This window comes from Neolamprologus brichardi, chromosome 15, assembly GCF_056152115.1.
Source record: "Neolamprologus brichardi isolate AB-2024 chromosome 15, ASM5615211v1, whole genome shotgun sequence".
Classification (NCBI taxonomy): domain Eukaryota; kingdom Metazoa; phylum Chordata; class Actinopteri; order Cichliformes; family Cichlidae; genus Neolamprologus; species Neolamprologus brichardi.
In genome coordinates, this window is record NC_142118.1 from 8,261,764 (window position 1) to 8,402,321 (window position 140,558).

The 140,558-nt window shown below is 40.0% G+C and overlaps 5 protein-coding genes across 10 annotated transcripts; 4 read left to right on the forward strand and 1 right to left on the reverse strand.

Annotated features, from left to right (window-relative positions):
• Window positions 1-42,289: 42,289 nt before the first annotated feature.
• On the forward strand, window positions 42,290-77,155 carry sgk1 (serum/glucocorticoid regulated kinase 1). 4 transcript variants are annotated; one of them, XM_087851813.1, is made up of 14 exons: window positions 42,290-42,774; window positions 43,221-43,413; window positions 47,537-47,776; window positions 60,315-60,530; window positions 64,130-64,193; window positions 72,860-72,935; window positions 73,150-73,225; window positions 73,333-73,521; window positions 73,638-73,769; window positions 74,564-74,800; window positions 74,920-75,015; window positions 75,144-75,299; window positions 75,382-75,471; window positions 75,672-77,155. In XM_087851813.1, exons 2-14 carry the CDS (start codon window positions 43,273-43,275, stop codon window positions 75,837-75,839), a joined length of 1,881 nt encoding a protein of 626 aa, XP_087707939.1. In that variant the 5' UTR covers window positions 42,290-42,774; window positions 43,221-43,272; the 3' UTR covers window positions 75,840-77,155. The 4 variants fall into 4 exon arrangements, with proteins under 4 accessions (XP_087707939.1, XP_006797248.1, XP_006797249.1 ...); XM_006797185.3 differs by lacking the exons at window positions 42,290-42,774; window positions 43,221-43,413; window positions 47,537-47,776; window positions 60,315-60,530; window positions 64,130-64,193 and adding an exon at window positions 67,848-68,005; XM_006797186.3 differs by lacking the exons at window positions 42,290-42,774; window positions 43,221-43,413; window positions 47,537-47,776; window positions 60,315-60,530; window positions 64,130-64,193 and adding an exon at window positions 70,653-70,836.
• Window positions 77,156-80,769: 3,614 nt separating this feature from the next.
• Window positions 80,770-81,685, forward strand: LOC148098390 (uncharacterized). Its single transcript, XM_087852446.1, has 3 exons — window positions 80,770-80,877; window positions 81,047-81,089; window positions 81,186-81,685. Exons 2-3 carry the CDS (start codon window positions 81,047-81,049, stop codon window positions 81,683-81,685), a joined length of 543 nt encoding a protein of 180 aa, XP_087708572.1. The 5' UTR covers window positions 80,770-80,877.
• A 7,185-nt stretch (window positions 81,686-88,870) lies between these two features.
• On the forward strand, window positions 88,871-99,596 carry slc2a12 (solute carrier family 2 member 12). Its single transcript, XM_006797183.3, has 6 exons — window positions 88,871-88,997; window positions 89,761-89,878; window positions 93,734-95,029; window positions 95,488-95,610; window positions 97,652-97,784; window positions 98,050-99,596. Exons 2-6 carry the CDS (start codon window positions 89,782-89,784, stop codon window positions 98,147-98,149), a joined length of 1,749 nt encoding a protein of 582 aa, XP_006797246.1. The 5' UTR covers window positions 88,871-88,997; window positions 89,761-89,781; the 3' UTR covers window positions 98,150-99,596.
• On the reverse strand, window positions 99,109-105,346 carry tbpl1 (TBP-like 1). Of its 3 annotated transcripts, none has more exons than XM_087852021.1 (8): window positions 105,327-105,346; window positions 104,145-104,244; window positions 103,662-103,907; window positions 103,481-103,563; window positions 101,913-101,976; window positions 101,501-101,604; window positions 100,875-100,969; window positions 99,109-100,506 (listed from the first exon to the last, which is right to left on the reverse strand). In XM_087852021.1, exons 3-8 carry the CDS (start codon window positions 103,794-103,796, stop codon window positions 100,424-100,426), a joined length of 564 nt encoding a protein of 187 aa, XP_087708147.1. In that variant the 5' UTR covers window positions 103,797-103,907; window positions 104,145-104,244; window positions 105,327-105,346; the 3' UTR covers window positions 99,109-100,423. The 3 variants fall into 3 exon arrangements, with proteins under 3 accessions (XP_087708147.1, XP_006797244.1, XP_006797245.1); XM_006797181.2 differs by lacking the exon at window positions 105,327-105,346 and adding an exon at window positions 104,846-104,930; XM_006797182.3 differs by lacking the exon at window positions 105,327-105,346 and adding an exon at window positions 104,774-104,859.
• Window positions 105,347-131,706: 26,360 nt separating this feature from the next.
• tcf21 (transcription factor 21) lies at window positions 131,707-134,320 on the forward strand. The gene is made up of 2 exons (XM_006797180.2): window positions 131,707-132,228; window positions 132,987-134,320. Exons 1-2 carry the CDS (start codon window positions 131,794-131,796, stop codon window positions 133,074-133,076), a joined length of 525 nt encoding a protein of 174 aa, XP_006797243.2. The 5' UTR covers window positions 131,707-131,793; the 3' UTR covers window positions 133,077-134,320.
• Window positions 134,321-140,558: the final 6,238 nt, after the last annotated feature.

Below are 140,558 nucleotides of genomic sequence, written 5' to 3' on the forward strand. Positions count from 1 at the left end.
ATCAGCACTGGTTAAATTGCAAAGTCCCACAGCAGTACATCCAATAAGTTTCCAGAATTTGAATGTAAAACATCCTGAAGTAAGAGTCTGAAAGTAAGTAGAGGCAAGGCAGAATACATGTGTGTGTGAATGGGAGTGAGGTAGGTGGAAAGGAGAGGCTGCAAAGAGTAGAGGCAATGATGGTGGATAAGTTTAAATACCTGGTGGTCAACCATTCAAAGGGAAGGTTTGGACACAAAGTTAGAGAGACAGCGTTGGTTTTGACATCTTCAGAGGAGGGATAGTATTGGGCAAAGCATGTTGACTATGGAGCTGCCAGGTAGGAGCAAAAGAGGAGAGACAGAACCAAAGCTCCATCTATGACATCTAATCCATGTTTTCTCTTTGATATATAAAATAATACTAATAGAAACTTAGAAAGGTAAATTCTGGGTACCAGAAACTTTACATAGCAGGTAACTAAACATGAGCGATGTGACCTCCACTACAATTAAGATTATATAATGATATCTTTGCATGCTAATCATCTGATCAGTGGTGCAGCGTATATGTGTGATGTGATGTTGCATTTCCTTTCAATTCAGGAGTGGTGCCAGTGTAGGAAAAGTGGGCACACTGGAGGAGGGGAGGCGGGGGGCCCTATCCTTTTAGCAAGTGTGTACAATCACGTCCCCCGGAGAGCTCTATGTGACACTTACCACAGAGCCAGGGTGTGGGTCCCACCCTCTGTGTTTTGGCTAGGGACCGGGTATTGTGCTATGTCACGCTGTATGCCTGCACACACACACTCTGATGCCTTCCTAGAACATAGTGTCAAAGCGGATGCCATCCAAAAGTAAGACTAAGGTGTCAGTGGCTACTTGCTTTCCACTGTTACACACTCCCACCAAACGGGCGTGATGTGTGAAACAGAATGGGAACGCAGTAAGTCAGCATTTATTTCATTTTGCTCCGTTTCCGCCCTTTTTGCTGGATTTATCTTTCATCTTGCCTTTTGTGAAGGTTTCATTGAGAAGGAAAGGCCCCGCCGTAGGAGGACTCGCCCCGCCGTACGTGACTTTGAGAACGCTGCCAATGCCCATTTGAAAAATAAAAATAAAAAAACAAAACAAAACAAAGGAAATGTTAATGTCTGTGTTGATTGATTGATACTTAAACATTATAATTATATTACATAAGAAAAAATAGTAAAAAGGGGCTTGGTTCATGAATAAATCATTGTTTAAGATTTTTACTTTTATAGGGAGCCTTTAACTTTCACTTTAGTTATTGGGCACTTGAAGGAACGACGGTGGCATCCTTCCATTTTATATCCACAAGTTTTCTGCAATATGTAGCCCTGAAGAATATATAAACAATCTGTTTTCATGCTGGCTGCAGGGATGTGAGAGGCCTCCTGCAGAGGGGCTTCGCACTCATATGTATGTGCTGAGAACAGTAACCGCCAACAGCAGTTCTCTCGCCTATTCTGGCCCAAACCCAGCGCAATAAATCTGTGAAAACTTCTCTTAGCTTCTCTCTTAGTAATTAAAACACAGACACACACACTAAAGTAACTCAAGTTCCCATTTGAAGAGCAGAATGTGAATGTGTGTGCATGACAAAAATCAGAGACCTATAGCGAGAGAGATTGACCTGGGATTATTGCATGTCCCAGATTTTGCAGATTAAAAGCTTTTGGTTTTCCTTTTTTCTTTGATTGCCATGTTTCACACCCTGTCGATAAAAGCCTTCTGTCACGTTTGGGGTTAGGGAATTTTCCACCGCCTGGTCGCTTTTGTGGTAGATAAAGCCCCGAGATGAAGCCGAGTCCTGAGAAAATGCTGCAGTTCAAGCAGGTTAAGCAAACTCAGCCAGCAAACCTCATGTGTATGTGGAGACAGTGGGAGGGAGGGTGTTACTTGGCTACAGAAGGCTAAATGTTTGCGCTGCATGTCCGTCTCCATGAAGACTACACTATTCACAAGCAAGAAAGGAAGAATCACAATGATCAGCAGTTATTTGCTCTTCATGTGACACCTGTGTATTGCATTCTTAATTATATATAGCACATTTGATCATATACCTAAACTCAACATGCTTAACATGTACTTGTATTCATTTTAAACATCTTTAAAATGTTAAACATTAAAATATTGACCATGATTCCATGGGGTACGTGGCTCCATAGTGCAGTGGTTTGCCCGGTTGAGTCAGGAAGGACTGCCAACCTGAAAATCTGCCAAATCAAACATATGGAGCGACCTGCTGTGGCTTAGACCTGTTCTTCGTCTGGACAAATTCAAGGAGCAACTGAAAGTAGCTTCAACTCATCAGCTGAAACTCAACCCTTTTTCTTAGCCCACCTTTGTCCCAGTCCAAAGTTGGTGCATATAGTTATCAGCGCTTTACACCCAGATATTAATGCTTAATCAGACCAAGCTGCCATGGCGACAGCGTCTTGCTGAACTACTACTGCTCAGATTTAAATGGCACACCTTGCTTTTCTGTGGCATTGTGCTTTATTTTCCTGGATTGCGGTAATATTTCCAAAAAACCTGAAATCGAGGTACACGGTGGTTGGCGGGAACGCTGTGGCCTAGATCTATTCTTCTGGACGAATTGAATTAGTGATGTGTTTGTTCTGATTATATATTACAGCACTATGCTTTATAGAGCCAGTATGTCATTTTACCACTGAGCACGCATCTGCTTTGTACTTTCTAGCATTTTTTTCATTGAATAAAGAGATTTTTTTTAAGTATGCTTTCAGCTCATATCTGCTCCTGGACTTAATAGTAAAATTAGACCTTGATGTTATTATGAGCACAGGAACAACCAGGATGTATTTTTCAGCAGTGAAAAACAAAACAGGTAGGCAGTGTGTGTATGGCCAAGACTCTTGCGACACTATGTGCACAGAGGTTAAGAAGTAGACCAGGACTTTGGGTCTTTATACATTTGTACTAATAACTGTTTTGGATCTTCCTCAGCCTTCGTGTTTGCTCCCAGACTATAATTGTTTGGACAAAGTGTGTTGAGCACAGTTCAAAAATTGCATCTAAATTAGTTTGGCATTTACGGTCCTCAGACAGCTATAATTCTTACCTTCAAATAGGTTTTGCTCATTATCACTAACATTTCACCGCTGGGAATCCTACATACCCATTTTAGAAGATGAATTAGCATTTTATTCTCCTAACACCATAATACAAGAACAAATACAGCACTCTGCGGACAGCGGAAACAGCTACAGCATAACTGCAATTAGGTCTGCCTGCTGATAAGGCAGACGCATCTCACACGTCTACCATATCTCTGAGACTTTTATGCCCTTGCTGGATATCACTGAACAGCTAAAGTTGTTTTCACTGGCATTGTGTAACCAAGGCAAGCATTAGAGGACACAGACATTTGGGTCAGCTGCAGAAGAGCAAACAATGAAAGGAAACCAGGTCAGCACAGAAATATTAGATGTTTATACAGGATTTAACTGTATTAAAAAAGTGCTTGAAGAGCAGAAAGTGTTCATAAAAGACTGAACGGGAGATATTTAAAGTTCCTGGTCTGACCTATTTAACAGGAAGCTTAAAAAAGGACACTTTTTCTGTTTTTCTGACATGATGACAAAAAAAAAAATGTAAATATTACACACCTTTTTCCATACTCTGATGACCTATGTGGGGCAGTTTTTAAAATTTGGCACTTGGACTGGGGATCAAACCAACCACTCCATGATTTGTGGGCGACGAAAATCTTTGGGTATTGTTCACCAGCTACATGTTTTGTTGACTGTTCCTGTGATCTAAAGAGTATAACAGTTTAACCCTCTCCAGGCAGGCGTTGCCGATTTGCAACAGTTAAAAACTAACAACCTGATTACCCCACATACATATTTTATGAGTTTTTTTTACTCAGAAGTACCACTGCAGGACTTGGTTGTGCATTAGCAACAAAAAGTTTAATTTGAGCCTGAGAGGGTTAAAGAAAAAAAAAAAAATCAGATGTCCTTTATCGCAAGTTTTGAAGTAGTCATGTCAATATTGGCACGCCACATGGTAGGCAGAAGAGTAAGAGGTCATCAGTGCTGTAGGCTGGCGTTTCTGATGCTGCCCGTCTTTCAGTTACACGAAAGCTCTGAGCGCAACATGGAAATAAAAACACAAAGCATGTTGTCACTTATATCATGCAGGTACTCGGTCATGTGGAGTGAAACTGTGTGTTCATGTGTGTGTTGAGAGTGGAAGGATTTGCCCTAAATTACTCATGTTCAGGTTTTGATGACATGATAAATATTTTTTACATAATCCCACACTTAGCCTTCTTATGCTTCCAGACATCATTTACGTATTTTAAGTAGCCTGTTTCGCACTGTATGATGTGTTTTTCTGTTGAAAATAACATAGTCACAGATAGTGCCAGGGGTTTTGCGTCTTTCCTCCATCTGGCATATGCCAGGTCTGAAATCTTACCCTCAAAACCCTATCCTAGTTTTGCACAATTTTTAGGCCACAGAGTACAGGTGCACTGACACTGTAGTGAGTGGAAAGTAACATATTGTGCTTCATTATTCTCCTAAAATCTTAAACCTAAAAGTCTTTCTACTTATACTGCTGTAGTAAGTGGCTTGATGCCTTATGCGGACTGTTAATAGGAAATGATCAGTCAAACTACAAACTGGCAAAGAACCAGGAAATGATACAATTATTTAAATCAAAACACAGCAGTTAATAACACCATCAATACCAGGAAGTTAATCGACTTCGAACACAAGCATTTAGGCTGTCTGATTTCAGAGAAATAGCCTAAAAAGCTAATGGACTAGTAAGTAATCACCCTGCTCTCAGGCTCATGTATAAGTAGGGTGGGAATTGAGAACTAGCTTCATTTAAGAACGTGTAAGAATTGATCAAATCATCCAAATCATGCCCCCTGAGGCTTATCTATTCGTCTTAGTTAGCGGTGTGCTTGTTTCAGTTGTGCATTGACATCAAGCACCATGCAAGCTTTTTTTTTTTCTTATCTGTATCTACTCTACATTCAGAGTCAGTGATGATAAAAACAGTTGCACTGTCACTGAAGATGTGTGTAGGCCTGTGCCAACCCGACTTCTTGTCCCCAGGGAGGACTGATTGGGACGTAGAAAGTGACTCAGTACTAGTATCAATAAAATCTTCTTATTGTGTCACATCATAATGAGAAAATTTGGCAAGGTTAGCACCTGAACCTGAGGCTGTTTAGTATTTTGTGTGTAGTTCCTGTAGGTGTTGAGGGCATCAAGTATATATGAGCACTGTTTTCAGCAGAGTCGTCTTAGTACTGAACGCTCTCAGCAAGAACATAAAGGCATATTACCCCGAAGAGGAAAACATGCCACTCAACTCCTGAGCTGCTTAAAGCTAAATTTAAGTGGATTACAAGGAGGGTAGCGGAGACTTCCGTGTGTCACAAACAGGGCATGACAACAAGGGAGACACATGCACAAAATGCACAAAAAAACCAATCCCGGCATTTTATTTGTTTCTATTGTGGCTAATTGACACATGAAACACCACAGAAAAGTGTGAATGCTGGTAAGGGAGGCAGCTTCTTATGTATGTTACGTCGTAGGATCTACAAAAATCCACGGCAGTGAGGGCTTTTGTAGCGCTCTAGCACACTGGGCACAGGTGCTGCTGGTGTTGCTAACAAACCGCCCCTCCTCCAGACAGGCAGAGAGAAAGGCCGAGTAAGGCTACGTTCACACTGCAGGCGAAAGTGCATCAAATCCGATTTTTTTGACCCTATGTGACCCATATGCGATCATGGTATGACAGTGTGAACAGCACAAATCCAACTTGGGTCACAAATCCGACCTGGGTCACTTTCGTATGTGGTACAGAATCTGATACATATCTGATGTTTTAAAAGCGACTGCTGTTTGAATGGTCATGTCACATTAAATCCGTCTTGTATGTCACTGACACAAGACAGACGCCACTTATCAGCGCCGAAGAAGCGCCCGAGAAGACGTCGTGAACGCTTCCTGGCCATCCAGTGAAACTGTTGGGAAGACAGTATGGGAAACGTGAACATTTTATTTGTACTGTATAATCGGCAGATTCTGACAGAAATCTGCAACTACCCTTTGAAGCACCGCTCCTCTCTAAAACAGCAATAAAGATAATTATTAGGTCATATGTAAATAACAAAATAACTTTAACTTAAAGCAAAACTGGGAAACGTAAAGTCCGAAACAAGTCTTTATATTAAGGGCCATCAGTCAAACAATACTGTTTGGTCTGGGTCTAAACAGAGCGCGTTGTGTGATGTCTTCTTTTGCGCATGCGGGCTGCTTTGAGGGTTCACACTAGAGCGTGTTTGCTGTCACATTTTATTTGTAGTGTGAACAAGCAGACAAAAAAATCGGATTTGATCAAAAAATCAGAATTGAGCATTAAGACCTGCAGTGTGAACGTAGCCCAAAAGAGTCGTCGACCTCACGACTGTCAGCTGTGAACTCAATTTGTATGGAACCATTGAAAATACCCAAAGTAATTAGTGTTTTTGTTCATGTTTGGTCAGAATGAGCCAAATACAAAAAAAGCCACAATAGATGTTTGGCAGCTTTTATGCACTTTGTTGCTCTTTAGTTGAAACGTAAGCCGTAAGCGGTTAGGTCAGTCAAACATAAATGCTAACACCATCACTAAATTCAAAGGGTGCAACAATAGCTACGTCTCGCATAGAGATTATTTGTGTCTATGCAAGATGTTATGACTCTACACCCACTAAATGCTGGGTGTAGAGTGCACTGAACCAAGAAACCAACAGTGCTATACACTCGCTACTTGCTAATACGTGACTCACATTGTGTGACCTGTTATCGCAGAAGAGTAAATGTGTCTTACGGTCAGCATGCTTGTTTTGTAACCGATTACAGTGTCATTAAATGTTGTTTAAAGCTATTAAATGACATTTAAGAAAAAAAAGCAAAACATTATTTCAACAGCACTAACTCAGTTGAGCAATCACTGTTCGTTCGATCAAGATGTCTACTAGTACTTCTCAAGAAATCCTCTGATACACTTACCAGATTAAAAAAAGTGCAGAGCCAACTTCTGCAACCGTCTTTCAGACAGTCAGTCTCTATGTGACTCTATGTGACAGCACGTGTCTGTCACTCACTTTCAAACTTTAATGCAACATAAACAGGCACACTGGTTTCCCTCTGTATGGTGTTTATACAAGGAAAAATTAGCTAGAGACTGAAGCCACGGTTTCTATCTGGCAGTAAACATGTTTATCCTACCTTAAAGTTGGGCATTTCCTCACCGTCAACCAGTCGCAGCCGATGGCTGGCCCTCCCTGAGTCTGGTTCTACAGGAAGCTACTTCCTGTAAAGGGAGTTTTTCCTTCCCACCTTCACCAAGTGCTTGCTTACAGGCGATCATCTGGTATGTGTGGTTTTCTTTATTATTGTTGCTTTTCTGTATTATAAAAGTGCCTTGAGGTGACTGACGTTGTGATTTTATGCTATATAAATGAAACTGAATTAAATTAAATTGAATATTAGAGTATGTTGGGAGCAGTGTTGGGGAGTAACGGAATACATGTACCGCCGTTACGTATTTAAAATACAAAATATGAGTAACTGTATTCCGTTACAGTTACCGTTTAAAAAGGTGGTATTTAGAATACAGTTACTTTGTTGAAATAAATGGATTACACGGCGGTACTTCCCTGTTTCATATTGTGGCAGGTCAGGCCTGTTTGGGTTTTGTTTGACAGCTACGTTCTGTTGTTCCAGGTGGCAGCGTTACGGTTGCCATGGTTACAGGGTGACGCTCTCTCTCTGCGTGTTTCCTGGGTGAGAGAGCGCCTTTTTGTTGTTGTTGTGCTAAGCTAATAGGCAGAATGCTACCGGTATAGCTCTAAAGAATGTAGCATCATAGGCGGTGTAGTCCGTGTTGCAGGGAGAATGGACTGCCATACACGTTATGTGTCTGTGAGCGAGGGAGGGAGAAAAAGGAAAAGTACGAGCTGTCATCGAGCAAAAACGGGAGCTGGAAGCATGTAAATATAATAATAACCACTGCAGCCAAGAAGAGTGCCTGACGAGCCCAGTTGTAAGTAAGCTATTAAGACTCGACTGTACACCGTGTTCGTGTTTTCCTCCAAAAACAATAAGTTCCGTTTGAGCAGCCTTTCAATGCCTCTCTCTGTCTCTCGCTAGCAAAGTTGACCCAGACAACAAAGTAAAGCTAGTTTTCGGCTACGAGCCAGACACAGAACCCACCGTATTAGTCAGAGGTCCCTTTACTACGGTTCGGAGCCGCGGACCTTCAGTAACAGTAATAAATCACAGCAATAGTACATTCATGTAGTTGTAAACAGCATGATAATATATTAAGTAATCCAAAGTATTCAGAATACGTTACTCTCATTGAGTAACGTAACGGAATACGTTACAGAATACATTTTGGGGCATGTATTCTGTAATCTGTAATGGAATACATTTTAAAAGTAACCTTCCCAACACTGGTTGGGAGTATAGACAGTATAAAAGTTGGACGTTGCTACTACCATATCACCTGTTGAGGTTAGCATTTCTGCTGTTGCAAACTTGGTTACAGGAAAAAAAAACCCAAAACAAAACAAAAAATAAAGGTTTACACTGTTGAATGCATTTGATTAGACCAGGCATTAGCTATTATTATAAAATGTTGCAAGAATTTTCATACAACTTGGGTTACAAGCTAATCCAGAGAATCCGGTCCAAACAACATGTTTGATCAACAGACATTTTACATTTCATACTGGAAAAAAACGATACAGGATCAGCACACTGTAGCTTCAAAACAAGTCTGGACCACAAAAGACAGTTAGCCTCACCCAGTATCAAATGGTGCTGCATACTGATAAATTTGAATGCATATTCTTTTCAGTCTTTTTTAAAATAAATCTCCTCATGTTAGTGCCTCACTGGAAAAAATGCTCACAAAGCCTGATTTCATTTTTCACGCAGAGGAGGAAGGATGACACCAAATCCTCCGCTGAATGGAGAAATAACGAAGCCAGCATGTCACAGTGGAGCACTAAGCCGGGCCTGTTGCCTCCAGCATGGCTGCCTCACAAAGGCCATCAGAGCTCCACTGAGACCGCACATAGCCAAGGCCTGTCTGTCAGTGCGTGGGTGGATATGTGCAGAAAGGGGGAGAGAAGGGAGAACCAGAGAGATGGAGAGAGAGAGAGCTGTTGACTTAATGCTGACTGGTCAGTTCCAGGCTGTAGGACCAGATGGCACGGTTTGGCCTCTGAGTCCTCAGGCCATTCTCCAGGTAGACATTTGTCTACACTTACAAACAAACACACATAAATACACCAAAATATGCATATGGAGCGTAAAAGACCTCATCATCCAAGCTAATGCTTTCAGTTTCATCTCTAATCCTCCCACATTTAAATTAAGTCTATGAAAAGACTTAAATGACAGAAAAAGAAAACTTGAAGGAAATCATATGGAACTGTATGCATATGTACGTGTGAACAGATGGTGACAGGAAGGAAACACATAAGAAGCTCAACTCAGATGTGTTAATCAGGTGCAGCCGACAAAACAGCCACAGAGATAAAACTCTGTGGTTAACATGTTTTTTAACCCCTATAATCAGCCAGGTATATATAGGTCTATAGGTACACCACTGTGCAAAAGTCTCGAGCAACCTCTTATAGCTCATTTTCAGTCCAGTTCTTGTACCTGATCATTTAACGAGGATTGTCTCTGTGTGTGTTTGATTGTTTTTGCACCTAACTCAAGGAATGAACCAGTAAATACAGACAACTTAGCAAAAAAAACCCCTAATTTTAAAATGTATCCTAGTCATGTCCTTTACTAGTTTGTGTTTGGAAATCTACATGAAAGAAAGCTGGAAATCATGGATAGTTGAAATGATTTCCAGCTGGAAATTACAATTGACCAAGGCAAGAAATTACTATTTGGCCTGATTACCACCGAAGAGGTGAAGACAATCTGGAGATGATCTGCTGCACACTACATGAAAAGATGCAGATAAAGTGTGAGGGAAAACATCAAAGTCCCAGGCTCAGCCATTTTCAGCAAACTCTGCAACTACTTCCTATTTCCCTAAGAAAATATAAAGAAATGACGGAAGACTTCTGCACAATACTGTATGTGTATCACATTGTCATAAATCTACTTGCTCAGTTATCATGAAATTAAATGCATAAATCAATAGTCAAAAAGATTTGCATGCTATATTGTACAAGAACACAATGTCTCTTTTATTGCATCCTACTTTTGTTTGAACTTCTGTCACATCATATCATTTTTTGGGGGGGCGCTTGTACCTTTTCCTGCCATTTTATTGGATAGCTGGTGACACACCACCTTTTGGGAACACAGCCACAAAAGATCAAACATACCTAACTACACAACCAGGGGCAGACCCTTCCTGACGCATGACTGAAAAGGCGCCATTTGTCAGTCTGTTTACATTTTCTAAATGTCACTGACCGACAGTCTGAAGAGGACCGTCTAACCGAACTCATCCCTCGTCATTTAGCTGACACAGGGTGATAAACACAAACCCAACTTCAACTTTTGATTGTTCACTCAATGAATTGTTGAATCGTTTTATCATTTTTTTGTGGATGAATTGGTTAATTACAAATTTGTGCTCAATTTCACAACCCACAGGCCAAGTTTGTTTCATAACTCCTACTATTTACCTGTCACAATCAATACAAGATTTATCCAGCTGGTCAGACAACTCAGATTCAAATTCAAATTTTATTTGTCACATACACAGTCATACACAGTACAATATGCAGTGAAATGCTTACACAACTCAGATTCAGCCCAATAGCATTAAAAGTGCATTGACCTTAAACGGACACACACTCCTTGCAGCTGGTTTTTCATGACAATAGCTCCTTGTCTTGGTGCATTTCCTGAATCACTGCGCAGAGAAAGGGAAACTTTCCGGGGATTCTTCTGCTACACTGACCTTGTCCATGAAACACACTCTTTTAAATGCATGCACACACATTTGTGCACAATGTCCAATTAAGCACTCCCGGGAGGGAAATAAAATGAATGGTCCTCATTCCACTAATTTGTCGTCTACAGTCACTAGAGTGGCGCTGCTTAGGCAGACAATAAGCATTCGCCACTCATTGTTTCCTTGGCTGGAGTGAATTTCCTCACATGATCGAAGGTTGCGTGTATTTTTACGCAAAGCATTCCTGCAGTGACCAATCACATTTTCTGCTACTCATGATTTAAATGTTTAAATAAAGCTCATGTATATTGTCACTTTGAAAAGCAATGTTTTGATTATTTATTTAGCCACCAAAAAATATTCAGTCGTTAACTTGTCATTAATTTTCTTTGACTTTTTTGCATTTGTTTTTATCTATTGCTATCTTCTCCCCTCCTCTCCTTGAATTTTTTTGGCCTTAAGCATTGTTTGTGTTTAGCGGCCTACTCTGAGTGCGTATGTGCTGACTGTCGTGCATTGCATAACCCTCTGTTTGAGAAGTGATTGAAAAGGAAGCCAAGTACTTTTCCTAGGGTGCCATCAGTTGTGCCACTGAAACCAACTGTGGGTTTAAATAAAGAGAGAGCGAGATGGAGACTGAGGGAGAGTGAGATGGTAATGAAGATAATCAAAGGGAGACACACCAAGAAGGAGGGCTTTATAGATGCACAACAGGCCCTCACAACAGCTGTAGGGTAGACATGTATTGGCCCACTGGGAGACTCTGCTTAGGATACATCAGGACCTGCTGGGGAGATGGCAAGAGCAAGAGGAAGGCATACAGAAGAGAGGAAGTGCCAGAGACAGAAAAGAGGGAGCTGAAGACTTCTGAGAATAGAAGATGGGTAGTGAATGTTGAATAAGTTTCTGAAACCAATGAATCAGCATTAGTTTTCCCAGGAATGTCTTTTTGAAATAATTCGAAAATGGTTTCTACAAAGATCACAGACCACTGCAAGCCGTAATATGAACTGGACTGATCGGTTTTGCAGTCAAGAAAATAAGCATAGTTCGATTTGAAATAGGATTTTTCCACTTGCCGACTTATCCTGGAACATGACAGAAATGGCACCGTATGACCTTTCTGTCTGTTTACAGTCGCTGGACATCTCTGACCGACAGTCTGACCAGGACTGTCCAACCCGACCACACTGATCCCTCATCATTTAGGTGACAGAGGGTGACAAACAAGCTTTTGATTGTTAACACAGTGAATTATTGTATTTTTTTTAAAGTCAATCCATGCTTGAGTCCATAACCTATAGGCGAGGCTATCGATTCAACATCTTTTAGAAGCTCCACAATAGTTACAAAGTCAGACAAAATGAAACTTATATGTCTTTGGATAAGGAGCTTTTTGACATTCAGTTCATGTTACTAATAAATAAGACAGGAAATTGATATTTACGAGTCATTGTGACTTTGTAACATTATATTACATTCATCCAACTAAAGGCAAAAGCTGCATATCATATGTATCTGTGACATTTTTCCAGCCGGATCTCAGTAGATTACAGATTGCAGTGAACTGAGTTGTTTTCTCCTCCCAATCTGAGTGCAGAATCCTAGCTTGATGGCTGTTATAGAACATATATTTTTAAGTGAGTTAAGAAATCGGAAACTTTAACTTTAGAATATGCCCCATACCAGCTGTGTTTCTGCTACTGTTTGGAAAGGGATCTGCTCCGTAGTTTTCCCCTATTTGTGGAAGGCTGTCAGTCAACTGTTTACCTCAGCTGTCAATGTTGGGTGAGAGATGTCCGCCATCATTTATCCCGGAGGAGGCTGTAAAACTTTCAGCCATACTGAGGTAAGTTGTTGAAGATATGCTGAACTGTCGGTAAGCTAATGTTAGCCTATGTTAACTTTTGATCACCAGTGTTAGCTGCTGTTAGCTGTTGTTCGGTGGCATTCATAAAACTATGTTTGGAGTGGGTGTACTCTTAGTGACACTTAGTAAATAAACTGTCATATGATGTAAGAATATGATCAATTTGCTTGTAATAGGGAAAGTGTGACTTTTAGGACACTCAAGCCTAACATAGCTGTCACAATGTTAGCTTATGGCTGTTATTTTTGTTTAGTCAGCGATTTTATCAACTGCCTGATGAGGTAGGGCTGTATGTCTAATCTGCTGACAATGAATAACTGCAAAAATATTTATACATACATGTTTTATACATGTTTTAATATTACATGCTCATATTACAATAAAGGCATTGGCCTTTATTCGATACAAATGGTGAAGAAAGACAAGAAAGTGGAGAGAAAGAGAGGGGAGGACACAGCAAAAAGCTGTGGGTCAGACTCAAATCCAGGCCTCTGCTTTCTGGCCATGTGGCAGATGGGTGCCTGCTCGCCCCCTGAGCTAAACCAGCACAATTTATGCGCATTTTTATGTGTTAGAGCCTTCAGTTAAGAAAAAGAGGCTTTAGGTGAAGAGAAAGAGCATGACATTCTATTAAGATGCCGGTGGCATTGTCTCTTTCCTTTGTGTTTTTGTTTCTTTGGTAAAGGGGACCCCTTCTCTGATGATAAAATGTCAGTATGATGCCTCATATCTGGAATCTGAAGGTTCAGGCACGGATTTAAAGGTCAATGGCAAGTCAACACCTGCAACTTCTCTTCTCCTCTACCTTTGGTGTACAATGTACAGGGCCAGTCTCTACCCCGGTACAGAGACCTCAATTAATCAGAAGGAAGATGTCTTTCCTGGTCCCTATTCAAATATGGTTGGGAAACATGGCAGCTTCCATGAACCAAAAATCTGATCTGATGTTTTTTAAATTCATTACATTTAAAATACATTGGGGATAGGTTCATTGGAAACTCCAAGAATACATCAGTTAGTTGGACAATGTATAGACACACTATATTTATTTGTACAGACTGTTTTCTATTAAATAACCTAAAAGAAAATGAACCTTTAACTGCATCATAGATTTCATTTGAGCTGGTTTATATTACTGCTAAAGACTTAAGAATTCACTGTCAATATATGTTATAGTGTCATAGAAAATCATTATTTTTTTAATATTTACTGGAAATTTCCTTAGGGTCAATGACTGTCTCAAGTTTTCTTGACTCTTGCTCTTTTTCATTTTAATTGTTGTCAAATATCCTTTAGTCAGAAAAGGATACTTGTTTGGGATTTATGCCCTTATGGATAATAAAATGCTCTCGAGTTTTAATGCACTTTTTAAATCTGAGCAGAGAGAATGATGCTGCGAGTGAGAGATAAATCATCAATAGAGCATCAATAAATACATGTGTGCAAATGTCCTTATTAGCTATTCCTGCCATGGCATAAGCTTAGAACCACCAAGTGTGACTGATGAGAGGAAAGACTGAGTGATGAGTTTCCTCTCCATCCATCACTGTGTTTCACCCACCCATTAAACATCTCCCAACTGCAGCCTGACGTGCTCTGTTTTCTGACGCTCAGCGGGGGGTCGGCTTCTCGTGTTCTCAGAGATCTGGGGTCTTTTATTTGAATTTTTTTTTACTCACTTTTAAGAAAAACATCCACGGCTCTTCCGGGAAGCGCTCTTGACCTGCTGTGAAGCCATAAATTGCGATTTTTCAATTTTTCAGCTATCCAAAACATTAATTCTGCTTCTTCTACCATGTTATTTGCAGCTGGTTCATTTGACTTCACTTGTGAGTAAACTCAACCTGAAACAACACCGACATGTTACCCAAATTATTTTGTAGTGTCCAATTACTTTTGAACCCTCACAAACAGACACAATTCTGTTTTGACGGAAACAGAAACCCTTTCAAATTACAGCACTTCACCAGTCATTATTGTAATTCCAGTTAAACGTGTTACATCGAATCAAACCAACAGAAAACAAAATAGTGTTACTGCAAAATAATTACATGAATAAATAAACTGAAAACAAAACAATCTGACACACACACACACACAAAACCCAAACCAGCGCCTATTCTTTGCAATGTTCCTCGTCTGTATCCTCTTTAGGTGGGTCTGAACTCTCCTTCCTGAAACCTGATGGATTATTAACTTGTCTCTGCAGCAGCATGCTGTCACGTTTCATACGACTTTGAACACAGAGTCAAAAAACATCACTGATGTCCACGATGACAGATGTTTATGCACTTTGTGTTAAGCGCTGCGTAAAAGTGGAAGGGACGCATATGGTGACAGAGCAGGAGGATGGCAACAAAGGAGGGGGAGGTGAATGTTTTGGTTTTGAGTAGGGAGTATGAGGAAAGTGTGTGTAGGGTTCGGGTCAGCGTGGAGCCAGAGTATAAACATCGGTGTACGCCCTTTGATGCAGATGACTGAACAGTGGACTAAGGTTACCACAATACAAACACATGCACGCATGCACACACACTGGACATCAAGAAAAAGGGAAACTCATGTTTACATTTACTGGAAACCTATGATATAATTTAAACTATAATTTTATCATTTATTGGAGTGGGGAAGGAAGCTAGAGTACGCTGAGAGAACCAGGGCTGGACTAGGACAAAAGAATTGGCTCTGGCACCATGATCCCTGCATTTATTTTTAGTTTCTTTTTCTTTTTCTGTCTTAATTGTTCAGCTTTACGTTTTCACCACTTCTTTCTCGCTAAACTCTAGTGAACTAAAGCAAAAGTAGGAGAGGGCCTGATTGTGTTAAGAGATTTGATTGGACAGTGCCGGTAATAAAAATAAATGTATCGGCTGCTGTAAGTGCTTGTAGGGCCGGTGCGTAGGGGTCTTTTAACTGACTCTTCGACCCAAAAGTGCGCCGGCCCATCAGGTATGATTACCAGTCCAGCCCTGGAGAGTACCCATGTAGACACATACACCGAGAACATGCCAAGGCCAGAAAGGCCTCAGCCTGGGTTCAAATCAAGATCTTCTTGCTATGAACAACATCACAATGCCACCTGCAACCACCACCTTGGTAAATTAGAACACTAAGTAAACAAAAAGCTGCAATATTTATGAAGTCTTAATCATGCCCAACTCAGACAACCACTCATTATAGCATGCAGAAGAGCATCTCCTGATGCACTACACATTGAACCTGAAGCAGGCTACAGCCGATGGAGACCACATTGGATGCCACTCCTGTCAGCTATGGGCTAATCAAAAGGATCTTAGAAGATTGGAAAAATGAGGCTCGAGTTTCTACTCTGACTTTTGGATAGTACAGTCAGAATTTGGTGTAAACAACATGAAAGCATGAATCCATCTTGCCTTTTATCAACAGTTCAGATTTCTGGTGGTGTAATCCTCTGGGATATATATTCTTAGCGCACTTTGGACCCCAGAGTACCAAAAGAACATTATTTAAACACCACAGCCTATCTGAGTATTGTTTCTGACCATATCCATCCCTTTATGACCACAGTGTACCCATCTTCTGATGGCTGCTTCCAGCAGGATGACGCACCGTGTCATGTGAAACTGGTTTCTCGAACATGACAACGAGTTTATTGTACTTAAATGTGTGTCTTTGGAATATGGTGGAACGGGAAAATAAAAGCACATTTTTTAAATAACAACCTTGTTAAGTGTCTGCAATTTGAACAAAAGTGAAACCAAGCACCAACATTTAGGAATCACTGAATCACTTTAAAACATAGTCAAAATATGTGGTGATTAACAGATGAAAGATCACCCCCTCACAGCCTGTCAGGAGCTCTTGTCTATTTACAGAGTTGTGTTGGCCACAGAGCTTATGCAGTGTAAACTGTGTGTGAGTGAAAGTGTTCGTGGTCTTCAGTGGACTGCATAAAAATGAGCGCTTTCCTGTTCTTTCTTTTAGATTTCTAATTCCCTGCCTCTTCCATAGATGGCTTCAGATTGCCTGTGTACGTATGTCTGCCTTTGACCTGCAGGACACCAGCTCAGACTGCTGTCTCCATGGTGAGGGGCTGCTTCCTGTCATCAGAAGGCTGGGCTTCCTGTGCTGAGGACACTGTCCCAATGTGTGCATATGTGTATGTTGTGTAGCTGTCTCTTATTACACCCTTTTTTAGCGCCCTTTTAGCGAACGCTTTCCTAAACGCAAATCTCAATGTACTTCCTGCCCCCCAAAATGGGCAATTCTACACCCTATTATTCACATGAAAGCGAGTTGTAGAGACAAATCAACAACCAGGAAGCTGTTTCAGCCCTGAAGTCATGCCATTGTGTGAGTCACTCTCCTATCTTGAGTGGATTTTAGCTGGCAGAGACCAAACAGGTAGAGCTGAACTTAGCAGAGGCGGGAGGGTGATGTTTGGGGTGAAATCAAATGTGGAGGAAGCCTCTCGAAATAGCAAAGGCAGGCCAAAGCCATTGTCTGAACTGTTCCAGTGTCTTTTTTTCTTTTCCTCCTGTGGACTCCATCCCTGTTCACCCCACCCCTGCGCTAAACTGACTGGACAGTAGACACACAGGCACCAGGGGGGAAACCCTTCCTCTGCACGCTATTCTTTGAGAATGGCTATTGTAAAATGTTGAGTGTGTCAAATGTAAATCCTAACATAACAAGTCGGAGATACCTCAGTTAACACTCACACTGATGATGATGGCGATAATTAATTTCCATAAAGAAGCACATCTTTATCAGAGAAATGACTGATTACCAGCGCTTGGATACTCAAGGCTCATAAACACAGTGCAGTGCTGCAGTGCTTTTTCTAAAAGTATGAAATATTTTGGCGGTTTGCTGAGTAGAGTTTTGTGAAACTTACGACTAAAGTGACCCAACGGGCGATCCTGACAGGATAAAGTATCCACTCACACAAATTTCACCCACTAGAAGTCATGCAAGTGACACCACTTGGCATTTCAGTCAGCCAGTCAGCACAGCACTGCTCCCTGCAAGGTGAAGCAGTCAGCATCTTTATGTAATAGCTGATATGTATCAAGCAGAGAAAAGAGCTCAATACAGAGTGGAAAGATTACGAAGAACACCCAAATTATCTCAAACACAGTGTGTGTGTGTGTCCCATATTTAATCTTTCTGAAGCAATCTGTAGATATCAGAGAGGGAAGTGTAGGGGATGCTGGAGTTACAAAAGCGTTTTCAACCAGAAAGTTATTGCCTACTCAAAGATTAGATAAAAGAGAAGGTCCTCTGAACACAGAAGACTTGCTCTGAATTGAAAACCAACCACTCAAACCTCAGCTGAATGCTACTTTAAATTACTTGGCAGTTAAAAAAAAATTCTTCTCTGTAATTTTCAAGACTTTCTGACTCATTGTGTTGCATTGTCAGGCACATCATACCCAGATGGCACATAGGAAAAACACAATTGAAAGCGTATAATAAGCTATTGTCAACCATCTACTGTTGGTGTTCGGTTTAATCTCTGGTTTCCCTTTCCAATAAAATCATCACCGATTTTAAATTTTTGGTTTTGTTATGTCTCTTTGTGTTTCTAGTTTCTATGGTTATGTTTAGTTGAGTAGGAGGTGGATTGTTTACCTTTTTGTTTCTGTCCTTCCTTTGTGATTGGCTGTCCGCCTTAATTTGTTTCACCTGTGTTTAATTGTCTCCACGTGTGCATCGTCCCCTTCTGTCTATATATGATCTCTTCTTCCCTTTCATCCTTTGTTGCATCGTCTGTTGTATAAGCTCTGGATAGTCAAAAAACAAAAGGTACAAAAAAATACCTTCTACCTGCTTTTCCTAACCACTTTTGCTTGACCGTCATGTAAAATGTACTGGACTGTTCAGTATATCCTTTGCTATGGGAGGCGATAAAGGAAGCATTGAATCAACTGTGTTATTTTGTGCATTCCTTATTGTTTATGTGTTTTCTTTCTGCTTTGTGTCACCCCACTGGACTTTGTACGTTCTGGGATGCTTGTTTTGTCCAGTGTTTTGTCCCTATTTGTTTTATTTCAGTCTGGCATCGTGTCCTGTGTTTGGGTTCTCCCTTCACCCTCCTGTGACCCCCAGAAAGTGCAGTCTATGTGTAAACACTTTCAAACGTACATTAGCCATCATGTGGGGTAAAATGACATCATAATGCTGACGTAATGTTGCAGATCAAATGACTATTGCTCTAGAACTCAACCTTAATTAAATTCGGCAATGAAAATGTAAATTAAATGTTTATGTGTCTGACGTTTTTCAAGGTACCTTTGGCTGTTCCCTTATTTCCCAAGGGGTCCCCACAGCAAATGGATCAACATGTCCTTCCTGACACAACCCTCCCATCCAGACCAATGACTACACTAGCTTATGACCCCCTGAGGCTGGGTTTGTTTTTCCCAGTGGTTTCGAACCATGGATCTTACACGTGTAAGGCAAATGGACTACCACTGTAACACACACAGCTGTACCTTACTATTAATAGCTATTAATGTATCAGTATAAACTTTTTCATATCAGTTATAAGCTTTTCATCCACATATTAGCAATTAGCTTTTCTGTTATTTTGAAATAACAGAACAGCATTGCCAATATGCATCCATAGTATCCACCATCATGTCAAATAATCAGTTTCATTTAAAATTCATCAAAATATCGATCCTTGCTCCAGAATATTGTATAGCATATATCTCCTATATTAGCTCCTCTTCTGTTAAATCCAGAATTGAATTTTAAAGTCCTTCTCATTACATAAAAGGTCTTGAATAATCAGGGCCCATCTTATCTTAAAGACCTCATAGTACCATATCACTCCAATAGAGCACTTCGCTCTCAGACTGCTGGTTTCCTTGTGGTTCCTAGAGTATTTAAAAGTAGAACGGGAGGCAGAGCCTTCAACTTTCAGGCGCCTCTTCTGTGGAACCAGCTTCCAGTTTGACCTTTCCCCAGAGGGATGTGTTCAGGATTATACATTTTCTGCCATATAACTAAAATAATTTAAGCACCATTAATTATTGTGTTAAGTTAAAAATTATACAGTAACTCTCTTTTACAATGAGTCATGTTAGAAGGTGGAGTTGAAAAGGAAATAAAATCAGAAAATATAAACTGGTCCACAACACTATGCTCTGTTAACAGCTATGGCATCTACAGGCTTATATATGCACATGTTTGTGCATTTCTCTGACATGAGTGACCTCCTGGGATTCGTCCTGCTTGCATGATGCAAACAAGGTAGTGATGCAATGTCGGTGTAATGCATCGATAGCCTTTGGCTACACGCACACAGGGACACACATGTTGAACTTTGATGTTAATAAGCAGTAGCAGTAGAGAAAAAAACTGTCAAAATGATTGAATTTGATTATTATGTAACTGTATGATTTGTGTGTGTGCGTATTTGAAGGTGAAAAACAACCTCCTGTCTCTTTTCCTATCACTCACGCTTTCTTACACATGTGGAAATGTGGTCTTGTGTTCATCCAATCAGAATTATTCTTACAGACAAAATGACAGCGAGGAGTTTAATTCAGAGGTATTGAGCTCTATTTCTTCTTTCCCACTGTTCTTTCATCATTTTCATGATCATCTATGTGACCTAAGGTAATGCATTAGCTGTTGTGCTGTAAAAGGGCTCTCCGAGCACACTGCTGATTAATGAATGTGTATATCCTTGCTGGGAATTGTGGCATATCGCCAGAATAGGAAACTAAACTAATGTCTCAGTCAGCTAGAGAAACGTGCAAAGCTAGGGAAGAGGAGGAGGGGGAGGAGAGGAAGCTGATTTAGGAGATAAGAAAAGGAGATAAGCTTCACGGAAGAAAAGAAAAGGGAGGGTAGAAGAAAAATAATTACCAAATCAGAGGAAAAGCTAATGGCTGAACAACAAAGGGAGGAGAATGATGGAGTGGAATAATATTTTAGCTGACAATAAATAAATTCTGTTGGAAGAAAAACGAGGACAGAATAGAGAAATATAGAGATGGGAGCAGGGGAAGGCGAGTAATGCTCGCTGACATTGAGGAGTCAATTAGTTAGGGGTGATGAGAGGGGAAGGATGATAGGAGGAGACAGACCACACACACACACACACACACACACACACACACGCACATGGCGACACAAGCAATCAGTAACAATAATAGTGACGTCACCTTTTCTCTTTTCAATAACTCTGTCTCCTTTTCTCTTTGAACTAGATCTGCCTGCTCTGTATGCAAGACATGTCCCACTTCTCTGTACCTGCCCTGTGTGTGTGTGTGTGTGTGTGTGCATTGACATATCAAGATTCAGTCACTGAGTAGTTTCACCAGGCCGCCAGTCCACAGACCTACGCTGTCTGCTCATTGGTCCTAGAGATGTGCTGCCTCAACCAATGATGTTGCAGCAAGATTTTATGGCCATGGTCTGTTTGCACACACACACACACGCACACACACCTATACACACACACACACACACACACACACACACACACAGAAGAAGAGAGAGCAGGATGACCAGAACAGAGTATTAATAAAAAAGACTGCACATAGAAGACATGATGTTTGTGTCAGTGGCGACATTTTCTTTATGAAATAAGAAAAGACGCATCGTAATGACACATAAAAAGCAAACTAATGCTTTTCACGAAGCGCCAAAATTGATCAGGTGTTATTGTGCTTATTTATGACTCTGAGTGAGTCCCAACCCTCTTTCTCGTTATTTGTGCCCCTTAATGGTTAACAAAGCAGCAAGAAACTCTTCTGGAGATTTATCGCAAGAGTCAAGTGGGCACCCCCCACGGCCAGTGTGGTCAGAGTGTGCCTCAAAAGATTAGGGGTTAAATGATTATAGATGCTGTGTTAAAATTATGCAGGATTTCATGTATTTCAAGTTCCACTTTTTTCATCATCATCATTTCATTTATTTTCACATGTAATTGTTTTTACTTTATGGAAATGGTGTAGCCATGTGTTAGGGATTCACAGAGACCAGTGTATGGGCACAGCAGAAGCAGGCACATGCACAAACAAACACAAATATAACAAAAAAATGAGAGATAATGTGTTTCAGCCTTTAACACAAGTTCACCCTCTATTTGATCTGAGGTATAATTTTGGAATAATGACAATACTGCTTTTAAAAATGTGAGAATAGTTTGCCATCCATGATATAATGGATGGCAATAAGTAGTCTTGTGTTGGATCCTTTGGACTTTGGACAGTAATTGTTTAGAGTTTGTTCAGGAAGAGCTAAAAAAGCACAGTGCCTACTGTAAGGCCCTGTCCCCATGCACGAGGGTATTTTAGAAATCATAACTTGCATTAAATACCTTTGCTATCAGGATGCATTTTTCTACTTTCTAAAACACTCATTAGCTACAGATAGATTTGTAGGTAAACAAATGTCCCGTCTGCCGACAGTTCGTTAGAGTAAGCAGTTATTTTTATTCTTAAACCGCTATTAAAGCGATGACAGAATATACCACAATTGACTTTTCACAAATCGCACATGTACTTTGACAAGTGAAACTTTCACATCTCACAAAGTCAGACGCTGTCTTTGGAGAACAAATGCTGCAGAGTGATTTGTTTGCAGGTGCCAGGCTTCCCTCATGTCATTTTCGATCCTTTTGGTATTTTTTGTTTTTCTGTTTTCTTCACGGAGGAAAAAAAAAGATGAAACATTTTCATTTCAAAGCAGCGCTGGAGCATCTAAATAATTGCATCTGTGTGTGTGTGTGTGTGCATTTATGTGTTTGGTGTTCGTGGAGGTGTGCGTATATGTGCATCAGTGCTTGAGAATCGATGTGTGTGTGTGTGCATGCACGTGTGTTTGAGGCTGCTGAACTCCTTGGCAAGGACGAGCATTTTAAAAATTCCTGCTCAAATGTTCAGCGCCATCACCTCTTGCCCAAAAGCAAAACTGTTATCTTTTAGACTCTCTTCAAAGGCACGCAAATGAAAAAGGAGGAGCAAATGTGCTCTATTAAGTGAGGGAAACAGGGACAAAATCTTCAACTTAAGCTGATCCAAGTTGAGACGTGCTCTGCCTGCAGTAAAGAATGTGTGTTTTACACAGTATTCACAGTGTGGTTTGACTAATACCAATCAGTGACATGCTTTAACAACTGCTCATGTTTATGGCCTATGCAGGCCAGACTAAGCGCAATGGACCTGACAGTCAAAGCTAATTAAGTATCCATCTTTACAGTCTTAGAATAACAATTATATTCGTGAATGTGTCTCACATGAAGCCGTATCTGTGAAAAGAAGTAGTTGAAATGGAGGTTATGCAACAAGGGCAAGACTAATGTGAAGATTTCGTTCTCATCCATGAAAAGATCCTTTGCCAAAGCAAACTGAATGTCTGCTTTTAACCTGAAAACATCAGAACGACAAGATGAAGCAGTAGGAATGGAAACACTCCTTTATATTTCTTTTTCTCCTCGTGGCTGATTCCTGTTTGTTGCGGCACTGTATGAAAAATCAACACACCAAAACAAACTTGAGACAGTTATTTCATCATAGTAAACAGGACGCCTGAATTAGCAGCTTTGTGTGCTGCACTATAGACCAATGAAAGGGTGGCCTCTTCTATTCATTATCCAAAACTTCATTTTTTATGGTAAAACAGGAAAGAGGCAATATCAGACACTATTCCAGGGACAGTTAAATAACTAAAGCCATACCTATACAATACTAAAAGTCGTCCGCATCAGGTGTTAAGAAATAAGGCATACATTCAATTCAATTCAATTCAATTCAATTCAATTCAATTCAATTCAATTCAATTCAATTCAGTTTTATTTATATAGCGCCAAATCACAACAAAAGTCGCCTCAAGGAGCTTCATAGATACAGAGAAAAACCCAACAATCATATGATCCCCTATGAGCAAGCACTTTGGCGACAGTGGGAAGGAAAAACTCCCTTTTAACAGGAAGAAACCTCCGGCAGAACCAGGCTCAGGGAGGGGCGGGGCCATCTGCTGCGACCGGTTGGGGTGAGAGAAGGAAGACAGGTGTGGAAGAGAGACACATAGTGAGTGAGAAAGGTGACTGGAAAGGAAAAACTCAATGTATCATGGGAATCCCCTGGCAGCCTACGTCTATTGCAGCATAACTAAGGGAGGATTCAGGGTCACCTGGTCCAGCCCTAACTATATGCTTTAGCAAAAAGGAAAGTTTGAAGCCAAATTTCATAGATAGATAGAGCTGGGTGTCATCTGCATAGCAGTGAAAATGTATGCTATGTCTTCTAATGATGCTGCCTAGGGGAAGCATGTATAATGTAAACAGAATTGGTCCTAGCACTGAACCCCGTGGAACTCCATAATTAACCTCAGTGTGTGAAGAGGACTCTCCATTTACATGTACAAATTGGAGTCTATTAGATAGATATGATACAAACCACTGCAGTGCAGTACCTGTAATACATACAGCATGCTCTAATCGTTCTAATAGGATATTATGGTCAACAGTATCGAATGCTGCACTGAGGTCTAGCAGGACAAGCACAGAGATGAGTCCACTGTCAGAGGCCATAAGAAGATCATTTGTAACCTTCACTAAAGCTGTTTCTGTGCTGTGATGAGCTCTGAAACCTGACTGAAACTCTTCAAATAAGCCATTCCTCTGCAGATGATGATGCAGCTGTTTGACAACTACTCTTTCAAGGATTTTTGATATGAAAGGAAGGTTGGAGATTGGCCTATAATTAGCTAAGACTGCTGGGTCTAGAGATGGCTTTTTGAGTACAGGTTTAACTACAGCCACCTTGAAGGCCTGTGGTACATAGCCGATTATTAGAGATAGGTTGATCATATTTAAGATTGAAGAATTAATTAATGGCAGGACTTCTTTGAGCAGTTTTGTAGGAATGGGGTCTAAAAGACACGTTGATGGTTTGGAGGAAGTAATTATTGAAGTTAACTCAGAAAGATCAATTGGAGAAAAAGAGTCTAACTTAACATCAATGGTACTAAGAGTAGCTGTAGATAATATTACATCTGTGGGATGATTATTGGTAATTTTTCTCTAATGATAAAAATTTTGTTTGTGAAGAAGTTCATGAAGTCATTACTAGTTAACGTTAAAGGGATGGTTGGCTCAACAGAGCTCTGACTATTTGTCAGCCTGGCTACAGTGCTGAAGAGAAACCTGGGGTTGTTCTTATTTTCTTCAATCAGCGACAAATAGTAAGATGTTCTGGCTTTGCGGAGGGCTTTCTTATAAAGCAGCAAACTATTTCTCCAGGACAAAGACTTATTTATATACACATATACACCCTGTCAACCTAAACCCAAAGATCTAAAAATGTACATTAATGATGTTTAAAAACAACAACAAAAAAACTCGCACCTCTGGTATTGTGCATGTGTGCCTTTTCAAGAATAAGCAATATGCACTTGTTGTATAGGTTGGAGTGGGTGTAAGACAGGGAGCTGAAAAGTCCTATGTAAAGATAAGAAGTGCATGTAAAACAGGGGGAACAAAACAGCAAGCCTAAAGGATGAAAGAGAATAAGGAAGCAGTAGACGATGAAGTTATTCTCAGTGGGATCTGAGGCTCAGCTCTCCACATTTTCCCTCTGCAAAAGTTTATATTTATTTTTATGTTCTTTAGCAGCAACTTTGCGAATAAATTGATGTGATTTTCCATGTAGTCTATAAGACATGCTCTTTGCACAGTGAAGAAAGGAAATAAACGGGTAAAAGCCTTGCCCTTATCAGGATGTACTTCACTGGCAATAATAAATTCCCTGGGTCAGTAGCAATGAATTGTCCTTCTTAGGTGGAATTTTTAGCCCAAAAGGAGTTTAAAAGGACAGGAAATACCAAGAAAAGGAAACTTGCTCTCAGGCTTTTGGGGTTATCTATCCAGGGCACAACTGATAACACATTACAGGCAGTTGGGTGAATTGGACATACAACTCAACTCAGAACGGCTGACCTTGACACACTAATGTGCAATTCTTGATAAGCCTTTAGTGAAATCCTTCCACTGGAAATGCTGACACTTACCATGCATGATTGGTCTGCTATGAGAAGTGCAGATTTCACATTCCAAAGGTTACTTTTAGTTGTCTGTCTGTCTGTGTGTTTAATATTAGACTGCACAGCAACAGCATATAAATTATAGTGACAATGTCATAACTTGTATAATGATATTTATGCACCAAGGTAACTTTTAGCAAAGGAGTAAAATAGTTATACTACATGCATCCTGACCATTTCAAAACATTGTCTTTCACAGTTTGGTTAACCAAAAAACGTTGTGGGTCAGGTGCGTGTAGTTTGAGTATACCTTGTTATCTTCACACGTCCTATCCACAAGCTTCACAAAATCTCCTTTATGGCTCACCAGATCTCACAGCAGTGTTCTGCTGTCATCGCAAATGGAGTGGTTTCCTTCTTCTAGGATGATACACATTAAGCACTCTTTACTTTTGTGTTTGTGCTGTTAAAGGAACAAATAGAGCTGCACATGCCTATTTTTCTTCCACTCCTTTCATGATACCCATCTGCCAATAAATGTACTATTTTGTGACTTTACATGATCTGTGCGTGATTTGTGCCATCTTTGTACTAGGACCAAGTGTCCTGGTACAAAGTGCTTTATGATTAACTAAACTGCTGAAACTGAATAGGCTAATTTTAGCTCGCTAGGATCCTGGTTTTTTTTTTAGCAGTACTTTTTAAGAATAATACTGAGCATATCTAATCCTATCTAGGCTCGGTAAAAAAAAAATACTGAGTAGTAATGATTTAATGCATAGCCTACAAATAGTCTAATAATGTTGGCCTGAGTTAGCACTGTTTAGGTTTCCTTCTTAGCATAAGCTGCATGAACACACCTCAGTTAACCACTCTTTATGCCCAAGCAATTAAGAATAGCATCTCTGAAAACACAACAAATAGAAACCTGGTGTAGATGGGCTACAGCATCAGAAGACCATTGCTGCCAATCCTGCCAATAAAGAAAAAGAAACTGAGGCTACAGTTTGCACAAGCTCACTATGATTGGACAATACGATTTGAAGAATGCTGCCTGGTCTGATGACCCTTGACCTGTGGTGCAACATTCACCTGCAGGGTCTGAATTTGGCACACCCAACATGAATCTATCATGCCTGGATCAGTAATTCAGACTACTCGTGGTAATGTAATGATATGGATATAGTGTCTTGGCACACTTTGAGCACCTGACCAATTGAGCCACAGGTCACATTCATCCCTTTATAATCACATTGTACACATCTTCCCACAGGATAACACACAATGTCACAAAACTCAAATCATCTCAAACTGGTTTGAGAGCACAAAGCCCTTTAAAACCTTTGTTGTTGGCAGCATTTATTCTGCAGTGGCTTCATTCCTAAAATAGTTTGACACTAGCAAGTACCGAGACCTTTGGGAGGACTTTACAACACAAACTTAGGAATAGTTTTACCACTAGCAGTTGCAGCTCTGTTCTGAATTGACTTTGCTAAACACAACATGTCACTCAGTTGCTTTAAAGTCTTTTGACAGAAGTGTCAGTGGGAGAGAGATGTTGATGCGAGGGAACTGGTACCAAAAGCTGACATTTGCAATTGATACGAGGGCGTTTTCACCTTTAAGTTTGCATCAAAGTCTTAAGTTAATCCATGTGTTAAGTTAAATTAGTTTGGGGTTGTGTGCTAAATAAACTATGACTTTTATGTATCAGAATGCTCAGTAGCTTTGTTTTTTGATTGTTTGCTCTAGGTTAACAGCTTTAGCTTCTACTGACAGCTCACTGTATATAAGTGTGTGTGTGTGTGTGTGTGTGTGTGTGTGTGTATGTGTGTCTCTGTGTGAGAGTGTGGTGGGGGAAAAAAGACAACCCAGACCACATCCCCTGGAGAGACAGACTGAGGCTCATATCTAATGCTCTTTATGAAAGAGAGCTGTCGGCCCTGTCAGATCTCCCTGTCTCTCCTCTCCTGTGCCTTCATCTCTCCCTCCTCTTTATATTCATCTTTTTCTTTCCTCTCACATCTACTCACCCCTCCAGCACCATCCCCTGTATTTCATTTATCTGGCTCTCCGCATCTTTTCTCAGAATCTATCAGGATTTCACTTTGAACTGTTTTTTATTCTCTTTCTCGCTCTTTCTCTGTCTCTGTACATGTTGAGGGCATTCGTGATGAAACTGAAATTCTTGCCTTACAGCCAAAACAGGCACATTGACTCGTGATTTTCTCGCAGACATAAAATCTTTTGGACTTCGCTTGGGAGATCGGGTTGCAATTTTGACACAAAAAGATGAGTTAATAATCAACAAACTTGGCTGAACAGTGATCTCAAACAAGACTGAACACTTGTTTGTGATGATGTCCACATTTTTTATTTCTGGATTTTTGACTCAGCTCCCAAACTCAGTCTGTGACACAAACCCACACCTTTTTTTTCAGTGGTGGAGCGCGTGTCGCCCCACAAAATCGTGCTGCAGTTTCCGCAACTAGCTCAACTGTGAACGAGGGAACGTCCTGTTTCTTCCTATCAGCATTTTCCATCTTTTCTCCCTCCACTCTTGACCCTCCCTAATAGTGCTACCGTGGCGATGGGGGGGTCTGTGGCTGGTCATTGGTGTGGCGCCAGATAGGAAGCAGCTGACCGCTTGTGCAGGAAATGGACAATAAAGGACACACATTTGGCCAAGAAGAGTCCACGAGTAGGTTGACATCATATGTGTCAGTAAGTGTGTAGATTATACACGTAAATATGTCGACCATTGTTTTCAGTGGTGCCATGGGAGATCAAATAAGTCCTGGCTTAAAACTGCACTTTTCCAGTTGTCTTTAGGGAACAACTTATTATACTATTATTATACTTCTACTATTATTATATTATTATACATTTATTGAGTGCTCAGGTAGAGTAGAAAAGCACTATACAGTCCAATAACCCATATTAAATAACATATTCTGACACTATAGCTCATGAGGTAACAGTAGGATATATAATACTTAAATGCCTGATAATGTCAACAAAATATTTTTACCCCTCCATTTATATTATCATTACTACATAATATTTAACACACAATACTTTTGTCTGTGAGTGTAACCGTCAAATTAGAGTGTTGCGTCGCATCAGTTCATTAACTGAAATTTAACATAATCTTGTCCAATCACAATGAGTTATTTATTGTGTGTATATTCTTTTTAAAGTGAGATGTTTTAAGCTATTATTTTATGCAATGATGAAATTTTTTAATTATTTTAAATTGATTTTGACACATTGGACGCTGATGGAAAGTCATACATATTCAATGAGATAATAACACAATTACATATTCATTCAAATATTTAATAAGATAAAATATATTTCATTATATAATATTAATAATAGCAGGTTACCCAGTTCTGTTAACCAGCTCTGCTTCTAGTTCTTCCCTTACAATCCAAATCCAAAAAATGAATTACCTCATGATTAAACAAGTTATCCAAACGTTATGTTAATCATAAAATTGCATAGCTGGGTAAAACTGGTTACCTGTGATTTGTGTAATGATTATCCAACACAGAATGAAATCTGCCATAAAGGGCAGTAAATATAAACTGTGATTTCATATCCATGGCACATATGGGACAAAGGGAAATGATTGGCATACCACGAGCAGCCCGAGAGACAAAAGACAGAAACAAAGCGTGTCTGTAAATAGTGCTCATGTACGTCTGTGTGCTCCCCGTGGCTCCTGCAGACTTCCTTATCTGAGAGTCATCGGCTTGATCGCTCCTCTGAAGTCAATGCTTCTCATTGTTCCTAGAAGGATGGAATTCCACAGCTGCTACAAAGGGAGAGACAGAGCAGGGACACGGGGAGAATGAAAGGTTGGGCATGGACATATATGGTAGAAGAAATTACAATGGGAAACGTATTAAACACACGATAAATTTGGTGGCCTGGATGACTGAGAACCTTCACAGACAGATTGGTGCTTTGTTTTGTTAGCTGTGAGCCAGATGTGTGCTGTAAAAAGACATCACAAAATCCAGTATTTTTTGTGAATGCACACGATTTTTAAACAAAAATTTACTGCAAGCTAAAAAGAAAAAAAAACAAAACACAAAACACCTACAAAAAACAACATATGCAGTATATGCATTAGACAAGATGATCTAAATATGACCTCAAAAGAATGAATATCTAATTATATAGCTCTGTATATAGATAGATATATTCAGTTTTTAATATATGCCTGAAAAAAATTAAACTTTCATATCTAGTGGGAAAGTTTACAGCCTGCTTTGTATGCCACATTGGTAACTATTAAGTTACAAAGTTCATCAAAAATCAAAATTTGTGTTACAAAAACTTGACATTGTGTTTTCATTACAAATTAAATGATTTTAATGTGTTTATTCATTCATACAGGGGTAGCTCACCAAGCTCAGTGTCATCTTTCATGCACCCAAAACAAATTAATTTATGCTGTGGCAGATGGCACATCTTCAGAGGTGGAGTTTATGCAGATGAGGCAGCACCTTGTGATGTTGGAACCTTCTGTAATGTATAAGGCACCACAACAACGTAGCATACTTTTATGTTATTTGCAATGATCTGATTCTGATCCCCGGAAGCTTGCTTTTAAAGAGGAAGTGTGGAGATTATCATTAACAAGGCTGACCCCACATCCTGATGCTGAACATCCTGCTCTAGCCTTTCATTCAAATTACATAAGGTGCATCAGGTCACTATAACAATAGGTTTAAACCATCTGTTAGCTCAAGTGAAATCACCAGATTTGGAGTTTATATGTGCAGCCAACAAAAGGGCAGGCTTTACTTGAACCTTTGTGTTTTTCTGGTATGATCAGTATTGAGAAAATATCTGATTAAATGCCTCTTGATCTGTGTCCTCGGAGACACATGACTCATCAGCTGGTATGCAAATATGCATGTGTGTAAGCAGGTAATAATGTCCCAAAGTCTCCAGGCGTATTCCTGTCAATCATTTATTTGAGGATTGCATTACTGAAAAGGTCACATAGCATCTGCTAAACAGGGAAAGAGATACAGAGAGAGATGAATATTTTAAAGTTTAATGAGAAAAAAATACAAGGAAGTGAATTAAACTGTCTTTTACAAAAATATCACTCAATCTCATCATAATAACTGTTTCTTTATTCCTATATTGGAAGCCTGATCACATCAGAAATGCAAATGATAACCTTCTGTTCCACATTCTTGCCTTGTCCCACATCAAGTCTGAAGGGAACTTGATGTTTCTTTTGAATTCATACCGGACCCACCCTGCTCATTGTGTGGACCACATGAATCACCTGCTCAGGTATGTCGTACCATGCGTCTATCTTGCACCTGTTTCGACGAGATTGCGCTCAAGCAACACAGTATACAAAGAAAAAAAAGCAGTGCAGCAAGGTCACAAGCTGTAATGAACTAACACAGTTTCGGTTATGGTTAATGTGCCCTGCGTCATACTAAAATCAATCTATAAGAGAATTGCTCCCTCATGATGCATGACTAATTATCAGCACTGATCATATATAAATTCCAACTTTGTAAGATTGGTGTAAATTTTGAGGAAATATAATATAACCAATAAGTTGTGTATTGTAGATCCTGTTGTTGTGAATGAACAACAAAACAAATAAAAAACATTACGTATTTTATCCCACAGATTGGTTGTTGCACAGCACTGCCTGGGAAATCGTCCATTGCATCATTTGGCCGAGAACTTCCAAAAGGAACAAAGGTGACTGGAGGATCTGTCCGTTACCATCTACAATAATCTAGCATTAATCTGACCAACAAACCAAAGCACATGAAGAGCAGAGGAGTAACAATCTGCCTCTTTATGAGGTGCTTCCAAGCTAAGAAGTGGCCAGCTATGTCGTTAGCATGTACATGATTCTCACCGATTCTTTACGGAAATTTTCTGCTGAAGGAGACTTGCAAGCAGTCTCACAAATACCTGCCAGGTGATTAGAACCTTTGTGAACTGTCACACTGAAACCGTGCCGTGCATTTGTGACTGTACTGGTTAGTAGTCCCACACAGAACACTGTTTTGAACTTACTCACTGTGAAAATCTTGCTAGAAACCAGCTGCCTTGCAAGCTAAAATGTAACACACCCTGATGAGAAATAGTTCCTGCAAAGGAAGACACACAATATGTATATATATACGTGAGTCATAGTAATAGTCACTCTTTCGTGATTAGCAATTTAATAATAATAATAATAACCAATTATTAATAATTAATATTACTTCTGATTCAATTAATACACATATAGTTAATAACTTGAGAGAGAAGTAAATTACATTAGACAATACCTTCACTAAATCAGGGTTGCAACCACAGAGTAACTCAGGATATGATGTTTTCACCATTGTGCAAATGATTACATTTATTTAAAGGGAAAACAATAGACTAGAACGCATTGCTTTTTTGCACAGCATTGCTCCTGTTCTATCACATGAACAAAGTTTCACAGCTGCAGGTCATGCAAGTCGAAAATGAAAACTTAAAACACCTGGTTAAAAATTGGAGCCAAATGCTCCGCATGCCATGTCTTTGAAAACCTAATTAAACTCATGTGATGCTTGTTCCTTGACATTCTCCAGTACGCATTACACAGGTATGTGCAGTAGGTGTTAAAATACGTGCTGCACACACACCCTGATGTCGGCTTTTTTTCAACTTTCTAACATGCTGAATTAAAAACAAAAAGAGAGCTTCAAGTTGTCTGTGTATAATTATATTGTCTGAACAAACAACCCATATGGAAAAGAAATAGTAAAAACTTATATGATTTACTCATGAAAGTGGCCACTTTCATGAGTAAATCATATAAGGCTTACATGATTTACTCATGAAAGTGGCCACTTTCTCATTACTTTCATATATTGTTTTAGTAAGTATCCAAAACATACAAGTTTCATTATATAATTTTTCAAGGGATCTTATATCTGTTTTCACTCTTGTATGCTTTTCATACAAGTTTCACACAAGACAGATACAAACTTTATAAGATTTATATATATCTTTTCTATATGGGAATGCATCGCCTAATGCTTCACTTTCTATGGAACACACAAACATTACAAGACAAAGTGTATGCAATAAGCTTTTTAAAAGAATTGCTGCTTAACAGTCCAGTCAAAATGTTTCTGCAAAACGAATTTAATTAGCTATTATTCTGTTGGTTTGGCAGACAACATTTCAGGGCATTACATTTCCTCTGAATTTACAGTTTGACAGTCTCGACCTATAAATGCTGAACAAAGACAAATGTAAATTTGCTAGCAAGCTACCGTTTTACCTTAGCTTTAGCTTTTTAGTTTTGTATGCTAATCAACGCCACCTAAATAATACTTTTAGATTATTTCTACTTGAGCAAAAACAGATGCCATGCTCACGAGTAGCAAGCCTTGCACTGGAGAACTGTGAGTACTGCACTTAGTTTACGTCATCTAGACCAATCAGTAACTAAATAGGCAAGTCTTTATTTATAATTTGTGCCCTTTCTTCTTTAATAAGATTGATACTGTAATGTACAAACTTCACATTTAAGACCTGCATTAAACTAGTGGTTATCATGTTTGACATTTAGCACTTACAGTTACCTGCACTGTGTAATAATTCAAATATAAAAATGCCTTTTTTCAGTTTTTTATGTCTGTTAATGCTGGGTGACGTCAGCAGATATAGATTTGTTCAAAAAGTATGTACTTAGAAATTACTGTAAGTAAGTTGACAAATCGATTGTGACTCAATGTTTAAACTTGTTTTGTGTCTTTGCTCCCTTTGATATGAAATGCAGAGGATGCACCCGTGCCCAGACTCCAGCTATACAGAAACTCTTCAGTGATTGCAAGTGTGCGCAGAAAGTTTGCTACTTACTTTCACTTTGCTTTTAGAGTGCAGTCTGACTATCTGTGTCCCAGCGCCTGTTGGTTGCTGTAGATTCCTTGATCTTTCTGGTATTTTACAGTGTACACAGTAACATACCAGAGCCCGCTCTGCTTAAACTTGTGAAATGAGTACATCGTCTTCAATCAATCTGAAGTGATCGTAAAAAGGTGAAAATTTGGATTGTCTCTGTCACTTAACGGGCTTGTGTGTTGGACAAAATGAAATAAGTTATTTGCATCAGGCTAACATGATGGGTGACTCGGCTCTGTGTTAATTTTTAAGGACATTGTGCTGTAGTCGCATTGGATTTCATTTTCGTGTAAAACATTTCTGTTAATTCACCTAACCTGTAACCTATTTTCTGCTTGTGAATAATCTTTCTCGCTGTAGAATGATGATTTATTAATCATTATTATCATTGAACCATCTGAGGTTTTCACTTCAGGTACTAGGAGTGTGCTAATACATGCAAAAAAAAAAAAAAAAAAATGAAATGCATGATGAAATAAAACTGGCTCTGGTACCAGGGATTGAATCCATAATGCATGATTCTGCACCTCTGCACCTTTACTTCCAGTGCCAAGGTTAAGTAATAATCCTGAAAGCAATGTTTCCTTTATATACTGAGGTAGAGATGGTGGATGGTTGTGTAGTGACACTGAATCAAATCACTAACTATAATTCAGTTTGTTATTCGAGTGACAATTTTCACAATGTAATTGTAATAGCCACAATTCTCTCTTAATTTTAACCCCACTGTCAGTTACTCTAAAATTCTAGAATGAGGATAATAGTTTTATTGACTGCTAATTTTATTATTGAATTAAATATCTGCTCTGGTTTTGGAATATATTCCTTATCAGGTCTTAAAATAAGGTAAACACAAGCTGAGATGAACAACGTTACATTTTATAGTGTCATTATTTATTTAAAAAAAAAAACCCAGAACAACCAAGTTACAGTAAGTTAAGTCTATTATTCAATAGCTTGTAAGTCATTATTTTCTGTTTGACTTTACCAGTCTCTCACATTGTTGTGGAAGGTTTTGGCCCACTCTAACACAGCTCTCTTAAGGTCCCACCACAGTATTACAATCATGTTGAAGTACAGGCCTAGACTGGCCCCATTCTGTTGTAGATTTGCTGCTTAGGGTCATTGTCACATTTGACCCAGTTTTGGCCAAGCTTTATCTGTCAGACAGATGACCTCACATTGGACTTTAGAGTTCACTGTCAACTCAGTGACTGCAAAACAAGCCCAACTCTTCAGCCCCCCACCACCGTGCTTGACAGCTGGTGTGAGATGTTTGTGCTCATGTCCTGCGTTTGCTGGGATGCCCACTTCAGACAACTGTCTGTCTTGAATTTGTTTTTTAAATGATGGACTTTAAATTATTTGGAAATGCCTTTATAACCATTCCCAGGCTCATGGGAAGCAGCAACTGCTTATTGATGTCTTTCTTCCTTGGCACACCTGAGCTACACAGGAGTTTTACCGGCTTGCTTTTTAGTGGAGCATTCTCCAGACCAGTAAGCCGCTAAAGCTCCTGTTTTTTATAGAGGTGCTCACACTTGCTAACGATCAGTTAATCAAGTACATTTGATTAGCAGCACCTGGCTACTACTTACCCTGCTCATAATTCTTAGTTTTTCCACACGGCACTTCTATTTAATTTTTGTTCACTGAATAGTAACATTTAACTAATTTTAAGACCCATGAGAGTTATTTTTTATTAGGTCTTGTTTTGAATATCATAATTGACTGAGGGTGTACTGCTTTATCTTACTAGCCACAACTTCCATGAAAAAGTCTAAACCATTTGTTTATGATAGCACATGTTTCTCAATATATTCTGACTTCCTTAACCAGCCAGAGGTACCTCCTTGCATTTGAAAATGTAAATCTTTTGAAAAGGTCACAAATATAGTGTGTCTGCTGAATAGTATTTTCAGTTAAAATTCATATTTGGTGCGCAAGAGAGTGTTTACAGTGCCTTAAAAGTGCATGTGGGATCAGGTTAAAATAGACCACAGTGAATACATTCATCTTAATGTGCTAACATGTCACCCTGTGGAAAAAAATGGCTCACTGGTGTAATAAATTCAACTCAAGCTCTGTTGAAATGAAAACAGAATTCAGTGACTTGAAAAGTCCTAAAAGTAGTACAAAGAGAATATATAAACAATGCATTTTTTTTTTAAAGAATATGAGCTTATTTGATCCCAGCAACACACTGAAAATAAGTGACTAGAAGACATTGATCCAACAAACATGATTGTGCCCCAAGTCTTTTTAAAGATTCTGAAGTTAATTCAAGAAGATAGATATACACAAAATATATATAGTATATATAGTATATGCAGATGAGACTATATATAGTTTCATATATTTCAAATATAAGGGAAGGGGTTTATAGTTGTGATCTAAAATGGACATCTATAGCACAAAAACATACATTAGGCTGCAGCCACTGAGAAAACAGCTGTTATCGGATCAGTTTATTCACAATAGGTAACCATAATTTTTTGTTAAGGTAAAGTATAGTTAACTTTCCATGAAGTTTCTGCTTATATTTTAGCTGACTGAGCTTAGTGATGAGCACCGCTGTAATTGGTTCTCTCCTCTCTACTTCTTTCCCTCTGTCTCCTTAGCTCAGCACTGCAGTATTGTCAATCCCACTGGGAGTTTCGTTGCTGAACTCCCTCCTACGCACACCATCACACACAGACACCAACGCAATACTGTACCGAGGCAAACAAGCCCCACAAACAAATACACAAACACACAATTTGGCACATGGGGGATCTGTATACATGCCACTACATTCTCACAACCTCTCTCTACACTTGCAAGCACCACCACTGTTGCCTCCCACGCATGTAATACACACACACACACAAACACATATGCACACGCACTCACACAACCTTGGACCAACAGTAGACTCGTGGCTGTGCGCGCGCTGCTCATTAGGCAATAATGAATTCAGTAAGCTTAACTTTAGGCCCTGGGAGAGCCTTGAGGTAAACTAAAACCTAATAAGCAAGGGTGACAGACACTGAAACACACATACACATACAGACAGACAAAAATAATCACACCCAAAATAGTGTTCATCACCCTATTTATTAGTTAAATATGGGTGTCAAAGGAAAATGAATGTTGTTTGCTCACTTTGCTCACAAGTCTGCCTTTAGTTGCAGATGGGAGTCCTTCTATTATTCTTAATCATCCTGATACCATCATACACACACCCACCCACACATATGCACACACACACACATACAGACACCTCTCTCTGCAAAATATACCTTTCTTCATAATCCTGTCTTCTAACACCTTTTGCTTCCTGTGACAATTCACACTTAACAAATGCTGCAGTTTGCGTACAGAATACGCCAACAATGTCACATCCAGAAAAAGTAGGGAAAAAAGCAATGCAAGAATTCCTGTACAGAAACACATATACACCCAGAAAGTCACATTTGAAGAAGCTGTGTGCTTTATGGCAATGGTATAAAAAAAGGTTGCTATTTTCAGAATGGGAGGGAACTTGCGGCTGGTGTAAAATTGAAGCACTTTTCCCTGTACATGCTCCTTGCTGAAGCCCGTGGAGGCAAAGTAGGAACATGGTTAATTTATGAAAGTGACTCAGAAGTGGAAGACAGCGAGAGAAGGCAGTGGGTGAAAGTGTGTTTCATGAAGCAATGCAAAGATGCGCACTTGCAGCCAGGGTCACGAGGATCGGGCGTTGTTCCAAGTGATGAGCTCAGTACTTGATGTCACTGGTCAGCCTGTCCCTGGAACCGTATGAGCAGAGCTGAGGCGGACAGTGGAAATGAACTGAGTTTGATGCAGTAGAGAAAAGTGAGAGGACGGGGGCAAAAACAGGGAGAAGCTGGTTGGGTTACTCTTCAAAATAAAATAGGGTGTGCACTCACAGGCCAGTTTATAAGGTACACCTTCCTATGCTGAAACTCCTTAATTCTTTCTAGCATCAATTCAACAGGTCTCTGGAGACATTCATCAGAGATTTTTGTCCATATTGACATGATTGCATCACATATCTTTTACAGATTTGTCGGCTGCATTTCCATGACGTGAATCTCTTACTCCACCACATCTCAAATGTGCTCTATTGCATGACGATCCGGTGACTGTGGAGGCATTTGAGTACAGTAAACTCAATGTAATGCTAAAATACCGTGATCTTAAAAAGAATGGACATGGTCACCAAAAATACTCAGGTAATGCTGTGGCATTTAAACATTGATCAGCTGATACTGAGGTGTCCCTAAAATGTGGCACAGATTTATCCCCCATACCATTACACCACTAGCAGCAGCCTGAAATCATCAAGATGAATCAGGATCGGTCTATGCTTTTATGTTGTTTACACTAAATTCTGACTCTACTGACTACCAACCCCATATCATGACAAAGCGTCCTAAAAAGAAATTGTCCAATTTTGGTGAACCTATCAAAACTGCATCCTCTTTTTTGTGTTTAAACCAGCACCTGGTGTGGTCTTCTGCTGCTGTAGCCCATCTCTGTTGAGAATCAGAGATGCTCTTCTGCGTACCTTGGTTCTAGCAAGTGGTTATATGAATTACTATAACCTTCCTATCAGCAGGAAACAGTCTGGCCATGCTCCTCTGACCTCTGACATCATCTCTATGAACTGCCAGTGAGTTTTTTCTCTTTTTCAGACCATTCTCTGTAAACCCCACAGACAATCTGAAGATCAGCAGTTTCTGAGTTACTCAGACTCAGAAACTCCACTTTCAAAGTCATTCAAATCTCATTTCCTCCCCATTCTCATGTTCTGTTTGAACGTCAGCAGGTCATGGACTTGCTGCATGTGACTGGCTGATATTTGCGTTGAACAGATGCACATAATGAAATGTGTCTGGTGAGTACTGATCAACTGACTGCAGATGCATACAAACCTTTATGCTAAAGAGGCAAATACATATTATGCTGATTATGATTTCCATTTATAAAATTACACTGTTAATGTTTATTTCTCTTGTTCTCATATCCAGAAAAGACTGCATCATGTTTTTTCCTTTTTTTTGACATTTTAAAAGTTTAAAATTGGCTCCCAATGTTTTCTCACTTATTTAGTTTTGTCGGTGCTGCTTGAGTCAAGTTGGGGTGTTTTTCTCTGTAAAGTAGCTGAAAAGACTTAAAAGGAGATTTTTTTTCCCTTTTTCTTTTACCAGGTCTCGTTCAATATACAATCAAAACATACCCAGTGGAGCTCATTAGCAGTCTGAGATAGCAAGTGCATATTATCTCTGACCATCACAGAGGCTTGAAACAGCTTCACTTGGCTTTTAGTTGAAAGTTGCTGTTCTCCAATGTAATGTCTCATTACTTTCAGTAAATAATATGCTTGAAAAGGCGTGTGAACGCCACGTGATATGTAGGGTTTGTGAGCTGCAGCTCCCACACAGGCGATAATATCTGTAAGCTCTTTGGAGGAGGGCCTGGTTGTATATGACACTTCACTGCATTCACATAACTTTGAGGAAATTCAATAATTTATAGACTTTGCATTCATTTTGAAACATTTAAGTAGCCCCATTGTCAATTATTTATTGGTCGGATTTGAATTCATAAGAGAAGCACACAATCTTTTGGGAGATCACAGAATTATTCATGTGCCATGCAGCTATATATTTTAGTGAGAATCTGTTAAGGTTATGTAAGTCTGTTGCTGCTGTCAGACTATGTAATAGCACCCTGGAGCCCTTACAGCTCTGGATGAGGAGATATTTTAGCAAACTAGGTTTTTGTCTTTATTCCCCTGACTGGATTCAGTGAAGCAAATCACTGGTGCTTTAATGCTTAAAACCAGAATAGGCTTCTTCCCTTTTTCTTCTATTGACTAGATGCAGTGAGGCAAATATTAAAATGCACATCAAAGAATAAACAATCTCTCTTAACTTTGGTGCTACATATGAGGCTTTCAACCTAAATTACCACTGGCGTGATTTGTCTCCGCTCTCTGATATGATCTTTAAGAGCGCACAAGCAGGAGGACACAGACAAGCTATTAAAAATCAGTGTAGTGCTGTGCCGACAAAGCCATCCACCCTGAACTCCTCCCTACTGTTGCTTTATAACATGCCATTGTTTTCCTCTGTCAACAACAAGATAAAACCTGTATATAAAATCAGAGAGAATATTTTAGAGACCAATTAAATGTGAAGGCATTCAAGAAAAACAAAGCTCAGAGGTTTCCAGATGTTCCTTCCATCTGTAGAAGCTAAGCCTCAGTAAAGTCCACACTTCATTTCACCATTAACCATTTTGTGTCATTACTGCTGAGTCATATGACCGATCTTGATTATTCTGCACAGTCACCGATTCCCCTCAGAAAATGCATCCCTCTCAATTTGTAGCTGAGGCAAACAGACTCACTTGCTGCCTAATTAGAGTTTCATTTTGTCTGAATGCTTGCCACGTGTACAGCAGGGTGCCTTTTAATTTGCACGCAGTGCAGAGGTGTTTTTAGGTGAAATTGGTTCTTAATCTTTCCTTTCTAATGTTTTTTTTTTTTCTCATCAATACGGCCACTCAACACAGTTGCACCATTGTTCTCCGATAAACACAATAGTTAATCAGTAAAACTTGTGTGTTTTCACAATCAACTGGTATTTTAAACACATAAAGTACTTTGCTAACTAATGGGTGAAGTGATTCTGTGCATCTTTTCCTAGACAATTATACTGTCAATTAAAAGAATCCGTCCTCCCTGCAGCTGTCAGACTGTACAATCAGAACTGCTCCCAACAAACATAGATGTTTACATCTGCGCTGTAACTGCAATAATTTAATCAACCGATTTGCACTACAACCTGGTTTGCCTCTTATCTGTAGTTATTTTTATTGAATTTGTGCACAGTACTCTGTTTATAGTAACCATTGTCCTTAATGTAAAAATGTAAATATGTAAGAAACTTGTGTATGTTTCTGTTCTGTGTCCTGTGTACTGTTTGTTGTATATGTGTCTTTCTGGCTGCTGTTACAACCAAATTTCCCCTTGTGGGACAATTAAAGGATTATTCTATTCTATTCTATTCTATTCTATTCTAAATGCACTCTTTTATGTAAACAAACAATCAAAAACAATATGTGTTAGTCTCTGATTAGTTCAAAGGAGTGAGTGTACATCTGATATTTTAGGCAGTAATATTTTTATGTCTTTTGTCCTGTCTCCTCCAAATTCTCACAGCAGATGGCTGCCCTTCTCTGAGCCTGATTCTTCCTGTTATCAGAGAGTTTTTCCTTCCCACTCTCACCAAGTCCTTCCTCAAACGCAGTCGTTTGATTGTTGAAGTTTTCTCTCGATTATTGTATGATCTTTACCTTTCAATTTAAAGAGGTGACTGTTGTGTTGGGCTGTGATTTGGGACTTTATAAAGAAAATTTAATTGAATTAAAATATCGCACAACCAATTTTGCTTTAAAATTCTGAAACAAAATTGGAGTTATCAAAACTTTTAAAAAGTAGTACAAGAACAAGAGCGTCAAGATGTCATGTGATGACATCTTGACGCTCACTGCACAGGTCTTTAGTTTAGCACAATGACATTCGTGCTAAAATAAAACCCACTCATGTAGTCATGGCTTGGCTTTTCTGTCATAAGTGTATATAAAACACCACCTTCTAAGATGCTACTATGGAGATATGGCAGACAACAGGTGTTGGATGCTACTTCCTATAATCTTTAACCTAACCTAACATAATCCTGGTAATCGTGGTGGTGGGGTGGGTCAACAAAAACACTGCCTTGTAGCTCTTCCTACTTGTAATTCAAGTCACACTTTGACATTAGCTGCTAGAAATGCCGTCGAGCATTATGAATTTCGAGATGAAGGTCAAGTAGAAAGTAATTTTCTCATCAGTGCAGCAGAGTGAGTAAACATTTGCTTCTAATTGCTACACGAAAAGCCATGAAGCCTATCGTATATAAAGCGTATGTAATGGTTAATAATTCACATGTAATGGTTAATAATTCACGTGTTATTGTTTTACTTTAAAGGCAGCAGCCAGCTCGCAACTAGAAACACAGCTTTGTTTTTTGTTTTTTACAGGACACAACATCAATGAAAGCGTAACCAGAAAGGGATTCAGCTTTATTGTACACGGGTGTCAGATCAGGAAATTAAACTGCTCCTGCCTTATTGGTACAGAGGCAAGGGCATATGCATAGACGGGATGAGACGTGTGTCAGTGTGAGCGTGAAGTCCGGCTGAATCAAAAGAGTCAGTAACAGTGGTTCACTACCATTATCCCTCACATGCAGGCCTGCTGTGATGGAGACAGGCATTGGATGTCACTGTCCTCTTTGGTCCTCGGCGATACAGATTAAGAAAAAAGGGGAGAAAACAAGGGAGGACTGAGGTGAGGTGAAGGAGGGAGAGAGAGTGGGAGGAGCCAGCCCTGACTGCAGCAGAAAAATGAGTGAGCGGAGGGAAAAAGGGGGAGGGCAGAGTGGTGATGAGGAAACAGTGAAGGATTTGGAGGAAGGGAGAGAGACAGAGACAGAGAGCTGGGAAGAGAAAGAGAAGGGGAGGGGAGGCAGCATCTGCTTGCTGCAGAGCCTTTCATTGATAAAGTAGCACCGGAGTGAGCCAGAGGACTGCAGCTGGACTCATCACACACACGCTTCATCATGCTTTCATTCATGTACTTCGCGAGACTTCCTCTGTGCACTCACCCACAGTGCACCTCAAGTCTTTGCACCAGTGAGGACGCACACGCTCACCCACTAATCACACAGTGACATGCTCTTTATTTAACAACACCATCGCCTCAGACTCGCTTCTGTTCTCTGCATCCTATTTTTGGGAATGTAAGCTTAGCCCAGAGAGGGACACTTGTAACTGGGAGTTGTCGGTGTTGGTGGTGCATCTGATCTGGGACCGGGCTTCGGAGGAGTCTCCGGACAACAACAAATTAAAAAAAGACAGGCTGCAGCGGGATCAGGGGAAACCAGCCAGCGCAACGGCATAAAGGTAGGGATGGAGAAATTAGGCATTCATCCAGACTTGTAGAACCGTGCTTAAACACATCCATCTTGTAAATAGACTCGTGGATGCACGTGTAAACTTCACACACAGCTGACATTCACTGAGATGCTGAGTGTGGGGTGCTGTAAACAATGCCGTTTCCTGCCCACATCAACAGGAGCCGGTGTATTTGTCTCTCCATCTCTTTCTTTTCTGTGAATTTCTCACTTTCTTCAGCCCGTCTTCATCTCTGTTCTGACAGGTTGGTTTTGAGGTAATCTCATTCATATCACAGTGTCTCACCCTCAAGTTTTTGGTCCATCTGCATCCTCCTGCTGCCTCTCGCTCTCGCTCTCCTCTTGCATCTCAAATCTTCCTCTCATCGCGGAGGCATCACTCCTGCTTTCGTTCCCGTATTGAACTCTTTCTCTTGCTTTCTCCCTGTCTGCCAGTCTGCCCGTCATCCTGGGATCTACAGAAGCAAGCGGTGTGCCGGTGTCGGCCATGAAGCTGGTTAATGGGGGAGGAGGAGGCGGCGGAGGAGGAGGAGGAGGGGGAAGCAGTGGCGTGGGAGGTGGAGGTGGGGGAGAGAAAACTGCCTTCTCCTTTAAGAAGTGCTCTGCCTTCCAGTTTGTCAAGAGAAAGGTGAGTTTGGATAACAATCAACATTTTGGTGGGGGTGCATCTTTGTGCCTACACACGAGCTGCATATTGGCTGTGAGAGGTGGTGACACAGCCAGAGTGTGTGGGTGTGTATGTGTGTGTGTGTGTGTGTGTGCAAACCAGAGATGATGTCATTGTGAAGGCTAAGCCGCTCTAATCAAGCGTAAGATTGGACTCCCTGCTTGTCTGTGTTTACAGCGTGTGTTAGGTTTTTATCTTTTTTTGCTTGTGTGTTTGTGTATTCCAAAACACTGTTGCACTTCGGGACCCACAAGTGTGTGTTGTGTTGAAATCACTGAGTGGAAGAGAGGTCCTGTGGTTAGGATCTAGTCAGCATATCCTGGGTTCTGCTGCAGTGCTGCCACAAGGCTCATTACTGGTGTGTAATGTTGATGGTTTGCATTAAATGTTTTCTGTGATGGTTTGTTTGTGTAGGTCTAATGAAACTCTAAGGTCTAAGGTTCACCTCACAAGGATACATTATAACTGTCACCCTCACTAGAGGTCAATAAATCAGAATTATGCATATTGCATATTACTGTCAAATTGCAGAATAATTATATCAGTGGGCTGCAGAACATCTGCAAGACTTTGCATTGCATATTTCAGACTATCATAGCTATATGTTGTAAAACTCAAGTTCTAGCTAAATAAATAATTGAACAAATAAATGTGTACTCATTAAGTTATTACATTCAATGGGGAACTAAACACAAAAGTGAACAACACCTGCTCTCTTTAGGGATCCCCACAGCAGATAATCTGCTTCCTTCCATCACTTCGTCCCTAGCATCTTCTTCTGTCACACCATCCCTCTGCGTGTCCTCCTTCGCTACATCCATGAATTTCTCTCTTGTCTCCCTCTTATCCTCCTGCCTGGCAGCTCTATATTTAACATCCTTTTGTCCAATATCCCTCCTCTGCACATGTCCAAACCATCACAGTCCCCACTCTCACTTCTACACTCCTGTCCTTCTTTCTCTCTCACTGCCTCTAAACATGCCTTCCCTCCCTCTCCTACTCTTTTGTATTTGTTCAGCAGTAGCGCACTATCCACTGGGCCCCTGCTGGTCAACTGCATTGGTTTCAGTCATCGTTAACCCAGGCTTCAACCAGTATGCAGTATGAAAAGCTCATTCTTATTTCATTTTTGCACCAGTTTTATACCGACTGCCCTTCCTATCTGCACTAGCCTAAACCTAGCTTAAAACAATAACAAATATATTACAACAATAGTTCGTACCACACTTTTTCAAGTTTTATAACTGATTAATTATTAGTCAACCAGTCATTAGTTGTAGCCCTAAGAAACTAGCGGCAAGATTTACTAAATGGGGTAAAACAGAAAAAAACACACATAATTCGTTTTATGGGTGATTTACAAATGTTGTACTGTTTTCTAAACACAAGCACAGAAGGTTCACTTCAACATCAAGCACAAAAATAAAACATGCTTTTTATCTGCATTACATATCAGGGCAGTTATTAGTAAATTGCATGTCACAAATGTTAATAAATCAGTTTGCATACTTGATTGCATCTTGAGAAATGACCGTGTATGACTGCCGCAGCTTTGTTAGATTTCGAAAAGTCACTGTATGCTGTAATCTGACTAAAACATGTCAATCTTAAAAACAAATTTTATTATGCTCTCTGAATAATTTGCAGTCGATTTACATGAGATCAAAACACAAAACAGCGCGCGGTGCCTGCAGGCCATAACAGGAAGGATATGACTAACATTACTTCCCGCTTGTGGAAGAGAGGTAATGCACTCAGTCAATAATCACATTGCTGCTTTGGGGATACAACAGAACTTTTATTTTTTTTTATTTTTTATGTAGTAAAATAATTCAAATGACAAGTTAAGGGCTGATTGCAGCTGTTATTTACTTCATGTTGCCACAATTTCAGCCTTAGGCAGCGAACATCTTCCCAGATAGCAACAAATCAGCAACAATCACTTAAGCTCTTGATTCATATTAGTTTCTTATCCGGTATTTTACTGGATAGATTTACATACATTTCTGATCTGATAGTGTCACTGCTGTGTTTTTGTTTTGTTTTTTTGGTTGTTATTTTTTTACTCAGAATATGAGTGGTCCAAAATGTGTGTTCTTGTGTGTCTGTGCTGGCTCAGATGGAGTACAGTATGGTGTGGATTACTGATGAATCGCCTGGTGAATAAGGACAGATTGCGTTAACACCCACACACACACACACAACTACGCATGTACTCCCACAGGCGCTCTATGCTGCAATGAATTTATCTATCGAGTATCTATCGATGTAAACTTAACAGTTTTGTTTTCAATTTTTCCAAAATGATTTCAATTTTGGCTTCCCTTCTGCTCCATCCAAGCGATGATAAAAAATAAAATAAAAAAACAGAACCTTGCAGAACATTCCCGAATCCCGGTTGATGCTATTGCTGCCCCTGAGGGTTTATTTGTTTCTCTAATTGCTTCAGAATAATCCTAATTGCATAATAAGGAAAGCATGAGTCCAAACAGAGCCTTGGGTCATGCGGAACAAGGAATAGAAATGTAAAGTCAATACAGCTGCATTCTGCGTGTAATTGTACTTTTATCTGTCACTGTATATTTGAACATTTACAACTTGTTACACAGGACCAAATACGTAACAGCGATGATGTCGTGCACAGCTTTTCAGTGATCCAAAAGAAAGCTAACATTTTCACGTTCCAATGAGCGATGGATGACTGTGTTTTTGTGCCAAATTCAGTGGATTCAGCACCTATAATTAGTTTCACCGTCAGCGCGGCGCGGTGAACAACAGGTATGACGGAACGCTGTTTGATCTGTCACATTCCGTTACCTCTTTGAACCTGATCTCAAAAACAACAAAGGGAAAACTCATGTAATTAGATGGAACTCCAATCACGTGCAGCCAGTTCATGACTCGCCAAGTGTGAAGAAGCTTGTGTTGCTTTCTTATTTTAGGTGTGCGTCATCCGTTTTCTGTTGCAGCCCTACAGCAGCTGGCTTGTTTTTTGTGTTGACCTGCTGGAGTGTTTTTCCAAGTCTGTTTTCTCTTCGACCCGACGTGCCTTGACAGGCTGTCGAGGCCGCCCTTCGGCTTAGGCGTTCGATCTCAGCGTGTGTGCTGTATGTGTGTGTGTGTGTGTTACTGCATTTTGGACTCTGTGCTGCTCAGCTGCCACAGGCTACAGCCCTGTGGTGTGTGTTTTCTAAATTTACGAGTCACGCAGCAGGATGAAATTTCACAAGGTTCCTCTCACTGTCAATCTCCTTCTGTTTCTCTGTCTGTTTATCGGTTTCCTCTCCACTTTCAGCAAGGTTTTTTTTTTATGTGTTTCTTTCCTCCACACTCACACGCACACACACTCACACACACACACACAAACGTAAACACACCAGTGTTTCCTGTACGTGACAGTGCTTCTCTGGTCTTAGTCACTGAAGGAGCACGGTGTGTACAGTACGCATTGTTCTTGCGTGCACCGACTTGTGCTGCGTTTGTTGACAACATAAGGGTAATAATTAGAACACGTGCTCATGACGTGAATGCATGAAGGTTTGACTTGTGGTACTTCATCACAAAAGCACACTTGAAGACTGATGTTCTCCTCAGCTTTTACAAAGTATCGGTGTAGCAACACTGGTGTTGAAAAAAGACACGAAAGCCAAAAACATACCCGGGAGTAGACAAACAAGGCTGTGCTTTCTTTCTTCATCAAAGACAGACTCAACATCATACTTTGCACCATCAGATGTCTTTGTGTGTGCTTGCATGTGTAATACATATATGTCATCGTGTGAGTGCACCCCCTCTGATTAATGTGTGGCAGAGTGGAGACACAATCTGTGCCTCTCATAAGTGCATTCCTTCATGTGTGTATCTCATTCTAGCCAACATGTAATCATGGATAAGATTACAAACAGCTGACGATGAGTTGCAGCTGGTAAGGTGTGTGTGTATATGCACTGTATGCACATTTTTGTCTGTGGAGATCTTGCGCTGTTACCTTTAACAACAGAGGAAGAAACTGAGATGTTGTAAGTCAGATCAGAGCATTTTTTTTCTTATTTAGAATAAATATTATTCTTTTTTTCCTGTGCAGGTACGGAGATGGATGAGGAACCCGAAAGTGAGTGTGGAGAAAGCTCAGGGGAAAGGCCTCCTTTACTCCTGTCCAAAGTGTCCGCTGGCTGAGGACCTGTGGTACACCCACTTCCCATCACCGTATGGCTGCTGTCATTATGCAGGACTGCAGGGTGGCCTGTATTACCACCAGGAACACTGCTCACCTTGTCCTGCAAATGGGCAAACGAGTGGCCATGAAAAAAGCAAGGGCTGCAAGGTAAATGGAAAAACGAACAGTCGCTAATCGTGCATGCCATTGTTGGAAAAACAACTACTTTGGACTTCCAAGCTTAATTAGTTCACTTTGGTAATTTGACTACAGAGAAACTGTATCAGGAGAATCTAGTTTGGTAAATAAAAGCTACTTAGAAGAAGCTACTTAAAACTAGAAGAAGTAAAAAATTATTTTCAGTAAACATTAGAAAAAATATGGCAAAAGACACATTTCAGCAAAAAATTTCAGCTTGACTGAGTTGCAGCAAATGTCCAATGTTTTTCACAGGTCACACATTTAAAAAGTGCAAGTAACATTAGGTTTTGATCTTTGGTCTCACTCTGGCCTGTCATATATTTGCTTATTCATTGTGATATTTGGAAAGTTTGTCCATGTTGATGTCACTGTGCGAATAATGAACAGAGCTCACCCTTTTGCACATGCAGTACACAAAAGTCAAATTTCTGACCGATGAAGGGACTGCCTGTACGTGGACAATGAACAAAAGTACTGTGCCACCTACACATGATCCCAACAGGGGCTGTGCTTCCATGGAAAGCAATGCCATGAAGCCATGTTAGTGCTGGAGGAGGTTTGGAACTGCTTAGTTATCGAGTCACCAGTGTGACTTTTATGGACTATGCTGCTCATCACTCTGTAACTTTCCGTGGTCTCCCACTGAATTGCTGTGGTTCCTAAACAGTTCCTCTTTGTAAAAAATGTTCAGATAAAGTTTTGAGCTGGTGTCTGGTGTAAAACTAACACAGCATTTCATAAAAAGAACATCATACCACCAGTGAAACACAGTGGCGGTAGTGTGATGGTCTGGGGCTGCTTTGCTTCTTCAGGAACTGAACGACATGCTGTAATTGATGGAACCATGAATTCTGCTCTTTACCAGAAAATCCTAAAGGAGAATGCCTGGCCATTGAAGCTCAAGTGCTTCAAGGGTTATGATCCAAAACACACCAACAAGTTCACCTCTGAATGCCTCAAAAAATAAATAAAATGAAGGTTTTGGAGTTTACTATATAAGCCAAGCTGCTTTAACATGACCTTAAACAGGCTGTTGATGTTCAAGAGTGGGCTAAAATTCTTCCACAGCGATGTGAGAGATTCATCCCCAGTTATCACAAAAGCTTGATTGCAGTTTGTTCAGGCCAGGGTGACACAACCAGTTATTAGGCTTAGGGGACAATTACTTTTTCACACAATAGGTTTGAAAACCTATTTTTAAATAATGAATAAAATCACAATTTAAGAACTGCAATTTGTAATTCCTGCAGCTTTTTGATTTCTATCAATTATCATACCACGCAAAGTCAAGGAACAAAACCAGCTGTGTGAAACTTTTTTGGCTTGTTATTGTTTACTTATGACCCATTACTTTGACTAGCTTTAGATTAAGTGTGCGCTTTCAACACATTTTGGGGACATTTGGGGAAATTCAAAGGATTTAATGATTTAATTCTAGATCTAAAGGGAAAAAAATGTTTCCACATTTGAAAATCTCATAAATCAATTTTCTGAGCACCAAATTCTAGTGTCAGTTCAACAAGAATGATTGTCTGCCCCACAAAATTAAAAGTTAATAAAATTCCAATATTTGTCTTTAGCTTACAGAAGGAAAAAAAAAACATTTTTAATCTTGAATTTAAATAAAATATGTGTGAAACGGTACAGCTATTACAAGAAATAAGAAAAATCATCACCACCTGTAGACAAACTAAATTGGATTAATGTCTCTGTCACGTAAGCTTTATTCGTACATGTGAACAAATTGTTAATTTAAAGAGCAAGCGAGAAGTTAACAAGAAGAATGTGACCTATTTCATGGTAAGGGAGAGGCCGCCCACTCACCTGGTGCCTTTTCACCTAAAATCTCCTCATGCCCGCAGCAGGAAGCATATCCCCGATACACTCCAGAACATCCCTTGACTCATTTCACTGATGTCCCACCGAAGGCAAACAAACAAACCAAATCAGGCTTTAGAAGACTAGATAATGTTGAGATCCTCATGTTTTCCCTTTAAGCTCCATCACGAGTGCTGTTATGTAACATAAACAATAAGGCAACTGAAGAAAAGGGTGTTTTTCCAAATTCCACCTTTGTTGTTGCTGTAAATGAGTGCAGGAGGCCTGCATTTAGCACAGAATGCAGATACTCTGTTAAAAATCTTTACCAAAGAGGAAGTAAATTCACACCTGTGCACTGGAGGAAAAGTAACTGTCAACACACACGACTTGCCCAAACACGCATGGCAGGCCTTTTATGTCGATGGTGCTGCAGATGTACTTGGTTATGCAACTACGATTACAATAGCTGTCCCACTGCCTATCAGTCATTTTAGCCATCAGATGGTTCCCTGCTTGTGTGTTTTTCCAGACCCATGGGCATCAGTAGGGAATGAGTCATCACTATCCCACTGAGCTAAACTGTGTTTGTTGAGAAACCATGCTAAAGGTGTGTTTGGATATGAAACAGCACGCTATTGTTGCCCAGCACTCTATTCCCTTTCCCATGTCGCTTTTTTTTGTTTCGCTGACTCTCCATCTATTCCACCTCTTGACCTCAAAACCAATAGATGTGTCTGCAGTAGTACTGATGTGTCTCAGCGGGTGTAATTGGTGTGTGCGTGTTTGTGTGTGGCTCTGGGGTTAAAGAGGAGGGGGCTCGGTGGTGAGTCACAGCTTGTTTACAGTGTAGTGTTTGAGCTGTGGTAGTTGTTCACATTTCAGATGTAGTCGAAAATGGGTTTTGATCCAAGATTTAGTTCAATGATTGACAGCATACAAACAGTAGCCCTTACTATGTGTCTTAATATGGGGGATTCCACCATTCGACTTGTTCTGCCATTGCCAAACACTACACAAACATCATGTTTGGTCTTGTTCCCGGCATACTGTGCTGTATCTTTGCACACTTTGTCCAAATACTTTACAACTCAGGGCATCAGGCGCAGCTTGCCAAACACTGGCAGAGCGTGATGCTTGTTCAACAAATGGAACACTGATAGAAACATTTCCTTCGCACGTCAAGCTCGCTGCTCTGTTCTCCAGGAGGCCAACTTCAGCCTGACTCAAATTTAAATGAGAAAAATCTTCACTATGAAATTTCAACAGCCCTTCAAAGTAAACAGCTATTCAGACAGCTCTCTCAGACTGGAACTTCAAAAAGTGGGATGATGACGCTGAGAGACTGCTGTCACTGCTGACACCAGATGACGGAAACGCTCTCGGGACACTTATCGCGGTCTGATATGTTGCTCCTTGTTCTTCGCTTTTTGTGCTCTGCATTGTTAAATATGAATGTTCAACTTTAGCCCGGCTTACTGCAGCTTTTCTCATTCAGAGAAGAGGCTTTTGAAACTGTTAATCTGCGCCTGGCAGCAAAATATCATTGCAGTTGTTTGTTGCCAGAGGAGCTGCTCTGAACTTGAATTAAAGTTTTAACCAACCCACAAGAGGCCAGAGCAATAAGTAAAATATGAACCGTGCAATATCTGAATTGATAAGTTTAGAAAAGGCAAAAGTTTAAGTGTTGTTCTCTCTCCAAGAGAGTCCTCGCTGACAGAATGGCCACCTCCTCTAATCACAAAGCATCAGTACCATTAAAAATGCAGGTAGCTCAGCTTGGCCTTGACACAGTGCGCTACATCACCTTCACCCCACTGCCACAGCGCCTGTGAGCGATGCTAAATATAGACCGAGCTTTATGGTGCTGATTATGTCATAAAGTGTGAGTGTGCTAAATTTATGACACAGCAGTTTTTATTGAGGGGCAATGAGGCTTACTGGAAGCAAGAGGAAGGTGGGGGAAGTGAATGTAAGAAAACAGAAGTGGAAAAACGTGGAAATATAATAATATTGTTGGAGAGAAAAATAAAAGGGAGGGATTGGGGGAGCTGAGGGGAGGGGCACGAACAGAGGAAAACTGTGATAGAGAGAGAGATGAGAAGAGCTGAGAGGATAGTTTTATTACGAGATTGAAGATGAGGTCAGCGTTTGTGTCCCACTGCCAACCCATGAGCAGAAATCAAAAGTATATAAATCCTCCTGATAAGGAGGGCCTGCACTGTCCCGTATACACAACAGCAGACGACCAGATACACTCATGAACACACACACCCGCACACACATGGCTAAATGCAAATGCAGCTTTTCCACTAATCTCTTAAATCGAGCCTGCACCGTTCTTGATGAAGACTTAATGAAAAATGAAAACAGCGTGAACTTTTGGTGACTCCTGGTTGTCCCAACATGTGATTTCTCTCTCTCGGCTTATGATTTCAAGAGTGCCTAATGTGCTTTATTCAGGTTTTCTCAGAAATCTTTGAAATTTTGTTATATAAATGGATTAAAAAAAAAACCCAAAACAACTGTCCAAACTGTTATTTTCTAAGAATTTGACAAAAAATACAATTTCACAACATGGACAATCTTATATAACTCATTAATATGTAAGTTTTATACTTAATCTTATCTCATTTAAAGGGCTAATCGTGAGTTTTAGATCAGGGAACAGTTTGGAAGACTGACTCCTGGATTACCTTGACACTGAAAAAGTCTTTATAACGGAATAATTCTTAAGCAAGTACTGGAGTTCAAGTTCAGAGTTTTTTTGTGTTTTTTGAAAAAGTGTATATTACATCTGTGCATTGAGATTTGACTACATTTTGACTAACAGAAAAAACCCACATGCAATGTTAACTGCAGCGATGGCAGGATTGAGGATCATAACTAACCTCCATGAGCTAATTGTCAGCCACTGCTATAGAAGTGCATCTCATCCCTGTTGTTTCCTAAACCGTTCTTTCCTTCTACTTACTTGTCCTCTCGCAAACCCCCTAACATTATACTGTATAAAATAATTACAGTTTAATAGTTTAATATAAGAGCAATATATTGTCATTAATCACGAAAAGTAATGTATTACACATTACTTGTTACTTTTCTTAAAAGTAATGCTGAATGTTACCTAATTAGTAAGTTGTTACAAGACTTGTTACTTTCTCATTACTCCGTAAAGTGACCTGAAAAGCACTGTCTCATGACTACCAGGTAATTATATAAACCTATACACTACTGTCCCGCACACTAACACAATTCCCTATCCTAATGAGGACACACACAAGATCTCTCCTTCAGTTTTTAGGTTTGAGCACAAAGCTGACAAAGCAATCTTGGCTAGCTTAGCATTAGCATGCTGGTTGTGCAAAGGTAACTGTAGCGCAAGTGCGCAGGAAGAAGAAAAGAGCATGTTTGTTTGATGTTTTTTTTCTTTCTATCCACCTGGTGCGCAGATAACTCAAGAATATACTATTATAACACAAGTTACAACATAATTGTAACTGTAATGTGATTACTTAATTTTGCACAATAATGCATTACTTTGTAACGCTTAACACTGTATATGACTTCATTTCTCATAAGAGCAGCTCTGATTGCTTTAGTTTTTGATTTAGTGTTTAGTAATTTCCTTACATCCTGTTCCAGAAGCTGATCAGGTGATATTGTTAATAAGTCCATGTACTCAGTATGTTTTAAACACCAACCTTACCCAGAATCACCTGGCCCAGTCTATTCCCTTTTCTGTTTACTGTCCAAAACTCATTCATGCAAGAGAAAGAGAGAGAGTGCATTAGACCAAAGTAGGAAGGAAGGAAGGAAGGAAAAAGCAAAAAGGATGAGGGCCGGCCGAAGAAATCCTGAGCGATGAGGGAAGTCAAGAAGAACAGTGATATTTATCTACACTGATGCATCCCTGTGAGACAGGATTCACTATCCATTAACTCACAGCAAAGCACATCTCAAAAGGTTTCTTTTGAAATGTTCTCGGACCCAGAAAAAAGCCTCATTTGACAGTTAGTAAGCTCTTCTTGTTAATATTTTGTCAGAGTCAGCTAGATCATAGTGTACCTTTGTACACTGTGTCTCATGGGTCAGTTGGCCGCGACGTTTTGTTCTCCACAGAGGGAGGCGGTCTATCATAAATCTACCTTTTCTGTTCTCCTTTAGCAAGTGACAAGGCCCTGCGGGCTAAAGTCCTCTTCCACGAATGCTGATGCATTGTATCTGAGTCAGAGAAGGAGATCAGGGAGGAAGCATGATGCTAGTGTTAATTCCTTTGCAAGATCCTGTCAAGCAACTGTAGGGGTGATCACGAGTACAGCTGCATGTAAGGTGTTGAATCACACATGCTGGCAGACGTCAGAGGTAGAAATGGCCCCATTGTAGGCCCACATATTGGCTGTTGACACTGACTTCTCAGATAAGTGGTATTTTCTTTTTAAAGTGTAAATGTGCTATTGCTGCACTTTGCACTTGAGACTCTGGCTCCTGACGTAGCGTTACCTAAGAAGAGCCCTTGCTGTACACTCTGTTACTTTTTGATGAGGCTGATGGTTAATGAATTGTGAGTCGTATTCAGAGATTCAACTGATTTACTTGTGACCTTTTCACTGGCACACAAACTCACTCTGGATTCCAGCCAGATCTCCCAGCTGGGGGATATGACCTGTGAAAACTGGATGGAAACCCTCAAGCTGCTGCATTTTCAATTAAATTTATAAGTTTACAGTTTTTTAACAATGCCCTCCACAAAATAACAAAATGACATGATTTATTGCAGGGCTGCTGGCCCTGTATTAATTGCAACTAGGTGTACTTAATGAACTACTGAACTTTGTCCTCTGTTCACCAGCTTGAGTCGCATTTACCGTGAATCGCATTACTGTCGAAATATAGGTTTTAGCTACTACTGGGAATAAGAAGGAATTAAGAGTAACAACCCACAAGGCCCAATTATATTTGATACAAAGAATTACACAGAGAGCACTGGGAGCCAAAATCCCATTCCAAGTTGTTGGCTTGTCATGCATACTGTACCAATACCAGGGGAAAAATTCCTCATTACAAACTTCTGATGGTACTCTTTTGAATAGTTTAGAATGTTCACAAATGTTTGCCGTCTGTGTGACGGCAAAAATTTAAAACCACACCAGTCGGTTGAATGCTGCACTTGATGAGGTATGATGATGAAGTGAGGTAAATAGATTGGTACTTATATATAGCACTTTTCTACTTTAATTGAGCACTCAAAGTGCTTTCCTGCAACAAGCCTCATTCACCCATACATTCACAGAACTTTTTTTTATTAACATTCACAACCTCACAGTGTCTTGGATACATCAGACGCAACTTAGGGTTCAGTATCTTGCCCAAGGAAACTTCAAAATGCAGATTAGAGGACCTCGGGGATCGAACTCAGAAGGTCTGAGTTCGATCCTCTACCACCTGAGCAGCCCCCACCACATATGACACCTGCTTAGCACCGGTATGAAGATAGTTGCTGTCAGTTTGGCCTGCTGCCTGCTTTGGCTTGCTCACCTGGAAAAATCTGAAGAAGTCAACTTTTTTTTTGACTGTTTCAGTTTACCTACATCAAAGGATGCGTCATATCATTTACAACCTTGATATTTTTACATTATTACCAGTCACGCCAATGACTAATAATATCTCCCCCAATTTAAAAATATTTAATTAACATATAAATAAAGGAAGTCTCCCAGGGCCCCGGAAAGCACTTCTAAGCTACCACTGTTTAGCATAAACTTAGCAATGGAAAACTGCTAATCCTTTCCTTTTCTTTTGTTCCACGGCCAAGTGCTCTGGCAGGCGAAGAATGTGGTTGGCGCTGCAAACTTGGAGTTGCTTTTCTCGCATGATCTCTCGTCTTTGCTCACAGTGAATGCATATATATGCTCTAAAATGGCACAGTGCATTTGTTTCCATTGTTACTGCAATATCATACAGGCGGGCTTTTTTCTTTGCCAAGCCCCAAGAAAAGATAAATAAACAGAGTGGAGGCACTTCATACCTTGGCTAGAGTTTCCTGTATCTGCTGTGGGAATTTTGCTTTGTGGAGATTCAGCCAGATCTATCAATAACAAACTAGAGGCAGGTGAGGCAGAGAAAGTAAGGCAGATTGTTTGTGGTGTTAAGAGGTATTCTGATAATCTCTGAAGTTTGAACAGACATTGAAGGCATTCAAGGTACACAGGAAGAGATACCTGTTTTATGACTGCTTCACATGTAGTGACAGGTTAGTTTGAGGACGTTTTTACCTGATATTTTGAACAAAGAGCGTTTGAAGACAGGGTTAAACAATAAGAGTAACTGACACAAACAAATATTTTGAATTATGTTAATGCTAATGACTGTCTTGGGATTCACATTCACGTTACTACTTCTCTTCCTCTTTTCTTGACCCACTGGAAAAAAACTCGCTTGTTTCATTGTGAGGGAATTTGGGAATTACTGTTGTTCTAATCTACCCTGAGAACCCCGCTAATCCCATCTTCCCCCTTGCTGTCCCAGAGCTAAAGCCAGAAATGCTGTGCCACAGATACTCAGCAGCTCCCTGAGACTGAGGATAAAACATTTGCTTCTCCCAGTAACATGCTCATCTCAGCTGGAAATGATTTTTGTGCTGTACTGTGGCCTTAGTACCCAAATACAAGCTGCTCCTGTTGTGCATTGTGTGCATTTTGCTGTAATTTGTGTCTCAATTTTGGCCTAAATCTGTCAGTACACCCTGTGTAGTACACTATGTGCGTAATGTATAGATTTCGACTGGATATTTGTTGTCCTATGAGAAAACATCCTAGTTTATACTGCAAGAGAAAGTAGCTTCAACTATCTTTTTGTAGGTGAGTCAGATCTTGATTCTAGCTTTAAATAAATAACCTCCTGAGACCCAAGTTCTCGTTTGGGAAACATTTTTAATTTATCCTAGCTATTTGGGATTAGTTGGGCCTGATGAATATAAAAACAAGTCTTCGTCAGGAAGTTGAGCAGGAAGTTGTTATTTTGCTGTGTTTTTTTAAAAAAAACAACCTGTATGTCCTCAGATGGGTTCACTATTTTTTTTTTAAGTATAACACATAAAAGTTAATGTTGCTTAACAAAGTATGAAACTATTGAACAGAATGAAGTATAAGGTGCAGAAAAGCCAACATGGGACAATGAACCATAGAGCAGCATTTTTAAATTCAGCCAGACATGTTGCCGCCTTGTTTTTTAATCAATTTTAATTTAAATGCTGAGGATTTTTTTTAAATGTATAGTTATCAATATATAATATATAAAGACATGTGGGGAAAAACTTCCAAAAAATGGGAAAAGATAACATTATATTATCTTTAAAAAGGGCCGTGGGCTGAGGCATAGTAAATGACCATGAATATTAATGTATTGCTAAGAAGACAGGGTTCAGAGACCTTGTCACCGCAGTCCTTGAGATTTCAAGATGAAAGCATTCAAGCAAGTCCATTGAAAATTAGAATGAGCCCAGATGAAAGCTCAAAAGCAGCTTAGGGTCAATATCCAAATCCTAAAATTCCAAATTTACTCCTTATCCACTTCCCTCTTTAACAGTGGTATTATTCTCTGTCTTGTTTTTAATTTCGGGTCTCCAGAACTCTCCTTTTTTTTCTGGCTATGGCTCAATTTCCAGTTGGATATATTGCACACATTTGGTGATTTTATTCCATGTGGACTGTCTGAATCATAGTTTAGGCATAGCCTGTTCACTACTTGGATCAGATTTCCTACCATCTCTCATTAATTTTAAGACCTGTTTGTCATCTAAGAACGGTTTGGGGAGGTTGGGGGACCTATAATTGGATATTTTTATGTAAGACCATCTTGGTTTATCGTTTTGTGTTTCAAACATATTTTTCTTTGTCTTCACATTGCTGTTCAATTTAAGCCAGGTCGATTTAGACTTACATACTGAGGGGAGCTGGTGAAGGATGTGAACGGATAAGCAGGACAAGGCCACAAAAGGGTTACCAGGAGAGAGAGCTGAGCCGTGGGCTGGTTGTTGACAGCACCAAAAAACACTGTTGTTATCTGCTGTGCAAAAGCCTCTTGACTTGGAGCTTTATCATACAGTTTCATGGCAAAGTCTACTGTATGGGGCTTAAGGGCATACCTTTAGGCAGTTTTATATTAATTTATTACTGGCCAAAGCCATCTTTCTCCTTGCTGACAGGAAGCAGGAAGCTTTAAAAATTGCTCAGATTGAGTTTTCACAGAGCTATGTAGCTGATGTCTCCTGGTATAAACATGGAAAATATTACTTCCTGAGTTGATGAGGTGAAAGGACAGATCTTGTTGGAGAGTGCTTACATAATGTAACCACTGTTTTCTTATTGGTCACAGCACAAAACAAGGTCAAAGGAGCAGGGAAAGGACTGGGAATGTGGAAACGGCATACATATATTTGTATGTGTGCGTGTGATATGCACTCCCTGTGGACATGAATTTTCATAACCCCAGAAGGAGGCTCACATAGAGGCCATTCAATAAAAAAGCATGCATGATAAACATGTACGGTCCAATCTAATAAATAGCACTCATTCGATTTAGACTTGCATACCGAGGGTAATACTGCACATAATTAAATATGATGAAATGCACAAAAACACACATTCAGTCACTGACAACTCAGGTCTATCACATTTCCTTTCTAATATGAAGTTAAATGTGTACATCCTTTCATACATCAACAAGTCTCTAAGTGGTTTCACAATGGTACATTTAAGTTTATTAAAACCACAGAGCTATGTTCCTGTTTATGTAAATTACTAAGAATTGTCACATTTGGGGAAATATATACATTCTCTGACTATATAAGATGACTGATATTGACTTCATGTCTGTAGCTACAGTAGTTAGCCTAGCAAAAACACAAAGACAGAAACCTAACCTGATTATGTCAAAATACAAAAATAACACAACCTCAGAGACACAAACTCATATTTTTCCCTGAAGGTTTTTGGTTTTAATTTGCATATAAACAGACTGACAGTAATAATTCATTAATTTATGGGGCATTACTTGGAATGCTAACTTATTAGCTTGATTTGTTAAGATATTCAATCGTATACAGTTTGGCTCCACTCTAAAAGGTTTCCAGTACAATTTATCTGCCTGAATCTAACCTCATTTTAAGAAGACACTGATTCATGGGTGTGCATACTTACTATTTTACTGAGGTTCAGTGTGAAGTGAAGTTCAGTAGCCATTTATCTGGGTCACCTGAAACAAGTCGACACTGGCAGTGAAGTATTTGTGTCACAGCTTAACAACACACTGTAAAGCACAAAGCTGTTAGTCCTCCTGGTGTGCATGAGATGGATGATTTTTTTAAAAGAGAAACTGTTTTTCTTGCTACTTACTCCTTGTAGTCTTTTTTGGTTTTGTTTTGCTAGCCACTGTTCAGAACAGCAAAACAGCACCTAACGTGACTCTCTCACATTTTTCTACAAATAAAAAAAACATATAATTTTTCCTCTTTCTGACGTTCTGGTACATAGATTTGATTAACTTTTGTTATGGAAAAAAGTTGTTTTCACATATTTCACACCTTTTTTTATTCGTTTTGCTAAGCTAGGCTGTTTGGCTGCTGGCGTTAGCTGAATTAACAAACAGATAAGGAAATCTTATCCATCCATTCTTATGTAAACCTCAGCCAGAAGCAAACACACATTTTTATAAAATGCTTAATTGTTCCTTTAAGACAGTGACTATGACTAAATGTCATTGGAACAGTATGTGACCAGAGAAAACAGCTCATTATGAACTCTCCTTCTAACATTGGGTAACAGCTAAAATCAAGACCTGAACTATCCACATACGGGAAACTTTTTTACACCGAGTTGCAAAATTCACCTCAAATATGCTCACATGCAACGTCACTCACACACTGTATTTCTTCATGCACTCCTATGCGGCTGTAATGTTGGGTGAGTGGAGCAGTGACCACTGATAGAGGCCTTGATAATGGCTCCAGTCACTGAACCTGTCTGCTCTGCATGTCAAGGGCAACATTTCCCTTACATAAGAGCTTTTCTAGGTCACTGGCACATATATCAGTGTGATTTGGCTTCCTCAAGAAATATTTGCACCTTCACTTTAGTTTACACTGTCACATATGTGATATATTTCTCTATATTTCTTCCCAGACCTCCTCTCACTTTTATATGTGTGTGTGACAGAGCTCTTAAATTATTTCTGTTTCTGATATGTGTTCTGGCAGTGTTGCTGGCCACTCGCTAAGTAGTGATTGAGAAGAGGATGTTTGTGGTGAAATTGTCCTCTGGAGCATGTGTCACTGTGCAGCTGTCACAAGAGAGAAGATTACTGCAAAGACTGAGCCTCACTCACTCAGTTTATCCAGTGCAAAGCAAATCCGAGTCTCAGTTATTTGATTCATGAATGGATCAAACCCAGTACAGTTTAATCCATCATATTTAAAAATGTCACTCACAATTTTTTAAACACATAATTTGAGGCATAATTTAACTAGTAATTTGGTTAAACTGCCTTGACCGGTAAATGTGTCATACTGCAAAACTATCCAGGTTTTTTACTGCTATAACCAGCGTATCAATAAAGTTCTATTAGTCTTGGATATTATTCTGTTTGAAACTTTATTGGCTAATGAAAGAACACGACTTCTCTAAATCTTCAGGTTAGGAAGTGGAAAATGCTGGGTCGCCATCATGGTGACGGTACAGGCAAGCAGAAGGAAGCAGAGCCCGACCTCCACCTGTGTGGCTGCTCATCCTGGGGGATTCACGCCTCACCCCTCTTGGCCAGCCCCGTCATGCTGGAGTGTTCTATCTGCAGCGGGCCCTACATCAGCTACGCCCTAGAGGACACCTGGCAGCCACGCCAGCGTACACAGGCAAGTTTATTCTACAGTTACTCCGATTATTGCATCAAATGCTAACTTGTTGAGATAAACAGTGGATCCAAGAGTGATGGGAATTCCAGGTGTATTAAGCAGGAAAATTAAGGAAATCTCCAAAGAAATCATTACCAAAACCGTTGTTATATAATATCTATAATACCTGTATGTGGAAATAAAACATCTCCATTGTTTTCCCTGGGTTATGTACAAAATCTATATATTATATGTGAAAAGACTGATTAAATAAATGCACCACCAGGCAGTAGGAGTTACTGCTACAGTACTCCCATAAAGTAGGTAATGGAAGTCTTTGTGGTATTTTGCAGGATTTCTAACGGTCTCTGTCAAATCCTCCCCAAACATTAATTTCAGCTCATTTTCTTTTTCCTGTGGTGCAGTGTGTTGTCAGTGAATGTTGACATGATTTTAGAAGATAATGCTCTACATGAAGATCTGTTTTCCACGGCACCTACAGTTTTATTATGGATCGTTTGACTCCTACTCTCTGTAGTGCAAAATGCAAATGCTAGTTGCATTGCTGAGCACAGTAGCCTCCCTTTTGTATTCAGAGTAGAGTTCACCTTTGTAGCAGCGTTAAGGACCTTTACTAGATAAGTGCTTACCAGTTTTTATTACCACTTCGCCATTCTTCGTCTTTATGTAATGAAAGTGTCATTCACCTGCTTCAAAATGTTGCTACTGAGGTAAATGTATAACAAATTAACATGGTTTAATATTTGCCTCTTTCCCCTTGGATAATAGGGCATGCCACATTCCTACTGCCCAAAATTATTCAGGGAACTCAAGTTCTTATCGCCCAGCTTAATAAATAATTAACAGTTTACTGGTTTTACCTAGCTATGGTAGCGGTAAGCTGTTAAGTTTAAGAAAAGAAGACAAGATTTTTTTTTCTGTTGGTATAAATGAAGTTCTGTGAGTAACTCTATTTTTTATATCTTTTTTTTTTTTTACTTCAGTGTTTTTATATATAACGAACCCAGATCAGAGTTCCTCAGTCCTTTGATGGTAAAAGTCGAAATGCTTCTTTTCTTTTTTCGCTGTTAAATATGCCTCATCCGATGATTCACTGTCAAGTTACACAGACCGCTACCTCCCCTTGATCCCAACACAGAAAAAAATACAATTAAATAAATTCTTCAACCTTGTTCTTTCTGCTTCAACAAGCCACGCTTGTCTTCTTTTGGAAAATATGATGAAATATTAATGAACAGAAACCCCAGATTCACCATCGCTATGGATACAACTCCATCAGACCTTCGCTGAATCAATAAACAACTGAAGAAAAGGAAAGTTAGTCAGGAGGGGGCGAACGGGGAAGGCAGAAAGACAGATGCAAGTGTAAATCCAAGGAGAAATGAGAAAGGAGCATGAATGGTGAAGCGATTGTAGACTGTAGAGAAAGATGTTGATAGTATGGGGGGATATGAACAGTGAGTCATATATTTGTTTACAGTATTCGTGACTGAGAGGAACGATGGAAAGATGCAGCAACTGTCAGCTATATAAAGACTTAGAGGTAAAATGACTGATGTGACAGGCAGACTGCTCAAAGCTTTGCCTCCGAATGAGTGAACAAACTGATGGGATTGGAATAACTTTTGTGCAGACACACAGGCACACGCATCCTTATCCCTCGGCTTGTTTCGATCTTGAAAAAACACTCATGGGAGACTACTAAGTTTTCCGTGCTGCAATGTGGAACAACAAAGTAGGCTAAGATTGTGTTTACCAGGAGCCACTTTGAAAAGTTGATGACAGACGGCAACATCATTGAAAACTAATATCTGTCAAGGCAGTGCACTTTGATGGGAATGCCCTGAGATGCAAATGCTGCCGGTCCTGTGACAGCTGCCAGTTATGTTGTATGTGGAAAAAGAAAAAGTGGGACAAGCTTAAGTAGCTACTATTGGGACTTGTGTGTTTACACTCGTATGTGTGAGTCATTTCTGCCTGTCACATGCAGAGAAATGTTTTGACAAAGTAAAAGACATCCAACTTCAGATGCGGATATGTTGACTCCATTACATTTATTTATGCTTCCCAGACAAAGGTTTTGCATTAAAAATACATTTTTCCTTTTATACTTATCAATCTAGTCTTTCTACTCTGTTGCCTGGTCTAGTCAGGGCCCATTTTTCATGTTTGGGATATAGATGAGTTTTAAGCAAATTTATTAAAGAGTCATTTCCACATTCAAGTTGTTAGCTATTTTTGTAATATATAAATAATATGAATTATTATTATAAATAATAGAGAAAATTCTATGAAAGCTTACTTATAAAGAGCCATGCACACAGGAAGAGACTAGAAGTGATGTGATGACCAAAGACCATCAAAACTCAATGAAACTGAAAGACCTGGGTAATTGAACAGGTTAAATAATCATTTAGATGAAGAAATGGTCAGATATTGAGGTAAACACAATTCAGCTATAAGGTCAAAAAGTGGCTTTCAATGGAAGCAAAGGATACATGTGATTAATAAATTATAGGTTGGGAAGCATATTAGACATTTATTAACTAAGCCCAGTAGCTATATAATGCATAATCCATTATATAAACCCTGCATTTTGCTTCACACCTAGTCGTAGGTCAGTTAGTGCATACTTTACTCCCATTGGTACCCTTTGAGAGTATGAGAACTGTGTACCCATCCACAGTGATTACTTTTGCCTAGTCATTCTAGCCCCTTCCTGTGTGCATTGCTCTTTTAGAAGCAAATGTAAGCTCCAGTTTGTAAGTTGACTAGCTCATCTTACCTCAACAATAAAATGCTATTTAGACACCAAAGTATCATTAACAATTAAATTCTATATATTAATATGTAGCATAGTATATCAGCTTCAGAGGCACTTTTTTCTCCCTGCAGTCTTCCTGCAGCAACTCTTGTATCCTGTAAATGTCTTTGGCCCAACTGAACGAGATGAGTTTCATTTTGGCATTCTGTCTGACTGAAGAACAATGATGCTGTTATACTGTCGTTTAAAGCAAGCGATCCAACCACTTTTTAGAACAGGAAACCAAGAGAATCAGTGAAGTCTCACACTGGGAATCCAGCCTTAATAAGACATGTCGAGGGGAGCTAGCTGGAATGAAAGCCTAAATCAGTGTGGGAGAAAACCAGCGTGCTTTAAAATGCCAGCAGTCAAAAAGGTCACACCTCATATAGTCACCATTTATATAGTTAAGAATATCAACTTAGACTGATGATTTCAAAACAGCTTAGCTTTATTTTATTGCATTCCCCCCTTTATATTATAGCAAATCTAGCAAAAAAGCATTGACTAAAGGAAAGGAACGGATTTTGACCTTTTAATCAACAATGAATCGAATTTGTCTTGATATGGATTATTTTACTGTAGATAGATGTTATTTTGTTGTACTTGGGTGTTATTCTACTGTACATAGATATTATTTTACAGTATATAGCTGTTCCTTTAGTGTATTTAGATGTATGCCATAAAATGGATTTTAAAACACCAACTAAAATAACAAGAACAATCTTACTTTTATATTTGTTTCTCTTGAGTATTTGACTTGCTTTTTCTAAGTGGTGCCATATTTTCCCCCCAGGCTATGGACCTGTACTACCACAATGAGTCAGACCCAGACAGCTACTGTTGCCCTGGTGACAACAGTAAGTAACCAGCAACTAAGCCTGTTGTTTTGTATTCTTCCATTTCCTCCCTCCTCCTTCTTTCCCTCTGCTTTCCTACTGTGACTCCACATCACAAACTCGTATTCCTCTGTTATTTCTTTCCACCATCCCACTCCAGCAGTCCCAGCTCATTTCTCTTTATTGTCGCCAGTGACGTTTATTTTTTTCTGTAAGTCCAAAGTAATCCTCATTTTGCTCTACCTGTTTGTTGTTGCGTCTTAGTCCAAACCTAATGAGGTTGTGACTTCACCTTACCTCACCACTTTGCCCTCTGATCCACCCTCTAAACTCCTGGGATAATAACTGTTGTTCAGAAACCAAGATTACTTATTTGTTTTGTGGAAACTTGCAAAGCAGTAGTTACAGAGGCAATCCTCAGGACTGATCATTATGCACACAATGCAGTGACCTTTTCTGTTTACAACCTCTCGGGCGCTTGTTGCTTACATGTGTACAGTTGGGTGAAAGTCTATCTTGGTTTATGGCCAAAATGATAGTAAGTGACTGTACTTTAATTTTCCATCATGCTTCACAGTTGTGGCACAAATCAAGCTCCAGTACAAAGTGCATAGGCTGTATGCGGGACATGTTTTGGCACACACTGCCTATCTTCGTTCAGTGGCTGTCAATTAACACAATAGCCAAATCATAGGCTCCGCCGAGTATGTCCGTGTGTGTCTGTGTGTGTGCGTGCCCACGAACCACTTTCCTCCCTCTTTGCAAATTCAGTTTATTAATTCTAAGTAATAAATATCAGATGAAAGGAAACATTTAGCATTTCCTGCTTTGCGCTGGAATTGTACAGAATCTTTAGGAGCTATTTGTTTCCAATTAAATTATTTGCTTGTACTATCATTAACTGTGTAGAAAGCACAATTTTAAGTAATACGTAAATGTCACTTAGTGCTATAAGGAACCATAAGAAGAACCATATTGCATTTCAATACCAGTGTTATATGACTGTTACTATATTGTTGTTTATTATTACTGCAGAAATAAGCTTTTAATGGCTAAGGTTGAGCTCATTTTAACAATTATATACGTACTTTTTTGTATGTCTCGTCTAACATTCACAAAAACACACTGATGAATGCATCAGGGGCAGCTCAAGGCTCAGTTTCTTTGGGCTGTATCCTTGCTTGACTTTAACTTGTTGGAGCAGCTAAGATTTGAACCAGTGACCTTCCAGTGATTAGACGACAATCAAAGTGCGTCATTTGCTAAAAGCTTATCATATAAACGTTATCGCTACAGAAATGTTCTCATTCATAAGCATTTGTAGTGTAAAATATTTAGAACAAATATTTTTGTTCTAAGAAGTAAAGGTGCAGTACAATGGCGTGTACTACTCCCTACACAAATCTGACTTTTGTCATCTGAGGACCTGTTAGAGGTCTGTTTCTTCTTGTCCAATTGCTCATTGATGCAGCTTATCTTTCTGCTGTGGTTTGAGGCAGTTGGGCTGCTCTGTGAAGGGAGAAGTACACACTCTGGTATTGAGATTTTAAGTTGCTTTGCATTGGAGTAACCAACAACTTTGGAGTTTTAGAAAAATGACTAGCCATTTTGAAAGTGTTCTCAAATGTGTGGAGGCTGACGAACCAGACACTTAACTAGAGTTTTTCAGTTATACTCACATAGTTTAAAAAAGGGTTTTCAAATGATCAGTTAACAATTAATATGATAAATTTGCATTCGATAACAGCGGTGTGATAGTTGCTTATCAAGGCCTGTACAAAACCTCGTAAAATTCAGTGCTTTTATAACTAAAAAAATATATTTTCCTTTACAATAGAAAGGTATTTCATAGTCGGCAAAACATTTTAAATCTGTGCCTGTTTGAGCTTAAGCACAGTCCTGAAGTAAACTTGCATTCTGTACTACTGCAGCAACTGTGCTGCAGATCTGCAGGTAAGAAATGTGACAAGAACCATAGTCTGATGTTTTGTTTTGGGTTTTTTTGGCTGGCAGTAGTGTGCCTGTTAATAATGGGAGTTTTCAGCGGATGGATAGAAATCCAAGCAATTAGCGGAGATGGTGACAAGCTGTTCCTGTGGCCTCCGCTGTCATGCTGCTACATCCTGTCGATCCACATTGAGCAATTAGTGGCTTTTGGAGTACTTAGAAGTTGAGGACCGTCACATATGAGTCGTTTACAGTGATGCACCGATGTATGTGACACATGAAGCGGTGCAGAGAGACAAAGACTGAGGGATTGATCCAGTAATAATAATAATTATAGGGAGCAGGGATCTGACTGGCTAATTTTTACAGAGGAAACATTGCCTGTGTTATTTTTTTTACTCCTCTCAATAAGTGCAGTCTTATGTAACCAACGCTACTTGCAAAAGAAACCCTTACTGGAAACACAAGTATGCTAGTGCTATAAAGCATGTACACATTGACTTATGGTGCTTTTCCCTGTGGCAGCAGGTTTATATAACATGTTAATTGCTAAGCCTGGATTTGAGTGTGTGCATGCGGGGGTGCGTGTTCTCAAATTTTCCTTTTGTTCAATATTATCAAAAGGTCTGTTTTAAAGCTGTTATTTACTCTTTTTTCCCTGCGTGTATGACGCATCACTTACCTGTGTCAACCTGCCTTTCAGCGCTTAACAGACAAACATGCTGCTCACGCCTACACACAGGCACGCACATATTTGCAAATACAACACAAATATATACATATAATTCATAATCCATAATGACACTGCAAATCCAAAGTGATATCACAGTACTGAGAAGAAAGTCTGAACACATTAATTTGTATTACACCTTAAAAATTCATAATAAGACCTTTAATAGAGATCTATCAGCTAAGCTACTAATCACAGATAAAAATAAAAATGTAACAGTGATGTAACGGTTTTCTAGTAAAACGCTATGCCATCTCTGACACTATCATGAGTGTCTTCCTGGAGTTACATGAACATTTCAAGGAAATGGGAATTTTTGGTGATTGAGTAACATGCCATTTTACTTCAAGGAAGTGATTAGGAAACTTCAGGGCCAAACATATACTCCTCAAATGCCACAGGTGACCCAGCGGGCCATCTCACTGACAGTCCTCCATGTCCAAAATAAAAGCCTAGCTGTCCTCTGTGAACAGCCGAGGACTTTATATAACAGTGTCATTTGGTTCCTCATCGCCAAGGCTCATTCGCATTCATCACCAGATCAGCTTTACTCACAAGCACCCTCACCATCCTCGACACACAAAGAGTGGACATTAGGACATGGACGGATGAGAGGCTCAAAGAGATGAGCGTATTTAATAGATGGATGCCAGATGCCGGAAACAGGATGAAAATGGGCACATGTCGGTCTTTGTGTATGTGTGGCTATGCTAAAGGTGGGTGTGATGAGGCAGCAGGATTGTGTTTCCATGTATACTACAACTCTAATATCCTGCATCAAGTCAACCCCATCCTGTCCTTTCATGGCTCACAGGGTCTCTGTGTGAGTCAGTTATTTCTTTGGCATTGATGGCAGTGCCACTCACGGGTTACATAACATACTAGTGTCTCACACACATAGGCAGCAAACACACAGCGTGAGTATTGTGGGAGCCTCCTCTTGTTCGGGCCTGAGCTTGGAGCAGCCTGCGAATCCTGAGGCGAAAGCAGGCCAGATAGGAAAAACACTGAGAGAACCTTTTGTTACAGCCGCTCCCTCGCTCCAATTTCTTCCTCTCTTCTGATCTTCGCTCAACACTTTGCTCTCATTTCATTCGACTCTTGGCTATGACCAAACAAGTGCAGAGCGAAGATCAATGCTTACACCCTGACGAAGGTAAGGCAGCGTCTTCTTCTTCGTCTTCATCGTCATCTTTTTAAATCTTCTCCCTCAGTGCAGAAATGGCTATATTTTCAGCCATTCCTCTGAGGACAAAATGCAAGTCATTCTGCTAAAGACTCATTTTTCAAGTTCAGCACTACAGCAGCTCTCTCTTGGTATGTCATTTTCCTGTCATCTTGCTATTTTTGAAGGAAGAAATATTAGATGCTTCAACTTGTGTGGCATTTCTGAATTTTCCGAATGTTGATAAAAGATGTCAGTTTCAATCCCACGCGGAGTGTTGCTGAAGTGTCACGCAGAATCGTAGATTAAATGCCCGTTGAAGGATGTCACTACCCCACGACACCTTGCACTGCCTCAATAATAAATATCTTTCACTCAGTTCTTGGTGGTGCAGTGAGGACGGGCATGTGGAGCAAATTTAGGATGTGCTTCCAAGTACTCTTGTGCCCTTTCTCCCTTTTTTAGAAAGTGTGCTCTGTGGGTCTCTCTTCAGGCTTGTGGGTGCTTGTGTTTGCGTGCATGTCCTTTCAGACTCCCTGCAGGTTTGTTTTGCCCTCCGGCTCAGCGTTATGTGTATGTGTGAGTGTGTGAATCAGGTGGCTGTGGTGGGCAGATTAATAATAGATTTTGCCCTGACTTAAGGGAGAAAAAGAGACAGCAGTAAAAAGTTGAGGCTGTATTTAAAAAACTGCAGAGTCACCCATGGAAACAACCTGACTCTGCACAAGTCTCATCTTTGAGTGTGAGACTAGAAAGTTCGATTCAGAACACCAAGACTGGCAGGGTAGTTTTATAAGTGCCCGTGAGCAAAACTACAGTGTGCAGATTCCTATTAGCCAACATATCAATCAGACTGTGGGGGAAATAATTATTTGATCCCCTGCTGAATTTGAATTTGCTCACGTACAAAGACGTGAACAGTCTTTAATTTTTATGGAAGTTTCATTTTAATGGAGAGAGAAAGAACGTCAACTAAAAATCCAGATATAAAAAACACATTACATAAAAGTTACGAACTGCTTTGCAAACTACACGGGAGGAGCTTGTTAATGATCTGAAGGCAGATGGGACCACGGTCGCCAAGAACACGAGTGGTAACACGCTACGATGTAATAGATTGAAATCTTGCAGCGCCTGCAGGATCCCGCTGCTGAAAAAGCTTATGTACAGACCCTTAAGTTTGCCACTGAACGTCTAAATGATTCAGAGAGGCAAGGAAGAAAGTGTGGTCAGATGAAACCAAAATGGAGCTCTTTGGCATCAACTCGACCTGCTATGTCAGAAATGCTGAGCATGTCCCAAAGAACACCTCCACAGAACATCTCCACAGTCAAGCATGGAGGTGGAGACATTATGCTTTGGGCTGTTTTTCTGCTAAGGGTACAGGACGACTTCTTGGCACTGAGGGTCCATGCACCATCAAATCTTGGCAGAGAACCTCCTTCCCTTAGAGAGAACGCTGAAGGTGGATTTTCCAACATGACAATTGAAACTGAAAGGTTTTATAGAGTTTCTGTTAAGAGGAGTGGTCCAAAATCCCCCCTAGTAACGTGTGCAAACCTGGTGAACAACCACAAGAAACATCTTACAGCTGCGCTTGCCAACAAGTGTTTCTCCAACAAGTACAGAGTTGTCATGTCATAACTTGCAAAGCAATTTATAACTTTTATGTAATCTGTTTTTAACCGACTATATAAATGTTGATGCTCGCACCTGATCAAAAAAGAGAAAAGGGCTTCTCAGAATAGACCAAGGCTAAATAATTTCATGAAAAGCAGACATATTCAAAAGCTCCAAGGTTCAGCTCATTAATCAATAAGAACTCGGCATTGCTCCTGTTGCTCCTGACACAGGTGTGCCAAGGCACTGTTAATAAATACCCACAAAAAATTAAGATAAAAATAACATAAACTGCATTGCACAACTTTTTTTTTTTTTTGAAAAAGGCACAGTTTACGTCAGAGTTCGTGCAGAACTGCAATAAATGATCACTGCCTTGTCATTTGTATCCTCACCTCCCCTGCTTCCTTTCACTTATCACTGAGATGCCTTATCTCACTCACTCCCAAAGACTCCCAAAGAAAAAGAAATATGGGAAAATTCATGAAAGACACTACCGTAAGAAAATATCAGGATAATGAGAAAGCATTTCATCAATAGACAGGTTAATTAAAGGCCCAAACACGGGCAACAGCCAACTTGCCAACTCTGTGAATTTCTGCATCTTTTTTAATTCTGAGCCCAGCGTGTGAATGACCTCAGGTGGCTGGTGGGAAAACACTGGATATGAAAATGAACTTTTTTTAAAGGGGGAAATGTTATTATTCTTCTACACTTAGCCTTTAACTATAACCCAGCTTTGTAATGCTGTCACAGGGAAGTACAGTCCCAAGTATACAATACAGATGGATGATGAGGATTAGCTCATACTTAATATTAGCCTTACCTTTAAATCCATATCAATGTAAGGTGGAAATAAACATGTGCACGGGGTATTTTTAAATTAAACTTCAAAGTTTAAACGCTTAACTCAAAACTCGAGCAAACTCAAGGGGAGCATTTGAAGGCAGCAAAACCCCCGCCCTCGAGAAAAGTCATGCAACCATGCAACGGAACACAAAACTTGGAGAGTGGAAGGAAATAGAGGCGGGACGTCTCCGCCCTTTTAAAGAAAGAAGAAAAAAAAATGCTGGATGAAGGTCTTCAAGAAAAGGAATGCGGCGTAGTTCGATTACCTCCCTGCCGAGGAGCCAAACCTTTGTTCTAGTAGTGATTGAGATATAGAAGCATCCACATGAAAGACAAAACGACATCTCTGACGTGTAAGTACGCTCAGTATACTTTTGAAAACACCGGCAATCGTTTTACAAAGGAAGAAAGAAAAAAAAATCGCTGTTGTATTTGGATCGTACACTTGTAGGTTGTTTTTTTATACACTTACGGCGCAGGTATGCGTAATAGTTAACTAATGCAAAGCAAGCGCTTCTAACACAGTTTGTACATGTCTGTGTGTGTCAGTGTGTCCTGCGAAGAAAACACAGGCACACATACTTGGTGTTTGTGGGGGGGGGGCTCCCATTCATCCCATAATCCCATGACCTGGATTTATGATGCTCATATCTATTTAATTGTCTTGCTGATAGAGAGTCTCTTTAAAAGCGCAGGTGAGAGCATGGTAAGTCTCTCTTGCAACTTGTTGAGCTCCGGTGATGCTGCAGGTAGACAAAATGAAAACTTCCGAGCTGAAAGGTTTGTTTTCTGTGGAAACTTATTGCAGTGCAGTTTTTTTTTCTTTTGATATTAACTACGGAATTGAGATCTTTTAAAAATGCATTTTGCTTGTGTTTCAAAAATTGTGCGGCGCCACTTTGGTACTTAGATGTCTGTGTTTGGTACTTAGAGTGCGTTTATCTCCGTTCTCCTTACACACAGTGATCGGCGTCTCGATTAAGTGTTTTTGGCCTTCACATGAGATATCATCTTACACACATTCCACGGAGGGGTGCAGATAGAACTTGAACCAGGTGCCTTACATAACCGTGTATAACTGAGCCCGTCTGCTCTTCAAGTGTGCCAGCGCAGAAAACTAATCATTACTAATCATTTTCTGCATTGTTACCCACATTTTTTCAACCCTCATATTCTAATGCTTTGCTTTTTTCTTACTGGTAAGTTAAAAACAGACTGTTTTGCCTCTGTTTTACTTTGGACCGACTGTGTGCAGGAGTTTCACTCTGTACTTTTCCACTACCAGTGGCTTTTCTTGGCATCTGGCCTCCCTCGGCTCAGGCTCTCCCTCTTGTCCTTTGTGTGCCGGGACAGCCTGCGTCACTCCCGACGGTTTTAAAAGAGGAACAGCCAAAAATTGAACTTGATAGTCCTCGTGACGAGGCTATCAAATTATTTGTACTGAACCTTACTGTACACTCAGCGCGAATACACACGGTGCAGGAATGACAGAAATAAACAGGGACTTGTGGAACAGTCACGAATGTCTCGATCAGTTCTGTTTTAGTGTGCACTCATTTGTAAGACAAAGTCCATTCTGTATGCCTGAAACACTAAGTGGCACCATATGTTACGCTGTTTACTGGATACATCTGGATTTCATTTGCCCATAGGGTTTGTGTTTGCAGTTTTTGTGTGTAGTTTGAAAATGTGTTTATTTCATGGTCGGTTCAGACTGCCTGACTCTCGCCTTACTCTCGGGGGTGTTAAAGTTGGAATGGTATTGCACAAACTTATGCAAATACCGGCTTTACAGTGAGTACAGTAGTAGTCACATCTTTTTTTCTGCCTTTTGTCCATGTTTTTGACGCAAGCACAGCTGATGTGCGGCCGTGACGCGTTGGGAGCGCAACGACCGCTGATTTGTCGAAAAACGGGATCGATCGCCTTCTCTTGGTTCACTTACCAAAGCTAAATGTTTACCGAGGATCACGCCCACCCGGGAGGTGGAGTAGGGGGTATGGAGTGTTGTGGCGTATGGGGTGGAGAGAGACAGCTCCTCCCTCTTCGTAGCCCTATGTAAAGCGAGTGCCAGGGCTAAATGGTTATAGTTTGGTTTTTGGCAGTCTGGAATCGCGGAGCTGCTTTTTAACTCATCATGACGGTCATAACAGAAACGCAAGAGCCAGTGCTGACTTACTCGAAGTCTAGAGGGCTAGTGGCATTAGTCACGGGTATGGATAACAACAAGATTTTAATTTATGATTATTATGATTATGATGATGATTATGATGATGATGATGATGATTATTAGTGGAATCTCTATGTTGCTTTTTTCCTTTTTAGTCCAGTGTAAATAATCTTTCCATCCGTCTTCTTTTTTCCATTGTTTTGCAGCTTTTATGAAACAAAGGAGGATGGGTCTGAACGACTTCATTCAGAGGCTAGCCACAAACTCCTACGCCTGCAAGCAGTGAGTATCAACTCACATCTGACTCATATTATTGTTCTGCGCTCAGTGGAGATCGAAACATTGGGAAACCCAACCAAACATTCTAGTTATACTGCATTGAAGAAATATTTGATGTGTGGAATGATGTCAGTCTTTTCATATTAGTGCAAATCTTTGGACATTTGTGTGGAGATGAACTAAGTTTGAACTCGGTGTGGTTGTTGTTGGATTTCAGTTCCGAGGTTCAGTCCATCCTGAACTTGAGTCCTCCTCAGGATCCTGAGCTCATGAACACAAACCCCTCTCCTCCTGTAAGTAAAATGAATTGTGCAATATACACGCATATCCTCTGTTTTCATGCTTATCATACATGTTATGGCTCCAACTTTTTTTAATCATCTCTGTCCTTCCCTCACAGCCCAGTCCATCCCAACAGATCAACCTCGGCCCATCATCCAATCCTTCGGCCAAGCCCAGCGACTTCCACTTCCTCAAGGTTATCGGCAAGGGCAGCTTCGGAAAGGTTTTGCTTGCACGCCATCGCACGGATGACAACTTCTACGCTGTCAAAGTCTTACAGAAGAAGGCCATTCTCAAGAAGAAGGAGGTATGTGTGCTTGCAGACATGTTTTTGAATTTGAACTCGTACACACAAATTGCAAGCATACCACGCAAGGTGTGTTCATGTCAACCCTCCTAATCACCTCTCTTTGTTTCAATCAGGAAAAACACATTATGTCAGAGAGGAATGTGCTGTTGAAGAATGTCAAGCACCCGTTCTTGGTGGGCCTGCACTATTCTTTCCAAACAGCGGACAAACTGTACTTCATCTTGGACTACATCAATGGCGGAGAAGTGAGTTACTAGCTCAACTGCTGACACGCAGAAAGATGGACAGTCTGATCTATTTAATGCTGGAATTAAGGTCGAATAAATTGGAGGATAACTTCGAGATAGAGGAAGAAACGAAAGGGAACAGAGGCACCAGACGTGACCTGTAAACTGAGAAGGAGTTTAAAGGGATAGTAATGCTTTTCCAGATCAGAAACAAAGATGAGACAGAGCAGAGACAGACAGAGGGGATATCCTGTCATGAGAAGAAGAATAGAAGCTGCTGCTCTCTGTTTTTTTTTTTCCTTTTAAACTAAAGGAAACACCTCTCAGGAAATCATCGAGGAGGGGGGTGGGGGTGGTTGGGACAGCAGAAAAAACTGCGGGCCAAAATTAGCAGCGCCATTCAGACTTGGTGTGCCTCTAATCGAGCTAATTTCCTGTGATTGTTGGACGAGCAAAGACAGTGCTGATTAAATATGGGCCTCATCAGGAAGCAGGATGCATTTGCTCTCTTTTTCTCCTTTCTCTCCTTTTCCCTCCATCCTGCTGGTCTCTCACTCCACCTTTGGTCCTCGATTCATCTGTCTTCTCTTGTCAAACTTTTTAAGCCGTCGCCATCCTGCCTCTTAATTTCCTCCCATCCGGTTTCCTTTCTGTCTCTGTCTTTTTTTATTGTAGCTTTTTCGTCCATTAATTTCCTACGCCTCCTTATATATAGAATTCTAACAGTGTAATCAAGTTTAGTTATCAGGAACAAAACTGCTCTCTGCACTTGTTTCAAAGACACTTTTTTTCTGTTTCCCTCTATGTTCCAGTTGTTCTACCACCTGCAGAGAGAGCGCTGCTTCCTCGAGCCCAGAGCCAGGTTCTATGCAGCAGAGATCGCCAGCGCACTAGGATACCTGCACTCACTAAACATTGTCTACAGAGACCTGAAACCAGAAAACATCCTGCTGGACTCCCAGGGACACATCATTCTCACAGATTTTGGACTCTGCAAGGAGAACATTGAACCCAATGGGACAACATCAACTTTCTGCGGTACTCCAGAGGTAAGGAGAAGCTGTCCAGTGTGGCTCTGCTGTTAATTTTTTCTCACAGTTGTCTGTAATAGCTGACCGTTTTAACTTACCATTTCTTATCATCTTTGTTTTTTTTTCTCCCTCTGCAGTATTTGGCTCCTGAGGTGTTGCACAAGCAGCCGTATGACAGGACAGTAGACTGGTGGTGTTTAGGAGCTGTTCTCTATGAGATGCTGTATGGCCTGGTGAGTACTTCTAATCATATTACATTACTTTAAATTGGAATAAAATTAGATATTTGCTGTTGTCTTATTTGGAACACTGGAAATATTACAGGCATTTATGCTAATTTGCTCTTTTATTCTGCCACCAGCCTCCGTTCTACAGCCGCAACACAGCAGAGATGTACGACAACATCCTGAACAAGCCACTGCAGCTGAAACCCAACATTTCCAACTCGGCTAGACACCTGCTGGAGGGCCTGCTGCAAAAAGACCGGACAAAGAGACTGGGCTGCTCCGACGACTTCGTAAGTCTCCATCTCATTTGATCGTTTACACACCACACGTGGCGACGAGCATCATTTAATTGTTTTGTCATTTCTTTTCCAGATTGAAATTAAGAACCACATTTTCTTTACCCCCATCAACTGGGATGACCTCAATGCAAAGAAGATCACCCCTCCCTTCAACCCCAATGTGGTATGCTCCCTTTTTTTAATACTCTGTTAAGCCCTGAGAAGGTCAGCTTTATGAATTTTCACTGTACCCGCTCTTAGTATTTACACAACGTAACTAAAGAGCATGAAACATCCTCACTTAATACATTTCCAACTATGGTAAGGTATTTTAAAGGTTGGCTAATTCCTGCTTGTCTCCCTGCTCCGTCCTCTCTCATGCAGACGGGGCCCAATGACCTGCGGCACTTTGATCCGGAGTTCACAGACGAGCCGGTACCCAGCTCCATCGGCTGCTCCCCAGACAGTGCACTCGTCACAGCCAGCATCAAAGAGGCGGCCGAGGCCTTTGTGGGCTTCTCCTATGCCCCATCTATGGACTCCTACCTATAGGATTTAAACACAGGCACTTATCATAGACACTAGTTTAGACTTATTGGGCATGAAACGAGGCATGCCCGTGGACTTGCATCGTGACCCCACTCAATGTTTACCATCAGAATGATGGACATCTCCGACACCTAACCCCCGCGACAACTCTGCATCTACAAAGACTTTAAACATGCGTACTTTGCCACATCCTCTGCAACTCTTGAATGCTTGCTACAAGAGGATGCCCAGTTGGAGTTCTGATCCTCAAGCTTTTACTTTCACTACCTGCAGTCCCCTTTCAGCCTTCAGTTGTTCATCTATTTCCTGATAGTGGAGGTCGTTTGCACACAGGACTCAGGCAGCTTAAAAGCTCCCCTTGATCCCGACGCCACGAGATACAAGCACACGTCCAGGCTCCCACCTTTTTCAGAGAGGAAGGCCGGACCAGGCCCAGAGAAGATTTCCATTTTCATCTCTGTAGCGAAAAAAAACCTTCCCTCTTGAGATTTCTGCTACCACCTGTGAGGACCTTACCTTTTGAGCGCGAATGAGTAGCTTGGAGATGACATTCATTTTGGTGCTTTAGTTTCTTTTCATGTACTTTCCGTGTGTTTTGAAAAGGGAGTTATTTAAAAACCGAATGTTACAGAGAGACAGATGGGCTAATTTAATTTTTCTACAAGGTGCCTTTATATATTTTTTTCTCTCCATCAGAACTTACATCATTTGAGTTTGACTGTGTCGACACTAACATCAGAGTTTTATCCGCTCTGCACCTGATTTTTTTTTTGGTTTTGTTGAAGTCACTATCGAGGAAAGATGTAGCACTAAGTTAATCCAATTCTTCTGTCTTTAACATGTGACACGTTAGAACTCGAATGATGTTTCACGTCTTCTTTTGCACATAAAACAACAATGCTGATAGATAGATGGAAAGAGAGCGCACTGCTGCTGCTAGGTGGCGACGAGAGGGATGTGTTGTGCAATGTTTTGGGGAGAGCTGCTCGCCGACCGCGTTCCCCCTCATTCCTCCAGTCTTCCACCCACCACGCAGTAATGTTAACGGCGGCCCGCGGACGGGCTGACACTTTAACTGAACATTCCATTTTAATATTGCTGTAATGCAGTTTGACGGTATTTAAGTTTGTTTGTATATTTGGAGTTCTGTGTACTAGTTTTAATGTATATTCAACAACAAAAAAATGACTAAAGGTATGCTTAAATATGTATACAGTATGTAACAATGTTAAATGTACTGTAAATTGTAAAAATTGTTTAAGATTTACGTGACCATGTTCGGTTTGCAATAAAAGTTTAACTTTATTACACCTTACAAATGTGTTATTAAACGACTTGTGCACAGAAAAGCTTAGCTGATTCCCCTTTGACTTGAAATGTCTTTGCCTCTACAGAAAATAAGTACTTCAGAGTTAAAGAAAAACCCAGCATGAAGAAACATTTACTAGTCCTGGTTGGAACACATTTGAACTACTGAATGTCCCACTTTAGGGTAGAATGAACTTTATCCTCCTCCATGCGTCAGCAGCCTTACACAACAGTGACTATGACATTCAGCTGTCTGTCTGGGTGTGTGAAGGGTCAAAGTATTTGCTAATAAAGCCAGTACAGGTTAAATAAAAGTCAGTGCACCCATGAGCAATGCTTTGCTTTGAACTAGAAAACAGGAACATAGGTGAGAGGCATTTTGTTCCAGTGCTAATAAACGAATATTAACAAAATAAACTAACAGGTTGGCATGCTGATGAGCTACTATGTCCTTCTGCTAGAGTTCAAGGTTGTGTCAGTACTCAATAACATCCAGGGGATTGTTGTGAAGGTGAACCCTGACCTCCATTTTCCTTTGAGGGGAAGAAAAGGAGAAAGAATTGGCCACCAGAGACAAGTGCTATAAGGGGGTAGAGGTGGCAAAAGTACAGACTTTCTTTACTTAAGAAGGAGTACAGATACCTGGGTTAAAAAATACTCCAGTAAAAGTTGATGTTTTTTTATTCCATTAAAAGTGAAATAGTACAGGCTCTGAAATGCACTCAAAGAAAGAAAGTAAAAAGTATCTTCTTGAAGGACAATTATACGAGCTATTTCTGTACAAAGTTAACTGAGCCTTGTGCTATATTAATATGTTAGTAAAATAATATTGCTACATGAAAAACCAAGAATTATTCAAATTTAAATTCAAATTCTAATGAATCTGTTATGTGTTAAAATTCCCTTTACTGAACCCTTTACTTCAGCAGGTTGGAAAACCCTAAGATTGGCTGAAGTGGATCAGCATAGGGAAAAGAATTACAGCTCACAATAACTTCTAATGTGAGCTCCAGCAGATTTTCTTTGTGTACATGGCGTGATCAGCTCACCTGCTGCTCTTTGTGGATTTACACAACTGAATTAAGCAAGATGTCAGCAGTTTCACAAGCTATCATTGCTGATGTCCATCCCCTACCCGGACACTATACTGTTTATACTGCCTTTACACCACACAGTATAAAGTAAGAATTCACCGAATTCATCTAAGCATCATCAGATTATATACAAATTAATCTCTGCTACACTTGCTGTAACCTAAATCTGACTATCAGCACCTCAGCCACTGTGCACCAGTCCAACACAGCGCTTCACTGTGAATTCACATCAGTACTGCAAACTAACCTGTTTATCTTGCACATAACTATTAAACAGTATTTTCATGCATCATTTGAGTAACATAACATTAGTGTAACTTTGTTTGTTTTGCAGGAACGTTTCACAAAATGAAAATGCATAATTAATCAAAACGCATCATATATAAATCCATCGTGTTATTAAAATTATGACATCACACGTAAGCCTTAAATTTGCCATTAATCAAGCGTCACTGAGAAGTTCTTATCTTTATATATAAAGTCTCTCCTTTCTGTCTTCCTACATGTTTCTACATCTCTGAGTGAAGTTATCGCGCACTCATTTCTATCCCTGTGAAATACAGCAGCTGGACCTTTAGTTACCAACCTCACGGTGTGTGAGGCAGAATGCACACAGACAGTTTGTGTGTTTGCTGATGTTTGTTGAGCTGATAGAAACATCTGAATCTGAAGTGCCACGGCCACAACTTATGGACACCTGGACCTCTTCAGGGCCTACTTTAACCCCCGAGTATAAACGCTATAAATGATACCGTTTAACCTAACGTAACAAGCCTGTTAAAGAAGCAGAAGGTACAGATATCTGTTTAAAAATGTAGGAAATAAAAGTAAAAAGTTTTCAAAAAAATAAATACTCAGTTAAAGTGCTGATACATCAAAATTCTACATAAGTACTCCTCTGTAAGGGGGCTCAGAAATGTTTCCTGGTTGGTTTGTACCAACAGATTGCCATGTTGGCCTGAAATCTTACATGCACACATTTCAGAACCACATGATGTCAGGATTTTTTGGATAAAGCAGAATTAGACAATCCTGATTTGTCTTTTGCAGATGCTACTTTCCTAACAGGTTATCACACAAGCACATTTCTCTAAATCCCTTTAATCTCTGTGAAATACTCAGAATTCAATCCCCGTATACTGTACGTGGCATTTGCAACTAATTTTTTTTGTCTCATTCATTTGTTCTTCCTGCTGTATTGAGCAGACTGTGATGACGCTGCCTCTGCTGAAATAGCCATTGTCATGCACTGCCATCTGCTGGCTAAATTTCTGAGCTACAGGTGCCAACATCGTCTTTGTGGTTGGTCAGACGATGCTTCATTATCACCTGGACAATGTTTTATCAGACAGAATGATGTCACAGCTCTACAGAGAACTTCATTGAATTCAGCTTGTGCACTGGGAGCCAAACAAAAGGTAAGGACTAGAAGGATGACTTAAACAAGTAACAAGAAAGTAGAGAGAAGGCTGAAGGAGGTCAAAACTATTAATTTATGACTGTAAAAACCTTTGTTATACAATACTGTGTAAACGTTTTAAGTAATCACTCATTCCTTTATATTTTGCTAGGGAAATATGGGAAATACATGCAGGAGTTTGCTGAAACATGCAAACATAAATGGCTCTGGGGAGGCCATGATAGTGTTTCATTATGTATTTGTCTATCCAGGTATGCTTTACTGTAGTGATGGGTGCTTTACTGGGCGGAGCTCACCTGTGGGCTCCTGCCCTTGGCCCACGCACCTGTGGCTCATCACCTGAGAGTGTTCCAGCTCCTTTATAAGATGGCAGCTCTGTGTTTCGTCGCTGGACCGTTGCCGACCCTCATTCCCTGGACCAACCCCTGTGTTACCTGAGTGATCGAGTGTGCGAGGAGTGGAGTAAGCCATGGTGTTTTCTGTGGAGTGTGAAGAGGAGCGTGAGGAGTGGACGGAGTGTGTGTGGACTTTCAGCGTCTTTCCCCATTTGTGTGTGGACCCCCGGAGCCCGGCTTTCCCCTCACCTTTGTAAATAGATCACCTGGTGTTGCTGTAATAAAGACTCTTGTGTTTTCAAAACTTAGAGCCTGCGCGTGAGTCCGTTCAGTCCCGTTGTGACACTGAAGAACTATGGCTCAAGACCACTTTAAAAATTACAAGAAATTCTGGCCCCTTGGAAGCAAAATATAAATAAAATAAAGGGTGACTCAAGATTTTGCACAGTATTATAGAAAGTATTACAGAAAAAAATTAAAGATTACAACCCATCCATAACCTCTGATGTTTTAGCTTTCAGGGTAATGGTTAAATAATGTACAGGAAATGTGTTGATTGCTTATTTTTGTTTGAGATGTGTTTTAACTAAAAACATTTTTTCCTCTATTAAAATGAAACGTTTGGTTTCAATTGGCAGTCCTTAAGAAAGCTTACATAAGCCCTGATGAAGGCCATCAGAGTTGGCCTTCCTGAGATGGAATTTCATGGAACACTCGTGGGATGGAATTCTAGTCATTCTTATGACATTATAGCTATTGCACAGTTACAATGCAGGTTTAAATGTTGCAACTGAAACTTATTCTTCACTTCAGCAACAAGCAGATAATCACGCAGCTGAACTAGGATGCTTTCATAGAGCAATTTCTCAAAAAAAAAGAAGAAGGTGAGTTTAGGGGAACTGCTTTATAATTACACTTAACTTCGATGCTGTAACATTGATAGCTGATGGTAGATATTTAAAGTGAGATTTTTGAGAGTGGCCTAGAGTAGAGCTGGGAAATGTACTGCTTAACTTGAATAACTTATTTCTTTGTGGTATCTTTAAATCTCAGATGATGGGACAAGGAGATGGGGCCCATGCTCAGCCTAATGAGGGTAAGAACTTGATCTGTTATTGCACAAAAGAAAAGTAATATAGTGTTGAAGTTTATTTTGATCAGCTGTGACTTTGTTAACTGATCTTTCATGTAGAGCAACCACATGAAACGGCTGAAGATGGTGACGGGGTAGAGAGGTACAACTTCATTGAAAATCCCGTGTATCCGTTTATAGCCATTATACCACGTTCCTATGCAGCTGCAAGACCTCTGCAGCTTCCCAACAATGACAATGATGATCACATCGATCTGGACAATTTCTTCAACGTTCATTTTGAAACTGATGACAACAACGCTGATGCTGAAAATGACCACAATAACAGCGATATTGAACATGACCACAATTATGGCGGTTATAATTTTGCCGATGATAATCAAAATGCTGACAGCAGCAACGATGAAGAAGAACGCAATGAAGGTCATCAAGATGAAAATGCCCTTGCTGCTGCTGAAGCTGACTATGAAGTCAACCCGGATGCAGGAGAAGCAGAGGAGGATCTGCTTCCTAGAGGATTTAGGAGACGGTTTAGAGAGGAAGACAGTGAAGATGAGATAAGTCCTGCTAGCAAACATTTCCGTCGTCACAGTGACTGAATGGAACCTTTTTTTTTTAATAAAAATGCATCTTCTACTCAGTTGTCTTTTGATTAAAGGCGAGCACTGCAACACCTTTGTTTTTAAAAAGAGATAAAACTGCTTTTGTAAAACCAAATTACTCTGGCAGAATAGAGGTACCAAGGTATGGGAGTATTCTGATATTTAACCTCCTAGGACCTGGCGTCCACATATGTGGACATCACATTTTGGGTTGTCTAGACCAAAATACAAAATTTTGCTCTACAAGGGCCTGATATCGACATACGAGGACATTATACTGTCACTGTTCTATCGAAATTTAAAATGAATGTCCTCATATGTGGATCTCATTTTTCTCAGAAACAAAAATTAGATTAAAAAAAAAAAAAATCATGTAATTCTTTGTTTTTACATTCATCAGGTCCCAATCAGCCCAAATAGAAAAGAGAAATTAAAAATGCATGCCATGAAAGAGTTCAGGTCTTAGGAGGTTAAACACAATCAATGTGCCATCCTACTAAAAACAACTTTACACGTAAACTTTAAAGGTGTAACAAGATGCTGAAAAATAGTGCTAAACCATCAGTCCTCAACCACAACATTTACTGTAATCCAGATGTTGATATTTGCCGATGCCTTTCATTCATTTGTTAGATGTGACATTGACAGGATAGGTTAGAGTGTGTAGCAGAGAAAACAGAGTCCACAGACTACTAAATGTTTAACATGTACAAGGGAAAACAGCAACATGACGAGATACTATGAACATCTCGGCAACAAGAGGTAAATGGGCTGGTACTTATGCAGTACTTTACTACTCTATTTGAGCATTCAAAACACTTTCTGACTACAAGCAACATTCACACAAAAAAGGGGAACTCTGGATTCAGTAACTTGCCCAAGGATACTTCGATTAGAGGACCCAGGGGATCATACCACCAACCTTCCAAATGGTGGACGACCTCCACCGTAAGTCGTCAGGATCGATAAATGTACTGAGATTAAGCAAATTATTATTATTATCATTTTATTATTAAAGCTTCTTCTGAGTTTTAATTAATTTCTTTTTTAACTTCAATGCTTTCTAAGGATCTAGAATGTCATATGACTGAATACAACTGCACCACTCAATATAAACCAACAAACCAACAGAACGTCCACCATTGTCCTTCCATAACCTTTCTTAGCCCTAGAACACTATCGCTGGGAGATTTTCACCTGAGAAGATATATTTACATGATTTTCAATATGTTGCATTTGTCTGAGTGTTATGAGTCCTTGGGTAGCTTCAGCATTGTCTTTGACGTATTCGAAGGTGTGGGTGTTTCCCTACCCCAAAGCCCGCTTTTTCCTACAGACGTGTTCGGGTGATATACACCCAGCAATAGTGATGGAGGGTAAAGTAGGTTCTGGGTGGATTTCACCCGGTGATGGTGTTAGTGTATAAAATCAGACGACCTTGCCGCATTTCAAGTCCTGATCTTCAGCGTGCACGACATCCCTACCCCTGGCACTCTTGCAGCTGAGGCAGGACCAGTGGCAGCAGAAAGCAGTAGTCCCTTAGTGAGGTGTGCTGACTGTCTTGGACAGGAAGTGTATCCACACCATTACTACCCTGCGTGTATTGACTGCATGTAAGGAATTAAGGAAGTAAAAGTGGTCCTGGAATTTGCACGTTATTCTAATTTATTGCAGTGGTTATGAATACATATCACAAAAGTGTTATTTCCAAGGGAATTCATATGATGAAAAAAATATTTTAGGCAAATGTTCATTTTTACCCACCAAAAAGTGCAATTTTTTTTTTTGTTTCTCTCTCTTGCAGCTGTTTGCATGTCGAGGAAACTGTGCCTTCACCAGAGAAGTCTCAAATGTCCCAGGAATGGGTGGACCAAAGACCAACTTTCCAGTGTCATTAATTTTTCGATCAGGAATTTTTTGTTCTCGAATTCCTAATTTTTCTGTAATTTTGGAACATTTTTTTTTGGAGCATGGCACAGCTGAAAATAAAAGAAGCCCACTCTTATTTGTCATGTGTTGTCATATTTTGATATATTTTGATGCCAAGTGCTTTTTGTTAGGTATATTATATCGGGTAAAAATCACCTGGCGTTAAATTGCACAAATTGTACTAATTTGTTTTTAGTTTTATTTTAGGATATTCTTGAATAGGTTTAACAATAACATGAGTAATAATACAACATTCATTATAAATACAGAGAGAATAGAATGCACGTGATAGACAGATATGATCTGTCTCCTGCTCACCCTGTTCATAAGAGTATTTAAGCCAGATGCCGGGTCCGTGGTTTTCCAGTTTCTATGTGGGTTGTATATGGTTTTTTTTCCTTCACATTTACAATGATATTTATAAAGGCTTTATAAATAAATCCTATCTTCAACATCTTCCTTGGATCAATAGTTTAGATCCTCAAAGTTCTCAGTGCTGCCCCCAGGTGTCCCTTGGTAACATTTATTGAAGCCCCTCTAGCAACAAGGAAAGAATGGCCCTACTCTACATTTGATTCAAATTCAGTGGGTGTCACAGAACGACACACACAGCAGCCAACAGCAAAACATTTGGTGTTCTTAGTTGATGGCTGAGGCATTTTAGAGGTAGAGTTAGCAGAAGCAGTTGTAATGTATGTACAATGTACAATTGTACAATTGTAACACTAATAAACTCTAAGAGGTGTGTGAAAAGTGGCAGTATTTATTTAATAATAATATTAACACATTTTATCTTAAGCAGCTTTCAGAACACTGAAGGTCAACTTACACAGAACATAAAAAAGAAGAATAAAGAAAAAACTATCAATTCAATAGGACCTGTTTATAATATATTAAATCAATCAAGAACAGAGGATTCATCTGACAAATGAAACCAGGACGTTTTAGGACGATGCATTAAAATCAAATGTTTTTGAACCAAGTTTCCAGTTTGTCTCCTTCGCATTTCATTGCTCTGTTGTTTACAGCCTCTGAAGGTTGATACTTTGGGCAACGTCACATGTCATATTTCTAAATCAGTTGATAAGATGTGTGAAGATGTTCTTGTGCAAGTGAGCAGTCAAAACAATTTGTGCGCATGCGTCTGTGTTTAACCCTCCAAAAGATTATTGATGTGTTTTATACATTATTGATGCACGCTCGTACGCACTCCCTCATTAGTCACTGAATATAGCATCAACTTCAAGTAGCAGAACGTAACTCAGTAACTTTTCTTAAGCATCTAAAACACGGTTGCACTTTCTTGTACTTTTTTCTGTAATATTGTTCTTTCTTCCCTTCACTTATCAGGTAGCATGAAAAAAGACTTTTTAGTGATTTCAGTCAAAGTACCGTCGAAGTCAAAGTATGTGACCAGTCTGTAAAACAGTATTGGATGCATGCTATCCATTCAACTACAACACTACATGACTTAAATAGACAAAAAAACAGATCATAATGCAATCTGTCATTTAGCTATTTAAGACAAGGGTCAGTCTTCTGTTTATTTTGTGCTTTTGCTATAGCACCTTCTGTACGCTACATTATACAAATAGCATTTGAATATGTTTACACAACACCATGTACTTTTTGGCCTTTAGACTATCAATAGGTGTGCTTCCTGATTATTGCTGAGAGATAGATAGGGGCAATCGTGGCTCAAGAGTTGGCAGTTTGTCTTGTAATCGGAAGGTTGCCCGTTCGAGCCGGCTACTCGGCTTCGACAGTCTCGGTCGTTGTGTCCTTTGGGCAAGACTCTTCACCCATTGCCTACTGGTGGTGGTTAGAAGGCCCGGTGGCGCTAGTGTCCGGCAGCCTCGCCTCTGTCAGTGCGCCCCAGGGCAGCTGTGGCTACAATGTAGCTTGCCATCTTGCCATGTGTGTGAATGGGTGGATGACTGAATGTAGTGTAAAGTACTTTGGGGTCCATAGGAACTAAGTAAAGCACTATAAAAATACAGGCCATAGATGAATAAAACTTTTATCCTTTGTTACATCAATAAATGAAAAAGAACAAAAGATTGAGAAAGGTGTCAAGCCCATTTTACGTTGTGGGTCACATAAAGCTCACTTTGATCTTAACTGGGAAGGACCAGTGAAATTAGTCTGGAGAATACACATGTAATTCCTGAGATAACAGAACTCTTAACTCCTTCAAAGCTTATGGGAGTAACCCTTAAAGCTCTTTTCTGTCATATTTCAGGCTTACTTACAGAAATCACTGAGTGTGCATCAGGAGAATAATCGGGAGAATAATCTCTACATATTTGTCTGCCCTTGTAAGTAATCTGGGAAAACATTCTAATTGCCGTCAATCCCCCTCCTTATTTTTATATATGGACTCATCACTAAGGGTACAGGGAAGGCTGTCAAATGTTGTATTTACAGGGAAAAGAGTTAACAGAAGGAAAATGCAATGCAATTTCAACTGCATCTCTCTATTTATCATCATGATAAAACAGCAAGTTAGTCACAGCTAATCAGGGGAGCAAGAAAGAGCTTGACACAAGGGAAAACAGGTACGGGACAGAGAAACGGTAAAAGACAGACAAATATAGAGAGAAAACAGAAGGAACCGAAAGGGAACGCAGCGGGAACTAAATAGAACAAATAGAAACAATAATGGAACTACATTACTATAAGAAATAAGGGGCTCACAAGGCAATTGTGGCTCAAGAGTTGGGAGTTCGCCTTGTAATCGGAAGGTTGCCGGTTCGAGCCCCGGCTTGGACAGTCTCGGTCGTTGTGTCCTTGGAGACACTTCAAGACACTTCACCACTACTGGTGGTGGTCAGAGCGCCTCTGTCAGTGCGCCCCAGGGTTGTGGCTACAATGTAGCTTGCCATCACCAATGGGTGAATGACTGGATGTGTAAAGTGCTTTGGGGTCCTTAGGGACTAGTAAAGCGCTATACAAAATACAGGCCATTTACCAACAACTTAGGAATGAAATTAAAACAGGAGTACTAGTGATAGCAATGAACCAAGCATAAATGACTAACATGAGCATGAATCAAAACTAAAGGCCCATTAACATCAAACTCAAGCAGAAAATAAACCAAACTCCAGAAAACTCACAACCCTCGGCCCAAGGTCAGCAATGACAAAAGGGTCAAATCGGGTGAGATTAGATGTGCACAAAGTGTCCTGTTAAATTCTAAAAAGTATCAGAAGCCCACAAGTTTACAGTTACAGTGTTTAGTGTCACTTAATTTAGATTTTTTGGTTTTGGTATAGCAGCTTTCTGTCTTCAGCATCTTCTTCGGCCCACCACTTTTTCTGATTCAGTGCTGCCGAGCTGTTAGAAATGCAACCACACAGTGACCAAAAACGTAGACGTTAAAATCAGGTTGTTTTTGTTGTAATGATGTATTTTCCTGTGCCAGAACTTCTCATATCCAAAATCTCAGTTTTTGATAAAGGCATAGTGCTGTAGTGAATCAAAGAAATCTGCTAGCATGAATGTTTAGTTTCGAATTGTAAGAATAAAATAAGTAAATGTGTAATTGCCTTTACTGTCCTGCAATCTTAAAATAGGAATTATCTGTTAATTCACTGGAAAAAATGTACATTAACAGTGTTTTTTCAATAGTGAAAAACAGGAACGTCTCTGTCATTTAATTGTTTGTCTGTTAGTAAATTTTTTTGGTGTAGTATGAATGGTACAGTGGCCCTGAGAGGTCAAATGGACTCCAACTTATGAAAACACCAGCAACTAGAAAAAAATGTGGAAAAGCAGGGAGGCCCGAAATGCTGCCAAAGCTAAAGAAAAATAATAATGAAGAAATAAAACAGAAGAGAGACATTAACATGATGTAACAGCTGCAGAAGTGGCAACTTAACATTAAACAGATACTAGCAAACATGTATTTACAGTATTATACAATCCTGTGATTAAAAAATACCCTTGTATTTTCTTTCCTGATAACACCTGATAACATCCTAGTTCTTATAAGTATGCCCCAGTCCTTTTGACTTCTCAGGGCCACCCTAGAGTGGCTGTCTTTAGGTGTATCCTGAATAAGTCACAAGCCAGAAATTCCAAGTTTTTTATGGAATGCCCTCAACTCTTTCAAAGCAGACCGACATGCCCCAAGTTACCAATACAAGATGGCAGTACTGAACACCAACAACAGCAAACCTGTAAACCTTTTAATCTGTAATGCCACTGTTGTGCATTTTTGACTCACTAAAATAAGGCACACACAGAGACACGGATCAGGCTCTAACCATGAATCTGTCTAAAGTGCAAAAAACTGGGAAAAAAGTATTATGCTGTACTGCAAATGATAGCTGAATAGTTCTACCTTTCTAGGAACCAAAACCTGTTTTTCCTGTTATTTTCTGGAAAGCACTAACTGGGGAGTGACAATTCTGAATGTCTGGAATGTGGCATTTAAAAGTACAAAATATATGTTGTCCATCATATTTTCCAAAGCCACCCCTGAGACAGATTGCAGTCTTCGCAAGGCTGCTTCTGGTTCCCGGGCCTTATGTTTGACATTCCGGGGTTACATGATCAGATAACTGGTTAAATTAGGCACCTCGGGAAATGAGACGGTAGATTCTTTATAACAAATATCCCCCTTTTCAATAGAGGATATGAAAAGTCCAGTATTTGCTGACTCAAATATTGCCATAGGTTATGAGCGCAGGCATGTGTGCACACCTTTGGCAAACTTCTAAGAGGATCAGATGACGGTGTTTCAAAAAAATGTCAGACTGGATCATATAGGTCGGGACATCTAAATACATATCAGTGAAACTAGGCCAAGCACAAAGAGAGCTCCCCAGGCATGTTAGGCCACATTCTGTCATCTGTGAAGTAAGAGCGGCAGGTGTGACTGAAGCAGTCGAAGAAAAAGGGCATGGGAAACTCAGTAAACAGCAGGTGGCCGGGCTGCTTGTTATCCCATGCATCCAGTGCCTTTATGAGTGACTGAGCATTATTGATACAGGTGCATTTTTTTATAGCCTGCTTTATATTAGGAATCACAGCTGAAATCACTACATCATATTTGTCTGTGATTACAGCTGGAAGTCATATCAAAGAAAGATCAGAAACTCGGGTGTGCATTATTCATTAGGAGGGGCACATGGAGATACACTTTGTTCCAATAAGAGGTCACGATAGGAGGTCCGAGGCTAAGGATAGTTTTCTATTGGTAGTGCGAGAATAAGTGGGCGGGGTTATGCAAATACTTGAGCAAAAACAAGCCGAGAGCGTGCAGTAACACGAGCGAAAGAGGAGTCCGGGGAACTCTGGAAGTGTGGACACGAGAACGAATGGACCGACAGACTCGGGCGTAGGCCAACAGCAGAAACAAAGCCTGTGGCGCCAGGTAGGAATAATGTCACTGCGCTCGGCTGTCATTACAACCTAAATGTGTGCTCAAAGAAACTTTTAGGTAGCAAAAACGGTTTGTTTGCACGTAAACACACCCGTATTTGAGCGCCGTGGGCTTTTGCACTAAAGACGTCTGTGATTCCTGGTGCTCAGTGTTGTCTAGCCTCTACAGAAGTGCACTGCAAGGGTTTAGCTCAACTCTTATGCATTATATAGGCAGAAAAACACGCAATCGTGGACTTTGTCTGTAGTATCACTAATTATAACAGTGATCTGTTGCAATATTGAAGTAGCATTGATCACAGTGCAGTATCTGGTCACAGGTAAAGGAGAGAGCACAGTTTCTATAGCTATTTCCAGAGATTTTGAAAAAACACGTGCAACACTTTCAGCTTTAAACAACTATATGCCACACAGTCGTCAGCCCTTTTCTTACAGATCCAGCTGAAGCTGTCCGTGGTGAGCTTCACACAGCTGGTATGTATGACAGGGAAACCTGGGTGTGCCCAGCCAGAGCCACAAAGAGTCATCAGCTGTGACTGGGGATCCTGTTTGATGATTAATTATGTGTCGTTTTCTGTCTGGATCAGTTCATGTTACTGTATAATAGATATTTTATAATGATGCCTGGGATGTTGATGTGAATTAGAATTTCATGTATCTGTCCTTGTGCAACATGAGTAATATCTGCTGTATTTTTTCTTGCCTTTGCACGATGATTTGTTTGTTTAAATACGCTGGTGTGTACTTGTTTGTAGGTCTATTGTTAGTGGCGGTTAATGATGGAGTCCAGCAGCGAAACCAAGAGGATGACCTCTTACCTCCCAAGCAAACCCTCAGCTGAGAACCAAAAACTGACCTCACCCAGAGAACCAGGTATGAACAACCACTGATGTTGTCTTTTATCAGGTTTAAAAGTGTGCATGTGCATGTTCCGTTTAGAGCTTATATCTTACGTCATTTAAAAGTCTAAATAGGGTTCAAAAAAAGGGGGATTCTCTGCTGAACAATGCTAAACACTTAAATCCCTAAGAATGCATATAGTGAAAGTCAGTGTTGGCTGCCCATTAAAGAAAGATGTAGATGATTGCTCAAGGAATACTGTCTAGATGGGGAACTGAGATGTAATAATTTGGCTCAACATCTGGAAAACTCTGCAAACCTGCTTCTTAGAATGGATAAATGAATCCTATGATTATTAAGCTGGAGCAAAACAAAGGCATTTGCTGCATGAGCAACTTCTTCACATTAGCTGTTTCTCAAACACTCATTTATGATTAAGCCAAAACATGTTTATGGCAGCTTTTTATGCTTGAGTCCTGGTCATGCTGACCTTGGTTGCACAATAGCAAAAACGTTGAACAGGCTCTTCGCAAGTACCCATCCATAATGTTAAAAACATAACCCAGTCAGCTTCATATGTGACTAAACTACATGTTAGAAATATAAGTGACTAAACTGAGATATATTGATTCTCCAAGTAATAATTTGCATCAATCAGGAGCTAGGTTTAGCTCAGCATCCAGATAACTTGACAAACCCGCTTCTTAGAATAGTTTAATGAATTGCAGGATTACGGAGCTGAGCTTCTCGAACAGTGATTTATGATTAAGCCAAAAGGTGCTGATGTCTGATTTCTTGCGTCTCAGTCACGATGTATTTATGTGCCAAAAATGTGACACAGATTCTTCACATAATGCCCACCCACTGTTTGGAAAAACATCAGTCACCTTGCTATTTGCCTTCACTACATGTTGGAAAGAGTGCATTTTATGATATTTAGATACTTATCGTGTTGAATACAGAAGTCAGGCTAACTGGTTGTGTGTCCTCTGAGGTAAAAAGTGTATAGTACATCCATGTGTGTCTTAAAATCTGCTTGTGTGTACTATTTTAATCTTTCAGTTTTAATCAGCAAAACTGTGCAAAATAGTACCGCAGATACTGAAGTGTGGTACTGCCAGGCTTGCACTTGACCTGGATGCAGAAGCAAACACTTTGCTTTCACTGCACTGGCTCTGCTGTACATGGACTTCATTGGTAGTCAGATAAGGACAGCTAACAGGTCACGGTAGGCCAAAAAACATTTCCCAATGGTGGACCCTCCAGCCACAGTAAACGTGTGTTTGTGCGTGTAAGGTAGGCCAGCACATGGTTGGAAATAAACAATTCCTTGTTTCAAACAGTGTGTGAAAATGTCACAGCTTACAAATTTTTTTCAAAAAAAGTGGGGTTGTTCTGCAGAACAGTATTAGCAAGTGCGCCAGTGTGAATTTTGAGTTAAGGTATCACAGGCTGTGACATGCTAACAAATGACATAAAATCCTATTATTAGGCAACCATTTAATGGAAATGACTGATATGGGGCTGAGTGCTGGCTGGGGTTGCAGCTGAACTGTCAAAGCAAACTTTGCAGCATTAAATAGTTTGCAGTTGTGTCAAGTTTTCTTGAATGGTGTGTAATAACATCATATGTAATAATCATGTCTAATAAAAGCTCTCAGTATGGTCATTAGACACACATTTGTGTTTATAGCTTTAGAAAGTACAGTTAATAACAGGTGCAGGGATATTATCACCTAATGTAATATATGATGCATTATGTAAGATGATGCTAAGGTCATCTTCTTCCCCTTTCATCTGTAACAATAATCTATTAGTCAACGTGAAGCACTCCTAGCACATGTTCACAAACACGCAGCCTTACCAGATTGCTTCATTCTTCTTCTGATCCTTGACCACTAATTCCACACAGTCAGCACTAATAAAGTGACTTCATGGTCGGGTGAACCTTCTGAGGACTCTTCGTAAACCCTGACTCGATTGAATATTTGTTACTTAAGAGGTTTTTTTTGTTGTGGAAGGTGAACGGACACAGTACCGCATTAGCTTACGCAATATCATCTACTGCCCCTCCACACTCTGTTTACCAAGTTCTTAATCCTGCATATGAGCTTGACAAGTTATAAACAAGAACATGTTACAACACTCTGATTCTGATCCATACAGGTTGTTTGTATTACTGTTTAAATGTGAGGCACAACAAAGCAGTATTAAGAAGATGGCATCCATTCTCGAATACAGTTATTTTTTAAATCTAAATGTTTAACTATTTATTAGTTTGCAAGTAAACCTTTTTCAGATCAAATATGTCTAGGACATACTTGTTCAAGATGTTAATATTTCCTACTAGTCTTTGCAACAGGCCATAACCACCAAATAAAAAGGACCAGCGGTAGCTTGTAGCTGCTTAAGGGATAGTATCAAGTATACATAAAATTCTCATGAGCCTTTGTTAAAGATACAGTTTTTTTTAATCTGTTTAATAGAAAAAAATAATATTGTACTCACTAACATACATAGGTAAGTTTATAATTATATATCCTAATTTTGTATAAATTATGAATTGATACATTTGCAAAAACTTAGAATTAATACATTAAAAATACACAGAAACAGATGCTGGTTTGTGGAAGCAGCCATGTCATTCCACCACACTGAATACAGTGGTCGTCCCTTCTAATTGTGTTTTGGCAGGACAGCCTAACACGATTACACCCTCGTCTCTAAACAACAACTGCTGGTTATAAGCTAGCATTAGTATCTCACGTTCCCTCTGGCAAACAGTTTGATTACATTCACACATCGTATGAGAGTTTATTTGCTAAGTGTCCGAATCCAACACTGTTACATTCACACTCACTACAACTGAACAGCAGTCAGAGACATTTGTTCCATTGTGGCCACCATAGCTAGGATCGTGAACTTGAATTGGGAGGGATAGGAAAAGAATTCAGTTGATTGCAGTCTACAGTCTACAGACATCTAGTGGTAGGATTTTACACACTGTAACTTTAATAAATGAAGCCACAGCACTGTGTCCTTGCATAAGAAAACATTAGATGGTGTCAAATCACCTTAAGTGAGTTTTTAATCCTTTGAGTTACTTAATTGTAGTCAAATGCTATTTAAAAACTTTTAATCTTATCCGGTTTACAGGCAGATACACGTGTTCTGGAAGCTGTTTTAGGAATTGGGTAACATGTTGTAAAAGCATTTTACCTGGGGCAGAGTCCATTTTGTGGCCAATCAAATAAGGTTCAACCTGTTCCTCCATTCTAGACTAAATGGCTGTTTCTGGCGATGGCATGGGGGTGCAGTGATTAGCACCTGTGCAGGAAACATCTGGCTTTGTATGTTGAAACTCCAAAGTGATGTGTGTTAGTTTAGCTGATTTATTTCTAAACTGACTGTAGGTGTGAGTGTAAATGACTGTTCGTTAGCCTTGTCATGGATCCCACCTAGAATGAACAGGGATGATGTCGGGACACGTTACTAAGGCCAAAAAAGGCATTATTGACACATATTGTGACTTCATTCTTACATGCCATTTTCCCTGTTGAGCGGCATTGACTTGAGCCGGTCCAAATGTGGAACTTTGTCACAGAATGTGGGACAGGGGGACCTGGATACTCTAGACGCACATCTTACCTTATGTAGCCCACAACCCTTTCTCTGTATTTCTCTGTATTACTGATAATGTTCGAAAAACACAACACAATAAAACTAGGCCCACTTGCTGGGTTAACCTACAATCTTGGTCTTGTTTTTTTGGGACAAAAAGTGAAGCTAGGACATTGGAAACTTGCACTTGGCGCTTAATTCAGTATAGCTATCATCTTAAGATACATTCTCTCACTGTGTTCTCTGTATTTCTGTCCCTTTCTGCAGGCTGCAGCTGGCTGGTGGTGGTTGCAGCCATAGTGGCCTCTCTGAGCGGCCTGATGTTGGGCTACGAAATGGGGCTGACCTCTGGGGTCCTGCTGCAGCTGCGGGGCCTCCTCTCTCTCTCCTGCAGGGAACAGGAACTGCTGGTCAGCTCCCACCTGTTCGGTGCACTCCTCGTCTGCCTGGCTGGAGGAACATTTTTAGATCGCTACGGCCGACGCTGCTCTTTGCTCCTGAGTGCTGTTCTAGTAGTTGGCGGCACCGTTGTGCTCATCGCTGTGGCTTCTTTTGTTGCACTGACACTTGGCCGTGTCATTGTGGGCATGGGAACATCTCTTTCAGGGACAGCAGCTTGTTTGTACATTGCAGAGATCTCACCGAGGGAGAGGAGGGGTCTCCTGGTGACGCTGTACGAGTTGATGTTGGTTGTTGGTGTAATGCTGGGATTCGGCTGTAGTTACGCCTTTGCTACCGTACCTCATGGCTGGGTCTATACATTTGGACTAGTAATTCCTCCAGCACTCCTGCAAATAGGTGCGCTCATATTCCTCCCACCCAGTCCACGCTTCCTCGTTGCTCAGGGCAAAGTGGAGCGGGCGAAGAAAGTGCTGGCCAGAATGAGATGCGCAAGTAAGGAGCATGTGGAAGTGGAGCTCAGGGATATCCAGGTTGGACTGAAAGAAGAATCAGAGCATAGCTTCTTGGAGCTTTTCAGTGCCAAAGCTAATCTGCGTTCACGGCTCCTAATAGGTGTGGTCTTAGTCTTCCTCCAGCAGGCTACTGGACAGCCCAACATCCTTTCCTATGCTTCACCACTTCTCCGCAGCGTTGGCTTCAACAGTGATGCTGCAGCAACCCTGGCCTCCACGGGGTTCGGAGTCGTAAAAGTAGTTGGTACCATCCCTGCCGTGTTGCTGGTCGACCGATTGGGACCCAAGAGCTTTTTGTGTGTGGGTGCTGTCGCTATGGGATTGTCGCTGGCTGCCCTTGGTACATTGACTCTACAAAGTCACACTCACCTCACAAGCCTGTGCAATAGCCAAAGCCCTCTAAACAACACGCATATGCCATGGGATTTAAACGAAACCTTCACAGACTTTGAGAATAGTGGCACTTTGTCTACCCACCTGGAAAACCAGTGGAACACTGAACAGGTGCAGGGGCTCAAAACAGAGAATGATGCAGTGTGGGAATCAGTAGGAGGAAGGACTCTTGTTGAAGTGTCTTCCTCACTGAAGTGGGCGTCATTGATCAGCCTGCTGGTGTATGTGGCAGCCTTCTCAATTAGTCTTGGACCAAGTAAGTACCCGTACATTATGGTTCACAGACACATGCAGTGTCTCTGTATTTATCTAGAGACTGGATATATAAGATGGACATTGCTTCTGAGTCTGAAAAGTGAAGCTAACTCATTTGCTTCAAACATGCATTTTTTCTAATGGACGACTTCCGTGGTTGCAAAAACCACTTCCTGTTATTTAGAAGTGTATGGAAAGTTAATCCAATGTTTTTGGCATTGGTAAAAACACTATCCCTGGGCTCAAGTCAAGTTTTTCCTCTTATTAAAGTTTGAATTAATGAATGATCATGACATCTGGTTTCATAAATCTGAGATGGATTTTGCTACACTTACATTTTTTGGCATCCAGCAGCAGGGCATTCCTTCCCAGTTTTAATCCTTGTAGTGCTATATGAATAAAACGAGTTAGACTGAATTTCTTATACCCCTCTTTTTTTTGTCCTTTATCTCTTTTTAGTGGTGTACGTCGTTCTCAGTGAGATCTTTCCAATGGGAGTCAGAGGTAGAGCTGTATCGGTGGTGTCAGCTGTAAACTGGGCCACAAATCTACTGATCTCCATGACCTTCCTCACCATCACGGGTGAGTACTTTATTACTTATAATTTACAAATTGTAGGTTCTAGCTAGTTGTGGTAGTGCGATACTTACAGCAGCTATACTTACACAACACCAACTCTCTGCCACCTACAATGCCGCATTGAGATCCTTTCCCTGGTGCCTCAACCCCCACTCACATCTTACATCAGGTGATCTCATTGGGTCTCACAATGGTTTCACCTAAAACCTCTGGTGATAATGAGCCACGCCTTTTTTCATACCTTGCCTACCTGTGGTGGGACACATGATCAATCAACAAACCCAACAGAAATTTCCAGCTGGGTTTAAATACCTGGGACTCTCAACCATTTGGTTTTAGAACTGAACAAGTTTCTTGGATGAGAAGTGAAACATCTTTAAGAAACTTAAAGACTTGAACTTAAAGTCGAATCGCTTTCTTTTCCAAGCTCCTTAGACTACCATGGCCTGAACGACTGAGAGCCTACACTGACATGTATTTGCACCAGACATGTTTAAACTAGTGCAAGAATTCACAGAAACTCTGTATAATTTAACACAGTTTCTGTTTGACAAGTGATAATCATTTTAAAAAACAAATTTTTACAATTTTACTATCCTCCAACAGAACTGCCAAGGTCAAACCCAAGACCACACCTAACCCAATTAGTAAGTGTTCACATTTTGGCATCTCTTTATTTTAGCACCTGGTTGGTATTGTTTGCCAAACATTTGCCTATAGTGGACCTAAACTAGGTTATGCAGCTATATTTTAAATGTTCCTTTATTAGTAACATGTAAAAATTAAAATACATAGTCGTCATACAGAAAGAGACAGGGTAAACCCTAGACAAATTCTCATTATGTCAGAAAACAGACAAACCCAGACTTTTCTGGGTTCATACTATTCATACTTGTGACTAATTTGACTCTAAATCGTTAATCTTGTGGAAAGAAACAGAAGCGTCCAGAAGTTTTTAAATAAGAAACCTTACTATGAGCGTTACCAGTGCATCGCTGTGTTGCCCAAATGTCAAAAATGAGAAACGTTCAAAGCAATTGCAGACCTGTTGCTCTGGTTTCCTAAAATGCCAAATATTTGTGTGCATTTTTTATGATTGACAAGTCTGGACTGCAAGCAAGAAGCCAGTTTAGCTCCTGGACTCTTTTACTTTTTAGTCATACTATTGTAACAATGCGGTATGTGTATGTGTTGACATTATCTTTTTTTTAAATAAGCATAGCATTTAAATACTGCTCCCTGTCATATGTAGGGTAGCTACACAAACAATGCTCAAACCAGTTCTACCATTCATGCTAAAGGGCAAGTTCCAAACTGTATAATTACTGCTGCAACTTGCAAATTAGGGACCTTTTGTCTCCTTACGTAAGTCAGTCTGTAAGTCTGACAGGTAAAAAAAAAGGGAACACTCAGAGGTGTAGTAGCACTATTTAGTGTGTGACAAGTAGTGTTGCTATGGTAACACAAACAGTCAAACATTTTTGTTTAATCAGCTGAGTTACTGCGCAATACTGTTTGAAGATTTTTGTTTACACGTGGTTTGGCAGTGGCTTGTTGAAATAAGCAAGAGCTTCCTTGAAGTAGATGTTGACCAGATGGCAACATTTGATGTCCTTGTATACATTGCTCAGCTATAATCCATTCAAAGATGTGCAAGTTATGCATGTTATATATTGTAGTGCACTCATATGATCTTACAAATTCCTGAACTCATGGTGCAAATTTCAGTTTTTGCTTTTAATACGCTGCTGCCTGAACATTGTGGGCAATCATGGAACTTAATTGTTATCCCAGGTTTCATAGCAAGATAGTGGCATATAGCTTGGACGTGTTGTTGGTCTATTGAAGGAAAATGAACATACGTATTAAAATTCATCAGTGTCAACATTTGGACTTTTTAAATTAAATTTGGATGATTTGCAAATCATTTCTTATTTGTTTCATTTTTTTTACATAATGTCTCAATTTTTTGGGAAACGGGGTTGCTTATACAGCAAGTATGGTATTGCATTATATTAATTGTTTCGTTTTTTGTTTTTTAAAGAAAACATTGGTGTGCCCAATGTTATGTTCGTGTACTCCACCATGAGCTTTGTTCTGCTGGTATTCGTCATCCTCTTTGTCCCTGACACCAAAGGTCGCACACTGGAGGAGATATCAAAAGAGCTAGCTAAGAAGTGAGTGGTAACACTTCCTAGCTAAATTTACCCTTTACCCTTCATTTTAATTTTCATATTTATTTCCTATCCTATTCATAGTCTTTTTTTTTTTAGGTCACGAGCAGTCTGAGCATTTCACTGCATATCGTACTGTGTATGACTGTGTATGTGACAAATAAAATTTGAATTTGAATTTGAACATTCGACGTCTATGCCATCAACATCTAGTAAACTGGTTTGTGAAAGTGATTTTTACCTTGTTTCTCCACTCCCTGTTTGACAGGAAGACTTTTAAGCTGAGAATTTCCAGGCCGGTTCAGCCTCAAGAGAGCCTGATCAAAGACAGCAAACCTACAGAGTCCAGCAAACATCTGGCTACTTAAACACACCTCAACACAACACCTGTCCTGAGAGTCAAGAGCAACGATCAAGACAATATACAATCAAAAATATCCATATATCTCATCTACGTCGCTATATTGGCTGTAGTTACAGCTGCTTCTTGATGATGATGATGATGCCCACATGTGATCCCATCATGGAGCCTTTGATTTTTTTTAAATGAGCATAGCTAGTATTAGGTTCTAGTATTAATTGTTATATTCAAGAAAAAGAAAATTTTTTTTCTCAGATTTCCATCAGTTTTTACATTTTTTTTTCTCCGTTTTGAGTAAAAAAAAAAATCTAGCAAATCTGGCATTATATTAACTAAAATCAAACACTAATAGCCCAAACTGGTACTCGTTCTTTGTAGGAGGGCAAGCTTATTCCTAAGCACAGTGTCATTTTATTGGTGCCCATTGGTGGTACACAAGGGCCAAACCAGTCATACCAGTTATGTTAGTGGACGTGTTCCAACCCACATGAAATATGGAAGGAATTGTTTGTCTCCTCATTTGCATTTTATGGGAACACGCAGCTAGCTGTATAAGACCGGCTACTGAATGTTTAAAAAGAATCGGCGAAAAAAAGCAAATCACGAGGTTCAGGAGCCATGTTTGGCATGAATTGTGATATAGACCGATTCCTTCTTTTATTTTCTGTTAGTACGATGCTGTAATGAGTTTAAGAATACAAATTCTATAGTGGATGCCCTATGCACGAGTAAAACATTTACATTTTATAACCTGTACTTTGACTTGCATCACCTTTTAAATGTTGCAACGTGTGTTTGCAAAGCCTGACATGGAAATCTCAGTCGTTAATGACAGTATGGAAGACATTCTAGGGAAAAAAAACAAATCAACTGGGAAGTGCCTTCTCCACATGTACTCGGGATATGTTCACACGCACAAAAACGATGTCATGCAAAGGGGAGCAAACACACCACACAGTAGTCCAGTGGTTGCCTGTTCACTTTTATTTTTTTTTTATACAAAATACAAAAATCCAGGTGCCACAATTTTTCAGTTGACACTAGTTCAAAAAGTACTCCATCATACACACATTTAAACAGCATGTCTAAGCTTTTAATCAACATTTTTTCCTATCAGATGCATTTATATACATACATACATACATGTTGCCTTTATGCCTGTCCGAACACTCATGGTTGCCTCATGAATGTATTACGAAACCTTTTCGACGAGTGTTAGTGCTGCCATACAACTTTGTACGACTCCAGAGTGGCTGCTTTTGTAATTATGAGTCAGTTACTTTTTCATGTTATGTTTTTGCTACTTTGTGTGTGTGTGTGTGTGTGTATGTGTATACTGGCAATTGTGGACAGTGTTTTAATGATTTCTTAGTCCTCTGCTAATAAAAATCTCCACAATATTGTCCAACAAGTGGTCGTGTTCAATGAACAGCTTAACTCGTCACTTGAAAACTGAAAATATTCTTAACCTTTGAGAAGTGTTCAACATGTCAAAACATTAAAATACATCAAGCATATTTGCAAAATGTTCTTAAAACTATTAAGAAACAACAAGAAATGTGCCTTATTGTGAACAAAAGGAAGTAAATTTGAGGTGTGTTTAAGTTGTAAGTGGATGTGTTTCTGCATATCGGCCTGCTCTTACATTGTGTACACTGATAATATTCCACTTCTCCGTCTGCTGTTTTTCTCCTTTAGCAATAACACGGGTAATACAGAGTACCTGTGCAGGACTTCTACAAACCTTGGACGGCGGTTTTTCCAAAGGAAGTGGAAAATGGGACGACCTTATATATATATATATATATATATATTTATAGATATACGTATAGTTTTGGAGTTGAGGCGTGTTGGTCTTAACATACATATTAGCAGTGGTTACCGCCAAATCTTAAATAGTTTTAAAATGGTCTTTAAGTGTCCATGCAGAGACATCCAAAAGCAAATAAGCTAGAGCAAATAACTTCCTGCCTCTTCACTGTCAGGTGAGGAGGATGGGTGTCTGCTGAAGGATATTAAGTTTGGAAGACATTTGCAGGTTTAGGCTGTTAAAATCACAAGATCCCAACAACTCCACAACAACGTTAAAATTTTGTAAAAAATAACGAGGACATTTTAGGACGTTACAAGTGTGGTATTCCAAGCCCAGCCTATGAATGAGTTCAGACGTTTGTGGCTGTTACCACATAGTGATGAAACCAAAGCAAGCAATTCCAAGGATAAGGTGCTTCTTCGTCCGTTTTAAGTACTCAATAGCTCGAGTCCTTAGTCTTGCATCGTTTCATTTGCAGCGGGGTTTCTGACACTCAAACAGTAGCGGGTAGACTTGCTCCACTGCTGTGGCCACGTTCTGGACATTTGGTCCTAAGCCATCCAGTGATGGTGTGAAAGCAGAAAAAGATCAGCAAAAATATATCAGGACAAAGAAAAACAACAGAACTGGAATAGAAGCTTTAAAAAAAAAAAAAAAAAGGCCGCCTTGGGTTTCAACTTTAGCCTGATAAACAGTGCACCACACGAAAGGAAGCACAAAAAAACAATTTCGCTTGAGTAAAATTCTTGGAGGAATTGGGTTATTTACAAACCGCTTTCCTCATTGAAACAAGTTATAAAATGCTTTCATTTTACATGACCTCAATCCCTTAAGCCAATGTGCCTTCTTAGCTGTACATAAAAAGGGGTAAGATACTTAATGTGTCTGTGTGTGTTAAGCCTCGTAAGGAGTGAGATACCTGTAACTGTGAGGCTGCCAGTTGAGAACACTTGTATAGTCGCCTTTAGATTTTTGATCCTGTATGTAGCAGCTGGGTGGAGCTCAGGTTCATAACTGCAAATGGTAAAAAGTTTTTAGTACATGTGTACACATCGGAAAAAGTTATACCTACAGCTTTGTGAGTAACGGACATGATGCATGTTTAGATGCCAGCCTATATTCTGTCAGATAGCATGTACAACAGTAATCCAAATCCAACAACTAGAGTACACACACACACACACACACACATACTTCTTCAGCCTGCTTACTCCACTGTAGTGTCAGATACATGCACTCAATGCGGTGAGGTTTACTCTAACCACTAGAGGTCATCCTCCACTAGCAAACATTAAACTTTTATTCCCCGTTCACCTTGCACATTATTGCTGCTCATGTCAGGACTTGAAATCACAGTTGTCACTATTTTCTTTCAATATGGTATCACACCATGAAGCTAATGAACCAAAGAAAACAGCATAAAGCAATAAGACTGTGGATAAACATATGCTACAGCTTGATCAGGATAGTTATAATGACGATGACAATGATAGCATTGATTTTAATTAATGTTGCAACAGTTGTGACTTAGCAGCACTGCATTACCTGGCAATGGGTCGGTTATTCTTCGTGAAGTTTATAAGATTGACTGCAAAAGGCATGGAGCACACTGCCAGCACATTCACAACTTTGAAGGCTGAAAACCTCACCTGAACAGACAGCATAAACATATGAGACACAAAATACACGCATTTATGAGTTTACACTTCTTTTTATTTTAGGTCCAATAATTAAAGGAGAAATCCAGTTTAGGTTTTATGGCCTTAATGTAGATAACTGCAGTTTCAGGTAGTTTGAGCTTTGTGACACTGTGCGTTACCGTGCTAGTAACAACCATCAGAAGATGGGGACTCTGTGGTCTTAATAGTTGGGACAATGCTCAGGTAGGCTGAGTTTAAACAAATAACAGATTGACTGTGTATTTCCATGCAAAACCAGCTGCTGTGATTATTCTTACCTTGAAGCCTAGTTTCTGTAGACAGCGTGCTAACCTGCGAGCACCGAGCTTTGCCTCATCCTCACTTTAAAAAAAAAAAAAAAAGAAGGAAGAGAAAAGAACGGATAAATGGCAGCGTAACTCAGTGAAATGAATTCCTTGGTATACAAACCATAATCAGAAACTAACATCTTTGAGTAATTGAGTAATACTTACAATCAAAACCTCTAAACTGGGCTAATACAGATGAGGACAGAAATATTATTCATGCACATTCTAGTTTTACTTGGGCTGCTTACATTATTTGACTGAGAAATAAAAATATTTGACAAAAACTACCAGGGTTAAAAACTTTAGCCTCCCGACGCTAATTTTCAATTGCGTGGATGCTGCTGGATAACAGTCTCCAGTCATTAATTGTAGTTTTCAGCAAGCCCCACACACGTCTCCTGAGCAGTCTCAGCCTATTGTTCTTTAGTAAATCTCTTATGCTCCTTCAGATTTAATGGGCTGCTAGCATGGACCTTGGTCTTTAGTTTATTCTATAGATTTTCAATGATCTGCAAGTCAGGGCTTTGTGCAGGCCAGTCAGTAACGCTCACTTTGGTCTTCTGGAGGTAGTTCCACACCAGAAGCGGTGTATGTTTTACATCGGTGTAGTGTTGGAAGACCAAGCAGCAACCCAAACCCAGTTTTGCTGCTGAATGCTTGAGGTTTTTTTCAAAATCTTCGCATAGCTTTCTTATTTAGGATTCCTTTCACCTTCCCAGTTCCAGACACATTGAAGCGTCCCCACAGCACAGCACTCCCACCACCGTGCTTCACTGTGGGGATGGCATTCTTCTTTCTCCAAGCATAAACGGTGTGTCTCTGAGCTCTAGTGTGATCTTATCTGACCAAAAAATGCACTTTAAGTATGTATAATCCTTCTCCAGGTTGTTCTTAGCATGCTTCAGTTTGCCCTAAGATGTCTCTTCTGCAGAAGTAGAGCTTTTCTTGGTCTGCATCCCACAATTCTTGACTTGGCTAAGTCAGTCACTAGTGTCTTTGGAGATGGTCTTTAGACACATCTGTCACGACTTTTCTTTCCAGAGCGTTTGCAATCTTTTGCTTCCTACCTTTGCCACACTTGTGTAAGTACTCTGTGGCTCTCTTTGAATTTCTTGATGATATCCAATGTGGTAACTTTGTATATTCATTTCCTGCTTTGTGAGCATAAACAATTCTTTTTCTCAAGTCTGACCCGATTTCTTTTGAGTTTGGCATGATGCTTTCTCAAGTGACAGCTCAAACCCTTATTGAAATTTCTACACTGCTGATAAATTGAAACATAGTTATACCAATTTAGTATTTAGTTTACTCTGTACTTTTAAATTAAATCAAAACTTTTAAATTTCATTCGGGGGACTAGTAATTCAGCTCTCATGTGAGAGAAATGCTAACTGCATTAGTTGCATATGATAGGGGACGTAGCAGTACAGCCCCACAAATAAAGTAGCAAGACTTCTGAGGCCAAAAGAAGCAAATAATTTGACATTTAGTTAGGTATAGGTGTGTGTATGCATGTTGCAATATGAGTGTCAGTCTACCTTGTTGCTCCAGTGCAGATGATTTTCCCTGAAGACCAGATTGAAGCAGTTATCATTGGTTTACGAAGCTTCATCAGGACTTTCTGAGGACAAAAAAAGAGAAGTCACAATTTCATGTCTCGGTTCTAACTGTTAACATGAATGCAGCATTCTCTAGTTTCACCAATAACAATACACTTACCCCTACTTCTGGCTTATAGATGACATTTGTTCCTTCTAAGGCAATGGTGCGGAGGTTGAGGTGACACCGAGTCCGAAAGGTTGCCACCACATTGGTGATAATAATATCAAGTGCCTCATCATTGCTTGAATCCATGGGGAAGTGTGTGGTGCAGCAAGAGGACCACAGAGGTTTTTCTTCTCACTTATTCATGAAAAATGCCACCCCTCACCATTATTGCACCGATGGGAAAGGAGACAAGATGGGCTAAAAAACAAACAAACAAAAAAAAACCCCAAATGAAGCCATTTTTCAAATATTTCTGAAATTTCAAATCAGAAATACTTCAAGGGGCATTGCACTACACGAATGAATATGTATTCATTCATTAATAAAAATATGTATTGCGGTGCCCGCTCTATATCAGAATTTTGCAGATGTATTTTGTGTTTGCTGAATTCATGAGTTAGTATGTTAGTGTAAGTAAAAATGCTAAGTTATCACCTCAGTTGCACACCACCATCTAATTATCTCCTCGCCCGCAAGGTGTTCTCCTCCACTTGAAAGACTTGACTGTGTCTCAAAGCACGAATCACTCAGATATCTGCAAGAAAATATTATTTTGTCAATTATTATTCTTTTAGCTGAGCGTCCAGCTAATTTCCCGATAAACCGATACAGCCTAACACGTTAGCTACTTTCTACTGCTACTAACAACCAAGAAAGTAACAGCAAAATATGACCCTCGACGTCAATAATTCGTTACTTATAGACACGTTTAATGTATAGACCGTTGCTTTGTATTATGAACTGCGTTATAGCTCATGCAACTGATAAGCTTGTTTGAGGAAATGTTGCTAGCTAATCGGCAACTAATTCAACATAACTACATGCACTGAGTCGGTGTTTGCGCTAATAACTGCACTAATATGGGATTGTAAGCAAAACAAAGAGGTAACGACATTTCGTAACTGGTCAGCTAGCTAATGTTGTGAAGAGGTCTGTCCGTTAGCTAGCAACAAAGAAGAGTACACAGGCAGCAATGAATGAAAAGTTGTCAGCTATGCTAACTAGCAGACTAGCTGTCTAAAGCAAGTTAATGGCTGGTGTTTGTATCTTAAGAATCCAGCTACCGCTTTCGCTTTTTCTGTGATGTTATTCCAAAACACAAATAAGGCGGATAATAGTAAAATTTGTGGACAAACCCCTTCCTCCGCACACAAACGAGTAGTAACAAACACGACACCTTCCGCTTCTGTCTTACAAAATAAAGCCGCTCCTAGTGGGCGCTAAATTAATGTCAACTTCCGGATCGTAAAACAAAATATAATTTAAGCACTTCAAATGCCTATATATTTCTGTTGCGAAGTTGTACCTAGCTGCTTACATTAAAAAAAAAAAAAAAAAAAAGAAATCTAAATAATACTAACACTGCAAAAACAACTGTGCAGCAATAATACAGTTTTTTTTTTTTTTTTGAAAAAACTATAAACCATCAAAAAAATGAAAAAATAAATAAATAAATAAATAAATAAGAACTCCTAATACATAGCTTTTGGAGGGGGGGGAGGGTGAACACAGACAATGATTTTGGATGGCGATCTTAGCTTTGATAGTCCTAATAATAAGGTCACCAGAACTGCATTCTGCCACTTAAACATATATGAAAAATTTGAAAATTCTTACCTCAAACTGACTCTGAGAAAGTAGCCAATGCATTTATATCAAGCAGCTTAGACTACTGTAATGCTCCATGTGCAGTATTATCCAAATTATCAGTAGGATGACGTAAACTCATCTAGAATGCAGCAGCCAGAGTCCTGACACGCACATGGAAAGATTACACCAGTACTGAAGTCATTTTATTGGCTTCCAGTTCAATCCAGATTTACCACCAAAATACTGCTATTAGTTCTTTAACCAGTCAGTGACTTTAGCCCCCAGTACAAGTCTGACTTTCTCAGTGTCTATAACTCAATTAGACATCTCAGTCACCATGGATGGAGGTCTTTTAAATTTCCAGAATTAGATCCAAGTGTGTTGAGGAGGCTTTTAGTTGGTGCGTGTGCTCTTTGATTTTGTGTCAGTTTGTTTGTTGGTTTTTAACTTGTATTCTATTTCTTTGTAAAGTTTTGTTTTGTTGTTTTTATTGCCTTATGATATTGTAGACCTACATGGATTTTGTTATCAAAAACATGATAATTACATGACCTTTTTCCCCTCTTTGAAAAGTTAAAGACAAGGTTGTTAGTACCTATACTGCTCCAGGTGACATGAATGTACTGAACCACTGAAAAAGCCTTAACAAAGCTCACTTTAACAGCACATGGAATCACAATCACCTATGACTAATAAAGCATAAAGCATAGTAATAAAGCATATCACAAATATTTAATATTTCATAACTGCCTACCCACCCTGCAATAGGCTGGGTTACAGCGCATACAAATGTACTGCCTACCCAGGCAGACTAACAATAAGATGTATGTTGGTTTAAAGCTGTTTGGCACCACCTTTTGGAAGGTTGGCTTTCATAAGAAGGAAAATGAGGCAAATTTAATTTTCTGCTGCTGTGTGCAACCTTTGTCAGTTTTTATAATGTGTTGACATGTAAGACATGCTGATTAGTGGCATCTCTGAGGATTGTGATTCAGTAAACACTCCCCAGGGAATTCTGAACGGGATTACAAAAGCAGACTGAAGTTTGGAAAGTTTATGTTATCAATGAGAGCGTTTGCAGTCGCTCTTGTGACTCATGAATGAATTTAGTCAATGGATGCTGAGGTGCCTGCATGCTGTCGCATTCTGTGGGGACTTTGACCTTTAAGCAGACTGATAATTTATATATGAATATTGTTGGTCTGACCTGACCTCTTTTTAATTTATTTTTTTACATTTTATAAACTTTGCACAATACAGCATAAATGTTAAACTGATAAGAACAACATATCATCTTTATGAGATAATGTTGCCTAAAGCAATCGCAGATTTCAAAGTTTCTGTGTGTACGTGTGCGCATGTGTGTTTGTTTGTGTGCTTTAATACCCATTGACTTATGACTTGCTTATGAACACGTGCGCATTGTGAGCCGTGGCCCAGCTTCTTCATCTTGGCTCGCTGCAAACACTTCTCCTTCCTGGCTTGCTCCCAAACAAAACAGCAAAATAACTTCTTTATGATTCAGCCTTGTTGTTATTGTTCTTCCTCCCTAGTTACCAAATTGTGTCTTCCCCTCCTCTCATTTAATCATACAAGTCTTCTCTCGGTGAAATATAGCCTTGTAATTCACATCCATCCCCGTATAAGAGGCTTGTTCAGATGTCCCGAGATGTTTACTATAAAGGTTCAGATTTAGAGCAGGTTAGGAAAGTCAGGCCACTCGCATTGTCGTCGTGCATTCGCTTGTGTGTGTTGTGAGACAGCTGACGCAGGGCGCAGGAGTATGTTTACAATTTGTTGGGCCGCATATCACTGGGGCAGCCTCTTCCCAGGGGAACAATGCTCTTACTCTCATTAGGTCAGATGATACGGCATGTAAACGCACAGATGCAAGCACTTACGGTTTAAGAGATGCAAATATGTCTAAGAATAAATAGACGGTCCATCACTGAAACTGCTTTGTGTGTGCATGTCAAGGAGATAGTTACAAAGGGAAAGTGAAAGATAAATCTGTATATGTATGTATAACCCTCCAAAAGCAAAAAGTAGTATAGAAGGGTAATAATTGTGGTCAAGCATTTATTATTGGGTGGAAAATATATTTCAGCTAACAAGGGTGAAAGTTGTTTGCGTAGCCCCAAGAGGTCTGTTTTCATCAGAATGCCCGGATGATCTGGACAGTTTGGTATTCTTTCGACTCAGTCACAAAAATCTCCTGGAAACATCCCACCAAAAAGTCTCTTCCTGCCTTCTAACGTCTAACAAATTTCTTTGAAAAACTTGACTTCCTTACGTTAGTGTCTTTTGCAGAGGTTGGGTGGGGGGGGAGACCTCACTTTTCCCTGTAAACTGGGAGTGTTTGTTAGGAGCCCGGAGTTCTGTTTATGTTGGGTGTGCATCACAGGCCCATTTCAAAAGGACTTAGAGAGCTTTTAAGAGTGTTTGCAGGAGTGTTGCACAACTGAGATCAGCATTGGTTTGATGGCTTTGTGTGGAATGTTTACAGTAAGAAAAAGGTCTAAGTGATAAGCGCAAAGGGAAGGAGATGCAACAACAGCAACGCTTAAGTAACATGTGCGTAGGTGAATTTCCACTTTGACGCATGTACACTGTACCTCCGTGCCGGTGTACTGTATGTGCACGCTTGTGAGTAATGGTTTCTGCATGAGACAGAGATGAATAGTGTGCGAGTTCGCTCTGAAGAGGGAATCCAGTACTCTGGTAGTGCTGCTCTGGGGTCTCCCAGTGTAAACAGAGACGTGGGAACAACCAGGCCTGTTTATATCAGCTCCGCTCTTTACTGGGACCAGTCAGCCAGGCATCAGGGGCACAGCCAACACACTGGTCTCAAGCGCATACACACTCATACAATTTATAGGCGCCCTTATGTGAAATATTTGTACACAGGCTTGCTCGGAGAGAGATACAATCCCTGACAAGCCCTAAATGCAGCAGGTGTTGTTGGAATCCATCACGTTTGATAGGTTTTGCATGATTTGAGGAAAATCCTTCCTAACTTAACTAACAACAGGAATGCAGCAGTTGTTTTATTTGCTTTAAGGCAATGTTTGAATGTTTTCTACAGACACAATACTGCATCCTTTTATGCTCTTCTATAGAGTTCATATAACGAGGAGCTGATTTTTAACACTAAACAGTTGCAAATGTGTCAGCTGAGCCCAATTCCGCTCTCTGCTCATTCACCTAAATAATTGAGGAGAACTGTAGAGCAGAAAAGTCAGACAGAGCAAACTTTTACTGTCGATCACACAGCAAAAAAAAAAAAAAAAAAAAAAAAGTGGGGTGGGGGATAAAAAGGGTATATATATATATATATATAAAGAAGTAAAAATCTTCTTTCCTCTCATCACAACTCCAGAGGACAGACAATCAGCCCGACACTCATCATGTCAGATTAACAGCTGTAACATTAACACACCTGCAAAAATGTTACAGAGTCAGCCATGTTTAGACTAGTTTGGGAAAGGATGACATTACCATGAGCATTATCTGATGCAAGCCCACTCCTCAGAGAAAGCACCTGCAATTTTCAGATTAGAAGGGGAATAGTGCTGCAGCTGGTTCAGCATGAAATCCAAGTTTCTGAAGTAAAGAAAAAAGCAGTCAGGCACAGCAGTTTGACAGTTCTTGCCTTGCCCTTGTTTTCACATCATTAGCATGCAAATTGTGGTAATGCTTTTTTTATTCTTAACTGTTTATCCAACTTAGGTATGCAGGAGGCCGAAGCCTGTGCGGAAGCTGATTTATAGTAGAGCGAGATATGGAGAACACTTCAGACAGGTCACCCGTCCATCACAGCCTGCCTTCAGTGGTGCAACATGAGAAATCAAGCGTAGCGTTAGCTGGAAACCTAACCTCAGCCACAAATTGCAGCAGATCAGCTGATCTCAGCCCCAGCACGCATGAGCTGATGGCTCAGCTGGCATACATCTAAGTAACCAAGTAGCACGTAAGTGACACTGTTTAAGCTGCCTGGAGTTGCTGTGCATCAACGACCCGTGCTTGCCTGTCTCTTCCTTTCATTTTGTGTCATTGATGTCTAGCTTCCTAGTTCCCTACTAGGGTTGTCCAATCTCCAGCTTTCAATAGATACTATTAGATGGGTACGGAAGCATGCTATTCTGGCATTATGTTTCCAAGTGAAATGGTAAAGGTTCTCCCCAGACAGACTGATACCTCCAAATGTCGATAACTTTAGATATAAACACCAACTTTCTTTTCATCTGCACTTAAAATATTTTAAACATGTTTATAAGGGTTGAGTAATTAATTATGTGCAAAGTATGCCTAGTATTTTTTTTTACAACAAACATCACGGACACTAATATGTTTACTAATTTCAGCTGCTCCTTATTTGCAAGGGGTCGGATATATGCTGGACCCCCTTCCTGACTCAACCTTTGAGGATTTGTGTTTCCTCCCAGAATCAAACCAGGGATCTTTCACTTGTTAGGCATCAAACTGTGGAGCCAGGCCTGTTTCAGACATTTATATTCATGTGTAAAAGTGTGATACGTGTAGTTTAAACAGATCCAAACTGCAGATCATTGACAGCAAGACCTTTTATTTAAAGAAAAAGGGATGACAAATATAAAAAGAAAGAAGTGGAGAACTAGGGACCGTTGGGCATTTTGTCAACACCTCAGACAGACAGCCAGTGTTTGGATAGGGAATTGGTTGCTACAAGCTTCGAAGAGTGGCTTCTTCCTCTTTTTCTATAAAACAGAGCACTCTGAAAACAAACTGTTGTAAGAACATGAAGAAGTGTCCCTCAAATGCACCGAACAGTCACAGCTGGAAACCGCGTGGGCTTGTCACAGAACGGGGGGGACAATCACCCCCATGTGTGGTGTTACCCTTTATATACTGTGCATGTTAATCTATGTAAAAGCAGAGCACAGGTGCAATATTCATAGTCAACATTTTGGCTTTTCTTGCATGCGTGTTTTCAAGTGCGTGTGAGTTTAGGATCCTCCTAAACCTTCTGCTGGTAGAAGCCTAAATTTGAACGTAATGGAGGGGAGGGGTGGGGAGGTGTTGACACAGAAGGATGTTTTGGGGTGGCATTTGGAGAGCGAGTTGGGGTGAAGGTGTAGAATGATGTCAGGGGAAGGAGGGATATGTGATAAGGGGGGGGTGTTGTGTTTTAGTGGCAAAGATTCTGGGAGGATTGTTTGCACCGTGTGTGGTATTGTTGAGTTTTTTGCAGATCTGCCCTTTTCTACTTGATCTGCTTTTACACAGACTTGTATGTGTGACTGATAAAACAAAGCAGCAAAAAAAATAAAAAAAATTCTCCCACTCGTTTATGAGCAACACACAAAAGGCATGCCCACGCACAGACACACAGAAATACACACAAACACACACACACTGATATCTAAATTAATGGTCTCCTTGGGGAGTCATCCAAAGGCCACGGGCGTTTGGGAGAAAAGATTCTTGGAAAAAGGCTTCATCATCAGAACATTCGCTCATTAGTATCCCCATCTCAGCTGTCCAGAGAGAGACAGAGGTACACTGAGGAATACACGGACAGGGTCATATACTTATCATGTTGAACAGGCATTTACTTTACAGTCTCTCGCAATGACATTAAGCAGCGAGTGACGAATCGCTACGGCACATGTGTAGCATACAAGCAGCGAATGGGTGCAAGCAGCAGATGCAGTTAAAGTGTATATTTAGTTCAAAGAGAGTCCAAAAACAGAAAGAAAGAATAGAAAGAATTCCCCCTGTGAGTTAGACTCCCTTTGTCTCCTCAAGCCTCGCTCTGTGCAGGAAGTCATTAAAGAGTAAGCCAATAAAGCCGTGTCAGATATATTGTGTTCCCAGTCCTCCACTAAGATATAAAATATTGGCGTCCCATTCTCATCAGACATGAAGATCAGCGTTTTACAGGCCCACAATGTCCTCCTTTGGAGTTCAGAAGGTTTACTGAAGTTATCAACTGCCTTGTTGTTGAGTTTCAACCTAATTGTTTCCGTTTTTTATTGAATGTGACTCATAAGAAAAGGGTGTCCTGGGTAATGAAAAGGTTCGCAGTGTGGGAAGGTTTATCTTCCCACACAAATATTCAGATTGGAGAACGATCAGATGTAAATTCTCAAAGAGAAATTCTCAAAATAAGTATGTTGGGTGAGCGTAATGTTTGTAAAGACTTAAAGTGGCACTCATTAATGTGCAGCCACTAGTGGTCAGGCCATAGTAAGAAGGTAGGGAAGATGCATATGGCCCTCTATCCCAGCTTTTAAAGTACTTATGGATATTTCACACATTTGGCAACAGTAATGATCAGAGATGCATGTGCACTGATGTTAGGTGATGGCAGATGAAGGAGGAGAAATTTCAGGGTTTTTTTTTTAAGCTTATGAACGCTGAAGGTGGGAAAAAAAGTAGAAAGCAGCTCTGTGGGGGTGTAGAGAAGGTTCATTATAGCAATCCCTTAAAATCTGACTTACATCCATCCATCTTTAAAGTCAGTTCAGTGATTTATTGGTCGAAAACTGAAAAGCCTCATAACTTAGAAACTATGATTCTTACAGAGTGTGGCATCAACTTATAGAAATTACTATATAAGTTTTAAAATATCATTTCACATTTGACCTCTGACCTCTCCTTCAAGGCCAATAGATTAATCTGAAGTGACAACATATACAGAGCTTTTTACAGCTAGTGCTTCCTCTTAACGCTTCATGTTGTTCATGTTGCTATTTTTACTGTTAAAAAACTTCTTTGATCATTATTTTTGCTCATGTATCTAAATGTAACCAGGCTACTTGTATCTAACTGGAACTGGTGCATCCCTTCTACTTACATATTCTGGATGTTCTGGATCCAAAACCAGTATTTAGTGCTGTTTTACTGTATATTTGATAAATGTATTCAGTGTTTTATTGCCAAAAATATCATGGGCTTCAGCTAGCCAGCAATCATTCATCTGCTGGATTTAAGTTGCTAGAAAGGTAGCATTCAGTGGTCTTATCAGAGATTTTTTTTTGTTTTTGCTGGAAATGTCTACACAGAGTTTAGGACCAGTACAATAAAATAAAAAAAAGGCCAGGTTAAGATGATATAGAATTTTTAAATCAGGTTTTATTTATTACAATGATATCTTAATAAAATTCTTCATAACACATTAAAACATGTCAGTTATTCCGATATACTGTTTACAGCAGTTCTCTTTTGCTGTCAAAAGTCTAAAAATCACACATTAGAGGTTTTAATTGCACTTTTTTCCCACCAAGTCGTGCATGTTCAGTTCATTTAATGTCACGATGCCACCAAGAGAAAGAGTGAGTTTAATAAACGTTAACATGTTATTCTCAGGGTTCCGTCTGCATGTGTGGGTGCTCGTCTGGAAGTTCAAATTGGCCATGGGGGAGGTGCTTGTGGTGATATACGGCATTTCTTTGTTCTCTGTTTGTCTCCCTTTCCCCCCTCATGCTCAGTTTTTAACATATTTGGACAAGTATTTTATATGTTATGCAAACAAAAAGGCTAGTTTGGAGGGAAAATAAGCAGCCCCTGTTGCTTTTTCAGTTGATAAGGATGTCCACGCTGCTCCAAAACAAATATACAGCAGATGAGAATGTATTTTCCATGTTTCCTTTTCATATTTCATAGATAGATAGATAGATAGATAGATAGATAGATAGATAGATAGATAGAGTGGGAAAAGAAGTGGACAATGAGCAATAAAACATGATGGAGGGATAGAGAAGGAGGGAAAGGGGGGTAAGGAGGAGAGGCTTATCCAAACAGACCTGTGCCAGGTTATTTTTACGACTGTCCCATCAGCCATTATCTGCCTGCTTTGTTATGGTTAGAAATAAATACAGACATGGGCAATACCAAGGAGCAGTATATTTGTGTGTGGGTGTGTGCTGGATTTTGTGTGAATGATTTTGAGTCTGTGTAGTATTGTGTAGCTTCGTGAACTTACGTCGGTCTAGCTTCCTCTGGCTCTTCTCCACGGCGGCAGCCAGGGAAGAGGGAAGATAACCACAACAGTTTACTCCATTTCATCAGACGCTCTTCTGGCCATTTTGGCCTTAATGGACACAGAGCAGAACTCGCCTTTTTATCTTCTTGCTCAATAAAACTCGTAGGAGCATGAGACTCTGTTTCTAAGCTAAATAAATATCTGCGTATTGACTGAGCTGGTGAGAAGAGAGTCCGTGTGTTTGTGATAAGTGACAGAGAGGGGAATGTTCTGTGGGAAATGATTGCGAGTGACTTGTGGGAGAGAGAGGGCTTCAACATAGATACATGATATCATGATATTTGGCATCGGAGTCTCATCTGTAAGCGTTCCAAACACCTGTGTTTAAGGCGTGGAATCAAGATAAACGAGGGGTTTAAACTTAGACATACAGAAAAAATGTGTGTGTGTCTACTTTTATGCACTGTGTTTGAAAGATCTAGCGTTATGTGTATTTAAAAGCCACTTATTATTCGCTGCTTATTTAAACACGCATTTCACTTTTGCGCAAATGTGAATTCTGCATGCGCAGAGACACGGCGTTTACACACACCTGCCGCCTTAGGGAAAGCCAGTGACCGTGTGTTTTCAGCGGGTGTGTATGATTTCTCACCCCATCTGGCCATGTGTGTGTGAGTGTGAGAGGAGCAGAGGTGACGGTGAGTTTGGAGCAGCAGAGAAATGATCTGCGGGGTTTATTATCTTTAATTAGCATCCAGGAGGAAAGAAATAGATAAGGGCCACCATTTAGCTGATGGATCTGCTCTTTGTTTATTCCCAAACCAAGAAAAAACACTGCTGTAAAAAAGCCCAGAAAATGGATTGAGGTGTCATCAGTACTGGTAAAGCCCAGATGCTTCAACTTATGTCTTTATTTAGGGTATTGTGGATGCATTGTCTTCAGTTATGATCACAAGAAGCTAAACCAGAGGGAAAATAATAATAATTAAAGACTGAAAAGCATTTTTTTAATGGGACGGTTGTATTGACTTGACTGAATGGACAGTAACTTACTAAAAACACCAACTTTAGCAAGTGAAGAAGATGGCAACTGTGTTGATGGCAACATTGCCAAAGTGCCCATAAGTAATACAGAAAGTACACCTCAGTCAATTCTTAGTTTTTATATATCAAAACATCCATCCATCCATCCATTCGCTTCCGCTTTATATCAAAACATAATTTAATAAAATCATCTTGACCTTGGCAGGTCTTAACATACAACCTCAGTTTAATAACAACACATGCCATATTACACTATGTCATCATTTATTTAATAAAAACTCAGCCAAATGCAGAAGAGGTGTGTCAAAAACTAAGTACGCCACTTCTTCAGTCATTCTCTTGTAGAGCTGCTGCTGTGCCTGAGATCATTGCCCTGTTGCATTACCCAGTTTGGGTCCAGCTTCAGCTGTCAGACAGGCGACCTCACAGTTGAGTCTAGAATACTTTGGTATACAGAGGAGTTCATGGTCAAGTCAGTGACTGTAAAGTGTCCAGGTCCTGTGCTTGCAAAACAAGCCCAAACAATCACCCCTCCACCAGTGTGTTTGACAGTTTCTATGTTTGTGCTGATATGCTGGGTTTGGTTTTTGCGGTGCGTAGTGCTGTGCATTGAAAAAAATTTAAAACGTTTTTGAAAAAGTTTTAGAAGTCTTGTAGTTTTTTTTCAAATGCAACTTAGCAAACATAAGCTGTGCCAGATTTTTTATTTTTTGGTGGGGGGGGGGGGGGGGGGGGGGGAGGAGGAGGCTTTCTCTTGGAAACCCTTCCAAGCACACTATTTTTTTTGTACTGTCATGAACTTTAACGTGCTGATTGAGGCATGTAGAGTCTGGGATGTAGCTCTTGGGTTTTTTTTGCTATTCTTCTCTGAGCAATCTGACCTTTGCTGGGATTTCCACTTCTGGGAAGATGGGCATGAAAAATCTTTCTCACAGTAAAATAACAAATTATTTGGAAATGCCCTTATTGACATGGATTGGTTCTGGCTTGAGGTTCCTCTGTTACCTGCCCACAGGTGGCCATGGGTGGGCCCTCCTCCGAGCTCCACCTGGTGGTGGAGCCTTCTCAGGTCCTGATCCTTGTCTGACACACCTGCTTTCCATCCAATCAGAGAGCGGCTTTTAAGGACCAGCTAGAGCCAAAATTCTCAACCAGATTGTTGTTGGTCAGTGAGCTTCGTTTTACCTTCTGTGCAAAGCTCTCCCCTGATTTCCAAGCTGGTCTTAGTTTTCTGAGAGGGAAACTTAGGAAAGTCACCTGCCTGCACTGGTGTCCATGGTCAGCTCATTCCCCTCCTGCTGCTGCCTCTCAGGAAAACACCAAGTAAAGACCAAATACAATAAGGACATTTCAACCTCACAGTAGCTATGGCTGCCACTGACCACTCTCTCTTCTCCCAACATACACACAGTCACCTGAACCAAGCCCTAAGAAAAGTCCCAGTCATTTCCCCAACCTCAAGACGTTACTGCTTACTGTGACACCAATGTGTAAATTAACTTATTTGATTACACACTGTTAGTTGTTGGGTTGTACTTTAGATTAGATTTAGATTGTGCTTTGGCTTTTGACACTTAAAGTTTAACATTCCTCAGATTGAAGGGCATCTTCATTAAGATCATTGCTGTACCTTGGCGCTATGGTTGTACCAGCTGGTGCCTTTCTTAGGCTTTGGTTCTGTTAGCTGTACCTCAGCTCCTGTGGTCCTCTGGGCTCCTCTTCCTGGCTGTCAGTGCTGTCTGACCTTTGTGGGCTCTGGTGGAGGCCTTTTTGCACGTTTTTAGCTGAAAACATTAGTGTCTGGTTTCGTATGGGCTTCCATCACCACCACTGTATCTGTTGGTGTTTGAGCTCTTGTTAGTCACGTGGCCTTGATGGGAGTCGGGGTTTTCTCACCACAGGAACCAACATACTGCCTTTACATGATTTCCCTTTTTTTTGTTGCTTGAGTACTGTATTTGGCTTCTGTATTTCACTGTGGTGGATTTTGTCCTTTTGCATAGTAGATGGTGCTTGGGCGAAAAAAAAACAACTGCTGATGCCTTTCCTCCTTCACATTGTATTAACACACAATTGACTGCTGCAGACCAGCAAACTGCCAAATCTTCAGTGTTAATCGAAATGCTCACATTTACTGATGATCAGCTGATGAATTTCATTTGACTATCAGCACCTGGCTGCTACTTACCGTCTTTATTTCTATGGTAAGGGTGTCACAGTGCGTTGCGCTGGTGTGTTAGTTAGAGCAGGGCCCAAGAGCAGACATAGGCAAGGAGATGTGACATGACTTAACAAAAGGCGAGCCTTTATTATGGCTGATGACAGAAGGCAAAACAAAAGCTGAGACGAGTGCAGGCAAGACGACTAAACTGAAAAACAGACTAAGAAAAACCTATGAAACTGTGATAAAGCTATGAAACTTCGAGAACTAATTCTATGACTATGACGAGACATAACTGGTTATACAGACGACGTGAAGCAGACTGATATAAGGATCATATAAGGGATGATCAAGGGAAGTGACCACACAGGGGAGCACAGCTGACACACATTAACCCAATGACAGGACAGGGGAGGTTAAACTAAATGCAATGAACAAAGAACAGAGGACTCTTTCAAAATAAAACAGGAAACATGATGAGTCAGACCAAACAACATGGGCTTTACAACATGAGACGTGGAACATAAAGGGCAAATGAGACTAAGATCCAGGGGAAGGAAGATCCAATAAACAGAACTAAGGCTGAACAACTTAGGGGTTTAAGAGAGCTAGATGAGCTTAACCCAAACAATAAATGACAAAAAACAAAGACTCAAGTTCTAACTAATAATGCAAAAACAAGAACTTAACATTTCCCCATACTAAAAACAGAAATACACAATATATAATGAACTCAAAATGCTGGGTCACAGACCCAGCCATGACAAAGGGTGTATTTAGATTTTGTTAAACTAATATTAACACAGTGTCATATGCCATGTTTCATTGTTCATATGAGGTAGTATTAACCTCATTTCAAGGAATGCTTCCTTGTCCACTGATTCATGCGAAGCCTCTGACCCGCACAGACTCACCCACACACTTCTCACCTCTTAGGATGCAGACTTCTGCTATCAAATAAATAAGCTAGAAAGTAAATATGCATTAAACAGCTGGACTACAGCTGACACACCGCGGAGACGGAGACCATTGCCTATACTTGTGTGTGTGCGTTTGAAAAAGAGTGCTTCATAAGCAATAACACTTCTCTGGAATATTAGCAGCAGGAGAGAAAATTAAGATTTGTTTAACATTTCGATAGTTTTTCACAGAAGGGGAAAGCATGAAATCATCGCAATAGTTAATAAATCACACACAAAGAAAGGTTACAATCCAGAAAATAACATCTTATCAACGAGGGGAAAAAGAGAAAAGGGAGTATAACTAAAAATCCCAGCTTTCTCCACTTCCAGGCAGCAAGTCAAAATGTTAAGAAAGAAAAATGAAACAGCAACTTAACGTACAAGGAGAATAAACAGCAAAGTCACAGCTTTCACATGATAACATGCACGACAAGCTAAAAAGTCTAGAAGGGCACCATCTCACCCTTTGTATTCAGATGGCCTGTGATTGGCTGGTCAAGAGGTCACATATAGCAGAAGAAGCCAGTCACAGGCAGGAATTGAAATGGGAGCAATTACAAATGCTTTATCTCTCCAGTTTATCAAATTGTAGCACCACGGGTAATAAAAATATGTCATGACAAAGAACGATTAAGATTATGTTTTTTGTAATTGTTCTTTGAACAGCATAATCTTCACCCGACTCTCCTGATCGCACAGACATGACAAAATCTCAAAATCAGTGATCACTTAGAAGCGATCGGCTTCTAGGGAGTCGTAGTTAACATTTCCCTCCGACACATTTCATCTACAGAAGCTTGGACGTTTAGCTTTTTATAAAGGAACCAGATATTTTGCAACACAGTTGTTAATCCCTTGGACTGACTTAAATAGGAGAGCTGCTTCAGCTCTGAGTCACCTAACATTTTCCATGGGAAAAAAGATCCTCGCAGTTTACAAATCTATAGCACGAGGGATCTGAAATCACTAACTCGGTTTCTGTTTATTCTTTATCTCTAACATTCTTGCCACTCAAGAGGTGTCATATGTGATGTAGATATGTAAAACATTTCTTTTTTTCAAACACATTCCCATAACCCCATTCATTTCCTGTAATTTTTCAACACTGACTGTTCTGTCAGTTTCCAAGAAAGTGGCTATAAATCTCATTTTTGGTTACATTTACACTTTCGTTCATGAATGTGGCTTGCCAGCATCTTTATTTATTTTTTTATTTATCTTCATTTTTATGTAAATAAAACCTGTCATAATTTTGGATGGAAAACAGAAGGTGTACATTATCCTACGTTACACCTTGCTAGGTTGTGGGAGCCTCTGTTGTGGTTACAAATGCAATAATTATTCATAGCACAGATTCAACAAGGTGTTAAGAGATTTTGTTCCACATTGACATGATAGCATCACACAGCTGCTGTGGAACTGTGAGCTACGCATCCATTATCTCTTGTTCTACGGCATCCTAAAGGTGCTCTATTGGGAACTGTCGAGGGCACTCAAGTACAATGAATTCATTATCATGTTCAAGAAACCAGTTTGAGATAATCTCTGCTTTGTTACTAAGGGGCCCAAAGTATGCCAGGAAATTATCCCCCCGCAGCATTACAGCACCAGCAGCAGACTGAAGCGTTGATACAAGGCAGGATGGATCCATTTTTCATGTTCTTTACGCCAATTTCTGACCCTTCCATCTAAATTCTGCAGCAGAAACTGAGACTTGTCGGACCAGCCAACATTTTTTTTCAGTCGACTATTGTCCAATGTTGGTTAGCCAGTGCAAACCTAAGCTTCAGTTTCCTGTTCTTAGCTCACAGAAGTGCCACGCGGTGTGGTCTACTGCTGCTTTAGCCCATCTGCCTCAAGGTTTAAAGCGTTGTGCATTTCAGAGATGCTCTTCTGCATATCTTAGTTGCACCGAGTGGTTATTTGTCTTACTGTTGCCTTCCTATCAGCTTGAAGCAGTCTGGCTATTCTCCTCTGACCTTTAGAATCAGTAAAGGCATTTTTCACCCAGAGAACTGCCGCTCACTTGATATTTTCTCTTTTTCAAACCATTCTCTATAAACCCCAGAGATGATTGTGTGTGAAAATACCAGTAGATCAGCAGTTTATGAAATATTCAGAGCAGCCTATCTGGCACCAAACCTTTCTTCCCCATTCTGATACTCAGTTTGAACTTCAGCAGGTTGTCTTGACCATGTTTACATGCCTAAATGCACTTATTTGCTTACATATGATTAGCTGTTAGATAATTACATTAATCAGCAGTCGAAATTCTTTATCTGAATTTCAGGAGCGGGACATAGCTCACACGTTTCCCTTCCAGTTTTCGTGACTACATGTCGTCTTCCTGCACTTTTCACTGTTTGTTCTCATTTTCGCGTCCCATCTGCCCCTCCATTTTTCTCCATTCTCACACCTCTCATTAGTAATTGTGGATCTGATCAACCAAGAAGATTCCCTTCCTCAAACTGCAGACTGAGGCCTAAGTCTATCCTTTTTTTTCTATGCTTTTTCCAGGTGTCATTTTCTCTCAAGAAGAGAATGGCACCTGAATTGTCAAGTCCAACTGCTAGTGAACAAGGCAGAAAGTGTATTATATTTATCATATTTATTACAGTTAAAGTTATGAAGTGCTAACAGCCCAATGTCTGTCTGTTTAACAACTTTTTTTTAGATTTATTTTCATGCTGAACTTTTACACAACATGCTGCGGCAGTTTCATCAGAGAAATATGCAGGAACACACTGAGCATTAGGTGTGATCATCCAATAATTCGAAACCACAGAGATCAGCACACATCTGTTTGTGATTAAAGGTACGGAGCTGTTGTGTCTGTCCTCTGCTTCTAAGTGGGATTGTCTGTGAGCTGCACCGGAGCTTGGGTCACATTCACAAGTACACAAACAAACACGTGCGTGCACTAATGAGCTTACACACACTCTTGTCTGCTTCCTGCCCGGGGACTTGGGGTTCAGAGGTTGTCAGGGGTCTCTCGAGATTTGATCTGAGCCCTGTGTGTGTGTGTGTGTGTGTGTGTGTACGCGAGTATGTGTCAGGGCCATGCTTATCACAGCTCACATTTCGCCTCTTAATCATCTCCAGTTAGCCTCCGGTAGCATTATGTCTGTGTCCCGTGGGACAATTAATAGACACACTCGCACAAAAACTGATTAGGGTGAAATGAAGTGTGAGAAGGTGCTGCTGAGGTTTGTTCATTTTAACACAAAGACAGATGCCATCCAGACTGTGATATTGCAAATGACTGGATAAAACACAGACCGGCAGATTTTGTAATATTTGTTGCTTTTCTTTCCATTTTCCCCCTTTTCGAATCCAATTTTTCTGTCATGACCACAACTGATGGCTTTTCATGTTTATATTACAAGAGTGCATGAGATTTGTTGATGTTAATTTAATGCCTTGCTTTATGCTGGTGTACGAGAGTTTGTGCAAGAGGGTGCGCGTCAGAGATTCTTCATGTAAGTCAGATGTGCAATGTTTGTACAAGTTCCCTCGTTGTCCATCTGATTCACCCCTATAGGGATGTATCAGCAGCACAGCCAGGGAGGAGCCTCGATGTGGATACGGTGGGGATGACAGTTCCTCATGGGTTCTGGTGGGAGATTAGACTGGAAGGAAGCAGTCAGGGAGGATAGGGATATGTGTAATGTCTTTGCCCAGGAAGCCAGAAGTTTTCTTGCAACTGGGGCAGTCAACACATCCCTGGCTATCAGCAGCTCTGGATGGTTTATCCGGTGATATCGGCAGGTTATGTGGGTGTATCTCACTTAAGCCTGGAGTTTGTTCATGCAGACAAGAGCGGGCTGACATCCCCCCCACCCTGCCCTCCACCGAGTGCGGAGAAATACATATATATGAAAAAACACGCACAGCATTCATGAAGAAGTTTGGGCATGTTTTGCCTGATTATGTGGCCTCTTCAGGGACTGCTCCTATCTCTCTTCCTGGGGTCTGATAGTACTCAGTCTCCCTTTGCACCACGAGCTCCAGCAATCGCCAGTGAATGCCCCAAAAAGTGTGTCTGTGCGTGTGTGAATCAGTGGTCTGTGCAACTATGATCTAACCAGACTGCCTAGACAGAAGAGATAATGATGGTGAGATCATTTGCAAGAGTAAGAAAAAAAGAGATGAAGTTAATTTTCAGAATAAAGACCAATAAGATAAAGATGCATCTGCATCTGCAGCATCCGCAAGGAGGTATGTTGATAATAAATAAAACACACATACTCAGTGAAAAGATCCCCCCCCCCCCCCCCCTTTGTAACAACCCAGGAATTTGTTCACATTATTTAAAAATGCTACAAAAACTTCTACAGATACACACCTGTCGCTTCCCCCTGAGTAATGAGGAGGAAGGAGATCAAAGCACAAAAATCTGATCCAGCCAATAAGAGCGCACCACTGTTTATCATCCCTCTCCTTCATCACCCTTTGTGTTAACAACAGCCTGACTAATCAGGTGTGAATAATACCAGCGACGGCCCAGCTTTGCACTTAATTAGGTGTGTGTAATAATATTTCTGACATTACATCTCTTTTTATTCAGAGATCAGTGGGAGATTAGACTGGCACGGCTCTATACAAAGACTTTGTTTTGAACAAGCTGCACTTTTGGAACACACGAACGCCGATCATCACAAAATTCTTCCATCGAATCTCAAATATCGTTGCTTTGTTTTAAACTTTGCAGTACCAGACACATTTCATATAGATAAATAATAAAAGATTAGTTTCATGCCTTTAAGTATTGGTATTATTGGACCAGTTGTGAATTGTTTTGGGGTTTTTGCCTCACACAAATCTAGTAGAATTTCTTCTTTACTAATTAAAGAAGAATAAACGTACTCTTAATTTGCTCTTATGAAGAACACAGGGAACATGAAATCATGAGGACATATATAATTAGTTGTAGAGTGTAGAATGAGAAGATAAACAAAAGGAACATCATAAAAACACAAAGTGTGTAATTATACAAAACACCAACAGCAACATATAAGCATATCTAAAAGCAAACAAAAAAAAAAAACCACAGAAATACCAAAAGAGTGTCAAAGTGCTAATTAAAATCCAAGTATGTGTCTGCACATTGCTCTGTTCTACTAGTCTAAACTGGAGGCTGGAGCAAATACTGTTTGTTGTCACACTCAAGCACTCCTGAGTCTTCTTTCTGTTAGCAAAGACTTGCTTATGGTATTTGTTTGTTTAGACTTTCTTTCTGAACTCATACCTGCTCTGTATGAGCTCAAATTCTTTCAGTTTCATGACCTTCATAGCTGGCAAACCTGCTTTTCTGTTACACTGTGTGGTAATGAACACCCAGAATCTACAGTCCATCATTGAATGAGTTTGTTTGTAAACTATCAATATGATATGATTGTTTTTTCTGATGATGCTTTGCCTTATATCTTCAGTCATCTAAAAAAAAAAAAATCCCAATAATTATAATTATTAGTGTGGCTTATGAGGTAACGTACCACAACATCCTTTATATATAAAGGGCATATACACAGTTATGTCTAAAAAAAAAGTTATGATAGTTCTGTGATAAACGAAACACTCCCTATGATTTAATATCTTCGTCATCAACCTTTAGCTGTAATAATTTAAAGTGTATTTTTCTCTATAATTGACCAGTCTCTCACATTGTTGTGGAAGAATTTTTGCCAATTCTTCTTTAGAACTTGCTTCAGTTTCTCAAGGCTTGTTGGTATTAATTTATGGAACATTAACAAATGCCTGAATGCTCCAGACCAGATTGATTTTAAAACATTACTCACACATGCTGATCAGATATTGGCTCTTTTCCACAGCTTGTCTTTTATCCTGTTTTACTTGCATCACTCCAACCAGCTGCTGGAGGGTTCTTCCCTCTTAAAGGGAGTTTTTTTCTTCCCACTGTCACCAAGTTTTTGCTCACAGCAGGTCATTTGATTGTTGGGGTTTTCTCTGTACTATTGTAACGTCTTTACCTCACAATATAAAGCTCTGAGATGACTGGTGTTGTGATTTGGCGCTATATAAATCAAATCAAATCAAATCAAATTAATCATTAATTTGATTAGCAGCAGCTGGCTGCTACGTGCCCTCTTTATTCCTATGGAAGCAGTCAAGGTGTACTTAGTCCTGTGAAAACTTTCTTTTTCCAACTGTACTTATCAGCTTTACTTGTGTTATTCATATTCAAGCTGCGCTGTAGAATTAAAGCTGAGTACTACTTTGTGGGGAAAAAAGGGTATTGGTGTTTGATCTAGTTTGGCTGCATCTTGACTTTATTTGTTTTGGCTAAACTGAACTCACCAGACCTGAAACAGCAGCAGTGAGTGGAGTCAGGCGTGAGCACAGACAGAGACGGAGGACAAATCTTGGTAAAAGAGATGAAGAAGTAGGAAGGGGAACAAATGGCTTCTGTGGTGCACTGGGGTCTGCAATCTCTGCCCTGTTAGAAGATCAAACCACATAGCCTTTCACCCTAACTGCACACACACTCATCTAAACTGTACCACTGTGTGAGACAGAAAACCGAACAGGACTTTTCTCCTTCTCTGTGTTTATAAACTGTAACCTCAATCACAGTGACAGAGACCAGACGTCTGAAGCCCAGCATGGTCCCATTCTGTAATATACTGCCCAGTGCACAGTCAGAGTGTGCACACATACACACACCGACAGACTGGGGTGCAAGTCATAGTCATAGGTTTCAGCAGAGGTTAGTAAAGTGTAAGCTGTAGTAGAAAACATGCAAACACACTCGAACTGCAGCTGCATCATGTCTCACTTATTTCCAGCACGCTGCTCTCGGCACCCAGGCCAGCTGAAGTTAAAGATGCAACATTTTTATTAACTATGTGTAGATGTTTCCAGGGTAGAGAAATCACTGCGTCTCCAATTTCACTTACAGCCTGTGAAACAGTCCCTATGCAAAATTGTAATTTTCCTTGAACTCTGCAGCTTCTTACTCACATCTGTTTGTGCTTCTATCAAAAGTTTTTTTTGTTATCGACCTCCGTCTGTCCAACTCTAACACGACTTGTTCTTTTATCCTTAACCTGCTGCACGCAACGCACCTTTCAAGACAGGAACACGATATTGTCCAAAATCACCAGATTGAATTAAATTTTGCTTTAAATCCACAAGTTTGTTTCATGTACTTTTGTTTTTTAAACTCACCTATTTCAGTTATCTCAAGGCTGAAAGATTTTATTATTTTAGATATATTATGTTAACAAATGATGCTGTACTCTCACTGGATATGTCCATCATCATCAGTCACAAGATTCAGGTGCTATCCTTAACCTTTAAGCATCCAGTGGGTCTCACATGACCTCTGTCTAGGGATAGGACTACAGTTAGAGTTAGGGTTGGGTTTCATTTTAACCACATACTCAACTTTTCAGAAACCAGAAGATCTTTCCTTTTAAGTAAAGTCTCATATAATAATTTTTTTCAGGTAAACGAATTTCCATTTGCATTTTCAGTGAGTTAAAATTTCTATTACAGTGAGACTCTAATCTTACCCCTAACAGCAAACAGGTAGCCAGTAACCTGATGGATGTTAAAGGGTAATTTAGAACCGCTTTTTTCAGATAACTGCAATTATACACTAAATGATTTAAACAATTTAAATGTTGGATATAGCATGTATGACTGTGCAAATGCCTTCTATATAGGAACAACATTGTGTTCATATCAGGCCTGATTATTTCCAGACCTGTTGAATTAAGAAATCAGGTAAATAGAACCTGTCTGACAAAACAAAGGTAAAAGATCTCAAAAAGCAACACGTCATGACACGATCTTAAGAAATTCATCTGAGAAACAAAGTCATTTACAATGATCAGTCTGAAAAGGGGTCAAAGCCATTTCTAAGGCTTTTTGACCCCAGTGAACACTGAAAGCCATTATCTACAATTCGAGAAAACCAGAAAACCAAACACTTTCTAGAGTAACTAATCCAAGAATGCACTCATGACTTTACAAGATGACACAACAGAACCCAGAACGAGATCTAAAGAACTGCAGAACTCACCCGACTCAGTTAAGGTCAGAGTTCATAACTCAACAATAAGAAAGAGACTGGGCAAAAATGGCATCCATGGGAGAATTTCAAGGTGAAGACCACTGCTGACCAAAAAGAACTCAAAGACTCACATTTGCCCCCAAAAAACTCCAAAAAACAAAAAAAACAGAAAACAAGAAAAACATCTTGATGATCTCCAAGACTATTTGGAAAAATATTCTGTGGATTGACAAGAAAAATGTTGAACTTTTTGGAAGGTTTGAGTCCAGTCACATCTCCATAAAAGTAACACAGGATTTCATAACAGGAACATCATACCAACAGTACTACCACACTACCATGGTGGTGGTAGTGTGATGATCTGGGGCTGCTTTGCAGCTGCAGGACCTGGATAACTTGCTGTAATTGATGGAACCATGAATTCTACTCTGTAAGAAAATGTTTTCTGACCATCAGTCTATGCCATAAAGCGCGAGCACACTTGGGTTATGCAGCACAACGATGGTTTAAAATGCCAGCAAATCATGTCTGAATAGTTAAAATAAGACAAAATTTGGAATGGCCTGCCGGACTTAAATCTTATTGAGATGCTTTGTTATGACTTTACAGCAAGTCATGCTCAAAAACCCTCTGAATTAAAACAACTCTCAAAGAAGAGTGTGTCAAAATTCTTGCACAGTGATGCTAAAGACTCATTGCCAGTTATCCCAGTTTGTTTGCAGTTCTTGCTGCCAAAGGGCGGCACACCAGTTATTAGGTTTAGGGGAAAATCACTATTTCAAATAGGGCCAGGTAGGTTTGTACAGGTTTTTTTTTTCTAAGTGAATGAAATCTTAATTTGAAAAAAAAAAAAAGCACTCTGTATTTATTCAATTTCCTATATCCAATATTAAAATTTGTTTGATGATCTGAAACATTTAAGTGTGACAAATATGCAAAAAAAACAAAAAAACAAAAAAAACAACCCACAGAAATCTGGATGGGGACAAATACTTTTTCACTGCACTTTAACACGGATAAAGTGGACAATGATTTATTTTTAACTTCACTGATTCCACAATTCTCCAAGTTATCGCTCATTTTCTTCATATCCATTTCCATTTGTTTGTGAAACCATTTACCACAGATGCACACACTTGTACAGATAAGTGTACTTGCATACCAGAGACCATTACAGTCCAGCTCCCTCACACTATAAGGACAAGACTTCCAGGTCATTAACCTACACTGTGACAGAATATCAGTCTTATTCTAGAAAAACACTGTTTTCCTTCCCCCGGATGTTCCTGTCACTGAATATCAAAGGATTGCAGTCTTGTCTTGTTGAAATATAATATGATATTTCCACTCTCATAAGCATGTTCATAATTCTCTCTTATTGCTCAGTTTGTCCACAACATCCTTTTGCCCTGCTTTCTCCTCTCCCCGCTGTATCTTTGCACTCTCTGCAACCTCTCATTTAATTATTTTTCTTTGATTTTCTTTTTTAGGAACGCTTGAACTGAAGTGCATATGCATGTGTGTGGTGTGTGTGTGTGTGTGTGTGTTTTGTGGGAGTATAGCTGTGATAAGGGACAGGGAACTGGTGTGCTAAGACTTAGATGGATGATGTTTTTCTCGCCCTGAGCCTCACTCCAGAGTTATAGTTTCTCCCCTTACGGCTATATCAACCAGCTAGTTTCATTTTTTTTTCATTCAGCCCCTTTGAGTCACAAAAACATGAGCATGGACTGTAAACACAACAGTGTTTTTGCTTTATTCCACGATTCCTTTCGATTTCATTTGTCAATTGTTTTGCAGCAACATACCGTGCCTTAAGGTTTTTCGCCTTTTTAAGGAAACACACACAAGGTTTGAAACCTGAGTAAAGAAATCAAAAGAGAAACATGTTTTAGTGAAACTAAAGCCACACTTATTCATCTTTGCTCTGTAAAAAAAACTGAAATGAGGTGAAAAAAATAATCTCTATTGTCATTGCTCACTGATAACTTCATGTCACTGCATAGACGCTAATCAAGCAATAATGACATCAGACTCTTTTTCAGTAAACGATAAATTTGTCTGATGCCGTGAAATACTGATAACGTCAGGTTAATGCTATAGCTTGCAGTGCATTTTCCTCTAAACCATCTGTCTTGACTTTGTGCCAGACAAAATGACACTGAAATAAAACCTATTTCATCATGTTTGATTAACACTTGCAGCAGTGTTAGATAAACTGCTGCCTCATAAAACTTGTGCTTTCCAGAGGCAACTTCTATGACAAAAAGTGTAGACATCATAGTATATGAACATGATGGCTTGTGTAGTCTCTCAACGAGGGTTCAGTTACACCTCTACATTTGTATGGGTGGGGTAGCACAGTGGTGTGGAAGGCCCTGAGACTCTGAAACAGCTTCTTCTTCACTCACCTCCATGTGTTTATAAACCACTTTGAATTCAGTCATTAGCTATTATTAATCTTTGGCTGTCTTCCACAGTGTGTCTTGTCCTGTGTTTCTCCCCTTACCCCCATCTGGTGATAGCAGATGGCTGTACCTTCCTGTTAAAAAGGAGTTTTTCCTTCCCACTGTCACCAAGTGCTCAGCATATAGTGCAGTTATACTTTGCCCTGTAAAAACAAAGACAGGGATATCATGGATTTTCGTTTCCACCTACATATTCTGGTAATTAAAAGTTTTGGACAAATTGCATATAATGCAATTAACACATGGAACATTTTAAAATTTAGTTCAAGTTTCACCTCATTAGTCTCTGTTTGGACAACAGTATCTATCTATCTGATCCAATTCATGTTACAAGTCAAAACACTCATTGTCTTGGTTTCTTTTTTATGATTTTCAAATGACATATTTAGCATTTGCTGTTTTTTTGTTTTTTTTAACACACTGTTGTCTTAAACATGTAACAGAGGTGTTCCTGTGCATGAGGAGAGAGAGAGACAGATGATAATGACGCACAGGATCAGATGTCCCCCTCGGTGGCCCTGTGAACAACATCTGGAACCCGTCCCTGCCTGGTGACATCACACAACCAGCCTAACCTTTGGCCCCAAACCGGCTAATTAGCAGCATGTCCCTCCATAAGTGCCAGGGTCCCCACTTTTTTTTTTCTCTTTCCATCTTTCTCACTGCCCCCTCTCCACCTGTTGCCTCGTGTCACTGTGAGTATGAGTGAGGCTCTGAGAGGGCAAAATGCTCACTGAAAGGCTCTCCTAAACACTTACAGGACCTTTATTTGTTATTATTATTAAGAAGAACGGAATGCCCACTCACCACATAGGGTTTCTCTGCCTTATAGGCCACGTGTGAATTTAAGTAAGAGTACAAATTATATTTATGACAGTGTTACATCAGGGCCTGTGTTTTATCGACACACGGGACAGAGAAAAAAAGGTTTTCGTGAGCTATTTTTGTTCGACTCCCTTTCCCTCTCTCTTGCACTCTCTGTTTCTCTCTGGTGGATCCATGTATCTCAGAGGTGATCATCAATCTAACAGACTCTATTATTACTTTTCAACTAAGTGCTTTGATTTCCAGCCCACCCAGAAGATTAAACCCCCTTCTTCCTCTCTTCCCTCTCCCTCCTTTCCCCCCACTTATCTTTTCTTTTCTCTTTGCTCTACTTTCTTACTCATTTCCTTACATCTGTCCTGTATTTCTTCCCAAAGAGCTTTGTTCTTCCTCTATCCTTTTTAAGGCTTTTCCACTTGAAGAAGTGCAGCCCAGCCAAAATGGAAGGATTTCACTGTGTGTTTCTTATTGATAAATTAGATAATACCCGTTTGGATGCACTGTGACACCGGAAGCTATGGGGCTAAAGGTCAGCTCTCAGGAGACACACCTCTTTTCCTCGCACACTTCAGCTGTGTAGCCAACGGATCTGCTCGCACAAACACGAACCCACAAACACAATCCCGCATCCCAGGAGGAAACACCTGAAGCTTCATGCAAACTCGTCATATTTCAGTGTAATGATGAACAGTTTAAACAAAAAAAAAAAGCAAGTGAACAGGAAGCATGGGATTATCAGTAATGTACCCCACCGGAGCTCCAGAGACCTCTGTTGTTTGGACTTGGGCCTGAGTGGGCCAGTGCATGGAGCATCAGTGTGGAATGATGTGGAAGGCCAAACAGGGGATTGTGGGTGCCAGGTATCTATTACATCAGAGGGGACTGAGGCGCCAGTTTGCCATTTGAGACGTGACACCACTCCAAAAACCCCACACCCACTGTCCTTGCACTTTATTCTGTTAACTGGCAAGATGTGCTGAAAGTTATGTGGACACTGTGAGCGGAACTGGCTAAACTGTGATCCTTTTGGAGCTGGATTGCAATTATTTTGCACAAATCTAATTTCCTAATTCGTTATTCAATGAAATAAAAAGACTACATTTTTCTTGTAATTAAGAGACAACATATCACTACACAGATTACATTTGTATTTTGCTAATGGTTAGTTCATTTCCAGTTTCTAAGAATGCACGTCTTTATTCATGTTGCAACTAATGCATTAAAAAAAAAAAAAATTAATCACTTTATTGTGAACCCTACTTCAGGCTGCATAGTTTAAGGAGTGCAGTTGTGTGCTGTGATCACTGTAACTACATAATTTGGAGGTCTCAAGCAAGACAAAGGTTAACTTAAAATACAGTAGATGTACAGAACTGATTGGTGGGCCATGCATGTAGTTGCCAATGTAATTTTTCAGTAATTATGACAAAAGGTTCAAGAAAGAAAGAAAGAAATTCTATGTATAAATGTAACACTGATGAAGCGCCAATGACTCAATACAGGCTAGGTATTGGGTGAGGTATTATGGTCATTATCAATCAGTGAAGTATTATGGTTATTATTATTAATCAGAAGATCTAGGAATGCTACAGGAGCTGATGGGCAGTAATTAATAAACACACACAACACAAAATGCTTTTGCAGGTATCATGTATTTAACCGAACCTCAAAGAAAATTAACAAGAAAAGAAAAGGAAAACTTAAATAATCACTCCTGCTGCAGCTATTCTATTAACCAAAAACCCAGTGAGGGTGCACAAAACAACTAAGCCAATTCTTCCGGCTTGTACCAAGCACCATAGAAAACAGTTCCCCATAAACAACACTTGTTGACATCAAAAACACTGATCCACACTGAAGTCCATGAGTTTTATCTGAGTGTCCATGAGAGATGTCCAAGCGCTATTGTCCATAAACGGGGGAATGGTGTGTATGAGTGTGAAAATCAGTATATTGAGAGAATGGGGACAGAGCGTCGTCTTTGATAGCTTCCTACCCAACCAGTGGAAGCTTCGATTGCGGAATGAGTCCTGCTCCTAGCCGCTCATTGGCTCGCCATCCTTTTTCATACCCGAAAAGGGTTCACCTGGCCTGCATTAAATAAACAAGGCCAATAAGAATTCACAAGAATAATACAAAAAATGTCAGCCAATTAAGCTAAAAACATTAAGTTATTCTTGTTCCTGTGTACACAAATAAACAAACAGTATATTTAACCAATAAGGATTCAACTGAAACATTTCAACTGCTATATACAGACTATATAGCTTCACAGCACTATTTATTCAACAAATACCAGTCAAATCAAAATCAAATTGTTTGGACCGGCAGCAACCAATTAGCGCCAGCTGGTAGCAATACAAACAATCAATTAAAAGTTCAAACTCACCAATTCCGTTCTGTTCAGTGCACAACAACACTATGGCTCTGGCTCACAGTAACCAGCATCTAAGTTGCATAAGTTAGTGGGTGTTAAAAGAAGCATTAAAACGGAAAAAGCAAGTGTTTGCCAATACAAACCTGCAACAGCTCTGTCACCTGGCTTGCCTCCACGCATCTGACAGGAGGAAGCCGGGACAGGCTTACTATGACCCACATGCCGTCCGATTGGCTGAGCAAAGTCATGTGGTTGGAGTCATGTACCTGCGATGCATTCGATGGCAGGAATAAGTGCAGGAAACAGATTTTACTCTGGGTTACATAAATGCACCTGTCTCTCTTTTTTTATGAGGAAATCTCATGTTCCGGGTTGAACAGTGATTAAAATAAAACACATGTCCTACATCTTGGGCTCATCCAGGGTCCCTTAGGATCCTCGAAACCTTTGGGGAGCCAGCAAGAAAGATCAGTACCGCTGTCTCCTCCCAGCATGTGGTAACGCCCTCTCTGGTCACAAAGATAAAAAAGTCTGTTCCTTTCTGCACAGTTAGTTGTTCATGAACATCCAGCGCGCATCCTGTTCAATCGTGTCCAGCCGAAGAATTCTGCTCCCATGTTTTGAGCCCGCTTCAGTGGGAATACGGTACTAATATGTCCACCGGGTCTCTCAGCGATGTCGACGACGAGCTCCTGGACGGCATCCTGAAGTTTGGTTCCTCCGGTAAAGATTCCAACGAGAGCACGGAGGAGAGCTCAAACTGCGAGGGCTCATGCGCAAACGAGGAACGGAGAGAAACGCCCGGCAAAAAACGGAAGACAACGTCCAGGAAAACGGCGCCCAAGGGTGTGGTCCAACAGGAGGGCAAGCAGGTGCAGAGGAACGCGGCCAACGCCCGGGAAAGAGCCAGGATGAGAGTCCTGTCCAAAGCCTTCTCCCGGCTTAAGACCTCCTTACCCTGGGTACCACCGGATACCAAGCTCTCCAAACTGGACACACTGCGCCTGGCGTCTAGCTACATAGCGCACCTCCGACAGATACTGGCCAACGACAAATACGAAAATGGATATATCCACCCTGTTAACCTGGTGAGAATGGGCTTAAGGGGCTTGTACTTTTTTGCTCCCAAAATTTCCACACTTCCAATTTGGAGTTTTGATATAATAATGTAGTGAAATACCTGAATCGCTTTTAATCAAAATCCAATGTTGTTTTGTTATTTTAACGTGGCCTGCAAAGGCCAAATTATAGGCCTCAATTACTCAAGTAAAGTGACAAAGGAGGGCGATCGCTCAACTAGGCAGGTGCACGAGGGAGGTAAAAAAAACACAAACAAGCAAACAGCCAACCTCGTGCAAGCGTAATGAATACCCGACAGTTTACAATCACTGTAGGCTGCAGACCAATTAGTGCAATTGGAAATAATTTCATCGTTAGGCCGTCAGTGCCGGCAGTGATTCGTTGGGGAGACAGGTAAAATTAATGTTGCAATGATGTAATTTTTTAAAATAAGTTTTCGGAGCAAATTGGAAAAAAAAAACGGATTGCAATTCAAAATTATTTATCAAACGCTAGAACTGAACTTAATTAAATATGAATATTGGAGCCAGAAAACGTTAAATGTTCCACGTTATAGCTTTTTATTGTGGCCTTTGTGACTAAAATGTTTGTTTTAATGACACCCGAGAGCACTAAGTGAGAGTGTTTGCTCCAAATGAATGACGTTTTTATTGTGTTTACCTAGTGGTTTAAGGTGATTCCACGCATACTGGCTCTGAATTTAGGTTTGATTTAGTCTAAACTCTTTGACAGTGCACGCTCTAACTGGTTGCGTTTTCCTCCGCAGACGTGGCCTTTCATGGTTGCAGGTAAACCGGAGAACGATTTGAAGGAGATGCTGAACTCAACGAGGTTGTGCGGAACTACGGCGTCTTGATGCAGCTCAGTGGCAGCAGCTCTTTGCCTTTTTAAAGGAACAATGAAAAAAAATCCTATAGTGACTGAAATGCAAGTCTCATCTCTGCAGACTTTGAGTGGGAATAACGGAAGGGCATCCCACTCTCCTTCGTTCCCGTAAAGAAAAAAAAATCGTTTATTTAAATGCATTGTGATCTTTTATCTTTGCTGGTTCAAAGATAAACTTTGTACTTTAAATTGCTTTTTTCGTTTTCTTTTTTCTTTTTCTTTTTCTTTCTTTCTTTCTTTCTTTCTTTTTTCTTTTTTTTTTTATCAACAAACAGTAATAATCCGCAGATGCGTTTTTACTGATGCAGGCCTGTGTTTTGCAATTGTCTTATGATGGATGGATGATTTGATGGATGGCTGGATAAGGCACATGAAACCTGCTCAAATTGTTGTACAGATTACATGAAGTATATGAAATATATTTGTACCACTTTTACACTCTGTGTAATCAGTCCTTATTATTTTTTTCTTGTGTGGGCCAATAGTTTGACCTGGCAACCCGCCTTATCGCTCCATTCCTTCAGAATAGCAGACCCTGCCCACCAACAAAGCGTAGGTACAGATAGCCCGAGTCTCCCTCTGTTGTGTCTGAAAGATAACAGTGGACAAAGCTGTCGTTACATAAACAAACGTTTGCCTTGGTAGATTATGTAGGCGTTATAAAGGAGTTACTCTTCTTGTGGCGTAAACAGGCCAAACAGGCCAAATCATGTTTATCTCGTTGCAAACTTTGCTGATGGGGTAAATGCAAGAAAGGTAAATAAACCGGGTGCCAGTGTGAGAAGTATCATTGTTGTCACTGACTTTTACTTTTTTAAATTATTTTAACCTAACTGTCAGGACTGTTTAATAACAGTTTATTATCTTATTTATGAAGCTACACCGCTAAAATATGAGCAGCCATCGTCGTTTTTCGTTAGCTTAATTGCATTTTGCCTTATCAACTCACGCGCGCATGCGGTGATTGGATTGACTAATTAGCATTCGGCCAATCAGAAGGGAGTCGCTGGAGGTCAGCGGACGCTGGAGTTTTGTTTTTTTTTTAGACGTAGAAAACCTGCTTTAATCCCGCCCAGACCAGTTGTTTTAATTTGCTCGGGTTATGACCGCTGTGTTTACATCACGTCGACAGTTATTTATGCGCTCTGACACAAGGCCTCTCCCCCTTGGTCTCTCTCACTTTTCTCACTGCGGTTTATTGGGAATGAAAAAAAAGAGAGCGCAAAAAAGGGAGAAAGCACTAGTTTTCACTTACTCCTTAAAAACAACTAACTAAACACCTAGGCTATAACCTATATGACCTCTGGAGGTCAAGTACTCTTTCAAGTCAAAAAAAATAACACGTAGTTATCATACTTTTAGAAATGTAGAGAATCTTTAGGCAATTTTTTCATATATATATATATATATATATATATATATATATATATATATATATATATATATATATATATATATATATATATATATATCAGCCTGTTTTCCAAGTTGTTTGGCTATAGCTAGTATAATTATTGGCCGATTTTCCATCCATATCTTTTGATCTATTTATGATATATTAGCTACATTGCTGTAGATTTAGCCATTCAATAAAAGAAGATGTTTTGTTTTCTTTTACTTATTTATTTATGTCTCCAGAGCGCTGTGAGAATCAGCCAGTGAGCTCATAATGTCTCATCAGAGCCTTTCAGTGAAATGCTCTGAACTCTTCTGTTTTTAAATTGACATTTCCATTTAAAAACTCTCAGTTTGAGTCAGTTTGAGAGTTTTCATTTAGGATATTGTGAGTTGTTTTAAGACAAAACAAAGATCTGAGAAGGATCTGAATACTACATCAGGGAGCAAAAGAGCAAGGCAAAAAACATAAAGTCAATCCAGTCAGTCATTTTTTTTGTATTTTGCTCATCTTTTTTATGAGTGAATTTGGAAAATAATAATTTTATAAAATATTGCCAACTGAAGCTTCCATTAACCCCTGGGTGTATTCTCAGTTTCCTTGATTTTTACACTATCGTCTTTAATGATTAGGACTTCCCATTTCAAACTAGCAGCAGGGATGTAGGTGAGATTAATCACACACAGTTGTTACATAAATAAAAGAAGATGAAGAAGAAAAATAAGAATAGTAACAAGTATCCTTTAACATGAACAATAAGATTAAGTGCAGCAGTAATAAAAGAGTCCCACCGACATCTCTTAAAGGACCCTCACCTAATACATCAGCAGGAGTACGGCGGGGGCCTCGCCACCACCCCAAAGGGACCACCAAGGAGAAAATAAACTTGGCTGCCTCTCTCCTGGCTCCAGCTGCAGGGAGAAAGCAGGAGAGGAGGAGAGATAGAGGAGAGAGAGAGGGAGGGAACTGTATGAGAGCAGGGCTGGGATTCCCATACTTGCTAATTGTTTTGTTGGATGGCTGCCCAAAATTGTGGTGTGGAAAAGGTCCACACAATGAGGGGAGGAAACGAAAAAATCACATTTTGTTCCATCTGATCCCATCATGTTTCACATCTGCATGACCCTTGTTTTTCTTTGAAAACTTGATCTCGGCTTTGCTGTACGTCACTACTGTACGACAGCATAAGCTGATGTTGTATTTTACTTCCTAGAACCTCTCTAAGGACTGATGCACTGACCAGCCCATCTACAAACCACATACTCTCGCAGAAAACAACAGCATTTAACCCAATGACTCACATAACTTTGTGCTTTCTATTCTTACTGTCCAGGCCTATCCACAATGCCGTCTCTGGATACTGCATTTGCCATGCATGAAGTATCTACAGACTGCCATCTCCTGGACAAAATTTAAGTGAGGCCAAAATCTGCAGGCTCATTTGTTATAGTGATTTTTAAATTCACTTCAAAACATTGTACTTTTCTACAATGACATTTACTTGCTGGATAATCCACAGTTAAAATATCTGCACATATGCATAGATATGATAAATACTCAGATTATTAAGGAAACTATCAGGTTTAGCACATAGTAAACATGTGATACAAATTTTATAAATTGAAGAAAATATTTCAGGAAAACTATGAATTTAAAATAAGTACGTATCTTAGTTTTGAATTAATTTGATATTTTATTGGATTTTTAAAAATTGCATTTGATTGACATGATATATTAAAAATGTAATGTTTACCACAGATTAGATGATCCTTGATGCTGAACCAAATAGGACACATCCCAAACATTATTATTATTATTATTATTATTATTATTATTATTATTATTATTATTATTATTATTATTATTATTATTATTATTATTATTATTATTATATATATTATGTTATTCATTTCTTATTCTGCCTGACCAGATGAGGTCATGCAGGAGTCACCATTGCACACAAGGGAGGGCTGATATGATGTAATCCCATCCCCACCTTGAACACATCTGTGACTCCTGCCGCACACGCTTCCCCTTCAGCTCCCCTAATACGTCTCTCAGCATGTTGCTTATGAATCAGGGAGTTATCAGGGTCTCTCTTATAAATTTCCATAAAAGGTGGATTGTGGGGTTTGTGATTTGCTTATTTCTTACTGATTGTCTATTTCTGATAACTATTCTGTTATAAGATAAGATAAGATTTAAATTGAACTATTCTACTACTACTATTACTATGTAAGTAAGTATCTTTAAGTATAGATATGTACATGCATACACACATGTACACACTAAACATATCTATCTATCTATCTATCTATCTATCTATACTGTATATACATACACATGCACATGCACATGTCCATACATATATATGGTGCATTATGCATGAAGTGGTGACCGTGGAAGTCCACTGGATGTCCACAGTGCCCAAGTGACTCATGACATCATTGTTGAGGAGTTATAGACTCTACCTGCTGTCGGGATGAACAATCTGCAAGAGTGCTCCTTCCTGAAGCGAGGGTGTCTCAGACTCTGACCGCTCAGCGCACTCACAGACTCATGCAGAGGGTGATGTGGGTTGCTCATGATGCCTGCAACATCTTTTTTTATACCAGTAGATGGCAGCAGAGGAGTCTTCTTAACAAAAAGTACTATTGAGAAAGGCACTGAGGGCACAATTAGAGGACAGCATTTACAAAAACTATAAAGATGGTAACGTAGACCAGTAACTAAATGGAGCACAGTAAGCCAGACGAGCTAAAGCTAAGGTAGTTATTGAGCTTTATTTATGAGGACCCTCTCATTGGGATCTAAACACATACCTCAGAATTTAAAATTTAGGTCTGCTTTACCTATATAAAAAGCAGACCTATATAGGTCTGCTAATGTCCTGTAGGTGCCACTACATTTCCATATAACAGGCAGTAGTGACTGTGCTAGCTGTCTGTAGTAACTGCAGCAGTTACCTGAATAGTTCTGTAGTAGACAGCATTTAGTAGTTCATGGCACCGATATCGCACGTCTTGCATGATCTTATTATTGTGGTCGATAATGAATATGTGTTGTTGTTCTGTTTTCAAATAAGAAAGAAGCTCTCATTGAGCCTTGAATCTAATTTGAATTTAATTATTCAAAATTGGAAATTACGAGAAAGAAGACAGAGTTTGGAAGGACAATCTGCTTTTCAGTTCTGTATCAATTAAATGTGGGTTTAGCACATGAACACATTAATTTGTTAATGTTCATGACATGTAAGGCAATATTTGAGTAAATGTTTTAGTGAAAGATTTGCTGTCTGCTTCTTCGCATTAGATCGGTTACAGTAAGTGCAAACGAGCTGCTTTAAATTATGCACATAAAGCTCAATGCTCAACTTGCATTGTAAAAAAAAATCGCCACATATCCTAACATGATTAAGGCAGGGCAACAGCTGGTAGTGGTGTCAATTTGTATCAGCTGACATCACTGCCTGAGCAGACTGGCACAGCAACCACCAAAATAGAGGAGATGCCAAAGATAGCTGGGGCCTGCCCAGATCAGACTCATGCTCATGTTTATTGGGGTGTGTGTGTGTGTCTGTGTGTGTGTGTGTGTGTGTGTGTGTGTCACTGTTGGCATCACTTTGTGATTATTAAAAAGGGCACAGCAGGTGCCTGCCATCAGACTTCTGTCCTTTACGTCAGTGGTGTCATCTATGGAGTCAACAGCGCGTCTTCATCCCTGAAATTGTTGATATCATGGAAAACGTTTTTAGATTGACAGAACTTCTTAAATAGTAAATGCATTCAAATCAAAGCAGGTATTTATTACGTTTCACCTTTGCCATTATGTGCTTAGGATTCTATATCGTATTTGTTTCGAGATATATGTGACATTTCTCCACAGAAGAAGAAGAAACAACAGTGACTTCAATGAGACATGAAAACCTTAAACAGCCGGTTTATTTCACAGTTAGTCAGTTGACCAAAAATTGGCAACTACACTCACCGGCCACTTCACTGGTTATACTTTACTTGTGCCCAGTTGGACAACTCTTCACTGTATAGATGGAAGTAAAGAGATGGACATGGCCAGCAATAAATGAATTACATTTTCAATTAAAAAATTTTTTTTATAACATCACAACAATAGTTACTTAGACTGTGTTAGTTAGTTAACACATTTCAAACTGTTAACACCAGAACCTAAACTGTTGACACAAGGCAGGATGAATCCATACTTTCATGTTGTTTTTGCCAAATTCTGAATCTACCATTTGAATGTTACATCAGAACTTGAGACTCCTCAGACCAGGCAATATTTTTCAGTCCTCTATTGCAGAATGTTGGTGTGCTTGTGTGAATTGTAGCCGCAGTTGCCTGTTCTTAACAGTGGCCTTCTGTTGCTGTAGCCCATTTGCTAGAGATTCTATTCTATATCTCTTAACACACAACATGTTGAATATTGAAGAAGATGAGCTATATCGGAATAGGAAACTGAGGCTGATGAGACTCAGTTTCTCTTGCAACATTCAGAGGGTATGGTCAGAATTCACAGATTTTCCAGTAAGGTCACTTAAGCATGACTTTCCTCAGACACCTTCAGAGATGGTTAGAACAAGATTCATCCAGCCTGGGTGCTTTCAACCATCCCCATCCTCCAACAGAGCACAGTTTTAAAATAACAAATTTCCTGGTGAAACCAAAACATAAGCTCGAGTAGATGCTTGCGTCTTCATCCTTGAGATACTCACCGAAGGCACAGATTTATGTAGCCTCACATTCAGCAGACTGTGAAGGAATTCGAGCTAAACATGGTGGTTGTCAGTTCGCACTTTGGTGCTTATGTTACAGCAATTAAAAATTGCTTTTATATATGCACCAGCCTGCAATTGGAGGCCTTAGTTTTACAGTGTAGAAGACAAATAAATGATTATTATTACTATTATTTAATTTAGCTAGACTGCTGGGCCTGCACGGTCAAGCGTTTTGATCATTTCAAACGTTGAAGTGCAAAGTTTGTGAAGTGTTGCATTGTAATTGGATTTTTTAGGGCTTAGGGAGTTTTGATAGTCAAATGCATTCTGGGATCAAAGAGCAAGAAAAGGGTAAAAAAGGTCACTCTAACACACACACATACACACAGGAACACACATCCGTGCCGTTAGAGCAGTGTTAGTAGAAGGAAGGGGCGCCTGACTAAATTATGTTTTCCCAGGTGGGCACAATTACCTGTGTGTGGAGTGTGTGCATGTGTGTGCATACACGCAGTCCTCTGTATGTGGGTGTCTGTGTGTGCATAAGAGTTATCCACATGTTGTTTTTAGAGGATTCAGGTCTATTACAATTAGGAAGACATGAATCAAAGCCTGACTCGCGCAGTTCTCCGCAGCGCACTTGCAGGTACGGATCAGACTTTTTAACAGCAACGAATCGGGCGGATGCTTTTCTTATTATTAGCACTTAGAATAATATCGTGCGGACAACTGTGGTACCTAAGCAATGTCCTGAGTTTATTTAACAAGCGCCCATTCATTCTCTGTCAGAGCAGAGCACTCACAAAGCCGCAGTGAGGATAATGATGGGTCACCGCATAGGGGAGCACAACACAAGCTCTCACTGTTGAGTCACGGAGTTTATGAGAAGCTGCGGCTAATCCTCATTGAGCGTGCATGTGTATGCCAGTATGTTGGTGCGGCGGCATACGACATGCGCAGGATATCAGTGACACAAACACCTGCTTTTGTGCTTATCAAATTGGCTGTGATTGCATACGAGAACATACTATGTGTGGCCTCGCGCGCATATGTGAGTATGTACGTGTGTGTGGGTGCACATTTGAACAGGCAAACTTGTGTCTCATTAGAACCTGGAATCACTCACAGGTGACTTTGTTTATTTGATCTCATCTACATCTAGGCCTCTTCCCACATGGACGTCTGACCAAGTCTCGCAGAAAGAAGAAAATCTCCCTCTCCTATTAATTCCAAACAACATTCCTAGGATTGTAGCGAAAACCCAGAAGAAAAGGAAAGAGGAAGAAAGAACAGATTTATCAAGTCTGTGACCCGCCCCGATG

What these genes read in the sequence shown, in the direction of transcription:
- sgk1 (XM_087851813.1), top strand. Translation starts at nt 43,273, where the DNA reads ATGAAGCTGGTTAATGGGGGAGGAGGAGGCGGCGGAGGAGGAGGAGGA. An exon ending in AGCCACGCCAGCGTACACAG is followed by an intron (nt 60,531 to 64,129) that starts GCAAGTTTATTC and finishes TTTTCCCCCCAG; the next exon opens with GCTATGGACCTGTACTACCA. An exon ending in CCATTCTCAAGAAGAAGGAG is followed by an intron (nt 73,522 to 73,637) that starts GTATGTGTGCTT and finishes TGTTTCAATCAG; the next exon opens with GAAAAACACATTATGTCAGA.
- LOC148098390 (XM_087852446.1), top strand. Translation starts at nt 81,047, where the DNA reads ATGATGGGACAAGGAGATGGGGCCCATGCTCAGCCTAATGAGG. An exon ending in CCATGCTCAGCCTAATGAGG is followed by an intron (nt 81,090 to 81,185) that starts GTAAGAACTTGA and finishes TCTTTCATGTAG; the next exon opens with AGCAACCACATGAAACGGCT.
- slc2a12 (XM_006797183.3), top strand. Translation starts at nt 89,782, where the DNA reads ATGATGGAGTCCAGCAGCGAAACCAAGAGGATGACCTCTTACCTCCCA. An exon ending in CTCAATTAGTCTTGGACCAA is followed by an intron (nt 95,030 to 95,487) that starts GTAAGTACCCGT and finishes ATCTCTTTTTAG; the next exon opens with TGGTGTACGTCGTTCTCAGT. An exon ending in GACCTTCCTCACCATCACGG is followed by an intron (nt 95,611 to 97,651) that starts GTGAGTACTTTA and finishes TGTTTTTTAAAG; the next exon opens with AAAACATTGGTGTGCCCAAT.
- tbpl1 (XM_087852021.1), bottom strand. Translation starts at nt 103,796, where the DNA reads ATGGATTCAAGCAATGATGAGGCACTTGATATTATTATCACCAATGTG. An exon ending in ATCTGCACTGGAGCAACAAG is followed by an intron (nt 101,977 to 103,480) that starts GTAGACTGACAC and finishes TTTTTTTTAAAG; the next exon opens with TGAGGATGAGGCAAAGCTCG. An exon ending in TGGCAGCCTCACAGTTACAG is followed by an intron (nt 100,507 to 100,874) that starts GTATCTCACTCC and finishes TGGATGGCTTAG; the next exon opens with GACCAAATGTCCAGAACGTG.
- tcf21 (XM_006797180.2), top strand. Translation starts at nt 131,794, where the DNA reads ATGTCCACCGGGTCTCTCAGCGATGTCGACGACGAGCTCCTGGACGGC. An exon ending in ATATCCACCCTGTTAACCTG is followed by an intron (nt 132,229 to 132,986) that starts GTGAGAATGGGC and finishes TTTCCTCCGCAG; the next exon opens with ACGTGGCCTTTCATGGTTGC.